General features: G+C 38.8%; 3 protein-coding genes across 5 annotated transcripts; 2 read left to right on the forward strand and 1 right to left on the reverse strand.

The window, feature by feature from the left end:
* The first annotated feature begins 1,625 nt into the window (after positions 1-1,625).
* Positions 1,626-2,052, forward strand: LOC310633307 (small ribosomal subunit protein eS26-like). Its single transcript, XM_083351006.1, has one exon. It carries the CDS (start codon positions 1,653-1,655, stop codon positions 1,998-2,000), a length of 348 nt encoding a protein of 115 aa, XP_083207132.1. The 5' UTR covers positions 1,626-1,652; the 3' UTR covers positions 2,001-2,052.
* A 27,028-nt stretch (positions 2,053-29,080) lies between these two features.
* CHD1 (chromodomain helicase DNA binding protein 1) lies at positions 29,081-105,717 on the forward strand. 3 transcript variants are annotated; one of them, XM_083354537.1, is made up of 36 exons: positions 29,081-29,235; positions 40,028-40,229; positions 45,675-45,779; positions 46,203-46,270; positions 47,552-47,701; positions 50,603-50,874; positions 53,092-53,317; positions 59,372-59,472; positions 61,120-61,298; positions 64,210-64,337; positions 66,096-66,312; positions 69,788-69,877; positions 70,450-70,640; positions 71,420-71,608; positions 71,728-71,890; positions 73,862-74,014; positions 74,139-74,210; positions 76,231-76,380; positions 77,785-77,933; positions 79,672-79,768; positions 79,856-79,951; positions 81,155-81,331; positions 81,461-81,624; positions 82,138-82,179; positions 92,643-92,773; positions 94,793-94,931; positions 95,347-95,497; positions 96,328-96,450; positions 96,748-96,882; positions 98,162-98,416; positions 98,893-99,033; positions 100,845-101,023; positions 101,388-101,484; positions 101,795-101,849; positions 102,203-102,413; positions 104,742-105,717. In XM_083354537.1, exons 1-36 carry the CDS (start codon positions 29,183-29,185, stop codon positions 105,085-105,087), a joined length of 5,397 nt encoding a protein of 1,798 aa, XP_083210663.1. In that variant the 5' UTR covers positions 29,081-29,182; the 3' UTR covers positions 105,088-105,717. The 3 variants fall into 3 exon arrangements, with proteins under 3 accessions (XP_083210663.1, XP_083210662.1, XP_083210664.1); XM_083354536.1 differs by having other exon boundaries at positions 29,086-29,235; positions 101,792-101,849; XM_083354538.1 differs by lacking the exon at positions 47,552-47,701 and having other exon boundaries at positions 29,091-29,235; positions 101,792-101,849.
* A 9,662-nt stretch (positions 105,718-115,379) lies between these two features.
* RGMB (repulsive guidance molecule BMP co-receptor b) lies at positions 115,380-137,794 on the reverse strand. The gene is made up of 3 exons (XM_083352576.1): positions 137,291-137,794; positions 128,695-129,203; positions 115,380-118,712 (listed from the first exon to the last, which is right to left on the reverse strand). The coding sequence occupies exons 1-3, from the start codon at positions 137,439-137,441 to the stop codon at positions 118,062-118,064; spliced, it is 1,311 nt and encodes a 436-aa protein (XP_083208702.1). The 5' UTR covers positions 137,442-137,794; the 3' UTR covers positions 115,380-118,061.
* Positions 137,795-144,179: the final 6,385 nt, after the last annotated feature.

The following is a 144,179-nucleotide window of genomic DNA, read 5'->3' on the forward strand; positions in this document are numbered from 1 at the left end:
AATTTAAAGCACAAATCAATGTGCTTAGCAACAGCCTTCATTCTATGTATATCCCTGCTTATTAGAGCTTTCACCGCCCCGCCCCCCCAAGCAGCATTATTACAAAGTCAGCTTATTGCTCCCAACAATCTGAGTCCTCATTTTACCTACCTCGGAAGGATGGAAGACTGACTCAACCTTGAGCCTGGTGAGATGAGAACCTGCACTAATTGCAGGCAGCTGGTGTTACTTAAGGCTCTGCGCAGGGAAAGCTTTAGAGTGAATTAGGAAAAGTGAAAAAGTGAATTAGGAAAATAGGAAACGGTTGCTGGAATTGGGTATGTGTAGTTTAACGAAGAGAAGGGTGAGGGGTGACATGATAGCAGTGATCCAATATCTCAGGGGCTGCCACAAAGAAGAGGGAGCCAAGCTATTCTCCAAAGCAGGACAAGAAGCAATGGATGGAAACTAGTCAAGGAGAGAAGCAACCTAGAACTAAGGAGAAACTTCCTGACAGTTAGAACAATTAACCAGTGGAACAACCTGCCTCCAGAAGTGGTGAATGCTCCAACACTGGAGGTTTTTAAGAAGAGACTGGACAGCCATTTGTCTGAAATGATATAGGGTTTCCTGCCTTAGCAGGGAGTTGGACTAGATGACCTCCAAGGTCCCCTCCACCTACTACTACTACTACTACTACTACTACTACTACTTATTATTATTATTATTATTATTATTATTATTATTATTATTATTATTATTATTATTATGTTTAATCCACTTGCACTGTTTTATGTTTACATGTTTGATGACAAGCAGCCTTGTGTTTATAAGTGACAGTTTTCCTACTAAGTACCTGCATGTCATAAGCATTTGAATTAAAATTACCATATTAAAATCAAATCTGATGTTTTTTAATTTTTATTTGGTGTGCGTTGGAAGAGGGGTAGTCTTATACGGCGAGTATAGCCCAAACCCTATAATTTAACAGGAAATATAGGGGGTCGTCTTATACGCCCAGTCGTCTTATACGCCAGAAAATACGGTAAAAGTGAAATCCTGACAAGCTCTTAGAACACATTTATTCCTAATAATCTTCTTATAAAAAATTATTTTGCTTCAGGAAGTAAAATACCAAATGGCAGCTTGCTCTGAAAACAATTATAACTGAAGGACCTTCAGTAAGTAAAATCCACTTCATGCTCTAACAAGACTGAGATGGTCTGTCCTCAATCACAGAGAAAAATGTTTTTCATGCTCCATTAGAAGAGCAAAAAGTACTCACCACAGAATTAATGAGGCAAAGGTACTCTAAACTAAGGACTAAAGATTAATTATGTGTGCAGCTATAGATGATAAACAGTGGAATAGACCAGTCAATTTCATTTCAAAAGCAAGCAGAGATAGGTTTATCAGGCAATTCAAAAAAATCTTAGTCGATAAATTGACTGACAATGAATAATAATTCATTGAATAATTCCAAATCTTCAGAATTGAGCATAATAATGCAACTTATTTTGAATAAAAAGGGAAACTTTAATAGTAGGCATCCTTATTACAAAATTTATTATTGAGAGCTTCTTCAGTAGATAATTAGAATTTTGGATGCATCTCTTCTTATGTGGCAATATTTATTTTATTTATTTCTGCTCTTTCGCCTCCTCACCGTCAAAATGACAAGGAAGAGAAGAAACAATGGCCGCGCCAAGAAGGGCCGAGGACATGTCCAGCCTATACGCTGTACCAACTGTGTCCGTTGTGTCCCCAAGGATAAAGCTATTAAGAAGTTTGTCATCCGAAATATTGTAGAAGCAGCTGCAGTCCGAGATATCTCTGAAGCGAGTGTCTTTGATTCCTATGTTCTACCCAAACTCTATGTGAAACTTCACTATTGTGTTAGCTGTGCTATCCACAGCAAGGTGGTGAGGAACCGATCCCGTGAGGCCCGGAAGGACCGCACTCCTCCTCCCCGGTTCAGGCCAGCAGGTGCTGCACCGAGACCACCCCCTAAGCCAATGTAAGGAGATGTTTTAAAAGATTTCAATGCCAAATATTGAGTCAATAAATACATTTATTTGTATCCTACGTTTATTATTTTTACAAATAATTCAAGGCAGTGAAATGTCCAACATACCTTCTCCTATTTTCTCCACAATAACAATCCTGTGAGATGGATTGGGCTGAGAGTGAGTGACTGGCCTAAGGTGACTCGGTTGGCTTTCATGGCTAAGGTGGGACTTGAACTCAAGATCTCCTGCTTTCTAACCTGGTGCTTTAATCACTAGACCAACGGGTTCCTGTATAAATATGGAAGGAGAGTTACATGTTGTGTGGAAGCAGAAATTTAAGGGTCTGCAAAGTAAGAGAATATACCTTTACAAGAGAATCCAAGACTACTGAAAATTCAGCAGGGACTATTGATACAACCTCACTAAAACCTGTGCTTTAGCATGGAACTTCACAGTGCTTTGAAATCATATGATCTAAGATGAAATCTTAATCTAAAAATAGATTAATATAAAAATAGATTAAGATTGAGGCTTACGTTTTAGTAAACACACAGCATAGATCTTGCAATTAAGAGAAATACAGGTGGCACAAGGCAATCAAAAAAGACATGAAGGGAGTTTAAAATCCCTTCAGTTGGAAAATGTTCAGTACCCAAATAAACATTTGCAGCCTTAATTACTGTCACTTATTCATTTACCTTATATAGTACATGTATAATTAGTGTTTAACAGCTTTTCATATAAAGAAATCACAGCACGCAGAAAGGGTGAGATACAAGAGAAAAAAGGCATTTCTTTGCCCAAACACCCACCTGGCTTACGATTTAATTGTTTGATGACTGGTAGTGACAGTAGGGCTTCCGTAGATTCACAAGTTCAGGATGGTAAGCCATCCCAGCTATTTTCTAATCACAAGTAAGGAACTGATTTGCTTTAGTCAATAGCAGAAATACACAGAGAGGGAAGATGCTAGGGAAGGGTGTCCTGGTGATGGAAAAACTCAGTAGTTGTTTTGTCTACATCTGTGGTATGGGCTCCATTTTAGACATGGAGAGAGTTTCCTCCTTTAAATTTCTGGGAGTCTACCTCTGTGAAGATCTGACCTGGAAAGTTAACACAACCCAGGTGGCTAGAAAGGCCCAACAGAGGCTTCACTTTCTCAGGGTCTTGCGGAAGAACAGGGTAGAACAACGGCTAATGACCCTCTTTTACCAGTCTTCTATAGAGAGAGTCCTGTCATATGGTATTGTGGTTTGGTATGCTGGTCTGACAGCCGCGGACAGGAAAGTATTACAGAGGGTAGTGAGCACAGCACAAGACATTATGGGCTGTTCCCTGACACCACTGGATGACATTGCCAGGACTCGTTGCCTTGGAAGAGTGAGGAAGATTCTCAGGGATGACTCACACCCTGGATGGTATCTCTTTACACTCCTACCATCGGGTAGGAGATATAGGAGTATAGCCAGCCATACCAACAGGCTGAAAAATAGTTTTTATCCGTGGGCTGTTAGGCTTTTAAATGGGACATAATCTCTGTGAACTTATGCAGAATTGACTTGGGAGGCCGGTGTGTGGTGTAGTTGGTTCACATGGTGTGGTAGGATGGAGGGTTTGTTGTCATTGTGTGTTGGGGGGAGACAGCACGGGGGGAGGCTCAGCTAATCTCAATGTACACATGTTGTACTTTGACAATAAAGGTTTATTATTATATTATTATCATACATCATAAACTAACACTTTGGGGTTTTTTATATTTGGTAGACATTGATCTTTTAGGTGCTGTATACAGCTATGAAAAGAAATCAGTAACCATTTAGATAAATCTGGTACAGGTAGTCCTCGACTTGCAATGACTCGTTTAGGGACTTGTTTGAACTTATAGTGGCACTGGAAAAGGTGGCTTATTGCTGTTTCTAACACTTACAACCGTTGCAGCACCCCATGGTCACGTGATCAAAATTCAGATGCTTGGCAACTGGCATGTGTTTACGACAGTTGCAATGTCCCAGGATTATGTGATCATCTTTCGTGGCCTTCTGACAAGCAAAGTCAATGGGGAAGCCAGATTCACTTAGCAAGCATGTTGCTACTACCAACTGCAGGGATTCACAACTATGGCAAGAAAGGTCGTAAAATGGGGCAAGGTTCACTTAATAACTTTCAGAATCGTAACTGATACTAGATAGAGACAGAAAGAAGGAAATGCTGCTAAATTACAGTTCCCAGCATATCTCACCATGGGTTGGCCTCACAGAGATTGCTGAGAGCTACAGTTTGGCAACATCTGGAAAGCTACAGATTTTACACCCCTGTTAGAGAGAAGGGTCATAAATATGAGCATCCACAAGACAATTTGGGCCAAATTACAGTAAAGTATAATCAACCAAATGCTACAACTCTCATGCTTATGTCAAACATTCTGACAAAATTACATCATTGTATGCATGTCGTCATGCTTGTATCATCCTGGTTTGCTGCAGGTGCCACTAGTTATAAATAATTAATATAAAATGTATCTGATATCACTGTACAATGCTGTGCTTCCAAACCTTTGGGTTAACTGCTGCTTCTTTAATCCTATTTTTCTTCAAGAAAATGAACATCCTTCAATATTTGAATATTTCTGCAACTACAGTATTTCATTCCCCTAATTTTAGTCATAAAGGTAAAAAGGTAAAGGTTCCCCCGCACACGAGTGCTAGTCATTTCCGACTCTAGGGGCCGGTGCTCATCTCCGTTTCAAAGCCGAAGAGCCAGCGCTTGTCCAAGGACATCTCCGTGGTCATGTGGCCGGCATGACTAGATGCCAAAGGCGCATGGAACGCTGTTACCTTCCCACCGTAGTGGTCCCTATTTTTCTACTTGCATTTTTACGTGCTTTCGAACTGCTAGGTTGGCAGAAGCTGAGACGAGTAACAGGCGCTCACTATGTTACGCGGCACTCGGGATTCGACCCGCCAAACTGCCGACCTTCTGATCAACAAGCTCAGCGTCCTAACCCACTGAGCCACCGCGTCCCTGCCAAATTTTAGTCATATATACCATCAAACCTTGCCCTTAAAAATAGTTATAGTTGCTCAACAAATGGACATTGTGTTAATACACAACTGGAATATACTGACAGCTTCCCCGATCCACAGAGATATATTCTAGGTCACTGCTTTGAACTTTATTCTATATATCTGTATCACCAAGCTCATTCAGTGGATCAAACACTGATAAGCCCTAGAAATGCAGCATGAGAGAGAGACTGTAGGAAGCAGAAGTACTGAAATCTTTGTTGCCATGACAACAAACTCCTAATTCCATTTCCAAAGGGAAACCATTTCCTAGATGGAAAAACAAAACAAAACAAAATAAAATCCCTGCATTTCTAAGCAAAAATGCACGCATTTTGGGGAATCCGTGGACCTCAAGAAAGAACTACAAAAATTATTGTTTAAGATAAAATATATATTTAAAATTCTTATTATAATACCTTAAAACATGGCTGGATTAAAGCATCACTTCACGTCTGGGAGCTGCACAATTAGATATGTTGTCAATTTATAGTACTCTAGCTAAGTGTGATTGTTGTAAAATCTCAATTTAATCATGAAGACAAAATTAGAGAAATTTTCAAAAATCAGTCTTCTTTGTTTTTCTAAAGCTGTTTGCCATTTTCTCTGGGACCTTTCAATGGTTAAAGCTGTCAGAATTATAGCTAAGAATAACTGATTACGCATATGTTTTGCTTCAACAAGTAGTCCATTTGAGAAAAAAATGTAGTCCAGAAGAATTTGCAATTTTATCCCACATTGGCTGTGGGGAAACGAATGTGTCATGGCGGGGGGGGAGGGGGGAAAGGCAGGGACATCAGTTCTTGGCTATACCAAATAGCTGCTAATCATCTGCTTAAGAGTTTTTGTGTCAAAGCAATAAAAGTATGCCAGGCTATATCAGCAGTTTTATCTCTTGAAAAATGCTTGATTTAAATCTGACAGAAATTATAGATGGAAAGGGAGGAGAAGGAGTTAAGAACTGTATAAAGTTATTCTTCATTTCAATGACTCTTATGAAGACAGAAGATTTTTAAAAAGAGATATTATCAGGTCCAAATGCTATTAAAGGAGAATGTTAAATTATTCACATTTGATAAGGAGTTTAAATTGGTTAATAAGGTCCTTCATATGACTATCCTCTCCCTCTCTCTCAATCTCTCACCCCCACACCTAATATTTCAAATCAGTTCTCTTTTCAAATTCTTTTTCCTCAAACTTTGTAAAATTCCTCTATAGGAGTTCAGGACAGTAAATATAGGGTTCTATTAATATTTTACTCCGGCTTGATCTCATACACATTGTCACTTTGTACCTTGTTTTGCCTTACTCTTTTGTTCATTTGTGCCAACCAGGCTAATTCACACTATTGGCTTATGATGTCCAATAGATACCCTAGCAGATACTTTGTCAAATCCATTTATCTTTATGACACCTGAAAATAACCTCTAGAAACTGTAATTTGTAGGTACTTCGGCTAATTACAAATAATTGGCTAAAGAAACTGAATACATTACACACAAACCGGGCAAAATGTATTTTAAGGATAAAAATATTGGAAGGCAAACACGAAGATAACATGTGAAACTGAGGACATCTACTGACAGACGGAAAGAATTATTTCTTTTATAAACCAGGTGGCTGCTGAGCAAAGAAATTACAACACTATTTTTTAACATTTACTCTTTTTTCTTTCATTTTTAATTAGTAGCATTCTAGCTGTTGAACCGTCATACCCAGCAACCCAAGCTAGCAGGGTGAATATTGAGAAATGTGTTTTAGTTCTGTGAGGTTAACAGAGGTTGATTATGAATTTTCAAGTGAGAGAAAAAATAAAACATCCAGAATTGAAAAAGTTTCCCAATTGCAATTCTTGTGGGTTCTTAGGGTTGATCAGAGAAGGTAAAGCACACAAGAGCCTTCTCATGAATCAGGCCATTTTTTTTCTTTTTATTAGTGTCATATCAAGGTTGGAAAGATACAACTTACTATATGACATTGACTCTTTCAATCAAATTATTATTATTATTATTATTATTATTATTATTATTATTATTATTATTATTATTATTATTATTATTATTAATTTATATGCCGCCCTTCTCCCTAAGGACTCAGGGCAGCTAACAGCAATAAAAAATTAAAAAACATAGAATACAAAGATTAAAAAAGAATTAAACAATAGATAAAGAAATAAAAGGAAAATTTAAGCCGATAAAAACCAAATTTAAAAAACCATGATCAGTCCAGGCCCACTTGTTGGAACAACCATGTCTTCAGGTCACGGCAAAAGGACCGAAGGTCAGGGGCCGTCTGCAGCTCTGGAGGCAATTCATTTCAGAGGGTCGGCATGCCCACACAGAAGGCTCTCCCCTTGGGGGTCACCAGCCGGCACTGCCTGGCCGACGGCACCCTGAGGAGGCCAACTCTGTGGGAGCGTACCAGGCGATGGGAGGTTGACATTGGCAGCAGGTGGTCTCGCAAATACCCCGGGCCTAAGCCATGTAGGGCTTTAAAGGTAATTACCAGCACCTTGAATCACACCCGGAGGGCAACCGGAAGCCAATGCAGCTCGCGCAGGAGTGGTGTAACATGGGAGTATCAAGATACTTCCATAAGCACCCTCGCGGCCACATTTTGCACCAGCTGAAGCCTCTGGGTGCACTTCAAGGGCAGCCCCATGTAGAGAGCATTGCACTAATCCAGGCGAGAAGTGACAAGGGCATGGGTGACCGTGCATAGGGCATCTCGGTCCAAAAAGGGGCGCAACTGGCACACCAGGTGAACCTGTGCAAAGGCCCCCCCTGGTCACAGCAGTTAGATGATCCTCCAAATTAAGCCATGAATCCAGGAGGACACCCAAGTTGTGGGCCCTTTCTGAGGAGGGCAATAGCTCTCCCCATCAAAAGAGATGGAACATGATGGACAATACAAGATGCTGGTATCCACAGCCACTCGGTCTTGGAGGGGTTCAGCCTGAGCCTGTTCCTTCCCATCAAGACCTGCACCGCCTCCAGGCAGCGGGACATCATGTCAAGGGCATCACTGGGTTGGCTCGGGTGGAGATAAAAAACTGGGTATCATTGGCATATTGGTGATACCTCACCCCAAAGCCATGGATGATCTCACCCAGTGGCTTCATATAGATGTTAAAAAGGAGGGGGAGAGAACCGACCCCTGGGGTACCCCACAAGAAAGAGGCCTCAGGGTAGATCTCTGCCCCCCTGCCACTACGAACTGTGTACGGCCCAAGAGGTAGGAGGAGACCCACCATAGAACAGTGCCTCCCACTCCCAACCCCTCGAGCCGTCGCAACAGGATACCATGGTCGATGGTATCAAAAGCCGCTGAGAGGTCAGGTAGGACCAGAACAGAGGAGCAACCCCTGTCCCGGGCCTGCCAGAGATCATCTACCAGTGCGACCAATGCCGTTTCCGTGCTGTAACCGGGTCTGAAACCGGACTGGTACGGGTCCAGATAGTCTGCTTCATCCAGGAATTGCAGAAGCTGATGCACTACAACACTCTCAACAACCTTCGCTACAAAGCGAAGGTTGGAGACAGGATGATAGTTATTCAAGGAGGCCGGGTCCAGAGCAGGCTTCTTGAGAAGGTGCCTCACCACCGCCTCTTTTATGGCGGAGCAGAAGACACCCTCCATCAATGAAGTGTTGACAACTGCCTGGAGCCAGCCCCCTGTCACCTCCCCGGTGGCCGAAACCAGCCAGGAGGGACATGGGTCCAGTAAACAAGTTGTAGTGCTCAGTCTACGCATGATCCTGTCCACATCATCCAAAGACACAGGGTCAAACTCACCCCAAAAGGTATAACCAAGACCTGCCCTCTCCACTCCGCTGGATTCCACCCAGTCGGAGTCCAAACCAGTCCGGATCTGAGTGATTTTGTCCTGAAGATACTGTACAAATTCCTCAGCCCTACCCTGCAAGGGGTCATCCCTCGGTTGCTGGTTGAGCAGTGAGCGGGTCACTCTAAACAGGGCAGCTGGGCGGTTATCTGCAGACACAATGAGAGTGGAAAGGTAAGCACGCTTTGCCGCTTCCATCTCCACTAGGTAAGACTTAAGATAAGTTCTCAGCCGTGTTCAATCAGATTCGGATCTGCTGGACCTCCAACAGCTCTCTAGGCGTCTTTTCCAGCGCTTCATCTCTCGGAGTCCCTCGGTAAACCAGGGGGCCACCCGGAGTCTGCACTGGGTCAGAGGCCGCAAAGGCACAACTCGATCCAAGGCCCCAGCAGCAGCCCTATCCCAGGCTACCACTAGGGCCTTGGCAGTCGTGGGCAAGTGAAGCAGGAAATGTCCCAAGCTCCATCTGGAACCTCTCAGGGTCCATCAGCCACCTGGGGCGGAACCACCTGGTCGGTTCCGCCTCCCAGAGGTGGGGGGTGGCGTACTGAAAGTCTATCCGGAGAAGAAAATGATCGGACCATGACAGGGGTTGGATAGTTAAATCCCCCCTACCCAGGAAGACCCTCCGTACTCGGAGCTGAGTCCACCTCCAAACCCCTACTCCCCCCCCACGACCATCTAATGGTCTGGACTGCTGTCCAGGTCGAACTCCCCCAAGTTCGTTCCGGATCCCTAAAGCCTCCCCCCTCCAGGGTCCCCTTAAAATTTTATATAAAAAACTTGATAAAAATCCCCTCAGCCTCTTCTTTGAAGCATGCCATCTCTCAGGGTCCCACAACCCGTCATCAAGAAAGTTCTTATGTAGGACAGATGGGCATTCCTGCAAGAGGGGGAAATCTCGCAGCAAGTAAAGTTCCTCAAAGGTGTATGCTGGCATATAAAGGAAAGCGGTGGTATCCAACAATGAAGGGTGCCAGCAGACGAAGTCAATGGAAAATTCAGTCGACATGTGGCAGGTCCCAAAGCCACAATCGTGGTAACAGTGGAGTAGTCTACGGCGGCAACAGGAAAAGCCATAACAGGTAGTGATAACAGGTCCAAAAAAAGGAGGGTGGGCGGCCTGATGGCAATGGCGATGGACCCAAAACAGCAAGACTCAAAGACAGCCATAAGGGCAGCTGCAACCTCCGCAGCAGCAGGGAAAGCAGCAACAACAGCAGATCCCACAGCCGCAGCCACAGCATCAGCAGGACCAGATCCACTGCACTCACGCAGCCGAACTCGCTGAGTGGCAGAGGGGGAGGGGGAAAACAACATTGAAGCTCCCTTCTCCCTGCCACAACCCTGGTCTCGATAAAACAAACAGGCATGAGCAGAGCCCAGAAATTCCAACAAAGATCACTTGTCACAGCTCCGCTCGGCTTGGATGAGCAGGGAAACAGTCGAGTCGGACCCGCCCAGCCTCCAAAGGTCCTCTCACCAGTGAGTTAGAAAGTCGGCTTCTCCAGCTTCTCCACCCCCGTCCTCAGCCATTCCAAGAAGTATCCCGACAGGGGAGGGAGCTAACGCTCCACCAGCAGTTCCACCGACCAAATGGGGGCCAAAACGATGACAAAAAGCCCCATGGCACCCAGCAGAGCCGAAAAAACCACTCGACACTAAAAGCTCAGGAGCCAGCGAGGAACCATCTGGGACATGTGCAGAAGTGCCATTATGCAATTGGCATTACCACAAACAGAGTTTCTGTTCGTTGTTCCCTTTCTGGCATCTCCTTTCAGAAGCAATGGGATGTAATGAATTACTTTAGTAAATAGACCTAACTATTTTGAGATTAACTATCTTCCTGCTTGTAGTAGTATTGTTTCTACTAATGATATTTGCCTATTTTAAGGTGAAGCCAAGCATGCAGCTTTATTAAATTCCTGGAAGAATTACGGTAATAAAATATTTCACTTAAATCTTTGCTGGCAATCATTTGTACCTAGTGCTATCTTAAATGTCTTTCTGGTGCCTTTGAATCTTCTTCTTCCTCTAGACATCTTCACTGGGTAAACACATCGCACATTATGATCTTCACCTACTTACATAGCAGTTTCTATGCTGCTGATCTCTCTTTGGTGATCTTGAGTCACCCTGAATAAAGTATCTTTTCACTTCCCTCTCTGATTCCAACACCAAACCCACAAAGTTCCTGCCAACTTTTTAGCCCATTTCAACATTTCCCCCTCAAATGTGTGGGTGTGGAAGTGAAATCCTATCTGTTTGCGTGCCCCAGCTCATTTTCTATCCTCATGCTATCAAGTTACCAGAGATTATCACCAGAAGTATAGTTTGTATGTCTGAAACATTATGTGACAAGGTTGCAGAAGTTTGCCTTTTCCATTCTGTCCTGGCAATTTCTATGTGGGGATTCTGAGTCAGTCTGAAAGCAACTCTTGATCTCTACAATTTTAGTAGTGTAGGAGAACTGAAATAAAGTTTTTCCAGCTTAATTGTGAAATTGAAATTTCTATCAAGCTAAAAAAAAATTCTTTTGCTTTCCTTCTGTTTCACATTGTAGGAGACTGTTGCTTCATACCTCTTTCCATTTCCTAAATTTAATCTGTAAAGAAAAACAAAGTGGGCAATTGCTGCTCCCCTTAAATAGTAGGGTTCAAATTGAGAAGAATTTTATCAGAGGGGTCCTTGGTGCTCCCTGAGCTTAGCTGTTTTCTTGCAAACATTTCATTATCCAATTAGATAACATCATCAGCTTCTAGAAATTAGCTGGGTAATGAAATGTCTGGAAGCAAACAACCAAACTCAGAAAGCACCAGGGTTTCCACAGTTCAACCCTGAGCTACATTTATTCTCTTTGATTAGAGTTCAATCAGTTTCTCCCCTTTTTTTAAGGACATGCCCATTTGCAAATCACTATGATATTTAGACTTTTCTTTTATTTCTTTTTTCCTTCTTGCCTCTTTGAATTGAATAGGGATAAAGGGATTCTTGTTATTGTAGGCTTTATAACCATAAAATATGAGAAAGTGATTTCCATTCATTATATTCAACATTTCAGTTAGTAGATATGAAAACAATCACAGATGTCTGTTTCTGAGGGTCTGGAGAAGGAAAGCAGAAGCAGTATGTTTTTACTTTATTCCCAACACTACAAACAGCCAGAGTAGGGCATATGTGTGCCCAATTTGGTCCAATGGATAGTATGGATTAGGGATACCCATCTCCTCCCTGATTATTTGCTTCCAGAGTTACCGTATCCTGGAGAATTGAAGTATCTGTTCCAAGGTGGCTGTGAAGTAGCAGGAAGGTATAAGCATAAAATGTTTATTTCATCATAATAAAACATTTTCACACAGAGGTTTTCTTTTATCTATCCATCAACATCTCTTGCTCACAATATTCTTCTTACTGGTATTTTCTCTTCCAGTATTTTCTCTTTCTTTCAATCACTTTTGAGAAAGAGTCGAGCTGGGTAAGACTTCATTTGAAAAAGAGCAGCACTATTTGCCTCATTGAGGCACTTATAGCATAGCCCTAATCTGAACCAAGTTTGGGCTAAGTGAAATCATGAAATCATGTGCCTCATGCTTATTTCAGTCCATTAAGTTTCTTGGACATGCAGGTCAACTGGTAGCACAGCTCTGCTTAACCAACAGGTTAAGGCTAAATTAGGTTAGGCTAAAACAGGTTAGGCTAAATCTAAACAAAATTTTACTGCATTAGGGTATTTATATCTAATATGCTTTGGAAACTGCTCATAAGTCACTTTTTTCGGTGCCTTTGTAACTTTAACATTGTTAAATGAATGGTTGTAATTAAGTCAAGGACTACTGTTGCCCAAGGTCAGCCAACTGGCTTTGTATCTAAGGCAGGACTGGAACTCACAGTTTCCTGGCTTCTAACCTAAGTCTTAACCACTACTGTAATAAAAAGTGCAATAATCTATTGGAAAAACATTATTAATATAGCAAACAATTGGTGACAATTCAACTTTTATAGGTTTTTTACAGGACAAACAGCATCAACGATGGCTGTGCAGTTAGAAGACCAGATTAGGAACATATCAAACTATGTGGTTGCTAACCATTGACAACTTGATGGCACATAATCAGTCAATCACTGACTCTGAATGGTGGTTTCAAGAAACTGATGGGGCCTTGTATAAATAAAATATTATTGTATGTTTGGACTAAGATATTTGTTTGTTTAAGGAAAGCTATTCAATACAGACAGACAGATATTTAAGTAAAAAGTCCAAAGGGTTTCTTTAAAATGTGACATCTTTAAAACATGTTGGTACATTCCTAGAAGCCTGGCATTCTGACAAATTGGCCATCAACAGACACATAGACATAAACAACATTTATATACCATTCAAAAGAGTCAATCAACAAGTCAAAAGGGGAACAAAAAGACCAGAACACCTTTTCACCAGCAATCAACACTCAGATGAGCAGAGATTAACACCAAGATTAATGTTGGACCAACAATCAAGAAGCAAACAATACCCCACTCAAGGAACTGCCAAACAAGCTAACAGTAAATAACAGCCCAACCCAACAATCAACAAGACCTCCAACACTATCAAGGCAAGCTACTAGAATATAAAATGAGAGCAAACACCACTCCCTACTAGCACTGATGGTGTTACCTAGTTTGTGTAATGAAACATCTGAAAGAAAACAGAGAGGACCAAAGACCTCTCATGTTATAGCACAGTGATGGCGAACCTTTTAGAGACTGAGTGCCCAAACTGCAACCCAAAACCCACTTATGTATCATCAGGTGCCGGGTGAATGTGGCCCATTGGGTGGGTATGGCCCATGGGGTGGGTGTGGCCAATTGGGTAGGCATGGCCCATTGGGTGGGCGTGGCTGTGGTGGTCACGGCACACCAGGTGGGTGTGGCTGGGGTGGGCATGGCCACCTCGATGTTGCTCATGGGGAGGGACACCTGGGGGGCCAGGCAGGGTTGGGGGAGATCCAGGGGGTCTCTGGTGGATGGGACAGTGGGCAGGAGGCTCATTCTGTGGGGTGAGGTGAGGTAAGGCAGGGGGCAGGGCAGGGTGCCATTGCCGCAAGGCAAGGTGAAGCAGGGGCCAGGGTGGCTGCTGCCTGACACCATCAGCCCCACACACAGCGAGTCCATGGGGGCCAACTAGGTCCATCAGCAGCCACAGCCTGCCAGCCCCTTGGTTTCAGCATGATGTGGCTCTTTTCTGTCTCGTGCATTACACCCAATGCAGCTACCATGAGGCTGCAGAAAAAGCTGGGTGGAGGTAAGGAACCGGAATACCAGTTTCTTACCACCACCCGGCTTGTTCCATGGCAGAAGGTGGCAAACGGCGCAATGTGGCTAGGAGGCTATGGATAGCTGGGCTGGGCTGGGGCCAGGTGTGCTACAGCCTCCCCGCTTGCCCGTCCACCAGCCAGGGCTGCCTTTACTCACACGTAAGCATGGTAGATGAATGGCCAGCATTCCTTCTGGGCGGCTTCCCACTGATGGCTAAGTGGGGCTTGCTGAGGATCGAGCTGCATTTACTGCCACCGCTACTGCCCTTGGAGCCGGCGATCAACAGGACCCCATTGCAGGAGGACTCGGGGATGCCGGGGTCCAGCCCCATGAAGCCCACCTTTTTCTCACTTGAGCTGCCTGGATATATGCCCCAGTTGTGTGACTTCTGCACCATCTTGCAGCTGCGGCGGTGGTGCAGAGGCTAATCGCAGGCTCAGAGCGAGCCCAAGCAGGACAGACGCACAGGACAGAGGCACTGCCCATGGCCAGAATATGGCAGCAGCAGAGCCAGGCAGTACTGTGCTGGTGGCGGCGGCTGGGTCGCTTTGGCCAAAGCAGCAGCGGTGCTGGCAGCAGCACAGATGAGGTAAAGACCGGCCCACTCAATCTGTACACCCTTTTTTAAAAAACAATTGTCCCATGAACATGCAGTGAAGGCAGAGAAATGAACAGAGAAACGGAATGCAGCTGAAAGGCAGGTTAGTAAAACAAAAAAAACGCTTGGGAGGTGGGGGCGGCAACCTTATCCTGTGCGAGTATTGATGCAGGTTGCTCATGAAGGCCTAGGACTAGGGTGACAGCGCACATGCCCACAGAGAGGGTTCTGCGTGCCACCTGTGGCATGCGTGCCATAGGTTCGCCACCATGGTTATAGCATGTTTAAATCAGCAATAAAGAAACTTGAACTTTTGTTTTTGGATTAAACTTTCTTACCTGCTTTCCTCAGAAACTATACATACAATAAAAGGTCTAATTCATTCAGATACCTTACTTCCCCAATTCTCCAAGCTACATTAATGGGAAGGGACAACTTGAGATGAACAGGCTCCAGCTCTTTCTACCTAAAATTTTTGCAACCAGTAGCAATTGATCAATGGAATAAGTGTGTTATAATAAAAGTGTGATTTAGTAAAACCAATGCAAAGGACTTTGTATGCAACAAATCAATTTTCTGTCTGATTAACATAATTTGCATACAGATTTTACTAGATAAATAGACATCATTTGTGTCAATATGTGAGAGGTGATGGCATTCTTTTATATTTTACAGACTTTGTGATTAATGGATCCCGTCCCATCATTAAAATGAAATGTCACCTTATTTTCTGCTTTGGCTTGGCCCTAATTTGTATTTGGAATGTAGTTGCTAGCAGGTGCATATTCACACATACATCTATGGGCAACGGGAAGCTACAGGATTGGTTTCATCTTAGGTTGGTATTGCACAAGGTTTTTCTTTATTTTGTTTTTGTAGTGTCCTAAAAATCAGGAATATAAAATTAATGTTTGTTCCATAGTGTAGTATTATGTCTGCCCTATTCCCATTATCCATTGTTTTTTACATAAAATATTCTATGTGAATGAACTATTAAACATTTTTGCAAGCTTTGAGCAAAAGATCTAGTTGGCTTATTTTTAATAGCTTCTTTTTGTCCCAAGTTCTCATCCAACATGATTACCAGCTGCAAATTTCTTTGATGGATATATCTGTTCACTATTAACAAACCTGAAAACATATATGTCCATCCACTTGTTCTATAATTTGAATAGTTATATTTACTTTTACTTGAGTTGATAGTTCAGATAAAGTTGTACCAGTTACAATGAGGCAAGGTAGCATAACAACTTTATCTAATTCTCACATACCAATAGCTAATTGTCGTTGCCAGCCATTCAGTTGTGTCCGACCCTTGGTCATTCTATGGATCAGTATTCTCCATGCCCCTCTGTCTTGCACCACCTCCTTCAAATCCACCATGGTCATCCCAGTGTTATCCTTTATAATGTCCAGTCAACAGGTACTAGGGCAGCCCCTTCTCCTTTTTCTGTAATTTTCAATAATTTTGGAATTAATTATAAAATACAAGCAGCTTCTCATGGGAAATAGATACTTTGGTTTTTTAGAAGAGATAATATAAATAAGCAATTTTATTATTTCAAAACTGGACACTAGATGACAACATTTAATAGAGGGGACCTGAAGCATGCCTACTCTGCCACAACATACTGAGTTAGCTGCTCGTACTTTATACTTTCAAAATTATTATTATAAATTATAATATATAAATTATAAAGTCAATAATTTTGAAAGTATAAAGTACGAGCAGCTTGTCATGTGAAATAGATCGTGTTATGAAAGATCATTGTTAATGAGTGTTGAATCCATGCTGTACAGCAAGCATGTCAGACTCATGATGGCAATGGGGTGGGCATGGTTTTGCCCTGATGCATCCGGCCCGCGAGCCGGCAGTTTGACATGCCTGCTGTACAGGATCTTAATATATTGTAACTGAAGACTGAAGAAAAGGAGAATAAAATACATGAGAAAACATTTGTGCTCTTGTGCTGTCCCGTAAAGTCATCAGTCATGCTTAGTGTGCATCAGAATATTTCTTGCAAATGATAGTTTGCTAAGTACATTATATTTTTTCTACTCTGGATGTAAAAGCTATGGTCTCCCTGGCCAGCACCATACTAGTGTCCTATATGATATAAAATGGCAAATGTTGTGTTTTATTACAGCAATTGGCTGAATAAGCTTCCTGATGTTATCTGCTTATAATAGTAGCTGCTCACTCCAATCATCAGGTACTGTTAATGTGAAAAATAAGGCTTAGAAAATGCTGGGAAGAGGAAAGGCTATCAAAGATACAGTTATGTCACCAAAACCCCCACAAAGGAACATAAATCCATCAACCCTATTTGCTCATCATTTGAGCTGACCCCTAGTTTGTGGGTTTTTCCTAACATCATCCCAGAGAGAGGTGTAATGTCAGCAGAGGCACATGTAACCTCATTACTATAATATTGTTCCTGCTACAAAACTGTAGCCAGCTAATCTACATCTTATGTGCAAAATAAAATCCCACGTGCCTTAAATTACTGGAGCGAGACCATTAACCTCTCAGTTAAAAAGCACTAGTAACACACAATTATGTTGATATAGTTAAGCTTAACCTAGCAATTAAACTTTAATGGCCAAGACATAGAGAACTTCCTGGGGATTAATAGCAAATGAGTACAATTCACCTCAGGTCAGCAATTCTCTGAACAGACTAGCCTTTGAAGCAGTTGCTGCTAGGGGCCATAGTTGTTAGCCTCCCAAGAGGATGATAACTTGGCCTTTTTATCTATATTAGTGAGGAAAAGGAGAGCTGAAAAAACTAATTCTAATGGTTATATTTTAACCTATAAACACTTTATTAATATTTAGTACTGCAACCCACCGAGTGACATATGCATATTACTTCAAAGAACTAAGGGAGGCCAGAAACGATTGCCCTTGTGATCTTTGGTCAAAATTTGTCTCAGGTATGGTTCATTTGCTTTCCATTGCATGTTTTAGGCAAGGGCAAGAGTGGACAAAGAGGTCACAGAAGGGATCAGGATGAAATTATTTTAACATCAACTGCAGCTTACTGTTAAGAAATACATTCCATTATTCTCTAGATAGAATGATTACTGATAACTTCACTTATTTAAACAGGAAGCTAGTAAAAGAAGTGGGTTTGTATGACATACTTAGCTATGATTAAATTAACCATAATTTATTCAACTGTCTGGATTTGCATAATTCTAAACTAATTACCTAGGCTGGGTTCATACTCCCTACTATTATAGAATATAAATGACTGGGTAATAATTAGCATGTCCCACTCAGTTGGAGAAACGTTGGGTCATAGACTTAGTTGGCAGAGCAGATGGAACAGCTTCACTCCTGTTACTGTCCAAATTATAAAAGATTCTCTTTTTACTGTATTCAAGATTCACTTGGTGAAACACCCGAAGAACCATTTATTTAATTTATTAAATTTATTTGCTGCCAATCTTGTTTCGAAGCAACAGTTGTTGTGTTTACTTTCTTTTTAATTTAGAGCAGAAGGAAATATACATAAAAGTCTCTCCTTTTCTCATCACTATCACAACCGTGTAAATATGATCAAGCTAAAGGAGAGATCATAGGAGGGCTAAAGTCATCCAGTGAGGCCTAAAGTCATCCATCTGAACCATGCTCCATGATCTGAGTTTAACATCTTTATCATTATTACATCCCATTTTTTTAGCAGAATGCTTGTATCCATGGGGGGAGGGGGTTTACTGAAATGTTCTAATTTCTAAAGAGAATGCAAATATGATGCATTTAAATATGCAAATGATGATGCATTTAAAAGAGGCTTTTGAAATGAGCAGCCTAGAGATGAAAGAAACCCAGTCAAACATCTTTGCCGAATTCAATTGTAACAAGAAACTTCATGACTAATTGGACAAAAAAGCCCTGACTATAGCAACCCTCCTCCCCTGAAGTTTAAGTCTGGGAATACCACTGACAGAAACGGCCAGTGAACCATTCAACAAACTATCCCAAGTTAGTTCCTTTTTCTTTTTAAATCAGACAAGATAGCAGCTGAAGCATGAACATTTATTATTTCAATTTCAGCTCCTACTCTGTCTTTCAGCCCACAGGGTGCTCAAGGCAATTACCAGTGCAAAACAAAACATGAATAAAAATTGTAATAATAATGCAACTCGATTGCACTGTACATGAAGTTGTCTGACCTCTTCCCTGAAGAGAGAGGATGGGTTGGAGGCTACCTGCAACTCTTGAGAGAACCCTTTCTGCCTACTTGAGATAAAAAAAAGATTAATCCAAATCTTCACTAACAAAATGAAATTCAATGGTGAAAAAAGCAAGGTTCTACATTTAGGCAGGAAAAATCAAATGCACAGGTATAGTATAGGTGTTACCTTGCTCAATAGTAGTAACTGTGAGAGGGATCTCGGAGTCCTAGTAGACAATCACTTAAATATGAGCCAGCAGTGTGCTGCAGCTGCCAAAAAAGCCAACACAGTGCTAGGCTGCATTAACAGAGGGATAGAATCAAGATCAAGTGAAGTAATAATACCACTTTACAATGCTTTGGTAAGGCCACACGTGGAATACTGCATCCAGTTTTGGTCACCATTATGTAAAAAAGATGTTGAGACTCTAGAAAGAGTACAGAGAAGAGCAACAAAGATGATTAGGGGGCTGGAGGCCAAAACATATAGGGAACGGTTGCTGGAATTGGGTATGTGTAGTTTAACGAAGAGAAGAGTGAGGGGTGACATGATAGCAGTGTTCCAATATCTCAGGGGCTACCAAAAAGAAGAGGGAGTCAAGCTATTCTCCAAAGCACCTGAAAGCAGGACAAGAAGCAACAGATGGAAACTAGTCAAGGAGAGAAGCAACCTAGAACTAAGGAGAAACTTCCTAACAGTTAGAACAATTAACCAGTGGAACAACCTGCCTCCAGAGGTGGTGAATGCTCCAACACTGGAGGTTTTTAAGAAGAGACTGGACAGTCATTTGCCTGAAATGGTATAAGGTTTCCTGCCTGAGCAGGGGGTTGGACTAGATGAGGGAATGCCTAGTGAGAGAGCAATTGATTATATTGTGATAGATAGCAGGCAGGCGGAATAAGCAAAGGTTACATTTAAGGGAGAAAGTGAAAGCCATAAAGTCCCATGCCTGTTCCCTCTCCCCCTCGGGAATGGCAGAATCCAGAGGAAGATGAGATTTGGGTTTAGCTCAGAGGAGATAGTTAGAAATGAAATATAAATGGATTCTGACAGCCACTCATCTCATATTTATAATTCTGGGAAACTTACAAATACTTGTTAAATAGTTTTCTATCGTCCATTTCTATTTGCCATCAAAATGAGAGGGAGGGAGGCTTTAACAAAAAAGTTTCCACTTCTATTGTACTATTTTAGGACATATCACCTTCTCCTTAACCACAGCTCAATCATGCTACAATACACATTTCCCTTGTTTTGCTTTGATTTTGCTTTGATATTGTTTCCAGATAAACGTAATTGGTAGAAATAGGGAGTATTGTTCCCTTTATTCCAATCCAATCCAATGGGAGCTTCCTGGTGTATAAAAATTGTTCCGTTTCACATCTTGAAGGTAACATTTATCTAGTGATAATCTTCATCCTTGCCTCTCCCAGTCTTTGCTTTCCCCCGTTAGCATTTGATTTTCTTCCTTTCATGCTATCATCTCATCTTATCCCACTCTATTTTTGTCAGTAGCTTCTCTCTAGCCTTTCATCAAGTTGGAGGAAAGCAGAGGCCCACTTCACTATTATTTTGGTAAGCAGAGGGGATATGTCTCACATTATCTGCCAGTCTCCCTATATGTATCATTATCACTTCACTTCCTCCCCTTGAAATACAGTAGCTTCTTGTCCAACAGCTATTCTATTTAGTTTGTCCCAAACTAGAAGATCTGATTGGTTACACGATCACAAGTTTTTTTTCTTCCTCTGTTTTGGCCCTGCCTTTGTGCCTTCCTATTTTTATCTTTATTGCAGTTTAACTTGGAAGCTGCCTAGTTGGCATTTAGGAGGAGGAGCAGACAAAGCAGACTAGAGCATTCAGAGTCCTGAGGCACAGGAAATGGTGGTAGTCTTCCGCACTGGGTGATGTTGTATTGTACTAAAGGAAGAGAGAGCAACAAAGGTGGAACAGGCATAGATTTTATACCTACAATAAAAGCTTGGCCGTGATTGGAATGGATAAATACTGCAGAATGAGATAGGGATTGGCAGTGTGGACAAATTTTACATGCTGGCATGGCAAGAATGGATTGCACTTTATAGACTTGACTGTATTTTAACTCGGTAATGTAAAAAGACTTACTTAAACATCCTAGTGAGAGCACATTACTGGAGAGCTTTTGACACAATCCTGATCCTAATAACAAATCTCTAACTACTATTTGCAAATAGATATTTAAATAAATACTTATTGGCACAATAATTTTTGTTGATGCCAAAGCAGAATAGTGAAGTGAACTTTCCTAGTTGAAATGGGTAGGGGTGAGGAAGCTGCTGCTGCAGAAAAAAAATTCAGTGACCATTTTGTCATTAAATAATTTCTCACTATATTTCTTTAAAGTGTCTCAGTCCTCAGATTTAATTGGTTCTTTTTTTTAATCAAACATAATGTTTGCTTGATTCCAATAAATACATGTATACCAAGTAAAATGGAGCTAATTGATCCAGGGCAAAGAATATGGGTTTATATAATGAGCTAAACTAAAATACAGTTTGCTTGTTTATGGCTGAGCAGATTGTGTGAATCCAACCTCTGCTGTTTGTAAGCCAATTCTTATAGCTTTGCATATGATATAAAGCCAACCTATCTTGGTTTATTCAAGAATTGGTGATTAAATAAATCATGGTGTGCCATGGTGCTGGAATGAAGGCACAGCATTAGGGAATTTTGTATAAATCCTAATAGAAAATGTTTAGAATTTAAATGCAGCTTTCTGGTTTCTTAGAGCTATGTAATACTGATGAAAATAAAAATAAGAGTCATCTTTACATTAAAATTAAATTGTATTTCATTTCTCATTTATAATTATATATAGTTAAATATATAACTAACATATCAGAAAACTTTCAATGCTGGGTTTTCTCACACATGAAATATGAGAAAAAAATTATGGCATTTCTCCATTAGAGGGAGCCAGAATCTTTTACTCAAAATTATAAAGCAACATTCATCAACTTAATAAAATTAAATGAAAAGCAAAATTAATAAAATTAAACCTTAATAATATGATTTATGATCTTGCAATTAACCAGAGGAGTGTAACATATATATACACATATACACATACACACACACACACACACACACACACACACACACATATATATATATATATATATATATATATATATATATATATATATACACACACATATATATATATATACACACATATATATATATACACACATATATATATATACACACACACATACACACAGATACACACACACACAATGTAATCTCATATCCTGCTACCCAAATTATTTAGGTTCTTATATGTCACAACTAAAAACAAACCTCATTTAATAGCAGTAAATGAAGTTGCATCAACAAAGGTGTAACACATGCACAGCTAAGTGTCCTGCTTAGCACTTGGATCCTCACACTCTGTACTAGCTGTAGTTTCCAGACCAAGCTCAAACTACCTAAAGTGCATAACTAAATCTAAGTTGACCAGTATATGCACAAGTGTACCTGGGCTATCCCTGCCTAGGAAAGGATATAATTGGGATATCAACAGAAGTATATATAAAGAATGGTTGATGGAATTGAGTATGTCTAGTTTCATAAAAAGAAGGACCAGGAGTGACAAGATAGCAGTGTTCCAATATCTAAGGGGTTGCCATAAAGAACAAGGGGTCAACCTATTCTCCAAAGCATCTGAAGGCTGGACAAGAAACAATGGATGGAAACTAATCAAGGAGAAAATCAGCCTAGAACTAAGGAGAAATTTCTGACAGCTAGAACAATTAATCAGTGGAACAGTTGCCCCCAGAAGTTGTGAATGCTCCAATACTGGAAGTTTTTAAGAAGAGATTGGATAATTATTGTCTGAAATGGTATAGGGTTTCCTGCCTGAGCAGGGGGTTGGTCTAGAAGACATCCAAGGTTCCTTCCAACTTGTTATTTTGTTATTCTGTAAGTTGGCAATAAACACTGCTACATGTAGAGGGTCAATTTGCTGACAATGACTTTAGGACTATCCTAAATTACATACAGTTCTGAGGGGATGCAAATTTATTCAGGACAGATTGGATTCAAGGTTTCTTCTAGATGGCAAACCACTGTTTCCATTAAGACCAGTGACAATGGAAATTATTCTGCAATGGAAATTATATCAAAAATTTGTTGTGATCCATGAAGTTTCACTTAGTTATCATTTTGCTTAGTGACAAAATTGCCAGTCCCAATTGTAGTCACTGTGAGGACTACTTATAAGTCTTTTCCTATTGTAAACCACTCTGCTGGAGTGTTACTTGAGGGGACAATTAAGTAAACCTTGGTGGGGGGGTGTCTTTGGTGGTATCTGAGCTTGATGGTTCCGGGGTTGGTAAAATGACTACTCAGATTGTTGGGGGCAATATGCTGACTCTGTAAACTGCTTAGAGAAGGCTATAAAGCACTGTGAAGTGGTATATAAGTCTAAGTGCTATTGCTATTTACCTATTTCATTAACTAGGTAACATATCAGTTCTATAAGGTGTGGTTTGCTCTCTATTACAGTATTGGTGGGAATATTCTTGGTGGTTTCTTGATTAGACTGTTATTTACTGAGTTGGTTGTTCCTTGATTGGAGTACTGTTTACTGCTTGGTGTTAATCTCTGCTTATCTGGATGTTGATTGATAGCCAGGAGGGGTTGCCTCTCTCTGCTTTTTGATTGTGTCTTTTGAATGATATGTAGATGTTTTCTCTCTATGAACCCATTGATGCCTGATTTGTCTGACAACCATGATTCTACCACAGGAATTCTCTAGCATGTTTGGACTTAGCTTGATCTAGGATGCACAGTCTCCCAGATGAAATAAAGTAAATAAAGTAAGCCTTTTTTGCATGCAGCTCTTTAGAAAACCAGGGGATAGCCAGTCTCACAGAAGGTACTCAGGAGCAATTGCTTCAGTATTCCATTCTGTTTTTGTGTCCCATATGGCAAGAAGGCCTTAACAAGATTCCTTCTGAGTATTCAAGACTCCATCACGTTCCATAGGTGTCTAGGGATGGATCATCTTAGTGATTCTCATAGGGGATGGTATGATGCTATAAAACTAAAATTCATGAACTTCTGACCATTACAGAGGGAAATGTACCCCCTTCCCCAAGCTATCTTGCATTGAAATTGTGGCATTTTATTATAATGCATAGGTTTGGGGCACTGGCAGCTCATTTCATCAGTTGTATCAACCAAAGTGAGCTACATCTCACGAAAGCTTATGCCTTATGATAAAATCTGTTTGTCATGCAAAGTATCACTAGACGTTTTAATTATTTGACCATTATAGATTAACATGGTTCTCCTACAATGCCAATTATGGAAGCCATGGAATTCTGAGCTGGTCCTGCTAATGCAGTCTCAGGACGAGAAAGTAGTTAGGCACATAAAGAAGTATTATTGCTTTGAGAGATTTATGTTACTAATCTTAATGTTACCTGATGTTAGTCTACTGAAGCTACCCGTTATTACAACTACTATTCCTTTGGCTGCTGCTTCATTTTCATCATGCCATCATGAGTTGTCTGAGACGGTATAGGTTCTCCTGCTTGCGTGGGAGGGGAGAGGGGCTGGACTAGAAAACCTCCAACATCCCTTCCTATCCTATCCTATCCTATCCTATCCTATCCTAATTCTATATTAAATTATTCACAAATTTGTTCACAAACACTCTTCTAAGTAAAATCAAACAATTAAGGTAATAAACTAGCTCAGCATACTGTATAAATACTAGCAACAAATAATCTTTTAGACTTACCTCCACTTCTGCTGACTCTTTCATAGCTGCTTTAATTCAGAGCCTTTAAAGAATCAGTTCTTGAAGGGAACATTATAATACACATCATTTTGGCTACAAAAGTGTTTTTATGCAACCTTTTGACACACAGTACATATTTTTCATTCAGCAATAAATGGAGACTTATTTTCTACGTAGTCTTTTATCAAGCAAAGTTGTCACCTTTGCTTCTTTACTTTTTAATTAAACAAAATATAAAATTTGCATCAGGGACAATATAATTATATCCCTAAAAAATTTAACTCCTTTTGGGTCTTAGCAAACCTATTCTAATTTACAATAGTGATAAACTCCTTAAGGCTTAACAATAAAAGCAGAATATGCAGGTTTCTTTTTAAGTGTTCTTTGAAATCTAAATCCTTCTGAGTAGCTGAGGAAGAAATATAGGAAAGTTGAGCATTGTTTCATTTTCATTTTTAATGCGTGCCAGTGTGCCACAGGGGGAAAAAGACAATAAACTTTATCTTATCTATTTATGGTAGAATTCTTATAGGGTTCAGAACTCTTGAGAAATTGCGTTGCTCCAATACAATTGGAAATAGGTGAAACTGTACTGTAAGCTATTAATAATTGTATGCTTTCTTGAGATTGGATGTGGTGAATGTAGAATTACTGTATAGTCAAAAATGGTAGGAAGAAATAGAAGATATTGGGATAGACATGAGACTATTTCATTTTTTTCTTTTTTTCTATTTCGATTAAACAGAAGAATCTATTAACTTACTTCAGTGATCTTATCTTTTTTTAGAAGATTAAGTACATTAAAGGACTAAATAAGGAAATCAGGAAATTGCTTCAAATTTAATTTGTGAATCATAAATTCCTGCTAGGTATATTTACCGAGGGTGTGATTTTTTCCCCCTAATCCTGGAATTAGAATGTACATTCTCAACCAAGAGCAACCTTTCCCAATATTTCCCAAGTATAAAGCAGTTTCCATGAAATATCCACCACTCTGTAATTTTACCTATTACCTAATATAACCTATTACTCAGCTTCTTGACAACCCAGTTTTTGAATGGATGAATTCTTAAGGGAGAATTACTATATATAGATTTCCAGCTACAAGAGTGAAAACAGGAGTTTTTATTCATTGGTCAGGATAAGACAAGTTACAAATTATGTCAACGTGTCACTCAAACATCGACGTATAAAGAAATTATTTGATCTTTGCTCCCACTTTCTTTACAACAACCCCCCCCCCCCCCATCCAATATGCACACACTCACACCGGGGAAAAAAAGTACTTTAATTAATCTTAATTGTATCGGAAGGCAAAGTAGTCTGTTGCCCTCACGGACGTGGCTCGCATGTCTCCTTTTGCCAAATATTCAATGCATCAGCAAAATCCCATCAGATTCAATGGAATGCTTCGACTAAAGCAGCGTTTCCCAACCTTAGGAACTTGAAGATGCGTGGACTTCAACTCCCAGAATTCCCCAGCCAGCATAGCTGGCTGGGGAATTCTGGGAGTTGAAGTCCACGCATCTTCAAGTTCCTAAGGTTGGAAAACGCTGGACTAAAGATCTGCGAACCCGGAAAGAGAGAGAGAATTTTTTTTTTTACCAACACGGGATTCAGAGACCTGACCGAAACTTGAACCCAGTTATGAGCGGAGCCGAGCTGGGGAAGTAACCATCAGATCCGCAATCCCTCTGACGTGAGATCTGACCCCTTTGTGGAGACCGAAAAGGCAAAGAGCTCTGCAAGCGCGCGCTCACTCCGCCCCCGTCTGCTCTCCCCCCGCCCGCCCGCCTCTTCCCGCGCCCTCAGCTTCCAAGCCCGTCACGCGCGAGCCGCTCCGCCAGCTTCCTTTCCGCGTTGACTCCTCCTCCCTCCCCTTCCCGCTCTGTCCCACGGCTGACATCACGCCCGGGGTTTCCATCGGATGAGGGAGGGGGAGGAGGCTGCGCTGAACTGCTACGACGGCGGCAGCGTGATGGCGGCGGCGGCGGCGGCCGGGAGGACTTAAAGCAACGGCGACGCACGCCTGCTTACCTCAGGCTTTTTTTTTTTTTAACCCATTCCTTCCTCTCCTCTTCCGCCTCACTTTCTGAAGGAGTCGCGCTTCCTCCTCCCCCCCCCAGCCTCTTTGGGGGGGCAAACCAAGCGAGTGGGCCAGGAAGAGGCAAGGCGAGGGTGAGGAAATCCAGGCCGGCCCGGGAGCGCCTCTTTCTCCGCCGCCTCAGCTCCTTTTTTTTTTTGTTTTTTGGGCCCTACTGCAGCGCTCTCCGCCGCTTCTTCGCCACGCTGTTCTTCCAGAGAGGCCCAGGCAGGCCTGGCGACGCTCAGGTAAGAGCGGCCCGCTGAAGGAAGTAGGAGACCGGGCAGCGCTGGACTGACCGGTAGGCAGGGAAGATCGCAGGCCGATTTGCAGCTCGCCTGGGGACCTCGAGCTAGCCCGAGGTTGGGAAAGGGAAAGGGTGGGGAAGAGAGGCAAAAAAGTAGGGTGGGCGGCAGTAAGGCTCCGGCCTGAGCGAGCCGAGAGCTGATTTGCGGCCTTCGGCCTGGAATGGCCGAGAGAGAAGAGGGACGGGGCCCAGTCGGGCTTTCGGGAGAAGACCGGCCCTCAGGTGAGCATTCGGGGAGGCGCCTGCAGGGGGCCAGCGCTGGGCAGAAATTTGTCACTTTTATTAGCCCCCCCCCGGCCAGATGCGGCACCGCTGGGCTGCCCGCCTGTCCCGCGGTCCTCGCTTTGTCCCTCCTTCCCTCCCACAGCAGCTCGGACGAAGCGACCACGCTGCTGCCCTGGCCTCGGGTCCTGCTTTTTTTCAGGTCCCCCCGCCATCTCCCTTTGTTTACCAGGCTGCGGCTGCGGAGAGAGAGGCGGTTGTGAGAGAGTCAGAGAAGCTTTCGCAAGCCGGGGAGGGAACGGCAGGCGGGCGCGGGCCGCGCGCAGCCTTGAAAGGGGCAAAAAAAAAAAAACAACTCCCGTTGACGGTTAATAGTAATAGAAAGGCGCCGTGTGCGGAGTCGTGAGAGGCACCCATGACGCTACGGGGGAACCGGAGGGAGGGGAGAAAGCCCATTTGTTTTGGCACCCACTAAATCCACGAGGCCCGCTCCTCATTGGCTGACAGGCTGGCGGTGAGGGTGTCTAAGCGCTGCCTTCCTACTGCTCTAAACAGTGGCCCCGCCTTTGCCTGGCTTTCCTAAAAAGAGAAGAGCGCGGGAGGGAACCCCCGCACGAAACTCAGCCGACTGGTGCCTGCGAATAATGGCCTTTGGCCTGAAGTTTGCATCGGTTCCAACCGTGTGCCCACTCTCGCCTTGTAGTTGGGCATGAGCTTAGAACTTTTAATTGAAATAGACCTTAACTGTAGCATTAAAAGCAGGCTAGTACTTTACTATATAAATTATAATAATATATATGCACGCTTTTTGTTATCCCAAAACTGACTAGATTTTTTTTCCCCTCTTATGTATGAGCGGGTTATAAAGATGTGGGTTTCTTCCCCCCCCCCTTATTCACAATTTTAAGTGAATCACTGCCGTTGCTTAGTTGGTAACACAATTGTTAAGTGAATCTGAATTCCCCATTGACTTTGCTTGTCAGAAGGTTGTGAAAGGTGATCACATAACCCCGGGATACTGCAACTGTCACAAATATGAACCATTTGTCAAGTGCCTGAATTTTAATCACATGACCGTGGGTGTGCTGCAATCCTCGTGTGTGTGAAAAATGGCCATAAGTCAACTTTGAATGGTCACTAAATGAATTGTTGTAAGTCAAAGTCTGCCTGTATAGTATGTTATCTTTTGTAGAAACTGATATAGGGGGGGGGGAAGAATACATTGTTCTTTTTCCTATGTCATAGTTATTTAAATCTAATTTTCCGGTACTGTAGAAATACGATAGAATTAGATTTTCAAAACAAGAAGCTAACCTATCTCTGAACAGTATTGATAGTACCTTTGTGAATTTTATAGAAATTATTGAGATAATGATTTTTATATATACAGCTTGTAATTGTAAGACACAGTGCAAGATTGATTATGTACACAACTTTATTGTCAGAGTGGGATTGGGTTATATGAATTAATTGATGGATTAAAATCCTATTGCTGAAAATTGTTGAAAACATGGATCTAATTTTATCTTTTACATAAGTGATATTATAGAACTGTTACAGAATAGAAAGGAGTGCATATTCAGTTTGTTAAATAAATAATGCTACTACAATATCCACAACATTGATTATGTAAACATTTCAAATAGTTGTTTAATTTTTTTAAAGGTAACTTATGCAAGAATCATGAACTGCTGAACACAGTGAAATATCTGAAGCACAAAGAAGAGAGCCTTCTAAAAAGACATTTTATATCCTAGTTACAGGCTGGGATAACTTTTATTTATATTTTTATCTTGGTGAATATTTACAATGAATGGGCACAGTGATGAAGAAAGCACAAGGAACACTAGTGGAGAATCAAGGTATGCACTGGGATTCACTTTGATATAATCTTAATATTTTGTATAACCTTTGAAAATTTACATAGTTGTTTTGGGATTTCAGACTTTATGTATAGTGTAATATTGGTAAATCTTAATTTTATCTTAATTTTTGTACTGTTTTAACTGTTTTAACCTTGCCCTGTAAACTGCCCTGAGTCCTTAGGGAATAGGGCGGTATAGAAATAATAATAATAATAATAATAATAATAATAATAATAATAATAATAATAATAATAATAATAATACTTCAGTGACTCCATCCAGCCACCTCATTCTCTGTCGTCCCTTTCTACTCTTGCCCTCAACCTTTCCCAGCATTAGGCTCTTCTCCAGTAAGTCTTTCCTTAGGTGGCCAAAGTGAGTTTCAACTTGAGGATCTGGCCTTTTAAAGAGCAGTCAGGGTTGATCTCCTCTAGGACTGACAGATTTGAATGCCTTGCAGTCCAAGGAACTCGCAAGAGTCTTCTCCAGAACCATAGTTCAAAGGCCTTAATTCTTTGGCGATCAGCCTTTCTTATAGTCCAACTTTCACTGCCATACATTGCAACTGGGAAGACCATAGGCTTCACTATATGCCCTTTTGTTGGCAGGTGATGTCTCTACTTTTTAGTGTGCTGTCTAGATTTGCCATGGCTTTCCTCCCCAGGAGCAAGTGTCTTTTAATTTCTTGGCTGCAGTCCCCATCTGCGGTGATCTTGGAGCCCAGGAAAATAAAATCTGTCACTACCTGCATTTCTTCCCCATCTATTTGCCAGGAATTGAGAGGGCCGGATGCCATGATCTTGATTTTATTAATGTTTAGTTTCAACCCAACTTTTGCACTCTCCTTCTTCACTTGCAACAAGAGGCTCTTTAGTTCCTCTTCACTTTCTGCCATTAGTGTGGTATCTTCTGCATATCTTAGGTTGTTGATATTTCTCCCAGCAATCTTAATTCCAACTTTTGATTCATCTAGCCCTGCCTTTCTCATGATGTGCTCTGCATATAAGTTAAATAGGCAGGGCGACAGTATACAGCCTTGCCAGACTCCTTTCCCAATTTTGAACCAATCAGTGGTTCCGTGTCCAGTTCTCACTGTTGCTTCTTGGCCCACAAATAGGTTTCTCAAGAGACAAATAAGATGGTCTGGTACTCTCATCTCTTTAAGAATTTGCCACAGTTTGTTGTGATCCACACAAATGCTTTAGCATAGTCAATGAAGCAGAAGTAGATGTTTTTCTGGAACTCCATAGCTTTTTCCATGATCCAGCGTATATTGGCAATTTGATCTCTAGTTCCTCATAAAATGGGGCAAAGTTCACCTAACAACTGTCTTGCTTAGCAACAGAAATTTGGGGTTCAATTGTGGTCGTAGGTCGAGGGCTATCAGTACTCTAAATAGGAAACCAAACTAAAGTTGAGAATGATGTAAGAGTCTTAGGGAAGATGCTTTAGAGCAAAGTTGGAACAAGAACTGAAAGGAAGAAGGAGCAGGCGTAAAGGCAAAGCTACCTGTTGCAAAATAATTGTGAAGAACAATGTAAAATTAAGCTTGTCTGTTGCTCATCTACATTTTTATGCATGTTTTTCAGAAATATGTCACTTTATCTCAGTACCCATTTATGAAATAAAAACAGTAAATGATTTGGTAAATCTTATCAAACAAAGTGAGGGTGGGGCTCAGTTACATAGATTTCAGCATTGGCCATACTGACTAGGAGATTTTAAGAGATGATATTGAGCAGCATTTCTCAGCCTTGATAACTTTAGGATTACTATTCTGGCTGGGGAATTCTGGGAGCTTGAATCCACACATCTCAAAGTTGCTAACGTTGAAAAATACTGTCTTAGAGGATATCCAGTTTGAGGAACATTAATCTAGGGTTGTTCTGAAGTAATAACCTGTATGTAATAATCTCTCAGCACTGGTATTTGATACAGATCTGTACAATAATGCTAGTTGTCATGTTAGTGTTAATTCTGGCATACTAATTTATAGATTTGTTAAAATCTTTTATAATTTCATACAAAAATTGCCATTGATTTGTGCATTTAATCAATTTTCAGCAGAATTTTATGTAAAGAAATGCAGCCTTTAATTGATTTATCAATAAGATCAGTTACTGATTGTTTTAATAATTATTTAGTAAATGTTAAAAAAGATATACTTTCTTTAAAAGTGAGTTTAATACTGTACATTTATTCTGGAATTAAGTAACTAATTAAGATCCAGTTTGATGTAGTGGTTAAATTGCTGGCCTAGAAACCAGGAGACTACAAGTTCTATGCCTTCCTTAGGCATAAAAGCAGGGGGGGGGGGTAAGAGAGAGAGAAAGTAAGAAATTTAAAACTAAGTTCAGTAATTAATCTTAATGGATTAACATAGTCCCTTGAAACTAATATATTGTCTCTGATGAGCTTATTTAATATCCATTTGATTGAGCGGGTGTGCTTTTCTGTTCTAGAAATTTCATCTTGTTGGTATTCTTAATTTTGTAGATCTTATTAAGTCCAGACCACTTTAGTTTAGATCAGTTACATATTTTCCCATACACAACGTCTCTTTTATTCATTCACTTTATTCATTAATTCATGCTTTTTATCAGATATTTCTTATATTAAAAGTAGATCCTTGAGTATGGAACTCCACTCGTGGCTTTGGTCAGTTAAGATTTTAAGTGTTTGGGGGAAGATAAAAGTAGAGACTGTTAGAAATCTTTCTTGTATCCATGCCAGATGGTGTTTCTGCTAAGGGCAATATTGGTCCAGTTTTAGTATTTTGATCAGTATGCCACAAATGTAACCTAAGGAATGAATTTAAAACCATGATTAATCTGACTGCTTAAGGGTGAAAAAAAATAAATTAGTGAAGAATAGAAAGATATTGAGAGATTCTGAATGCAAACAGACTATTTAGCATTTTGTAGATTAGGAAAAGGACATAGAAGGAAAAGCAGTGATAGAATATAATCTGAGTATGAAATCGCTGCAAGAATATGCATTTTAGTACCGCATGAAAAAGTATTAGAAAATTAATCTCCCAACATAATGTGAAATCGACAATGAGGAGGAGGAAAATGTTTGGAACACAGTGAAATAATTATACTATAAAGGGACATACAAGCGGGTGGTGTTATGTTCAATAAAAATATGAAAAGGATACTTGAGGAACGATGGAGTGAAATAAGTTGTGGATGAAGAAAAAAAGATTGATGGAAAAGCAACAAAAGAAAAATTTTGTATGGGTCCTCAGCTTAAGCAATAGTTCAGAATTACAACCTATCTGGAAAAAGGGAGAATTATGATTCAGGTTTGATAGTTGTCCCCTAGTCAGGTGACTGCAGGTCAGGTGTTCATGTGACTGTTCATGGTACTGCTGAAAGGTGGATGTTACTTCCAGTTTTTGATAAAAACATGCCATGCCAAACAATAGATTTGCTTAACTACTGCTGCAAAAGTCATAAAATGGGTCAATCATGTGACCAACCTGATTTATGCCTATAATAGGCAGCTTCATTATGGTCGCTTATCAAGGACTACTTTGTACTCAAAGAGGGAATGATTAAATGAAAAGATATAGAGAAAATGGGAGTGATCTTGATGGAAATAATTTTGGGGGGGAAATTGGAGGAGAGGGCTAGAGAAGTTTGCAGTTGTGTGAATGGAATGAAATGATTGGAATTAAATTTCAGTGATGGAATGCTGGAAGGAATATTTGAAAGATTTGCATAGGAATGATAGTGATATACTGTACTCAACAGTGGAATTGATACAAATGTAATAATTGATAATGTCTATGGTTGAAAATAAAGTTATAAAATCAGTGAGAATATTGAAAGAAGGTAAACCAGGTTGACGTAGTGTAACTGAAGAAATATTAAAACATGATAAATTCTGACTATGCCTCTTAATGGGAACAATTCCATTATTGTTCATTTTGTACAAAGAAAAAAATAAAGGTAACTGCACAATATAGCTCAAGAGTGTTAAGGAAGAATTTAGCAAAATTGTGATCAAAAGAACATCAGTTTGTGCTCAGAACTCGGTTTCTGTCATTCAGATGTCTAGAGAAGCTGCTAATATTTACATCTGTGAAATCATCCTTTCAGAACCTTCTGTAGGGAGAAACAATAGGAAAGGATTTTTCTTAATTTAGGCATCTGTTTTGACTTTCCTGTATTTCTTGTTTGAATGCAAGCTTAAAATCTAATATGCTACAAAGAAATACTCGTTCATCTATTCTAAAATATGAACTGGGCCATTGAGTTCTCGTCCATTCATGTTTCTCAGAAATAGGAGTATTCTTTTTGTAAAAAGAAAAACCCACTAGTTTTCTATATGGGACCCTTAGATTAATTTGAAAGCTATGTTATATGCTCCATTTCAATCTTTGCAAATTCTTAAACATTTTTATGACAGGTAATATTTGTAATAAACATTGCATATAGTCATGCAAATATAATAATAATAATAAAAATAATAATAATAATAATAGTAGTAGTAGTAGTAATTATAGAGTTGGAAGGGACCTTGGAGGTCTTCTAGTCCAACCTCCTGCTCAAGCAGGAAACCCTATACTATTTCAAACATGGTTGTCCATTCTCTTTTTTAAAACTTCCAGTGTTGGAGCATTCACAACTTCTGGAGGCAGGTTGTTCCACTGATCAGTTGTTCTAACTGTCAGGAAATTTCTCTTCAGTTCTAGGTTGCTTCTCTCTTTGACTAGTTTCCATCCATTGCTTTTTGTGCTGCCTTCAGGTGCTTTGGAGAAAAGCTTGATTCCCTCTTCTTTTTGGCAACCCCTGACATATTGGAACACTGCTATCATGTCATCCTAGTCCTTCTCTTCATTAAACTTTGTTGTTGTTAGCTGCGAAGTTGTGTCGGACCCATCGCGACCCTATGGACAACGTTCCTCCAGGCCTTCCTGTCCTCTACCATCTTCTGGAGTCCATTTAAGCTCACGCCTACTGCTTCAGTGACTCCATCCAGCCACCTCATTCTCTGTTGTCCCCTTCTTCTATTGCCCTCAATCTTTCCCAGCATTAGGCTCTTCTCCAGTGAGTCCTTCCTTCTCATTAGGTGGCCAAAGTATTTGAGTTTTAGCTTCAGGATCTGGCCTTCTAAAGAGCAGTCAGGGTTGATCTCCTCTAGGACTGACCGGTTTGATCACCTTGCAGTCCAAGGGACTCGCAGGAGTCTTCTCCAGCACCATAGTTCAAAGGCCTCAATTCTTTGGCGCTAAGCCTTTTTTATAGTCCAACTTTCACAGCCATACATTGCAACTGGGAAGACCATAGCCTTGACTATACAAACTTTTGTTGACAGGGTGATGTCCCTGCTTTTTAGTGTGCTGTCTAGATTTGCTATGGCTTTCCTCCCCAGGAGCAAGCGTCTTTTAATTTCTTGGCTGCAGTCCCCATCTGCAGGGATCTTGGAGCCCAGGAAAATAAAATCTGTCACTACCTCCATTTCTTCCCCATCTATTTGCCAGGAATTGAGAGGGCCGGATGCCATGATCTTGGTTTTCTTAATGTTTAGTTTCAACCCAGGTTTTGCACTCTCCTTCTTCACCCGCAACACGAGGCTCTTTAGTTCTTCTTCACTTCCTGCCATTAGAGTGGTATCATCTGCATATCTTAGGTTGTTGATATTTCTCCTGTCAATCTTAATTCCAACTTGTGATTCATCTAGCCCTGCCTTTCTCATGATGTGCTCTGCATATAAGTTAAATAGGCAGGGCGACAGTATACAGCCTTACCTGACTCCTTTCCCAATTTTGAACCAATCAGTGGTTCCGTGTCCAGTTCTCACTGTTGCTTCTTGGCCCACATATAGTTTTCTCAAGAGACAAATAAGATGGTCTGGTACGCCCATCTCTTTAAGAACTTGCCACAGTATGATCCACACAATGAAAGGCTTTAGCATAGTCAATGAAGCAGAAGTAGATGTTTTTCTGGAACTCTCTAGCTGTCTCCATGATCCAGCGTACGTTGGCAATTTGATCTCTAGTTCCTCTGCCTCTTTGAAATCCTGGCTGTACTTCTGGTAGTTCTTAATCCACATACTGCAGGAGTCTAACTTGTAGGATTTTAAGCATACCTTTACTAGCATGAGAAATGAGTGCAATGGTGTGATAGTTTGAACATTCTTTGGCACTGCCTTTCTTTGGAATTGGAATGTAAACTGATCTTTTCCAATCCTGTGGCCACTGTTGAGTTTTCCAAATTTGCTGGCAAATTGAGTGTAGCACTTTTACTGCATCGTCTTTTAAGATTTTGAATAGCTCAGCTGGAATACTGTCAGCTCCACTAGCTTTGTTGTTGCTCAGCTTTTCTAAGGCCCACTTCACTTCACGTTCTAGGATGTCTGGCTCGAGGTCAGTGACCACCTCATTGTGATTATCAGGGACGTTAAGCTCATTCCTCTATAGTTCTTCTGTGTAATTTTGCCATCTCTTCTTAATCTCTTCTGCCTCTGTTAGGTCCCTGCCATTTTGGTCCTTTATCATGCCCATTTTTGTATGAAACGTTCCCTTCATCTCTCCAATTTTCTTGAAGAGATCTCTGATCCTCCCTACTCTATTGTTTTCTTCTATTTCTTTGAACTGTTCATTTAAGAAGAAATTCTTCTAGCTATTCTCTGGAATTCTGCATTCAATTGGGCGTATCTTTCTTTTTCTCCCTTGCCTTTCACTTCCCTTCTTTCCTCAGCTATTTGCAAAGCTTCCTCAGACAGTCATTTTGCTTTCTTGCATTTCTTTTTCTTTGGGATGGTTTTAGTTGCTACTTCTTGTACAATGTTGCGAACCTCTGTCCATAGTTCTTCAGGCACTCGGTCTATCAGATCTAATTCCTTAAATCTATTTGTCACCTCTACTGTATATTCATCAGGGATATGATTTAGTTCATACCTGAGTGGCCTAGTCCCTACTTTCCCTACTTTCTTCACTTTAAGACTAAACTTTGCAACTAGAAGCTCATGGTCTGAGCCACAGTCAGCTCCTGGTCTTGTTTTTACTGACTGTATAGAGCTTCTCCATCTTTGGCTGCAGAGCATATAGTCAGTCTGATTTCTGTGTTGACCGTCTGGTGATGTCCATGTGTAGAGCCATCTCTTGGGTTGTTGGAAAAGAGTGTTTGCTATGACCATCATATTCTCTTGACAAAATTCTATCAGCTTGTGCCCTGCTTCATTTTGTACTCCCAAGGCCAAACTTGCCTGTTATTCTGGTTATCTTTTGGCTTCCTACTTTAGCATTCCAGTGCCCCATGATGATAAGGACATCATTTTTGGGTGTTAATTCTATAAGGTGCTGTAGGGCTTCATAGAACTGGTCAATTTCATCCTCTTCAGCACTGGTGGTTGGGGCATAGACTTGGATTACTGTGATATTGAATGGTTTGCCTTCGATTCGAACTGAGATCATTCTGTCATTTTGAGGATTGTATCCCAGTATTGCTTTTCCTACTCTTTTATTGACTATGAAGGCTACTCCATTTCTTCTGAGGGATTCTTGCCCACAGTAGTATACCTGATGGTCATCAGAATTAAATTCACCCATTCCTGTCCATTTTAGTTCGCTGATACCTAAGATGTCGATGTTCAGTCTTGTCATCTCTTGTTTGACCATGTCCAGCTTTCCTTGATTCATGGATTTTACATTCCAGGTTCCTATGGAGAAAAAATCTTTACAGCATCGGACTTTCCTTTCACCACCACACACATCCACAGCTGAGCGTCCTTTCAGCTTTGGCCCATTCACTTCATTCTTTCTGGCACTACTAGTACTAGCCCTCTGCTCTTCCCCAGTAGCATATTGGACACCTTCCGACCTGAGGGGCTCATCTTCCAGCATCATATTGTTTTGCCTTTTGGTACTGTCCATAGGTTTTTCATGGCAAAGATACTAGAGTGGGTTGCCATTTCCTTCTCCAGTGGATCACGTTTTGTCAGAACTCTCTGCTATGACCTTTCTGTCTTGGGTGGCCCTGCACAGCATAGCTCATAGCTTCATTGAATTACACAAGCCCCTTCGCCACGACAAGGCATGAAGGGGTTCATTAAACTAGTCATACCCAATTCCAGCAACCATTCTTTATATGTTTTAGCCTTCAGTCTCCTAATCATCTTTGTTGCTCTTTTCTGTACTCTTTCTAGAGTCTCAACATCTTTTTTACATCATAGTGACCAAAACTGGATGCAGTATTCCTAGTGTGGCCTTACCAAGGCATTGTAAAGTGGTATTAACACTTCATGTGATCTTGATTCTATCCCTCTGTTAGCACTGCGTTGGCTTTTTTGGCAGCTGCAACACACTGCTTGCTCATATTTAAATGATTGCCCACTAGGACTCTGAGATCCCTCTCACAGTTACTACTATTGAGCAAGGTACCACCTATACCTGTACATTTAGTTTTTGTTGCCTAAATGTAGAACCTTACTTTTTTCACCTTTGGATTTCATTTTGTTAGTGCCCAATGTTCAAGTCTGTCAAGATCCTTCTGTATCTTAAGCCTATCATTAGGAATGTTGGCTATTCCTGCCAGCTTGGTGTCACCTGCAAATTTGATGAGTTCCCCATCTATCCTCTCATCCAAATCTTTGACGAAGATGTTGAAGAGCACTGGGCCCATTTAGGTTTTCTACATGGATTCAAGTGTGCATAATTCTTGTTTTTTCCTGAAAGAATCAAGGTATATTGGCCAGGAGCATATAACAGATGCCCGTAGAAGGGCTGTCTGGTTCTGTTTCGTCATTTATCATGTAAGCTTAACATCTTCTAGAGATCCTTTTAAAGACGTATTATTGATATCATATTCTCACTAGATTTCTTGTTTTCATAGAATTTTGGATGCTATCCTCCACCAATAGGAAAAGATATATATCTTTAAGATATATTTTTTGTGATGGAAAGAGGGCATCCTCTCATTTGGGCAGTTTTAGGAGTGAAGGGACTGAAAGGAGCTAAAGTTCTCTCACCTGTATCTTATTTTCTGGCTATCATTGTCATTGTATACTTTGGAGTTACATGTTCCAATAAGTCCAATAATATTTTGCTATCACAGCTTGCCATTGTAGAAATGCATGAAGAAGTGAAGATTGGTATCCACCTATCCTGTTTTCTCTTTGCGAAACCTAACTTGTGAAACAATATTCAAATAATTCACCAAAATGAAAGATATTTTAGATTAAACTTTTCTCATTTTTCTAGAAATAACCTGAAGACAACTGCATCTTGTTAATAATGTTATTTAGAAATAAATGTACTATAATTTGCAATTATATATAATTAAATGTGCCCACTGTGATTATTTTTTGGTTGTGTATTTAATTCTTCTTTCAGTCACTTTAAGCATTGTAATAATGTTTGAGATGGAGCTGGATTTTAGGCTTTTGGAGACTACAAGTTTCCATAAGCCTCACATTGTATACTTCTACTCTAGATAGTTTAAATATGGTTTTCAAATCACTGTATTTGCCATGGCAACTGGCCTCCTAAAAAGAGAATTCTAAAAAAGTTCAAAATTGTTGATATTTTGGAGATCCTTGAAGATATATCTCTCTACCCAGGCCTTCACAAAGTCCTGGCATAGGCAAATGCTGTTTGATGGTGTTGTGGAGCTCCAGTTTTTTTTTTTTTTTTGGGGGGGGGGGGTTGGAATTGCACCCAAGGCAGCTATTACTATTAGTACTATCTTTGCTTTCTTTGCCACAATAGTTCTATTTCTATTTGCAATTCTTTTGTATTTTGCGATTTTCTTCAGTTCTTTCTCTTCTATTCTGACTCTTTGGGTTCTTTTATTATACAGCATGAGGGTGTGGGAGCCAAACACATTTCTACAAATGAATATTGAAATTAGATGCTAATACCTTATTTTATAGCATTCTAACATCTTTAATGTTCGAAAATAATCATTTTTTATAAATTCAGTAAGACAAGGAGCGTGATTAGTATCAAGAGAAGTGCTTAGGGACATATTGGGCTGCTCTTGAACATCATGTTGCTTATTTCTGCTTTATTATTTTTTCATGGATGGGACAGATGGATAGACAAATTTCCCTTTTATATAAGCATACATTCTGTTGAACATTATGAATATGTCTGTGCTTTATATTAGAAACATGATAGGGAGTGCCTATTTGGAAAAGAATGTTTTAGTTGCTGTATTGTGGAAATTTCTTGGGACAGATTTTATCAAATGTGGAACAAATCAGTGCAGCTAGTCAATTGCTTTTATTTATGTTTGTGTTAACAAAGCTGCATATAAGAAACTGAAATATAAAGCAGCGTATAAATAAGGTTCCCCAAATTACTGGCTTGCAAAAATATTTTAACTTCCCAATGATTACCATAAAAACAAGCTTCAAAGGAAGGCTGACAGAGGATCACTGTGCTTCCATGTTAATTGTGGAGGAAGAGAATTCTTTCATGACTAGCATGGTAACCAGATTACAGGAGGAAAAATTAAGCCAGTGTTCTCTTTGCTGCTGTTAATATTACTAAGTTCAGAATGAAGTGCTCAGTTGCTTAGCAACATGATGCCTGAAATCATTCAGTGCTGTGTCTTCTCTATTTTTTAAGAACAACTATCCAAGCACCTAATTTACTATTTGAATTGAGTGAAATGTTTTAATAGATTGATATAGATTTCATGGAAGCCCCAGTCTAAGATGTAATTCACTGAAGATCTATGAATACTATTTTAACTCTATTAGAGGAGCTTTAAAATTAAAAATAAATATTTGTTTATTGCCTTTTCCTAGCTTTCTTAATTATTTATAATTGCAGCCAATCAGATGATGATTCTGGGTCAGCATCTGGATCTGGATCTGGTTCAAGTTCTGGAAGCAGCAGCAATGGAAGTAGCAGCCGATCAGGAAGCAGTGATTCAGATTCTGGTTCAGAGTCTGGCAGTCAATCAGAATCGGAGTCTGACACATCCAAGGAAAAGAAAGTCCAAGCTAAACATCCAAAGGTTGATGGAGCTGAGGTAAAATGAATGAATTATTTATAATTGACACTATTTTAAATTAATACTGTATTAACAGCATATGAAACACAATTGGAAATGTAATAGTTATTTTGTTTTAAAATACACTGCAATGCTAGAAAAAGTAATTGATAGAAGCATTGCACAACATGCATTTATTTATAGCTGCTCATTTTAAGTACATAATTCTAAGGGTGAACAATATATATAAAAACAATATAACAACCCAGAATCAATTAAAATAATACAGCATGAGAGGACAAAAACCTGGTGTGTCCTGACCCTGTAGCATCTAGTGAAATGGGCATAAACTCCCACAAATAACTTGGGTATGCCAAATAGGCCTTTAAAGATAATAACCAGCAAATTGAATTGTACCCAAAAGTATACTGGAAGCTAATATAGATTACCCCTTGGTGCTTTTGCCGGCAAACTGCAGCTTCCAAGTATGCATGTGTTACTGCATTGTGTACTAGTTGAAGCTTCTGAAACTTCTTCAAGAAAAAAGCTTATGGTAAAATACATTTCAGTAATGCATTTTAAGGCCATTAAGATGTGATTGACAGTAAGAGCAAAGGGTGCAATAGATGTACAAAACAAGTCTATACAGAATCTCTCCAGGAAGAGCTGGGTGTCCAGAAGGACCCCCAGGTTGCACTTCCTCCACTTCTGGAGGAATGTATCTATTTAGTATTAAAGATGAAGAATCACCAGACCCAAGGAGCCCCAAGGTCTTATTTTAACTAGGGTTGAACTTGAATGAACTAGGGTTAACATGTTCCCTTCCATTTAGTCTCAATACCCAGGAGGAGGGCCTTCTCTGTGGGTGCGCCGGCCCTTTGGAACCAGCTGCCTGTAGAGCTTAGGACTGCCCCTGACCTTCGCTCATTCCGCTGGGACCTGAAGACCTGGCTCTTTGAGCTTTCTGGCCTGGACTGAGAGTATTAACTGGGGTTTCAATTGTATTTTAATTGGGGTTTTTATTTCAAGGTTAATGTAATCATTTTAATTGTTTTTAAATTTTGTAATTTGCTGTATTGTTTTTTAAAAAACCTTGTGAACTGCCTTGAGTCCTACGGGAGAAGATCATATACGAACCGTGACCAGGGGAGCTTTTGCCCAGGTTCGCCTGGTCCGCCAGTTGCGACCCTACCTGGACCGAGATGCCCTACGCACAGTCATTCATGCGGTCGTGACCTTCCGTTTAGACCAGGGGTGTCAAACTCAATTTCATTGAGGGCCGCATCAGCATTGCGGTTGCCCTCAGGGGGCCGGGTGGGTATGGCTAGAGTGAGTGTGGCCTACTGGGTGGGCGTGGCTAGAGTGTGTATGGCCTACTGGGTGGGCGTGGCCAGCTCTACATCGTTGGCATCAAGGGTGCCTATGGGGGCCTGGGCAGGAGTGGGACAGATCTGAGGGTCTCTGGCAGAAGGAGGGTCTCTGGGCCAGGGCCAAGGCAGCGGGGGCCATTCCCTCACTGTTTCCAGGATGGCTTCGCGGGCCACATGAAACCACTTCGCGGGCCGGATCTGGCCCCCGGGCCTTGTGTTTGACATGTCTGGTTTAGACTATTGCAATGCTCTCTACATGGGGCTGCCCTTGAGAACCATTCGGAGACTACAACTGGTGCAGAATGCGGCCGCGCGAGTTGTGATGGGGGTTTCCCGATACTCCCATGTAACACCTCTACTCCGTGAGCTGCATTGGCTTCCGGTTGCCCTCCGGGTGAGATTCAAAGTGCTGGTGATGACCTATAAAGCCCTAAATGGCTTGGGTCCGGGATATTTGAGGGAACACCTGCTGCCAGCATCAAGTACCCTTCGTCCAGTGCGCTCGCAGAGGGAGGGTCTTCTCAGGGTGCCACCGGTAAAAGATTGCCGGCGTATAACACCCAGGGAGAGGGCCTTTTCTGTGGGTGCGCCTACCATCTGGAACCAGCTGCCCGTGGAGCTCAGGACTGCCCCTGACCTACGCTCATTCCGCCGGGACCTGAAGACTTGGCTCTGAGCTCTCTGACCCAGGCTGAGAATTTCAACTGGGGTTTTATTTTCAGGGATAATTTAATCTTTTAATTCTCTTTTAACTTTGTATTTTATATTGATATGATTTTAAAATGCCCTGTAAACCGCCCTGAGTCCTTCGGGAAAGGGCGGTTTATAAATCTAATAAAATCTTTAAAAAAATCTAAGTCTAATAAAATAAAATAAATAAATAAAATAAAATAAAATAAAACCTCAAACCACTAAGTAAAAAAACTTGACAATGTCAGATGCACAAAACAAATCCATACAAAATCTCTCCAGGAAGAGCTGGGTGTCCAGAAGGACCCTCAAGTTGCACACCAATTCTGGGGGAATGTTCCCTACCTAGTATTAAAGATGAAGAATCACCAGACCCAGGGAGCCCCAAGGTTTTATTTTAACTAGGGTTGAACTTGAATGAACTAGGGTTAACTTGTTCCCTTCCGTGCAGTCTCAAACCACTAAGTGAAAAACTTGCCAATGTCACTTGTGACAAAGATGAATATAAAGCTGAGGATTGTTAGCATATTGATTGTTTTTCATCTGAGGGATAACTTCATCCAGGGGTTTTGTGTAGATTTTAAATAAGAGCAGCGGGGACCTTAAAGCAACCCACAAAATAATCCAGTACAGCCAAGTGCTTTCTTGGTTCTGCTATAAAACCTAATCTAATGCCAAATGGAGAAGGATCTGAGCAACTTTTGACAAAGCAACTATGCTTAGAATAGTTCTGAAAGTTACCTTGAAAGACTTCCTCCAATCCCTCTTTCCCAAGGAGAGATTTGACCACTTAAAATACTGCTATGGCATAATAAATGCATTGAATGAGCCCTCTTTAATATTCTTTGTGTCTATACAAGTAAGAGAAAAAAAGTTGATCTAGAATTATCTAATTTATTTACTTGTATTTACCAAACCCATGATTAAATGTTTCAGTTGGAAATAACTTTTGAAATTTTGTTTAAAAGATAAATTTACTAAGTGTGGCACAAGAAAGGTAGCCTACTGGAAATATTTTTAACAGTAATTTGAATTTGTTTCAGTGCTTAGTAGCTGTTGAAGTAAACAAACACAGCATCATTTTTAGCCCTCATTAGGAGCTTCAAAAACCTTATATAGATTTTTTGTATATAGATTACTGACAAAAGTAATAAAAATTAAGCTTTGGGAATTATTTTGCAATATACACTTTAGTTGAGCAATTGTTTACTGTAATGCAATAAGATTTCTGTTTGCTTTCATTCAGAAACTGTCTTACTGAATTTATTCTTATATTCCTTTTTTCCCAAATGAATTCATACAAAAAGAAAGTTCAGATGTTGTTTGTTTATATATAATCAAACACTGAGAGTGTAAGAATATAAAAGCAGTCTGGTTCTAGAGCAACTTTACTCACTAAATGTCCAGTTAAATGATCATGTCTTGAAATAGCTTTTATAACAAGATAATGTAAAGATCACTGGAGTGATTCTTAGGAGACCATTTTCATAAAGGAATTCATTTGCTAAAAAGATCCTACTCCATGAGTAGGATATTTCCATATAAATTTAGCATGCAAGTTTGTGGAGGATAGGTGGTTGGATATTGATAATTATAGTTCATATGTAATAATTTATATGTAGCACTTTCTAGTGCAAAATTATTAATTATGGCAGCCACAGATGTTTCATTGCTGTATGTAGGCTGCAGCCAGATTGACATTGATCGTAGATAATCATATTTTTATAAACATTCTTGTAGTTGCTGGCTACAAACCTTTTGTCTAAAAAAGGGTAGTAATTTGAAAAAGGCATCTTTCAAAGAAGTAGAAATATTTTTAATAAAATATAAGGTGCTAACCACTCACTTGAACCATTTGTTTAAACATATTTAGGTTTATTTATTATAATAGGTTACCTACTGGTTCTTAACATCCATAAATATTTTTCTCAGTTCTGCAGATATGCAGTAACTGAAATAGATCCCATAAACTCTGATTAGATAATGCCCCTCTAATTGTGGTGCACAATTTGGAGTGGATGCAGGTAGTGTTTTACAATAACAACTAATTTGTGTGTCAGGCTAAATCTTTTTAGGATTTAGAATAGATATGAATAAGAATGGAAGGGAAGGGAAAGGAAAAGAAAAGAAAAAAGAATAGGAGCTGGAAGGGACCTTGGAGGTCTTCTAGTCCAGCCCCCTGCTCAAGCAGGAGAACCTATACCATCTCAGACAAGTGACTGTCTAGCCTCTTTTTTTAAAAAATCCAGTGATGGAGTGTACACAATTTCTGGGGACAAGCTATTCCACTGGTTAATTGTCCTCACTGTCAGGAAATTTCTCCTTAATTCCAAGTTGCTTCTCTCTTTGCTCAGTTTCCAACCATTGTTACTTGTCGTGTACTCTGGTGCTTTGGTTAATAATGTGACCCCTCTTCTTTGTGGCAGCCCCTCAAATACAGAAATAATGCTGTCATGTCTCCCCTTTTCTTTAGACTAGCCAAACCCAAGTCCTGCAGCCATTCTTTCTATGTTTTAGTCTCCAGGCCTTTGATCATCTTAGTTGCTCTTCTCTGAATTTTTCCCCAAACTCTCAATATCTTTTTTGTGATATGGTGACCAAAATTGGCTGAAGTATTCCAGGTGTGGTCTTACTAGGGTTTTATAAAGAGGTACTAGTCCTTCGTGTGATCTTGATTCTATGCCTCTGTTTATACAACCCAGGATTGTATTAACTTTTTTGGTGCTGCTGCACTCTGCTGGCTCATAGTCAAGTGATTGTCCACTAGGACTCCAAGGTCCTTCCAACAGTTTTTTTTATTACATTTATATCCCGCCCTTCTCCGAAGACTCAGGGCGGCTTACAAGCTTAGCAGTTACTGTTTTTAAGCCAGGTCTCACCCAATCTGTACTTGTACCGTTAATTTTTCCTGCCTAAATGTAAAACTTAGCTTTTCTCCACATTGAAACTCATTTTGTTGGATAGGGCCCATTATTCAAGTTTGTAGAGATCTTCTTGGATCCCGAGTTTGTCTTCTGGGGTGTTGGCTACTCCTGCCAGTTTGATGTCATCTGCAAATTTGATGAGTTCCCCTTCAATTCCCTCATCTAAGTCATTGATGAAGATATTGAAGAGTACCCAAAGCCCCAAAGCAGCCCACTTGCTAGTCAGAAAGCACTGTTTATTAAAGATGGGGGAGAAATGGGCCTTCCACATGGTAGACATGTTTTTCCTTTATTATTTCTGTTAGGTTACTTTCACTGTAGGAATGATACTGCTACCTACATTCTAGCTATTTGCTGATTTACTTCATTGCCTAATGCTCTTCAGTAAAGTAAGAAATAAATAGCTTCTATCTAACCAGAGAATTCATTAAGAAATAATATTAGCAACTACTGCCATTATCTTACCATTCTGTAATGTTTTTACATGTATCCTACTTCAGTTTTGGAAATCAAATCCAAGCATTCTTGCTGTACAGAGGTCTGCAATGCTCAGGAAACAGCAACAGCAGTCAAAAGCAGCATCCATAAATAGTGGGTCAGAAGAGGTAAATAATCATAATTGAATTTCATTTTTTTAAATAATTCAATAATTAAAGAAAAAATGGAATGTTTCTCATTAAAGAAAAGTTACATTTGAGATTTATGACTAGAAGCTCTTTAGATAATAATTGTTTCCTTAACTTAGAATGGCATTGCATCTTTACAATTGCTTAGCAAATCTATTTCTTCACGATTCTAATGAATATGCTTTAATCACTGTATAAAAGTCATTGACAGCACAATTTTTGATACAGTTGCCTTTTAATGGATCTTTATAGTTGGTTTTCTTTATTTCTGTTTGCAGCCTACAGTTCCTTGGATATTTGGAATAACTATATATGAATTTGTCAGGCAGAATATTCATTTAATGAATTGTTATTATTAAATTAATAAGGTGATAAAGTTGATACATATTTTTTACTGTTTAGGAATCATCAAGTAGTGAGGATTCTGAAGATGACTCATCCAATGAAATCAAGAGGAAGAAACATAAAGAGTAGGAAATAAAAATTTTGCTTCATAAAACTTTATTTCATTTACTCCATGCCTACTAATGCAAGTTTATTTTCAGAGATATTTTCTTTATTATCCAAGGAATAATATTCTTATACTTCTTCATTGGTATATTTTCTATAATCACATCAGGATTTGTATGGAAACATTCTAATGAGAGAAGTTCAGGCAACTACAGCAGAACAAAAGTGTGACTGACTAGTTTATGATCCTTTTCAGCAAGTTAAAGAGCAGTACAGTCCCTCCCACCTCTTGATTTTAAATCTAGGAAGTGTAAATTTTTCTTACCGCCATATTTAAGAGATGTTGAGAAGTATTTGATGCTTAATGCAATATGGGGGGAGCTCCATCTCTTTCAGGTTGCGAACATAATAGGAGATTGTTGTAAGGGGCTTTAGTTTGCAGGTCCTTTAGTATAAGAAATACATTTTAAATTATATCAAAACTGCTTTATTTCAAAGTAATAGTAGAAAACATTATAAATGCAGGACTGAATCCACTCTCAGATTCAAATTCAGGACAAATGCTGTTAATAGTGATGCTTGCTGGAGATAGAAAAATATTTATTGTAGCTAATGTCTTGTATAAGCTTGTCTCTTTAAAAAAATCATTACTATAAATAACAGTTACAGAAGAATGCAGCTACTTTGTTAAGCAACCTGCCTTTTTTTGTTTTATTTTTTAAAAATCATCTGTATTTATTATTTAAAGTAGATCAAAGAAACTCTTTTTTCTTTTTTTGGGGGGGGGTTCTTTTCCCACATCGACACACCACAATCTCAGAAATGTAAATTAGCAATCCCTCTGTGGTATTATTATGTAAATGCCACTTTTCCGTATACTTAACATTGTTAATGTAGCAGTTATCATTGTAAGGAATTAGTTAATTCTTTATGTTAATGATTTAAATTATTCATGATTAAGTATTGTCATGTGAAAAATTGAAAAGTTATATGAAGCTGAACTACCCACAAAAACTTTAATTGTTCATTTCAGTTTACTTAATTCGGGAGAAGGGCGGTATAAAAATTTAAATAAATAATAATAATAATAATAATAATATTTTATATTTAAAACATTTTGCATACTTTTCCTGTAAACCTTTTATAATAACTTTTCTGCTAGTTCAATATTGCTCCAAAATATGGTGGATAGTAATGTCCTTTTTGTGAAACTCAGTACTGAAATGCTTTGGTTTTTATTTTTAGAACAGATTGAGAATTTATAGTTAAATATTTTTTTTCTGTAATTTTAACCTGAATAGTGAAGATTGGCAAATGTCTGGATCAGGATCTGTTTCGGGAACGGCTTCAGATTCTGATATGGAAGAAAGCAGAGATAAAAGTAGTTGTGAAGAGAGTGAATCTGATTATGAACCAAAAAATAAAGTCAAAAGCAGGAAGCCTCCAAGTAGGTAGGTAATACCACTTTAGAAAGTAAAAGTTAATATTGAAGAATCCTTTAGGGTAAATGTTCACTCAGTAAATTATCTCTCTATATGATAGGAAGCTGGATTTTAAAAAGGAACATTTAATTGATAGCCTAGATGAGCAAAGCTCTAATATCAAATGAAAATCTCAGTTTTCAGAACAACCAAAGTACAATCTTGGATTGATACATCTTGAGCAGAACATGTGCTCCAATAGAAATGAGTGCATGTTGCCACAAGTCTCCACATCAACTGCATTAGTCAAATTGCCAATGGTTGCCTCAAATGGATATCTTAGAGATTTTATGGATAGTTTAATCTGTGTTAGAGGGAATTACTTTTTGTGCTCATTGCTAAATTATAAGACAATGAGCTGTTACTTCATCCTCATTCTTCTGTCATAAAAGGAGGAACAAATCTATTTCTTACCAAACTGTTCCCTTAATTTTCACAATCTACCGTGTTTCCCTGAAAATAAGACTGGGTCTCTTTTTTTTCCTCCAAAAGAGGCACCAAGTCTTATTTCCAGGGGATGTCTTACTCTCCTCCGGCACTGACAGTCCGGCCCAGCCAGTCCACTTTTTCTGGGGCTGAATGAGCAGCTGCATTCTGGCCTGTATTTTGCAGTCAGGCCTATCCGGAAAGCCTATGCAGCCAAAGTACCGAGTTTTGGATTCAATGCATAGCTCGGTCCTCGACTGCAGAGGTCTTGCAGAACCAAGTGATGGACTGAAACCATAGCTCGGTTCTTGGCTGCACAGGCCTTCCAGAAAGGCCTGTGACTGAGAAATGCAGGCCTGGCTACAGAAGACGCCACAGAAGAAGTGGGCTGGCGAGGAGAGGCCTGACTGCAAGGTAAGTAGGTGCATAGCGCGTGAGGCAGATCCACAATCCTACCCCCACCTTGGTTGATTTTTAAGTGTGCCTCGCACCAAAACTATATTAGGCCCACCCCGAAAAATCAAGCTAGGGCTTTTTTTGGGGGTAGGCCTTACTTTTGGAGAAACACGATAGTAGCGCTACGAATCTAGGCTTTTGCTTATTGAACTTTGGGGCATGCAATTCTGATAATTTTCTAGATGCTACTGCTGAGTAGCCAGCCAAATCTGACATTTTCCTAATTTAATTTGCTTTTATACATTACAGTGTATTTGTAAGTCAGGATAACATGTTTGGTTCCAAATGATAGTTGATATATTAATCTAACATTCCAGGGAGCACATGGAACATCATAGTTGAGTTTCCAGCTGCTTTTTTTCATTATAAATGCTATAGAGAAATCCACTGGATTTTGATAAACATCAATTTGCCTATAGGGGGAATAGGTCGACAGACGATGTCATAGCTACTGCTTTACACTCTGTAGCAAGTCATCTTGAGAAACCTGGAAGTTATGTCAAGATGCTTTTTGTTGATTATAGCTCGGCTTTCAACACCATTTTGCCGAGCATTCTCATCGAGAAGCTGACTGACTTGAAATTCTCCCCCTCCATCTGCGATTGGATTCAAGACTTTCTTAGGGACCTGTTACAAACAGTGAGGGTCGGGTCTGCTTTGTCCACCTCCCTGAAGCTTTGCACCAGCACGCCACACGGCTGCGTGCTTAGCCACTACCTGTACTCTTTGTACACATATGACTGTGTATCATGTGACCCATCTACTGCAATAATTAAGTTCGCAGATGATACGACCGTGGTGGGTCTTATTACAGGTGGGGATGAGACAGCATACAGGGTGGAGGTACAAAAACTATCCATATGGTGTTGTAACAACAACTTGCACCTGAACATCGGCAAGACGAAAGAGATGGTGCTAGACATCCAGAGGAAAAAGGAGGAACCTGCCCCACTTTACATCAGGGAGGATTGTGTGGAGAGAGTTTCCTCCTTTAAATTTCTGGGAGTCTACTTCTGCGAAGATCTGACCTGGAAAGTTAATACAACCCAGGTGGCCAGAAAGGCCCAACAGAGGCTTCACTTTCTCAGGGTCTTGCGGAAGAACAGGGTAGAACAACGGCTTATGACCCTCTTTTGCCAGTCTACTGTAGAGAGCGTCCTCTCGTATGGTATTGTGGTTTGGTATGCTGGTCTGACAGCCGCGGATAGGAAGGCATTACAGAGGGTGGTGAGCACAGCACAAGACATTGTGGGCTGTCCCCTGACACCACTGGATGACATCGCCAGGGCTCGCTGCCTTGGAAGAGAGGAAAATTCTCAGGGATGACTCACACCCTGGAAGGTATCTCTTTACTCTCCTACCATCGAGTAGGAGATACAGGAGTATAGCCAGCCGCACCAACAGGCTGAAAAATAGCTTTTATCCATGGGCTGTTAGGCTTTTGAACGGGAAATAATTTTTATAAACTTTATGCATAATTGACTTGCGAGGCCGGTGTGTTGTGCAATTAGTTCACATGGTGTAATAAGATGGAGGGTTTGTGTCACTGTAAGCTGTGGGGTGGGGGCACGAAGGGAGGCTCAGCCAATCTCAATGTATACATGGTTGTACTTTGACAATAAAGGTTCATTCATTCATTCATTCATTCATTCAGTGTTTGGATCACTTTGATAGGTAGGTTATCCATTATTCAGCATTCAAACTACATTCCTCATTTATTTCAATACAGTACTATGTCCTGTTCCATGTGAAAATGAATGGGCTGAAATTATTGTACAGGAAGAAAAAAAATTGTGAGCGGATAGAGCAGTGAAGTTGCTTGGTTTTAATACTTTACAGTTTTCAAGTTTTTATTCAAGAAATTTATAAAAGAAATCTCAATATTTGTACAGCTCACAGTTTTCTAAGAATACTCATCAGTCATTTTTTCCAGGCATTGACTAGAGAATATTTTGAAAAATTATTTTTCTATTATTTTTATTATTTAAGAATAAAACAGAAAAGTGGAAAGAAAACTGCAGTGCAGAAAAAAAGACAACTTGACTCATCATCATCATCATCAGATGATGATGATGATGATTATGATAAAAGAGGTTCTCGCCGCCAGGCAACAGTAAATGTTAGTTATAAAGAAGCTGAAGAAGCAAAGACGGATTCAGATGATCTCCTAGAAGTCTGTGGAGAAGATGTCCCACAACCTGAAGAAGATGAATTTGAAACAATTGAAAAATTTATGGATAGTCGTGTTGGACGAAAAGGAGGTAATCTTTAATTTACACTAATAAAATGTATTCATAATTTATTTATTTATTTATCTTATTTTAATGCCATTTATATCCCGCCCTTCTCCGAAGACTCAGGGTGGCTTACAAGCTTAGCAGTAGCCTTCATTCTATGTATATGCCTGCTTATTAGGGCTTTCACACACACACACCCAAGCGGCATTATTACAAAGTCAGCTTATTGCCCCCAACAATCTGGGTCCTTTGTTATAGTTTTGTTTTGATTTTATTGCAGTGTACATTGAATGGCTATAGACTATCTCGAGGCTATATGGCTTGAGGTATCCTAAAATAACATTAAATACATATTTTTCTATGTAAAATAACTGAAAAAAACAAGATATAAAGGGTTTCGTGGTTTACTAATTTTATTGATAAAAAGGACTTATTTTCTTTAGGACACTTAGACATTATTTGTATACTATGTGGTATAGAGGTAGTCATCAACTTTCAACTGTTCATTTAGTGACCTTCAAAGTTACAATGACACTGAAAAAAGAGACTTATTGTTTTTTACACTTAAGATCATTGCAGCATCCCCGTGGTTATATGATTGGATGCTTGGCAACTGGCATGTATTTATAACAGTTACTGTGTCCTAGGGTTACGTGATCACCTTTTGTAACTTTCTGACAAGCAAAGTCAATGGGGAAGCTAGATTCACTTAACAGTTGGGTTGCTAACTTAGCATCTGCAGTGACTCACATAACAACTGTGGCAAGAAAGGGCATAAAATCAGGCAAAACTCAACTGTCTTGCTTAGCAATGAAAATTTTGGGTTCAATTGTAAGTCAAGGACTATCTGTACTCTTCTGTTGAGGAACTGTACCATTGAATACGTGGATTGAATAATCAGTTACTAGTGATTAGGATAACATTAAACAACTAAGCATTTGTAAGTATGGGTGTGTGTGTCAGTCTATCTATCTTTCCAAGGAGAACATGGTTAAAGTAAGCAGTCTTGGGGTGGGGCATCTAAAACACAACTAAGCTGCTCCCTGTTAAATGCCAGGCATGAGAAGGTGAAAATCTCCATTGAGAACTTCTGAGAGATAACAGAGATACAGCAGATAGCACTTAACCATTTGGCACACAATGTATCTCTAATTGCAGATAGTCCTTATTTAACTACCACCATTGAAAGCAGCAGCTCTGTTGTTAAGTGAAGCAGTTGCTAAGTGGGGAATCTCATGATGGTAACTTCTTTCCTTTCCACTCTCCCACCCTTTGGAATGGTCAGCAAGAAGGGATTTTTTTTCCTTTTACATTTATTGGAGAGAAAAGGATTATCAGAGAGTAAGAAGGCACACAAACAGCCATGCATACAGACTGGTGTATTCCTCATTGTGTCTACTTACTCATTTGTTATCTCTTCCTCTCTACTCTTTCCACTTGTATGAGGGGGAGGAAGAAAAAAAAACAAGTAAGGTACAGAGGAGATATTATTACTTGTCTCCTCCCAACTTGTTTAAGCATTTTCTCCTCTCTGCAAGGAAGGGGAAAAGGGGGGGAATCAAATGATTTATCTCTCCTGTGTGGCTGACCTGCTTTTTTCTTCCCTCTCCCCCTCCATTCGGAGTGGAGAGATTTGAGAAGGGATCACAAGCAAGCAAGCAAGCAAGCAATGGGGAATACAATGGGCAGTTTGAGTAGAGTGCTTGCAGCTCTCAGCCCGGAGCCTACTCATGGCTGCTACCTTTCAGTGTGTATTTTTTGTTGTGTGCCTGATTACTTTCTTGATAACCCTTTACTCTGCAATTTCTCAATTCTGCAAGGGGCAGGCACAGATGTTGTGTATTAACTGTAAATGGTAATCATGTGACTGACATTGCAAAGGGTGTAAACCTGAGCATTGGTCATAAAATTATTTTTTCATCAGTATTATAACTTTGAACAGTTGCTGAACAAGACAATCAGTAAGCAAGATCTACCTGTATGCTAATGATTGCCCATCATGAAGAGGAAACTTCAGCTAATCAGCATCTCTAGTCCAAGGTCCTGACTTGGTATCTTACAGTAATCACGATAGTTTGTTTTAGATTGATTGAAATTACATTAGTCAATTCTTTGGTAGAATAATATTATTTTTGTGAAACTTTTAATTTGACACTGCATCATATGATTACATTAAATTCATCTGATATTTTTCTACCTAATAATAGTACAGTTTTTTAAAACTATGGCTATTTTTCTCAGCAACTGGTGCTACAACCACTATCTATGCAGTTGAAGCTGATGGAGATCCAAATGCAGGACATGATAAATCAAAAGAACCTGGTGATATGCAGTATTTGATTAAATGGAAAGGTTGGTCCCATATTCATAATACCTGGGAAACTGAAGAAACTCTAAAGCAGCAGAATGTTAGAGGAATGAAGAAACTGGACAACTATAAGAAAAAGGATCAGGAAACTAAGCGTTGGTGAGTGCTTGCAAATTATCATAACATATTTTTAACATAATACTTGCATGTTATATAAGGCAAATGTAATTAAATAATTTACATTTTCAAATTCAAGGTTTGTCAGTAGTCTTGATCGCCAAATTCAGGATATCTTCATTGGTTTAGCACAGATAGGCAATCTTGGCTCTTTTATGACTCAGGAATTCTGGGAGTTGGTCCATGAGTCATAAAAGAGCCGAGGTTGCCTACCCCTGGTTTAGCAGAAGAATGAATAGATTTTATTTGAATGTAAAAAAAAATAATAATACAAGTAGTCCTTGACTTACAATCCCAGTTGAAACCAGATTTTTGTTGCTAAGCAAGGCAGTTGTTAAATGAGTTGCACCTGAATTTATGACTTTTTTGCCAATGTTGTCAAGTGAATTACACAATCATTAACTGAATCAATGGTTTCCTCACTGATTTTGTGTTTTGGTAGCCGACTAGGACAGTATAAACTGATTATATGGCCATGGATGCTGCAACTGTCATAAATGCATGCTGATTGCCAATTTTTTATCATGTCACTATAAGGATGCTGTGACAAATCATAAGCATTAGGACCAGTCATAAGACATTTTGTCAGTGCCACTGTAACTTCGAACAGTTGCTAAATAAATGGTTGTAAGTCAAGGAATCCCTGTAAATCCATGTAAAATTAAACTTTAGAGCAGGGTTTTTTAACCTTTTCACAGATTGTACCACTTTTCGGACATGACAATATTTGAGTACCACCAGTGCTTAGCAAGGTAGCAAAAACTTGATGACTAAAAAAAGAGGGGCCAGGGATTTGGGGTTTTACTGATTAGATTCATTTGTTATTATAAAAATGGCTATTTTATAATATTATTGAAAAGTCAAAAGTTCATGTTCAATGTTAATGCTTTCTTCTACTGCAACAGAGGAAGTCTGTTTTTCCCTTCTCCCCCCTTTTTCTTCCCCACTGTCCTACTATTTGCTTTTGTATTTTATTCTATAATCTAATAAAATATTACAAACTGTACAAAAAAGGAAAAAAGTACCAGTTTTAATTTCTTGGGTGGCTGTTCCTTTGCTGAATCACTTTCCCTTTGCACTGACAAATGTATGATGAATTTATCCATGTTTATTAATATGCACCACTACCAGCCTAGCTCAGGGCTTCAAACTTGGCACTTTTAAGACTTGTGGACTTCAACTCCCAGAATTCCTCAGCCATCATAACTGGTTGGGGAATTCTGGGTATTGAAGTCCACAGGTCTTAAAGTTGCTAAGTTTGTAGACCCCTGAGCTAGCTGGTCGGAGCTTCTTAGCTCTGCTTCCACAGTGTAGTAAGAATGCACCCTCCCCCCCCCCAATCCCTTCCCTGTACCCTTAAAGACACAGGAATCAAGTGCAAAGCAAGAAAGGCTCACAAAATAAACACATAAACTCTGCTTTTTTTTCCTTTAAGCTGCCTCAGGCATGTTACTTGTCACAATGTTGCAATCTGGGACTAAAAGGCTCCTGCAGTTAAAATTAAGCCTGTTTACCTTGTCAAAGGAAACTTTCTAAAAGCCATAGACAGACAAGAAAACTAATTACATTTGTTTAAAGGGATTAAACACTTTGGACTCATTGCTAAAATACAGACTAAAATATTCCAATAATCAAAGCACATAAAGGAGCCTCTGAATTACAAAACTCTGTAAAAAAATCCTGATGGTAACCCAATCAAGCTGCTAGCTGATCCAGAACTAAATAAATCCACCTCCTTTCTGACATGCCAGCTTTTCATTTCATCAGCACTGATTGCATTCTCCTGGCTGGAGAAAACAGGGGACCCTTTCTTCCAGCAACAGCTGCTGCTTCTTCTCTGGCCCTGTTTCCTCCTTGCCTGCTAACCTCTCCTTCTCTTTCCCTGTTGTCTTTTTTTTCCCCTTTCCCCGCCCAATCCACTTCCTTTTATAGCCTCTCTTCTCCTCCCCCCCTTTTTTCTTCAGTTTACCTCCAGCTCCATGCTGCTTTGGGAAGCACCAATCAGCTGGAGCCAATTAGCTGGAGCTCTATCGGCTCCTGGACTTCTGGCTAGCCCAGACAGTCCTGCAGCTGGTTCTCCCTCAGGCTTGGGTCGCTTTGGCTCATTCCCCTCCCTTGCTACACTTGGCTAGCAGTCACATACCACCTGCCACATGGCAAAGTAACAGAGGCAGTATGTGTACCACCGGTTGAAAAGCCCTGTTTTAGAGGGATACAGCTTTACCATATTTTTAAACATATTAGATGAAAATAAATATCCATCATCTTTACTGAACACTTAGGGATATGTTATTATTCTAAAAAGCTATTTAATAAAGTGGAATCTGTTAAGACAATTCTGCTGAAGTTATGAACATATAGGGTTGCACAGTATATCTCCTGCCATAGTCTGCATTAGGAAATAATAAGAGAATAATTCTTTACATTGATTCATGTTGCACAAAATGTGTAAAAATTAATATTGAAAATTTTATAGTCAGAAATGTACAGCTGAAATATTAGCTGTGCAATATTATTGGAAAATGCATTGTTGATTTTTTTAACAATAGTAAACATTACTATTTTAGTACTATTTACTAAACTTGGTTGGCTAAGTTATAATATGTTGGTGAAAAGATTCATTTTATAAAAATGAGATGACTTCAGTCTACAGCAAGATGGTGGCTTGTTTTTAACTGTATGAAAAAAAGATATTTAATATAACTTAGTTCTGGCTCAGTTATGCATAGTCATTAAAATGTGACTAAGATTCCAATTATGGGTGTACATGAAATAGAAAATCTTTAAAAAAAACAAAAAAGAAAGTCCAGTTGCCTCTTGAAAAAGCACCTTTAGGACAACTGTGACCTGGATGACTGAGAATCTCCATAGACTTTTTAAAAACACTGAAAGCAAATCATGGATTCCAGAAATTCTGCTTGAAGCATTGTTGGGTCAGCCTGAATTCAGCAGAAACAAAACCCCAGACATTTTAGTTGTTTCAGGAGTTTTTAGAGTTTTTAAAAATCCCACCTTTATTAGTTTTATAAATAACTCAGGTTGGTGAATACTCTTCCTTCTCCTATTTACTCTAGAACAGTGATGGCGAACCTTTTAGAGGCCAAGTGCCCAAACTACAACCCAAAACCCACTTATTTATCACTGGGTGCCAGGTGGGCGTGGCTGTGGTGGGTGAGGTCACCTCAATATCGCTCGTGGGGAGGGACACCTGTGGGGGGCAGCTGGTTGAAGAGGGACAGTTGCCACCTCTGAGGCATGGTGCGGGTGCCCACCGGGAGGGCTCTGAGTGCCGCCTCTGGCACCCGTGCCATGGGTTCACCACCACTGCTCTAGAACAACAACTCTGTGAGAGGAGTTGGGCTGAGAGAGTGACTGATCCAAAGTCATCCAGCCAGCTTTCATTCCTAAGATTGAACTAGAACTCACAGGTTCCTGGTTTATAGCCTGTTGCCATAACCACTCAACTAAACTGGTGTAAATCAAAAAGTTTTAACTGAAACAAAATCCAGAGGGATTCTGGAATTATTTTATAGGGCGAGTAAGTCAAGATTTGTGCATGTCGCCCCATCTTCTTCCAAGTGGCCTTTGTGCCAACCCAACTATCTTCCCAGCACTCTCCCCTTTCAGCCACTATCAATCCATATCTGACAAGTCTGACCACCCGTTTTCCCAGAACTTTGCCTCTTTCTTTTCCCCTGCCCCAATTTAACCATCAGTGCCAATGTATTAGCCTGTGTGCACATTTTTAATTATGAAACTGACTACTGTAGCAGTAACAGGTTCTCAGCATGCCTATTCAATCGGCTTGTCTGTTATATAATCTTCACAGCCTGTCCTTTCCCTTAGCCATGACTGTTAACCTCCATACCTGCTATTTTCAAAGAAATTCCTTAGCTGTGATGTTCACACACTCTTACCCACACATTCTACTTTATATACAGTATTGTGGTGTTTTGGTCCATATCTAGAGTCATACAATCCTGTTTCATTCTCATTACAAATTTGGTGGGAGGGATTTTGTCCCACTCCTTTTTGCAGATCCTCTCCAAGTCATTAAGGTTTCGAGGCTGACATTTGGCAGCTCAAAACTTCAGCTCCCTCCACAGATTTTCTATGGGATTAAGGTCTGGAGACTGGCTAGGCCACTCCAGGACCTTAATGTGCTTCTACTTGAGCTACTCCTTTGTTGCCTTGGCCGTGAGTTTTGGGTCATTGCCATGCTGGAATACCCATCCACGACCCATTTTCAATGCCCTGGCTGAGGGAAGGAGGTTCTCACCCAAAATTGATGGTACATGGCCCTGTCCATCGTCCCTTTGATGCGGTGAAGTTGTCCTGTCCCCCTAGCAGAAAAACACCCCCAGACCATAATGTTTCCACCTCCATGTTTGACCGTGGGGATGGTGTTCTTGGGGTCACAGGCAGCAGTCCTCCTCCTAACACGCCGAGTTGAGTTGATGCCAAAGAGCTCGATTTTGGTCTCATCTGACCACAGCACTTTTACCCAGTTCTCCTCTGAATCATTCAGATGTTCATTGTCAAACTTCAGTTGGGCCTGTACATGTTTTTTCTTGAGTAGGGGAACCTTGCAGGCATTGCAGGATTTCAGTCCTTCATGGCGTAGTGTGTTACCAATTGTTTTCTTGGTGACTATGGTCCCAGCTGCCTTGAGATCATTGACAAGATCCTCCCATGTAGTTTTGGGCTGATTCCTCATTGAAACTCCATGAGGTGAGGTCTTGCATGGAGCCCCAGACCGAGGGAGATTGACAGTTATTTAGTGTTTCTTCCATTTGCAAATAATCACGCCAACTGTTGTCACCTTCTCACCAAGCTGCCTGGCGATAATCTTGTAGCCCATTCCAGCCTTGTGTAGGTCTACAATCTTGTCCTTGACATCCTTAGACAGCTCTTTGGTCTTGGCCATGGTGGCGAGTTTGGAATCTGATTGATTGATTGCTTCTGTGGACAGGTGTCTTTTATACAAGTAAGAAGCTGAGATTAGAAGCATTCCTTTTAAGAGAATGCTCCTAATCTCAGCTCATTTACCTGTATTACAGATACCTGGGAGCCAGAAATCTTGCTGATTGATAGGGGATCAAATACTTATTTCACTCATTAAAGTGCAAGTCAATTTATAACTTTTTTGAAATGCACTTTTCTGGATTTTTTTGTTGTTATTCTCTCTCTCACTATTAAAATAAACCTACCATTAAAATTATAGCCTGATCATTTCTTTGTCAGTCAGCAAACGTACAAAATCAGCAGGGGATCAAATACTTTTTTCCCCTCACTGTAGGATCTAAATACCTTGATATCAACTGAAAGTTCTTCCTATGTCCTCACTTTCCTGATACTAAGGTTTACGTGGTATAATAAAAAGATTAGATCTTAGGCCGTGAAGTACATGTCAACAGGTCCTGAAGTAACTGTTAGCTAGCCTTCTCTTTTTCTTGTTATTCTTTTTTATAAATTTGTTTATTTTATTATTTATATCTAATAATATAATTGATAAAAATCAATATCCTCATTTATATTACAGTTTTCACAGCTAATCCAAAGCAAATGAGGGTTACATTTTTTTAAAAAATAGTAGAGATCAACTAGTAAAAAAAAATGAAACAACCTTCCCTGAAAATGGATGCTGGGAGGTGAAACTAGGTTTGAGGGTTTGTTAAATCAAACTGTCTTTCAAGATCTTCTTAAAATCAGGCAGGAGAGTTTTACAGATCTCCTGTATAATTATAAACCATTTTTAGTATCTTGTCAGAAAGATAATACATAAAGGCATTATATTATAATCTTTCATATTATCCCAAATCTTTGTCTAAATATTTAAGGAAGAGATTTGTGTAGGATAGCAGTCAAGAAGCCACATTATTTATATTACCCTTTGGGACCCAACCACTGGAAGTTACAATTCTGTAAAAGCCATATATGGGGTGGTTGTCATCTCATTAGAGTATTTTCATACCTTGAAATCAGTAACAATGTTTTTTTTTAACAATGTTAACATTGTACATATTTTGTTTCCAGGCTGAAAAATGCTTCTCCAGAAGATGTAGAATACTACAACTGTCAGCAAGAGCTTACAGATGATTTGCATAAGCAGTATCAAATTGTAGAGAGAATTATTGGTAGGTGATATAACTTAAAACTTGAAATATACACGATTCAACTATATTTAAATTCATAATATTTATCTAAATTTCTTTTAAATGCATTTTGTTTATTTGCTTAGGCTTAAAAGCCATTGTTATTACAGTGATTCTGTTAAAAATTGCTTACAGCCTGGGTTTTGCTGAAAACAATGCTGTCGAATTTGTAAATGAAGTAATAGTAGAGAAATATAATTACTTCACCACTTTCTCTCACAGCATAAGCTTAAACATTTCTTACCCATTTTGATAACCCATATTTGGTTGCACTCATCTTTAGCCTTTCCCAAATCAAAAATTTACTGGATTGGTGACTAGGAGGAGGCCATTCAGGAGCAATTGTGTCAATTGCCAGATATAAATGGGCAGACCAAGTATCCTACAGAATGCACATCAGAGGATTCGGGAAAATCTTCAAGAAGTGCCCTATGAAATTAGTTGTTTGGGATAGTGGTTGAATAGTTCCATCCTCACATTACATATCTGATCATATGTAGCTTTCTAGACAATAACTACTCATCCTCTTCCTCCCCTACTGTGGATTATGTCTAATGCATTATTTTTACCCAGATGGGCATATCTCCAAGAGGAACTCACTCCCTTTCTCTTCCTTATGTATCTCAGTAATACATGCCAAATCTATCTGCTGATCCAAGATCAGAATTTGAAAGAGAAAGGGTATATTATGGAGAAACCTGGCATTCAGTAACAATAGTGAGCCCATAGTATAGCAGTGTCCCACTACTTGGTAACCAAGATGAAGTGGAGAAAAAAGGCATTGAAATAGGGCAGCTCATCCCCTATCTCCTCTCATATCACTACTTTGATACTATCCTTTCCTCACTCCCTTCCATTCTCCATTCTGATAACTCATGGAGTCGACCAATTTACTTACTTCCTTATATTCTTCCGGCCTCAGTCAACCCTTTCTCCCTGTGCTTTTCCATCTCCTCTGCCCCCCTTTGTGGAGACCATTCATCATTCTTGTTACCCTCCACCTCTTGGGGAGTATTTTGCATTGTATGCCCTCTATAAGTGACATAATTGTCATCCACCCAATTCTTCCTACTTCTGAATTCATTCAAGCTATCCTGTTCTTTAGCTTTTCCTACATGCACTTCACCTTTGGTCCTGATTTGGGGGAGAAAAGGACCCCTTTTTTGTGAGCTACTGTAGGGTTCAACTCTCACCCCACCTATTTAGCATCCTCATGAAACCATTGGGTGAGATCATCCAACAATCTCCTTTCCCATGTACTTTCTGCTGAAGTTGTCTCTGCCTTTCCCAGGCTTATCCTCTGGTTGTCCCTTCGGCTTGCATTCTTGTTTTTTTCATTCAGTCGAATTCCTACTCTGATGCTGTTTGAACTTTAACTCCCATTCACAGATCTCCAACCAATTAACCATTCTCACAAAACATTTTTGGTCACGATTTCCATTTTCTTTTTTTTCCTTTTGCAAATCTTTCCATGTTAAACAATTACATCCACTCAAATCTAGCACCATTTCAGGACAGAATGAGCGTATATTGTATTTGAATCAGGTTTTGTGTACAACCTCTTCATGGTTCATTATTTAAGTGAACAGGGGTAATGTTGCTTTTCGTTTTTATGCTTATTTTCTATAGCCCATTCTAATCAGAAGTCAGCAGCAGGTTATCCAGATTATTATTGTAAATGGCAAGGTCTCCCTTACTCAGAGTGCAGCTGGGAAGATGGAGCTCTTATTGCAAAAAAGTTCCAGTCACGCATTGATGAGTATTTTAGTAGAAATCAGTCAAAGACTACTCCATTTAAAGATTGTAAGGTAGGTAAAATTTAAATATCTTTAAGTAAATGTATCATATTCAGTGTTTAAAATAATATTCTATATCTGGTGTTTTTATTGTGCAGATGGGAGTCCATAAATAAAGGCGGGTATAAATCAAATAGATATGAGTTGAGTGATCCTTAGTATAAACAAACATATCACATCATAAGTGGTGATTCAGACAAGGTTGCCTTTATCCGTAACAATATGCCAATACAGAAACTGCATTTTATTTCAAGTATGAAACAAAACTTTCCTCCTGAGAGTATTCCAAATTGATTGCATTCCATTGGGATAGCTATTCAATCCACAGTAAACAATGGCAACTCAGAACAAGCCCTTGGACTCTTGTTTTCGATCATGGATCATAAGATTGGCATTCCACGATGACTGTTCCTGGTTAACCAACTTATGCAAAAACTAGCAACAGGGAGGCTGTTTAAAATACTTTTGAAAACAAAAATGTAATCATAGGTAACAATGGAATCATTTAAATTCTGTGAAAAAAACTTGAAAAGGGACGTGTTTCACCAACATTATCTTTGTCTCTTTCAGACCTAGGTCTAAAAATAGGTAGGCTAATTTATTTATTTAACCAAGCAATCAGATAATAGGAAAATAAATAGGGGAAAAAGCAGGAATATTAAATACTAGTATTAAATTGCTTTGGCTACTGAGTCTCCATTCTTAGAGGGTCTGAAGATATAATCACATGGCATATTGTGTCATATGCAGTCAGCTCTTATTTTTGCAGCCATATGAAGAGCAAGTACTGTAAATGGCATTCATTTAAATCAGGGGTGTCAAACTGCCAGCCAGATGAATCATAGCGAAACCGCACCCACCCTGTTGCCAGTAATGGCAAAAAAAAAAGTCGCAATATGTCGTGACACATCACATGACGTTACAAGTTTAACACCCCTGAATTAGATGGATTATTTCTGAAGTGTAAGATGTAGTAATAGGGACAGGTTGATTTAAAATTGATTTACGGCATCTGTAAGATGTTGGTGGCAATCTCAGTGCCTTGTGAAAAGATCTTGGTTCTTTTCAGAGGTAAGACCTTCCTGCACAATCAGGTGCAATTTGTGGACAATGACAAAATATCTTAATAGCAGGGGTGTCAAACTCGCCACATCACGTGACATGTTGCGACGCATCGCGACTATTTTTCCTTGGTTGGAGCTGGCGTGGGCGCCGCTTCCGCATGATGCATCTGGGCCGCGGGCTGGCAGTTTGACACCTCTGGCTTATAGCCTGCCTGTGATATTCCCAAATGATAAACCAGCTGATAAATCCTAGCTGTGGCCTAGCATTCAGGAACAAGAAACTGCTCCTCCTGGTGATCTTTAGCTTCAGCCAATGGACTTCTGACAGAGGGAAAGGGACTTTATTCTGACAGGCAGAAGAATCTTGGGCTAGGGCCAGGAGTTCCCAACACTATCATGTGTTTGCAGCATTGCTGCCGTAAGATAGTGCCATATTTTTAAAAGTTTTGTTTTTACATTAGTCATTCTTCATCTCCTGTAACCAGTAGAACTTGATTTAATTCATTGTCTCATTATTTTTCATCCTCTTAACTGCTTGATTATTTCTGCCACTCATAGCTGTTTTCAAATTGGAATTTGTATTGGGGGAAATAAGAGTAGATTGACTGTATTAGACCTAAATTAATGTGGACGAGTGGAGTTACCCTGCATTTAAAAGCAAAAGCTGAATTATGTATGAGGTATGCAGCAATAAACACAGCAGCCCTATCACCTATCATATGTGCATTCTTCTAATTCCCCCAAGCCAAGAAGTAGGTCTTCCTGGGGAAGGAGCTTGGGGGAGTGTGTCCTAAAGAGGTTAAACTGAAAAGCAAAATAATAGGAGAATGAGATTTGTCCATCTTTTAACAGGTGCCCATTACATTGGCTTGAAAAGTAAAAAAGAAAACTGAAGAGCTACATGCTTGAATTAAATTGGGTCTGTTGCTTGCCTTAGGACCAGATAATTTTAAATGATTAGCAGCTGTGAATCATAATCTAGTTTCAAGTGCTTTGTAGCAGTCCTGGTCCTAATTTCTCAGCAAAGTGTAATCAGACCTAAGATGGTTTTTCATTGTGCCATCTGTTTAAATACCTGTCTGTTATTTTTCTCCAATACTCTGGTCCCCAGATTACATTACATTGCCTCCCCCCACACACACGCACATACAATACACATACCAAAGGCAATACAGATGAGTAGAAGCACTTGTTCCGTCCTGTCCCTGGGCAGGAAAGAGGGAGAAATTAAAGCAGAAACTGCCAACCCCATACCAAAGTACTGGTACAAGACAAATTTGTTATCAATTGCCCAAAATAGCTGAACATTTGAAACAATAGTGTTCAAAACAGGAATGTGATGTTTTGAGTTTGGAATACTGAGAATAGGTGTTGCAAGCTCAAAATGATTTATAGTTGGGTGTTTTTCTAAACTAATTATGCTTTTTTTGAATATGATTTAATAAGAATTCAGAAATTTTTATATTATTTCTGTAGTTTTTTTTTTAATTCCATTTATATCCCGCCCTTCTCTGAAGACTCAGGGCGGCTTACAAGCTTAGCAGTAGCCTTCATTCTATGTATATGCCTGCTTATTAGGGCTTTCACACACAGCCCAAGTGGCATTATTACAAAGTCAGCTTAATTGCCCCCAACAATCTGGGTCCTCATTTTACCTACCTTGGAAGGATGGAAGGCTGAGTCAACCTTGAGCCTGGTGGGATGCGAACCTGCACTAATTGCAGGCAGCTGGTGTTACTTAAGGAGGCATTAGCCCACTGCTCCACCAAGGCTCTTGAATGTCAGATAGTATAAAATTAAGGTTTTTAGTTGGAAGTGAAATGAGGAATAAAAATAATATTTCTTTTTTACTTTGGTAGGTTTTGAAGCAAAGACCAAGATTTGTGGCTTTAAAGAAACAACCTAATTACATTGGAGGTCATGAAAACCTAGAGTTAAGAGATTATCAATTAAATGGACTAAATTGGTTAGCCCATTCATGGTGCAAGTAAGTACATATTTAAAATCTTTCAACACTATATTAAAATGTATATATATATGCTCTGTTCAGTTTTACTAACAGAGAAAATAAGAGTCATAGACATTATCATTTACCTAATTATTTATTTATTTACTTTGGTCTTTAACTGGCTGGACTTCTTGCTGCAGAGTTTTGGAACTCTTTTGTCATTGCCTTCTTCCTATGAATGAGAGAATGATTTGCCCAGTCACCCAGCTGGTTTTGTGCTTAAGGCAGGACTAGAATTAATAGTCTTATGGTTTCTAGCCCGGTGCCATAACCACTATACTAAACTGGTTTTCTTATCTGCATAAATGTGTTCCATCCATACTTGAAGGTGCAAAAATAACTATTATATTGTAAAGATATTTCAGGATTAATATTGGCACTTTGCAAAATTGAAGCATATTGGGGCATTACTACATTTAGAAATAAGAATCTTGCATTCTGTACATGTTTAACCCAAAGTACAGTTTTAGGATCAGATAAAATATATTCTTTCCCTGCTCCTTAGGATTTTAAAATGTATTTAATAATCTAATTTAGCAAAGGGGGAGAAAAGTACTGTTGTCTTATTAAACCATGAAGATCAAAATCTTGCCAGCCAGTTATATAGCAATAAACTACACCAAAAGAGAAAATATATCACGTGGTGGTTAACTAAATTCGTGTGTGTGTGTGTGTGTGTGAATGAATGACACAGTATCTTACACATTATATAGCAAAGGCAAATTCAGATGTTTTGAATAATAGCTTTTAGGAAAAGAGTTAAATGATTACCGTAATCAAAAATAACAACATACTAGCACTAACCTCCAATGATTAAAATTCAAAGTATGCTATAAATATATAGTATATTCCAGTATATACTATAAATATATAGTATATACACTCCAGGTAGGTTGCAGTTCTAGAATATGACAGCACTGGAGTATAATGGATTCCTGGGAGCTTCACATTTGATTCTTCTCAAATCTTTGGCACTTAATTTGCCTCTTTTTTTCTCAACACGTTTCTTGCGACCCTGTTGACTATTTGCAACAAAACATTTGATGCTTGTATGAGCACACCCCAATATCTTAGCAATTTCCATAGTGATTCATCCCTCTGAAAGACTTTTTACAATTTTTGACTTTTTAGAATCAGTTAATTTTTTTTTTTTGGCTCATTTTTCCTGAGGAAAAGTAGCTGCCTAAATAATTATGCACACCTTGATATAGGGTGTTGATTTCCTTAGGCCACACCCTCCCTCATTACACATATAGACATCACCTGATATGCTTATCTCCAGTAAGTATTCAAGTTTATGCAGCTTGGAAGTGGAAAATGTGCATGAAAATGATGATATGGTCAAAGTACTCATTTGCCCAACAATTGTGCACACAACGTAAATGGAAGGGAAGAGGAGAAGGTGGCTACCAAAAAGGGGTTATTTATTTATTTTTTTGCAGAGAAGGTAAATTGGTAGTTTTGTAACTTGATTCTTGTATCATTTTTTAATAATCTGTCAAAGCTTATGCAATTAAAAATGTAAAACAAAAATCTTTTCAGAGTTTTAGTCTGTCCTTGATTCCATGTGGATTAAAATATGGATAAATATTATAAAAATAAGTAAATGTGAAAATTTAAATGACTATATTAGTCAAATTTAGAAGGTAATGCTATCATAATAATTTAATTTAATTTCTAATACATTGGAAATAATGTATGTGATGTTTAACTTATTTTGTTTGTGCCTCTTTACAGGGGAAATAGCTGTATTCTTGCTGATGAAATGGGTTTGGGCAAAACGATACAAACCATCTCCTTTTTGAATTACTTATTTCATGAGCATCAGTTGTATGGACCTTTCTTGCTGGTAGTACCTCTTTCCACCCTGACATCTTGGCAAAGAGAAATCGAGATATGGGCTCCCCAGATGAATGCTGTAGTTTATTTGGGAGATATTACCAGTAGAAATGTGGTAAGTGGAATTGTATGTTAATGGGAAATACACATCTGGAAGTATTATTACTATTATTACTATGCTATCTATACTGAAGAGTTTTTATGTTAATTTTTATTATTTGTAATTCATTTTTAGATAGGCATTAATTAAAATGTGACATTATTTAATAGTTTGATATTTGAGCAAGAGAAAATAGACTGTAAAATAGGAAATAAATCTCATGTGAAATTTGTATTTATCACATCTGTTTACTCAGCTACAGATAGAATTCAAAACTGATACCATGGTTGGATAGCCTGGTTTTTGTTTTTTCATTTGATACTTAATGAAATGTTTTATCACAAACAATACATTGACAGAATTGATTAGCCACTTCACCCATTATTATTTTTCAGCTAACATCCTTTAAAAGTGAACATGAACATAGTATTTAATGTTTTGCTGATAAAATGTAAATATTTCTTTAATATAATGTAAGGAGCTAGTTTTTCTAGGTGTAATATTTTTTCAGCTTTTTTCTTTTCCCCAAGGTAATTACCTTGATCCACAGCTTTTTTAGCAAGCAAGAACATTTGGAAATTTGAAAACAAATTACAAAATCTGGGGCTTTCAAAAGAGGCATGGGGTGACTATTAACAAAATAATTGCTATGTGTATGGCATAGTCAGACCAAAACAGGAAAGAAAATATAAAAGATGTCAATAGATCATGTCTCTGGGCACATTGTCTCTTGCTACAGATATTGTGTTGGAAACCTCCTTACAACCATTGTAATAATTATTTGATGAAGTCATTATACAGTTTTGCATTCTAAAAGAGTCAACATTGGGTCATTAAATGCTAGAAAAAAAGTCTACGAAAAAGTGTGATAGAGTTCTACAGTAGAAAGTTAGTCCCTATCCCAGGGGCAGGCAACTATGGCTCTTTTATGACTCATGGACATCAACTCCCAGAATTCCTGAGCCAGTCATAAAAGAGCCAAGTTTGCCTACCCTTGCCCTATCCAAACATTGTTCTTACTTACACCAGATAATTTAGATCTGAGTTTTAAGAAAGAATTCTAGAATTCTTTCTCTGTACTGAATTCTACATATGAATTCTCATGCCAAAAGGCAAGGCAGGAATCAAACTATTTCAGATTAATTAATACTGTATCTACTTTAAGATGGAAAATATGAAGTACAGGAAGCAGAATTTAAAACTTTACTGTCATTAAATATCTACTCCATTAAGTGTGTATACCTTCTTTTTCAAAATGAAGAGTTATCAATACATGGTGCTTTTTAAAAAAATGTGATTACATAGTTTTTCATGTAATTAGCAGTGAACTTTTATGTGAACAAAGAAAAGGGCAGAAATTCATCTGTTTTCTTTGTTGAGATATCAAATAAATTTCCAAACTAAAAATATTCAGAGGACAAGCTACTTACTTAAAATGATAAACAAAAGTTTGTAAAAACAAAAAAAGTATCTGCTCACAAAGAAGAGCTCTTAATTTCAAAATATTTAATGTTCAGGTGATAAGATGAGACATTCCATGGAAATAATCCAGAAATAGCTCTGTAATTGGGAGATTAGATTCTTAAAGAATCAGTTCATCTTGTTTCTCAGTGTAAATATGGAACTACTTTCATAATTCCTAATAATTTAGGTTGTCATCCTTTTTTTCATTAATATATGTTTTCTTGGGAAGTAGGGTGATATTGTGTTTTATGCCTTGGTGGAGCAGTGGGCTAATGCCTCCTTAAGTAACACCAGCTGCCTGCAATTAGTGCAGGTTCGCATCCCACCAGGCTCAAGGTTGACTCAGCCTTCCATCCTTCCGAGGTAGGTAAAATGAGGACCCAGATTGTTGGGGGCAATTAAGCTGACTTTGTAATAATGCCGCTTGGTGTGTGTGTGAAAGCCCTAATAAGCAGGCATATACATAGAATGAAGGCTACTGCTAAGCTTTTAAGCCGCCCTGAGTCTTCGGAGAAGGGCGGGATATAAATGGAATTAAAATAAAAATAAAATAAATAAATGCAGTGGTGGGATTCAAATATGTGAACAACTGGTTCTCTGTGTGGATGCCACTTCTGGAAGTCCATTCTGGGCCTGGGCAACAAAAAATTAGCTACCAGTTCTGCCAAAGTGGTGTGAACCGGCTGAATCCCACCACTGGTTTTATGCTATATTAAAGTCCAGAGAGCCTTATTCCTACTATTTCAAAAGTAGTTCTACCTTAAACAAAACATTATTTAAAAATAATTGTTGCCTTGTTAAACTATTAGCAGATGCTTTAACAGAGAATCTTATGAGATCATCTAGCCAATTTTTTTCCTAAAATAATATTGATCTTTACCTGATTCACCTTCTTACTCTAACTTCTAACAGACCAAAATTACAAGAATTAGATTTTAAAAAGTCTAGCTTTCTCCAATGAGATTTATAAGAATTAACGAGCCCCTTTCAGGAATGAAAGAGGCTTCAATTTGTTCATTAGTAAGTTTTGATCCTAATGTAAGGAATTCCCAAAAGAAAAGTAAATTTATTACAATACTAAATAATCTTTGCACAAAACCAAAAATATGGCAGAAAGTTTGGGAAATTGATGGCAACTGGTTTGTAGTATAATAATATCATCCTTGATGACAATATTTTGGCAGAATCCCGGATTTGATACTTTTCAGTAATCTGTGATGATTTCCAGGGTAATTTAGGCAAGTATTATTCCCTTCCTAAATGACATCACCTAAAGTTGGCTTATAATTTCAAAATCATAATTTAAACAGTTACATTGTGAGAACACCCCTCATGAAAAAGCCTCTAAGGAAGACAAACTGCCTTCAAAATGTTCCAGCTCAACACCTATTAATAATTAATAGTCTTTTCTCTGAAATCAACTACTCCAATTGGAAGTATGTTGCAAAAGGAGGCAAGAATCCTCAAATTATCACCTGGTCATCCTTTTGCATATTATTTTCAAATATTATGTATGCCAACTCTTGAAGAAAACTGGTGAATAGAGAATACCGAATCATTAACTCAAAGCTGGCAGGTTTTCAAAAACAATCACAACATATTTTATGATTTTTTATTCTGGTGTTGGTAGAGAAATACAGTTTTGGTTTATTTTCATTGGCATTTATTAATTTCAGAGCAACCTGATCATTTGTTTAGGATAATGAGAAAAGCTTTAGAAAACTGAAATTGCTGTTTTTAAAGTCTTTTGATTGAATTGCACTCTAATCTCTTCACTAGATGGATAATGGGTTATCAAGGATCTTTCCTAGTCTTCTTTCTCATAAGAAGTTAAACAGAGCTGTTTATTAATCATATTTCTTTGTTGTGTTCCTTTCCTGTTCCTCCATATATTATCATGTGTTTATATATGCAATTTGTGTTTGGATTGGTGGGTTTAAAATTAATCAAATTGTTTATATTAGCTGTTTCATAGATTTTTTTTTAAAAGAACTCTGGTCTTGTATCTCACTGAATTTGTTTATAGATAAGAACACATGAATGGATGCATCCACAGACCAAACGATTAAAATTTAATATCTTATTGACAACTTATGAAATTCTATTGAAAGATAAGGTTAGTAGATACATTGATAAATTTAATAGTTAATTTCTAAAAATTAAAACAATATTAAAAACATGTTACTTTTTTCAGTTAAAAATAAGAAACTAGATTGATTGTTATGATAAACACCAATAACTACCAAGTATGGCTTGGATATTTTGGACATTCCTCTTCAAAGATGAAGAAAGAGGTCATCATCAAAAGGAAGACTAGATGTTTCAGGATGCCTTTTATAACTACCTCCTCCTCCAGCAGACTGAAAGGGGACATTCTTAACAAGATTGAAAGAAAATGTGCACCTATGGGATCCATAATGTTCCTTTCCATCAGAATTTATGGGAAAATGTATGACTTTTCCAAGGCTGGTAGAAATAATTTCCATCCTGTTGAAAGGAAAACAGAAAAAAAGAAAACTAATCACCACCATCCTTCTGGGGCTTTGGATAAAACAGTTTCTCTGCCTTCTTATTATTTATTTACCTGTGTAATTTTTACTGCCCCTAATTTACTTTAAATTGCTATGTTAAATATATATATATTTCTTTTAAAAGAAAGCATACTTGTTTTTTTTTCCTTCTGAAAAGTCATTCCTTGGAGGCTTAAATTGGGCCTTTATAGGAGTAGATGAAGCCCATCGATTAAAAAATGATGACTCCCTCTTATATAAGACATTAATAGACTTCAAATCTAATCATCGCCTTCTTATCACTGGAACACCTCTACAAAACTCCCTGAAAGAGCTGTGGTCCCTGCTTCATTTCATCATGCCAGAAAAGTAGGTAATCATACTGACAAACATATAGTAAGGTTGCAATTTGGTTAATATTTATCTTGTTTTGGTGGGTAAAAACTTACCTTTCTGAACCACCTTATTTCAGTTCTGTTGTATTTGGGGTGCTATTTCCAGTCGGATAAAACTTGATAACTTTGCTACTTTATTATATTTAGACTTTAACTTTTTAAGAAAATCAGTTATTATTACATTGAGAAATTTAAACTGGCTTGTCTGGAGGTCATTTACAAATTCTCAGGAAGGCCACCTATTACATACATGGCTATATGGAATAATTTTTTCTTCAGAATTAATTTTCACTGGCTTTAAAGGAAAAAATATATATCAGAAATGTTGTAGACTAAAACCCAGTATCAGTGAACTGATTTAGGGTTTCTTCTTAACATAAATAGAAGGAATCTCAGTGCTCATTTTCTTGCTTACTATAAGGTAAGAATATATGAATGGTGCTACTGGGTGAGTCCAAATACCTACTTATGTCTTTGATGATCAACTAGATGCTTATAGAAACCCCACTAACAAGATGTCAGTATCGATATGTTCCCCTCCTTACCTCATAATTATTTAAAGATGTACTGTTAGTAATACTGGAGGTAACCATAACCACAGTTGAGTGATCATTACACAAGGACCATCAGTAATTCTTATGTATTTATTTTTGCATCCTGAACATGTAATGCTAAAGTGAAACTAATATTTGAATTAATTTAATCTCTTTGAATGTATTGCAAAGTAACAATGTGGGGAATTTTTTATTGAAGATTCTCTTCTTGGGAAGATTTTGAAGAAGAACATGGGAAAGGAAGGGAATTTGGTTACGCAAGTCTTCACAAAGAACTTGAACCATTTCTGTTGAGGAGAGTTAAAAAAGATGTAGAAAAATCTCTGCCTGCCAAGGTTGAACAAATTTTAAGAATGGAAATGAGTGCATTGCAAAAGCAGTATTATAAGTAAGTCATTTATTATGTTTATTAGAATGATGCAAAAATATGTGCAAATTGTCATGTATCTCTTGTTTTATGTTTTGTTTTCTACAGTATTGTTATCGACACTATTTTTATTGTCATAGGTGGATTTTAACAAGGAATTACAAAGCCCTAAGTAAGGGATCAAAAGGCAGCACCTCAGGCTTTCTGAATGTCATGATGGAGCTTAAAAAGTGTTGTAATCATTGCTACCTCATTAAGCCGCCAGATGATAATGAATTCTATAATAAACAGGAGGCCTTACAGGTAAATATCCATTAATTTTTTTATATGTACTCCAAGATTCACACATTATTTTGAGTCAGATTTAGTGGTTTGTCACTCAAGATTTATTTATTTATTTAAATTTATATGCCGCCCTTCTCCCTGAGATGCTGTTTTCTTGTACTTTTACAGTTATATTACATATATCTTTTTTCATTTATATAGTTTGCAAAACAGAAAAATAAATGCAAGAATCAAGCCTTGTTGCATTCTTTGACAAAGTGACTAAATTAGTGGATCAGGGAAATACTGTGGATATAGTTTACTTAGAATTCAGTAGGGAAGGGTCCCTTCCAATTCTGTTATTATATGTTCTAAGACTCTAAGCAAAGGAAAATAAGTGGATTGGTGATATCCATTTCACTTAAGCAGAACTCTGGCAAGAATGAATGGCTCTGGGATTTGGGTACTGACAATTTCAGGTCTTTGGTGTGGAGGGAGTTTTATGAGCTCATATGCTGTGCAATGGGGGGGGGTATTTTGTCACTCAAAAAGCAGGGGACAGTTGTGGCTAAAAGGGTCTTTCACAGCTTTGTATCTTGCACCAAGTATGCGTATTCCTGGATTGGGTAAGTGCTCTGCTCACAGTCACTCATCTGGCCATCTCCCAATTGGATTACTATAATGCATTCTCTGTAGGGTTGCCTTTAAGAATATTTGCCTGCAAACAACTGTAGCCTTACATGTTGATCACAGAAATTTATCTCAACATATTTTTGTGAAAGTGAAAAATGCCTATTAATTACTTATAATTATATTAAGCAACTGAAATTTTAAATTTGTTTTATGGTAACTGTTAGAAATCAAGCAAATAAGCAATAGGTCTGAAAAAGAGAGGCCCAGGAATCTCAGGCCTACCTTTTATAACAACTTTCTCATGATAACTATAGGTAAGGTTGAATTAGGAACAGGATACTAGTAGTCCTTGACTTACAACCATTCATTTAATGATAGTTCAAAGTTATGAAGGCCTTAGGAAAAGTATTTAAAGACTTGTACTCACATTTATAACTGTCATACCACCCCCATAGTCATGCGATCTAATTCAGCACTTGGCAACTGGCTCACATTCATGATTGGTTGCTCATCATAATTTGCAACCTTTTATATCAGTTTCCAACAAAAAAACACCTATTGGAAAAGCTGGATTCATTTAATGAATATGTTATTTGCTTAATGAGTGCAGCAGTTCACTTAATGACCACTGTAAAATTTGCCATAAAATCAGATCTGATTTGATTTATGACCACAATGACTTACAATAGAAATTCCAGCCACAATTGGAGTCATAAGTAGAGGGCTATCTGTAAATTCTCTCCACAAGGATAAATGTTTCAATGACATTGATGCACTGCCCTCAAAAATGGATGAGTGACTTAATTTGCAAGACTGATAATAAGGATAGATAAATACCAGAATCCGGTATGCTAGTGTATCTTTTCTATTTCAGCCTATGTCTTTATAGACTTTGAGATATTTAGAGATGGTCCTCCTTACACTGAAGGACTAAGATGCAAACTGGAAAATTCCACATGAGAATTCTATTTTATTAGGGGTTCTTAGGCAATTCTCTGCTTGGCTATCTTGTATGCAGCAGAAAAATATGAGTGAGTTGTCTCATAAGGTTGTGAAAAAACCATTGCTAGGTAGTACCAATACTAGTCCAAAGTGGACGCTATGTAGTATAATGAGTGGCTTTTAAAGAGAATGTTAATAATTGTCTTACCTTTATGCAATTTTAGTTTATGGTACATTTATATGGATTAATAAAGACAAGATTAATTTTCTGATTATGCTTTTTTATTTTTTTAGACATTGGGCTTCTAGTAGTTCTCATAGAAATGCATTAATATTGTCTTGTAAATGTAATCTTCCTGTCAAACTTTTTAAAAAAAAACAAACAAGAACAAAAACAGAAAACTGAAAGAGTAATACTTTATTTTTCATTTAAAGAACTTAATCCGGAGTAGTGGGAAGCTAATTCTTTTAGACAAGCTGCTGATTCGCTTACGAGAGCGTGGAAGTAGAGTACTTATATTCTCTCAGATGGTGCGGATGCTGGACATCTTAGCTGAATATTTGAAATATCGTCAGTTTCCCTTTCAAGTAAGAATGTTATTCTTTAGCTACATGACTTGTGACTGCATTTATTTCCATTACTGAATTATTCATTATTCATGCCTGTTTACATACTTACACAATTGTTTTCTTTCCCCACCTTCTCCCATAGAGACTAGATGGGTCAATAAAAGGAGAACTGAGGAAACAAGCACTGGATCATTTTAATGCAGAAGGCTCTGAGGTAGGCAGTTGTCTTTTTCGTTTTTTAAGATAATTGTTCTGTCCCAGGCTAAACATGCACAGACATGAGCAAGAAGAAAGTTCCAAAAATCAAGCAAGTCATGCTTTAATAGAGTTCAAAAATTTCCAAGTGTAAAGCAGCAGACAAAAAAAATAGAGTAGTATCCAAGAGTCAGAGTATAATAGAAGGTTTGTCAGCCAATTGAGGGTCTAAAATCAAAGTCATGGGATTCAAAAGTCAAGTTTCAAAGTAAATGGAGTCTGGGTTAGTGAATGGTTATGTCCAACAGAGAGGCTTGGCTTTGCTGCTTTACCTAAGTAGAGTCTGTGTTGATACCGTTCATTATGGGAGGGCACATGTCAGCCTTATGAAGCAGATCTGACAGTAAACATGACCAGAAGAATTAATTCTATTTATTGTAATGTTACATTAACATAATTTTGCAGGTCTGAAAATACTTCCCCTCCATCCCCTTTACAGCCCCAAAACTAGGGAGAGACTTTTCTAAGCCTCTTTTCCCATCCACATTCCTATTGTGGGCTAAACTGTCTTTTATCTGATTGTTCCCCTGTTGCATCTCACTGTCCTGTCTCCCAAGACCATTTTCACATAACATTACAGTGCTGATTCTTTCTTATGAAGAGCCTTGTAGAGCCCTTTTGCTCTATTTTCTTTGTGGCATACCCTTGCACTAGGGCAGGGGTGTCAAACTCAATTTCATTGAGGGCCGCATCAGCACTGCGCTTGCCCTCAGGGGGCCGGGTGGGTATGGCCAGGGTGGGCATGGCCTACTGGGTGGGCGTGGCTAGAGTGCGTATGGCCTATTGGGTGGGCGTGGCCAGCTCTACATCGTTCGCATCAAGGGTGCCTATGGGGGCCTGGGCAGGAGTGGGACAGATCTGAGGGTCTCTGGCAGAAGGAGGGTCTCTGGGCCAGGGCCAAGGCAGTGGGGGCCATTCCCTCACTGTTTCCAGGATGGCTTCGCGGGCCACATGAAACCACTTTGCGGGCCGGATCCGTCCCCCAGGCCTTGTGTTTGACATGTCTGCACTAGGGGCAGGGGTGTCAAACTGCCGGCCCGCGGGCCGGACACATCATCAGGAAACCGCGCCCACCCCATTGCCGGCAATGGAGAAAAAGCTCCGATCTGTTGTGCGATGTCACGTGACGTCACGAGTTTGGCATGTCTGCGTGACTAGGGAAGAGGCAACTCAAAAGTCCTCATCCCTGGAGGCCAGTGGTAATGCTCCTATTGATTACCAGAAATCCCATCATAACTTCCTGCAGGTCCTTAGAAGGTGTTATCTGTAATCTGTCATCTGTTAACTCTAAAACAGGTTGCTAACTATTGATCTCCTTGTTCAAGTCTTAGCTCGCCATAACAAGTATGAGACTAACAAAAAATAATAATCTTAATATGCTGTCTTTTTTTCCCCTTGTACACATGAAGAAACAAATGTTGGTGTGTTTAGAGATTCACCAAACACAACAGGTTTAAAATTTGTCATTATGGTAAACCCCTGATTTAACAGGCTAGTTTGGAAAGGAGTACCTGTTAAAGATAAATATCTGTCAAATTAGGAGTTTCTTGTAATCGTAAAAACAATGAATAGGCAGAGCAGGTAATAGAGCAAAGCTTTCATTCATCATCCTGTCTCTCCTCTTTTCTCTTTAGCAGCTGTCAGTGTTGCAGATCTCATCTGCGTCAATCTTCCTAGCACCTTTCTTCAGCTGCCACTAATCCAGTGCACATACATTTATTCAGTGCATTTTGCCCATTAAATTCAAAGTCCACTAAGATTAATAAGTTAACTTAGAAGTTTACTGTACTAAATTATGGCATTGATGTAAGTGATAGGGCTATCATATAGAGCTGCAAAAATCTAGAAACCTCTGAGGTTGTAGCAAAAAGATGCAGTCGACTCTTAAAATTTTCTTTCCATCTAACTTAAACAACTTAGCTCACACATATCTACTGTATCATATGCATTTTTTCACTATTTAATTCTCTTAATTTCAGGATTTTTGCTTTTTACTGTCTACAAGAGCTGGAGGTCTAGGTATAAACTTAGCATCTGCTGATACTGTTGTTATATTTGATTCTGACTGGAACCCTCAAAATGATCTGCAAGCTCAGGCTAGAGCACACAGAATTGGACAAAAAAAACAGGTTTGAAATTTAAATTCTAATTTAATTGTGGGGTATATCAGAGCACCACGAGCCATTTTTCAACCATTTTTACAGTGGCCATTAAGTAAAGCATGTGGTTGTAAGTCCAAACCATGTGATTATTAAATGAATCCATTGTCCTGAGTGGACATTTTTTTGCCAGAAACCAGTTTGCAAATTGTGGTCACCAATTGCCAAATGCCTAAAACAGGAGGAGGAGGGGGACTTGACATTTTATAAGACCCAGAAGTGTTTTATGGGCCATAAAGTACTCTTTCCAAGCATAGTAACTTTCTGAATGGTCATTAAACAACTGGTTGTAAGTTAAGAACCACATATATGATTCAAATGTAATTTGTGTAAATGTGAAGTGTGTAAAAGGGAAGTGTGTAGTGGGGTGCCCCAGGGCTCTGTTCTGGGCCCAGTGCTCTTCAACATCTTCAATGATTTGGATGAGGGGATAGATGGGGAACTCATCTAATTTGCAGATGACACTAAGCTGGCAGGATTAACCAACACTCCAGAAGACAGGCTTAAGGTACAGAAGGATCTTGACAGACTTGAACATTGGGGGCTATATAACAATGAAATTCAATGGTGAAAAATGTAAAGTTCTACATTTAGGCAAGAAAAACCAAATCTACAGATATAGTATAGGACAGGTAGTACCTTGCTCAATAGTAGTAACTGTGAGAGGGATCTCAGAGTCCTAGTTGACAATCACTTAAATATGAGCAAGCAACACAGTGCTAGGCTGCATTAACAGAGGGATAGAATCAAGATCTTGTGAGTGTTAATACCACTTTATAATGCCTTGGTAAGGCTACACTTGGAATACTGCACCCAGTTTTGGTCACCACGATGTAAAAAAGATGTTGAGATTCTATAGGGTACAAAGAAGAGCAACAAAGATGGTCGGGACTGGAGACTAAAACATATGAGGAACAGTTGCTGGAATTGGTTATGTCCAGTCTAATGAAGAGAAGGATGAGGGGTGACGTGACAGAGGTGTTCCAATATCTCAGGGGTTGCCACAAAGAAGAGGGAGTCAAGCTATTCTCCAAAGCACCTGAAGGCAGGACAAGAAGCAACAGATGGAAACTAACCAAAGAGAGAAGCAACCTAGAACTAAGGAGAAATTTCCTGACAGTTAGAACAATTAATTAGTGGAACAACCTGCTTCCAGAAGCTGTGAATGTCTGAAATGGTATAGGGTTTCCTGCTTGAGCAGGAAGTTGGACTAGATGACTTCCAAGGTCTCTTTCAACATTGTTGTTGTTGTTGTTATTGGCATTATATAATAAAATGCGTATTTTTTTTCCATCTCAGAATGCATATTGCTCCAAATAGTAACTTCTGTTTTGCTATGCCACTTTTAAACCTTCCTTTCTTTTTTACACATAGGTTAACATTTATCGTTTAGTGACCAAAGGATCAGTGGAGGAAGACATTTTGGAGAGAGCCAAGAAGAAAATGGTTTTAGATCATCTAGTTATTCAGAGAATGGACACTACAGGAAAAACTGTATTACATACAGGCTCTGCACCCTCTAGGTGGGTGTGTTATAGATCCTCCCTACAGTACAAAATATTTTATTAGTGAGGTGTAGTTCTTTTGACAACTTGATGATATTCTCTACAGATAGTTGCTTTTCACAGTTTATCAGAAAAGTAGTGAGGGTTACAGTCAAATCACCAAATCACCAATCAGCTATTTACCTCAGATTGAACTAAACTTCTTGGTTTCCCAGCTAGAATATGCAAGCTGGATAAATTATTTACTTCAGTTTTTCTGCCCATTTACAGATATATTACTGAGAACTCCCATTTCTCTTCATTCCTGAATTTTTGGGATATGGTAGAAGATACCTTCCTGTTCATTCTTCTACAGCAACTATTCTGTAGAGACCAAATTGAAGTTGCTAAAAAAGAGAAAAATGATGAGGGAAGGATGAGATAGGTATTGAAGAAGAAAAGGATGTGAGCAAAATCAGAATTTCTTTTTTTATATATACATTATCAGAGACAAGAATTCAGAGCAGAGGTCTCCAGCCTTTCCAGCTTGGTGGTCTGGTGAGGGGAGAAAGAGGATGGTTCCATGTGAGCAGCAGGTGCATGCATGAGTATGTGCACAAGTGGAGCTGCAAATACGTGCAGTTCACTCACATAAGTGGAGATGTACACGCCACTTGCCTGGCCCAGTACCAAATGGCCCACGACCCAGTAATGGGTTGTGGCCTGGGGGTTGGTGACCTCCTGATCCAGAGGATCAAAAACCCAATTATATCTTAATGTATGATTATTTAAATACTGCCCAACTCCACACAACTCTGGGCAGCTTACACATTAAAGCCTGGAAATGACAGAACATAAATATGCATGCAGAAGAAAAAAATACATAAAAACTCTATATGGGCTCAACAACTGCTCTGTCCCAAGGTCTAGGAGTAGCCAGATTTTTAGTGACTTTTTGAATGTGGGGAGAAAAGCGACATGGATCTCTAAGCTTGTAAGCCGCCTTGAGTCTTCGGAGAAGGGCGGGATATAAATGTAATAAAAATAAAAATAAAATAAAATTTCAGAATTTAGGTGCTATGACTGAAAAAGCAGGCTTCCTAGGTCCCAATAGGTGACATTGTTTATTTGAGAAGTCCTGGATCTCACCTAATTTTCCTGAACTTAACTGAGCAGACAGAAATATTGGAGATAGACAGTTCTTGCAATAAACCAATGCTTGACCTATGAAGGGTTGTATGAGTGGATGGTAGTCAGCATTTGGAATTACACTGAAACCAAATGATAACTAGTTCAGCTTTCAGAGCAGTGATGTTACTGTTGTCATAGTATGCATACTTATTAATGCCTGGGTTGCCATGCCTGTGCTATCAGTACTTTGGAGTGGCTTCAGGAACAGCTCCATGTAGACCTATCTAGTAGGCCGTTTGTGAAGTGACTATGGTGTAAATTACCATTCCTGACCCAGAATGGGCATAATTGCTGCACTGGTTATATGTGAAGTTTGTCTGGGTCACAACTACCCCCTGGTTTTGGGGGAGAATCTATGAGTCCAAGATGACCCCCAAATTGCTGTTCTGTGCAAAACTAAGGATGTAATATCCACAGGATTGTAAGAACCATTTGGTTTTGTCAGAATTGAGCTTGAATCTGTTCCTCATCTACACTTGCATACCCTCCAGATACTAAGAAGCAGAATCAACAACATGGCCTAGGTTGAAATATACAGGTTGAGGTATCCTCAGCATTCCTTAAAACTACTATTCTTCATTTTCAGCTCTACTCCTTTTAATAAAGAGGAACTGTCAGCTATTCTAAAGTTTGGTGCTGAGGAACTTTTCAAAGAACCAGAAGGGGAAGAACAGGAACCACAGGTACAGACAAATTAAACTTCCTTGCATTTTATTTAGCTGTAATTCAAAGCCAAAATCCAATTGTATAATTTTATTTCATATTCTTAGGAAATGGACATAGATGAAATATTGAAGAGAGCTGAAACACGGGAAAATGAAACTGGACCATTAACTGTGGGAGATGAATTGCTTTCTCAGTTTAAGGTATTAACATGTATGTTTACTTGAAAATGAGCATTTCTAAATTTGATGGTATTCATTTCCACATAAGCATATATAAAGCTCTAATTTAAATTAGTTTAGCCTCTATTTCCATTACATCAGAGCTTTTAATGCAGAGAAACAGAAATAATTGAAGCACATTTGGTTGAATGTGCAAGTATCACAATTAAATGAATTGGTTTCTTTTCAGTATTTTATTGGCTTGGGCTTTGTACAACACAGATAATCCTCACTGACTGACTGCTTGTTCAGTAACTTCAGTTACAGTAGCACTGAAAAAAGATTCATGACCTCTCCTTGAAGTTAGGATCATGTGATTGTGAATCTGGTGTGCATATACAATGATCATGTGATCACTATTTACAGCCTTCACATCTCACTTCCAGCAAGCAAAGTCAGTGGGGAAGCTGCAGGAAGTCACAAGCTGAAGTCATGTGATGCTATGCTTAACAACCAAGGGTATTCATTTAATGACTGCACAGAACTGATATCATAAGTTCTTGGTTTAATTTATTTTAATTTTTGTATATTATGTGCTGTACATAGTGTTTTAATTGCCCTGTACACCGCCCTGAGTCCTTCGGGAGAGGAGCAGTATATAAATAATAAATAATAATAATAATAATAATAAAATGGGTGTGGTCACATATTTCACTTTATTACTTTGTTACCTAGTGACTAAGTTGATGATCCCAGTTGTAGTTGGTAAGTGAGGAGTCATATAAAAATTCTCATTCTTTAAAGTTGTCAATCCAAATTGCTGACATGAAAAATCCAGATTTTTCCTCTGCTCCATAGCTATCCAAATATCCATATAATCTATTTTATAGAGTTCCTACAACTTTATAGATCTTAAAGTTATATGGAACCTGCAGCAAAATAAATAATAATAATGTTTCCCTTTTCCGTTCTGTCAGAAGCTGTTGACTAGATTTCACTTCTTTCTTAACTTATAAATCAAGATATTGGCCATGGGGGGTGGGACTAAGAGAGAATTAGATTAACTTTGGTTATGAACATTTGTTCTTGCTAATTCTGGTTTTGAGGATTTGGAACAAACGCATTAATTTGTCGACTATATTCTTTAAGCAGGGTTTATTTGGTAATTTATATATTTTTATCATAGTATGTTCAGTGTATAGTGTGTGCATTTGTATTGTATCTGATAAAACAGTATTTTTACAGGTGGCCAATTTTTCCAATATGGATGAAGATGACATTGAATTGGAGCCTGAACAAAATTCAAGAAACTGGGAAGAAATAATTCCAGAGGTCCATAGACGAAGATTAGAAGAAGAAGAAAGACAAAAGGAATTGGAAGAAATTTATATGCTTCCAAGAATGAGAAACTGTGCAAAACAAGTAAGCTTGACTTTTGAAAAGGGTTCACTTTTTAATTATCTTTTGTTTTAGAACAATCATTTATTTGAAATGCTAACTGTTAAGATTGAATTTGAGCACCTCTGCACTTTTTTTTTTTTGAAAAAATAGATACTAAGTTTTAATGGAAATGAAGGAAGACGTTGTAGGAATAGAAGGTATTCTGGATCAGATAGTGACTCTGTCTCAGAAAGAAAACGACCAAAAAAACGTGGAAGACCACGGACCATTCCCCGGGAAAACATTAAAGGATTTAGTGATGCAGAGATTCGGAGGTAAGGAACACATCATAATGCATATCCTAATCTATTTCAATTTATAAAGTAAAAACACTCCTATAGCATATGTGTTTTATATACTGTATGTGTGAAAACTATATTTTTTTCATTTGGGAAGGTGAAAAATTCTATTAAAATTCATAGGTTTTGATTAAGTTGGAAGTTAAAAGGTATGGTTGAATGCTTCTGTAAATTCAAATAGCAGTAGAAGTTAGATTTGGGGTATAGTGTAAATAAATATCCAACATTCTTCAAATTGATAAATATAAATCAATAAATGATCACACGTTCTGTGTTAATTTGTACTTTTATTCTATGCAGATAGTATAAAGTATCTGATATTTTTATATATGCACATCAGTTTTTTGAATGGTCTTCATATGAACTCTGAGATATTCATTTTTAATTTGTCATTATTCACTAAGATTGATAAATATGTTTCTTTGATGTTTGCTTATATTGGTTTATTTTAAAAGAAGATTAATTTCTCAATTTATCAAACTTTCTTAGGTTTATCAAAAGTTACAAGAAATTTGGGGGGCCTCTTGAAAGGTAAATATAACAAATGTGGAATTCTTTTTTTGTCATTTTATTGAATTTTTAAAAATCATAAATCACTTAATAATTGGTGAACAGTGTGTTGTCTGGGTTACAATTGTAAAACAATCATTAACTATTGATTTCTATAATCCATATCCCAAATAATAGTTTTAGTTGATTTCCTCTTTTCCCAAAAAACAAAGCTGTGAGTTAAGGAGAAATGGGTGGAGGACCACAGTAGCTAAGTCCTTGCTGATTGGACCCTCTTTGCAATTACCTGGCTGGCGGTGTCCGTGGCAGGAGGAGAAGGACACAGCTGCTCAGTGGAATGCAATAGGAGAACCTGGAATGCGGAGAATACTGCATTCTAACTGCTGAGCGGAAGAAGAGTTTACCAACCAGAGAAGTGATAGGTAATAATTGAGCACTGTATTCGGAATAGAAAACGGAGGACACCAATGGCCTCTCCCAAGGGGAAGAAAAGAAAGACGGCACAGTGTTCACCAAACAGTAAGGAAGATAGAACCAATACACAAAAACAACAGAAAATTGACGGTTTCTGTCAGCCTATACCATATGCAGTGGGTCGTGCATCCTCCCCCTTTCTCCTGCCGGATAGCTGCGAGGCTTTGGCAGTGGGATCTGCGGGCGCAGGCCAAGGAGAGCCAGTTGAGAAGCCAGTTGAGAGGCTCGCTAATCCCTCCGCGAAATTGGATGACAAATGACTCAGCAGTTTTAAGTGAGTCAGCTCCAAGCCGGGATAAGGGACTAGAGTTGGAGTTTGACAATCATAGTGGATCAGCTTTAGGGCTTGAAAACCAGCTAAGTGATAGCATAAAGGATTTCATCAGCTGGCACAGCATGCTCACTTCTCAGACAGTCTGGGCCATTTTTGACCAGTTTGCAGAGGTGCGTTTAAAGTTGAACTCTGTGATCAATCTTGTTGCTGCGGTACAGACGGAAAAGCCGCAGGTAATTTCGACTGGTTGCCAGACAGAACGACCTGGTCAGATATCATCAATGGTGCGAACGAGGGAAGGAGTAAGTAGACAGCATATTGGCGGAAAAAAAGTTGGTGACCTGGATGGGCCTGAAATCCCACGGCACAGGTGTGTGAGGAGAAGCAGGCAATTGTTGAAGGAGCAGATTGTATTGAACATACATAATTCTGAGACAAATGCGGGTAGATGGACTTCAAAAAGACGGATAGTGACCTCTTTGTCGCAGCTTACTCGGAGTGACAAGGGTGCAATAGATCTGGTAGCATATGAATATCTTCCACAATGTGATAATTATTCCAGAATTCTTAAGTTCAAACAACAGCTCTTTCCAAGTCTGTTCACGCGAATGAGAGGATTCTTGGCTTTTTACCAAATTTTACCAACCCGAGTTTTTTCTAGTAGCAAAGTCAGCCCGTTGATCCAGAGAGCCCCTAGGGAGAGTGGTGCAGCGCATGGGACAGCTGACTTGAAAAGTAAACGAAATAGGGAAAGTAAGTTAACTGAAACAGGGAGGAGATCTAGCATTACAAAGGAAATGTTGGCTGAGGTTTTGGTTCCAGCTACTGTGAAAGTTCCTTCAATTGGTGTAATGCAAGATGAGATAGGTATTTGACTATGCCTGCTTAGAAACTTTTTCTTTACTTTCATTAACGGAGCAGCAAGAAGTACTTAAAAAACATAAAGAGACGAGGAAGCTGCTGAAGCAGACCATTTCCTCTGCCACCCCTTTGGTGCCGATAGTTCTGTCCCCATTAAGTCATGACGCAGTTCCAGAGAGTCAGCAGCTTATAAGTTCGGGAAGCCAGATATCTGCGTCTATACAGCATAAAGTGCCAGAGACAGCTGACCTGACAGTGCAAAGTGCTGTGGGACGAACACCTGAGATGGAAGGTACCCATGAAGGAATCTCCCAGTCCTCAGTGGCAAAAATGATACCAAGAAATGACGTAAGCGTGGAGCCTCAAGTAAAATCATTTATTGTGGAGGCAGAGATTAATAGATCTTATGGATCTGCAAGCCTAAAAGCAACAGGCAGAGAAATGATGCCTAAACAGTCTTCTATGGAGCTCAGGCAATTAAATGGGTGTGTAAGCATAAACAGGGGAGGACGGGTAGAAGAGATTATTCAAGAAGCCTGACTAGGAAATAGCGAGCAATCACTTTCTTTAAGAGTCCACTTCCTCTCATGGAATGTGGCAGGATGGAGAGGGAGTTGGTGCACAGATGATTGTATTAAATTTTTAAACAGGTATCATGTAATTGCCTTGCAGGAAACCAGGGTTAGTGGTGATGAGGCCCCAATTGAGCTCCCTGGGTTTAATATTTGGCAGCTGCCAGCAAAGACGGTAGCTATAAAGGGAAGAGCTTCAAGAGGGTTGTGCATTTTGGTAAAAGCCGAATTAGGTTGGAAGGGAAACGAGATATGCTCGTGTGCCGGCCCTTTATTTTTTCAAGCAATCCATTTGGCATATAGAGGGAAGTCAATGGTATTTATAAATGTGTATGTCAATCCAGCAATGGGCAATCTGTGCGAGGCACTAGAAGTAAAGATATTAGATAAAAAATTTATAAAAACACCTTTAATTTTGGCAGGAGACTTTAATGACCGTGTGGGTCCTTCGTTGGAGCCTTTTGTTGAAAATGGTACAATTCCAGATGGTTATTTACATAACCAACAATTATGGGACTCTCAAGATAGGCAAAAGAATAAAGATGGGGGGAAATTTCTAACAATGGTTTACAACTGTAACCTTCAAATAGTAGGCCAGTACACAGAGGTTAGAAGGTACCCCATAACCTTTTTGGTCCCAAGGCATGTAGCTCTATTGATTACTTCTGTGTTTCTCACAGTTTAGTGGCAGGGGCTACTTCGGTCTTGACGTCACCAAGGCCGGAAAGTGATGATCTTCCGATTGAGATGTCCCTGGCACTCCCCTCTCATTTAAGGAAAAGGAACCAAATAATTCAACAAATAGGCTTCAACTTGGATATAGCCCAGGAGAGAAGGCTAACATGGAAGAGGGTTGATGGGAAAGCAGTGACAGAATTTATGAATTCATCACGTATGGAAGCCCTAGCGCATATATGTTCAAATAGTATGGGTGAACAAGAGCTTATAGTATATTTTGTGGAAATATGTCAGAAATTGAAGCATTTTTTCATGACTACTAAGTCAGTAGGCCAGTTTGATTCTAGTTACTCAACATGGTTTGATAATGACTGCAAGGAAGGGAAAAAACAGCTTAGGAAATCACTTAGGAGATACTTAATGAGCCCGAATATGGAATTACAGAAGAAGTATATTACCATGAGGCAGAAATATAAGCAGCTACTGAAGAGGAAAAAGGCTTCTTATATTGACGACTTATGGGCTGGCTTAGAACAGGCAGCAAAGCTAGCCTCACCCACACACTTTTGGTTGGGGGTCTCAAAAATTATTAAAGATAGAAAACCAATAAGTGACCCAAATATTACTGCAGAAAGTTGGGAGAGGCATTTGGCCACTCCAGCAGTTGTGGAAAGCTCTGATGAAGTGATATCCTCTCTGAGCTTGATATGAAGGGATATGAAGCCTTACCCCAGTGGGCAGAAGTGTCAATCACAGAGGTGAGGCATTTAATTTCTTCCCTGAAGACAAAGCTCCAGGACAGGATGCGCTCCCGGCATCGCTGTTTAAAGAAAACATAGCCTGGTGGGCGCCTGTCCTGGTGGGTCTCTTTACTTTTATTAATAGAACAGGGCAAATTCCAGTTGGCGTACATCAATAATTGTTCCATTACATAAAAAAAGCTCTAGAGACAATCCAGATAATTTCCGGTTAATTAGTCTAATTGATATTTCAGCAAAAAATTATGCTAAGTATTTGCTTCATAAATTAGAAGACTGGATAAAGAGAAACAACATTCTAGCTGAAGAACAGTCTGGCTTCAGGAGCGGAAGATCTACAATGGACAACTGTTTTGTGTTGGACCATCTAATAACAAAGTTTAAGTTTTGGAAAAAACCTTTGTACATGGCATTTATAGACCTGAAGGCAGCCTTTGATACAATTGATAGATCAATTCTATGGTATAAATTAGAGGCCATGGGAATAGAAAAGAAACTGCTATATTTAATTAGATTGTTATATATGGAAACCCAGGTAATTTAATTTAATTTAATTTAATTTAATTTATTAATATTTCTATACCGCCCTTCTCCCGAAGGACTCAGGGCGGTGTACAGGGCAAGAATAAAACACAGAGATTTACAAAAAATAAAAGATAATTAAATACATGCCCGATTAAAAATACAATTAATACATGGTAAAAAACCCCAATAAAAATAGTAAAAAGACCCCACTAATCCCCCCTCAGGCCAGGCCGGCTTGCTCGAACAAGTATGTTTTCAAGTCGCGGCGAAAGGAGCGAAGATCGGGCGCCGTCCGGAGCTCAACCGGTAACTGGTTCCATAGCTCCGGGGCGCCCACAGAGAAGGATCTCCCCCTGGGGGCCACCAGTCGACATTCTCTGACCGGTGGCACCCTGAGGAGACCCTCTCTGTGGGAACGCACAGGGCGGAGGGAAGTAGACGCCGGCAGCAGGTGTTCCCTAAGGTACTCCGGACCCCTGCCATGTAGGGCTTTAAACACCATTACTAGCACCTTGAATCTCACCCGGAAGACAACTGGCAACCAATGCAGCTCACGGAGCAGAGGTGTGACATGGGAGTATCGGGAGACTCCCAACACAACTCTCACGGCTGCATTCTGTACCAGTTGGAGCCTCCGGGTGGTCCTCAAGGGAAGCCCCATGTAGAGAGCGTTACAGTAGTCTAGACGAGAGGTCACGAGCGCGTGAGTGACTGTGCATAAATCATCCCGGCTAAGATAGGGCCGCAACTGGCGCACCAGGCGAACCTGGGCGAAAGCCCCCCTAGTCACAGCCACCATGTGGTCTTCCAAGGTGAGCCGTGAATCTAGGAGGACTCCCAAGTTGCGAGCCCTATCTACGGGGGGTAATAATTCACCCCCCATAGAAAGAGATGGAATATCCGAATTCGAGTGAACAAAACAGGATCGGTAACAAATGCAATTCCAATTAAGAAGGGCTTAAGACAAGGTTGCATTTTAGCCCCAACACTTCAATTTATATTTAAACGATTTTCCAAAATGTCTGGAAGACTTACCACTTCATGGGCCTAGTATAGGAACAAGACAGGTAAATTGCTTGTTATATGCCGATGATATAATTTTGCTGTCGGCCTCACAGTTGGGGCTACGAAGGTCACTAGGAAGGTTGGCAGCATATTGTATAAAAAATCGTTTGACAATTAATGTAGAGAAATCAAAGGTAATGATATTTAGCAGGCAACAAAAGATGAGGAGATGGGTTTTAAATAGAAGAATAGAACAAGTTCAGTCATTTACCTATTTAGGGCTAGTATTCCAGACAAATGGTAAATGGAATAAGCATGTAAAAGCCAGAGCTCAGAAGGCCGTGGCTCGGATGGCCCAATTAAACAAACTTATTTTAGAGAAAACTCCATCTTCATTAACCCCAGTGCTAAAGGTCTTTCAAGCAAAAAGAGGCTGCTGGGGAAAGCTACAAAACTGTGAGTTAAGCAGAAGTGGGTGGAGGACCACAGTAGCTAAGTCATATAACTCTACTGAGCCTCCACGCTATCAGCCCCCTCTACCGCAAAGATCCTGCAGAAGAAGGGCAGTGTGGACAACCGTGGGATCAGGCAGGGTGAGAGCTGTGAACCATAAACCCAAAGCTTTAGCTGTATCCCTGCATAACAGATACAGTGCCCTTGCTGACCTTCACAGGGACATCAAGGAAACAGGTCAAGGTAATTGTGATGATAACTCAAATAAGCAGGGGACCATGGTCCGAAATGAACTTGTTTTTGACAGGGAGAAGTGTGAATCAAGTATAACACATCAGTCATGCAAGAATAGAAAGGTACGCTAGAAGAGAACCCACCTTCTGGTTGGTGATTCAATTATAAGGGATGTAAATTTAAGAAAGGATGCAGAGGTTTCAAAAGAGGTCAGGTGTCTTCCAGGTGCTACTGCCAGTAGGGACAAGAAGCGTATTTTCAAAATAGTCAACAATGCCAGCAAAGACTGTGATGTGGATGCCATTGTACATCTTGGCACTAACAATCTGTCCCAAAACGATGTACTCTGTGCAGAATGATTTCCAGAGCTTGGGGCAGGAACTCAGCAGAATAGGCTGTAGGGTCACTTTTTCAGAGGTCTTCCCAGTGTATAAGGAGCAAAATGGAAAAGGCCAGCGTATAGCAGAATTTAATATGTGGCTAAAGGAGTGGTGTAAAGGAGAAGGCTTTGGTTATATTAGTCACGATGTCTGTAGCTGGTCCAATGAAAAAATGTACAAAAGACATGGTCTGCATCCATCCCAAGAAAGGGACTGAGTTACTTGGCAATAAATTCACAGCTTTCCTGGAGGAATATTTAAACTAAACAACGGGGACAGTGAGTTAATTGATACAGAACATCACTGTCCCCGGCAATCTAAGAAAATAGGGGAACTCAGGCACCACACAAGTTATGTAGCAAGTAAACACAGGGTCAGTTGTAAAGGACTCAAATGTCTATACACTAATGCGCAGAGTATGAACAGTAAGGGTGAACTAGAAATTCAGGTAAATGAGGGCGGGTATGATATTGTTGCCATTACGGAAACATGGTGAGATGAAACCCACAAATGGAACACACAGCTAGAGGGATTTAAACTATTTAAAAGAAACAGACTAAAAAAAAGAGGAGGTGGAGTTGCTCTATTTTATTTATTTTATTTTAATTCCATTTATATCTGCCCTTCTCCGAAGACTCAGGGCGGCTTACAAGCTTAGCAGTAGCCTTCATTCTATGTATATGCCTGCTTATTAGGGCTTTCACACACACACCCAAGCAGCATTATTACAAAGTCAGCTTAATTGCCCCCAACAATCTGGGTCCTCATTTTACCTACCTCGGAAGGATGGAAGGCTGAGTCAACCTTGAGCCTGGTGGGATGCGAACCTGCACTAATTGCAGGCAGCTGGTGTTACTTAAGGAGGCATTAGCCCACTGCTCCACCAAGGCTCTATATATAAGAAATAACTTTATCTCTACAGAAATAGAGCACAACAATGATGAAAACTGTAAACGAATGTATTTGGGTCAATATAAAAGGGGAAAAAATGACATTGCCATAGGTGTATACTATAGGCCACTGAACCAAGCAGAGGAAATAGATGAACTTTTTGCTAGTCAGTTAACTAAGGTATGTAGGAAGCGCATCACAATAGTAATGGGGGACTTTAATTACCCTGATATCAACTGGGAGACAAATTCTGCACCAAGTGGAAGATCTAACAGATTCCTGACAAACCTAGCAGACAACGTTCTCTCCCAAAAAGTAGAGAAGGGAACTAGGGGATTAGCCATATTGGATTTAATTCTCACTAACAGAGATGAAATGATAGAAAGTGTCGAAGCCACAGGAACCTTGGGGGGAAGTGATCATGCAATATTGGAATTCAACATTCTGGAGGCACAAGCAATAGAATACAGCCAAACTAGAGTCTTGGACTTTAAAAGAGCTAATTTCAATAAACCTAGAGAGACCATGGGAAGAATTCCATGGATGAGAATCCTAAAAGGGAAAACAACTCAAGAAGCTTGGGAAAATTTGAAAAGTGAGATAATAAAGGCCCAGTCTAGCACAATACCAACAAAGAAGAAAAATAACAGCTTTCAAAAGAAACCAGCATGGCTGCATAAAGAACTCTCTGATAAACTGAAAGATAAAAAAAGGACAAATATAAGAAGTGGAAAGAGGGGCACGTAACTAAGGCAGAATATCAGCAAACAGCCCGTGCCTGCAAAGATGAAGTGAGGGAAGCTAAGGCTCAAAATGAACTAAGGCTTGCGACCAAAGTCAAAAATAACAAAAAAAAAAGCTTCTTTCAACATATAAGAAACGAGAAAAAAGTTAAGGAAAAGATTGGTCTATTAGTGGGGGAAAGTGGCAAGAAGGTGACAAGCAACAGGGAGAAAGCAAAACTATTTAACTCATTTTTTGCATCTGTCTTTACACAAAGGGAAAAAACAGTCCAACCTACCAAAACCAGTGCCATAAAAAAGAGAATAGAAACGCAAGTTAAGATAGGCAAGAAAATGGTAAGTGAGCACCTGTCCAGCCTAGACGAGTTCAAATCACCAGGACCAGATGGATTACACGCCAAAGTTCTCAAGGAACTGGCAGACATGATCTCAGAACCACTGAACTATATTTTTCAAAGATCCTGGAGCACTGGGGAACTACCAGAGGACTGGAAGAGAGCTGATGTAGTTCCCATCTTCAAAAAATGAGGGGAAAAAATAGATCCAGGAAACTACAGACCTATCAGCCTGACCTCAATACCTGGGAAGATTCTGGAAAAGATAATCAAATAACAAATCAGCGAACACCTTGATGCAAACAAAGTCATCACTAAAAGTCAACATGGGTTTGTCAAAAACAGATCATTCCAGACAAATCTTACTGCATTCTTCGACCAAGTGACAAAACTAGTGGACCAGAGGAATGCTGTAGATATAATTTACTTGGACTTCAGTAAGGCATTTGATAAAGTAGATCACAACCTACTACTTGATAAGATAGAAAAATGTGGGTTAGATAGCATCACCACCAGATAGATTCGTAGCTGGCTGACAGGCCGTACTCAGCATGTGGTCCTCAATGGAACTGCATCTACACGGAAGGAAGTGTGTAGTGGGGTGCCCCAGGGCTCTGTTCTGGGCCCAGTGCTCTTCAACATCTTCATCAACGATTTGGATGAGGGGATAGATGGGGAACTCATCAAATTTGCAGACGACACCAAGCTGGCAGGAATAGCCAATACTCCAGAAGATAGGCTTAAGATACAGGAGGATCTGGACAGACTCGAACACTGGGCAGTATCTAACAAAATGAAATTCAATTGTGAAAAAAGTAAGGTTCTACATTTAGGCAGGAAAAATCAAATGCAGAGGTATAGTATAGGTGGTACCTTGCTCAATAGTAGTAACTGTGAGAGAGATTTTGGAGTCCTAGTGGACAATCACTTAAATATGAGCCAGCAGTGTGCTGTAGCTGCCAAAAAAGCCAACACAGTGCTAGGCTGCATTAACAGAGGGATAGAATCAAGATCATGTGAAGTACTAATACCACTTTACAATGCCTTGGTAAGGCCACACCTGGAATACTGTATCCAGTTTTGGTCACCACAATGTAAAAAAGATGTTGAGACTCTAGAAAGAGTACAGAGAAGAGCAACAAAGATGATTGGGGGACTGGAGGCTAAAACATATAGGGAACGGTTGCTGGAATTGGGTATGTGTAGTTTAATGAAGAGAAGGGTGAGGGGTGACATGATAGCAGTGTTCCAATATCTCTGGGGTTGCCACAAAGAAGAGGGAGTCAAGCTATTCTCCAAAGCACCTGAAGGCAGGACAAGAAGCAATGGATGGAAACTAGTCAAGGAGAGAAGCAACCTAGAACTAAGAAATTTCCTGACAGTTCGAACAACTAACCAGTGGAACAACCTGCCTCTAGAAGTGGTGAATGGTCCAACACTGGAAGTTTTTAAGAAGAGAACGGCCTGCCATTTGTCTGAAATGGTATAGGGTTTCCTGCCTGAGCAGGGGGTTGGACTAGATGACCAACAAGGTCCCTTCCAACTACTACTACTACTACTACTACTACTACTACTACTACTACTACTACTTTTTCTTTTATTATTATTATTATTATTATTATTATTATTATTATTATTATTATTATATTAAAATATCCTCTTGCAAACCTTAAGTTAATACAATTCTTATTGTTTTGATAAATCACAATTAAATATATATATTTTTTTCCAATATTCCTAAAATAATAATTATATCAGTATAATATTTCTTTTCTATTTAATCGTTCTGGTTCTCTTATCATAGATCCTGTTACAGTTCTTATTTTAGTTTATTTGTAATTTTGGGACTTGCTCATACGCACTAGAGGATGCCTATCGCATAAGGGAATGTTCGCAAGTTGAGAATTACCTCTATACAGTAACAATTTAGAACAAAACCTGCAGATTTTAGCTTATTCTGTATAAACTTGGTATAAATTTGTAAAAAGCTAAACAATACAAACTGAAATAAAACAATACTAAAAATCAGGAAAAAAGAAAAACTAATACAGTGTAATTAAAATGTTAATGCTTCATTACTTTGCTATTAAATCAAATAAAGTTACATTTGTATAAATTGTTATGGTTTCGTTTTCAAATAAGAATTTTAAAGATCTATTACAAGGAGATGGATTGATTGACTTTCCTTCCTTATTAATAACTTTATTGAAATGTCTAGCATTAATGGTTTTCCAGGTTTGTTTAATGAAGTAAAAATGTTTGATACATTGAAACTGTAATTGTAATGTTAACCTGTTGCAGATTAGATGCCATAGCTAGAGATGCTGAATTAGTGGATAAATCTGAGATAGATCTCCGGCGGCTTGGAGAGCTTGTACATAATGGATGCTTCAAAGCTTTGAAAGACAACTCATCTGGACAAGAAAGGGCAGGTACAGAGTGCTTAACAACAGCTATGTGGTATGAACCCAAGCAAAGAGTTCAGATTACACTTTTTGCTCCATTAAAAAATCATAACATCCTTTGATCGTGCCCTTGAGTTTATGAACAGGTTATTACTGAAATGGCTGACAGCAGTTTCCCATTTGTTGTAGTGTTTTGTTCTCGTCCTGTTTCCAGATATATCCAGTATAATATGTTTGTTACCTTAAAACATTACTGGCAACAGTCATAAAAATTAAAAACTGAAAAATAGTTCTAAAGTAAATGGGAGACACAATCAATTATTTTCAATAATTTCCATTCTTTTGTCCCTTTTGGCTAATTCTAAATATGCACATTAATGTATTTCTCAAATGCTATATTAACTACTCTGGCGTCTAGTCATGCCGGTCACATGACCACGGAGACGTCCTCGGACAAGCGCTGGCTCTTCGGCTTTGAAACGGAGATGAGCACCAGCCCCTAGAGTCAGAAACGACTAGCATGCATGTGCAGGGGAACCTTTACCTTTACCTTTACTATCTATTGGGCTAATTTTTCGTTGTGTAAAACCTTACTGTTTTAAGAACCTAAGAATGGATCTGCCTCTTAAACTTGAAGAACAGTAAAAATAGTGCCATACAAGAAGTTAACAAGTTACATTAGCAATTGGATCCAGAATTTCTGTCACTAAGTGATGTGGTCATAAAGTGTGACACCACACAAATCCATCACTTAGTGATAGCAATCCCAAATTCTCGTTTGTTGTCATTAACTAAGTCCCACCTATCCAGACTATTCCCAGCTTGGCTACTTCCAGCCCTGAGCCTCAGTTCTTCTAAAATAAGTGGCTGTCTCCCCCTCAGCTTCACCCAACTGCCTATTCTTCATCATCTCTGCCATTTGGCTTTCTTGCTCCAGCCTTGCATGGCTGAAGGCTTCCCCAGAACTGTGCAGTCCAGTGGCTGTTTGCCATTTTGCAGCTTGGGATTTTTGGTGCAGTGCTTCTGGGCCTGGAAGAAGCCCCTGAGCTGCAAGATGCAGCCACCCCAGCCCAGCGAAGCCACAGTCACCCCAGGAAGCCCCAGCTACTCCAGAGAGGCCCAGCCATCTTCACCGACCTGCACTCCAAGGCACCTGCCACCCAGTGCTCCACTGCTCCAGTTGACTTTGCCATTTTCTTGCTTCTGTTGCTGATGAGGTGTGGCCCTTTGCAAGACAGCTGCTGGCTGCATGAGAGCTTCTTCCCCAGGTCTTCTGAGGAAACTCTCAGGTGCTACCTCAAAAAGGCGGCCATTTGCAGTCAGCTGCTACCTTTTGAAGGACCAATATGGGCACACTTGGTCAGCATCAGGAGCAAGAAGACAGCAAAGATCAGCTGGGTGTGGAGTGCAGAAGGACAGAGATAGTAGAGGCATGTGACCGGGGTGGGGGGAGTTGAAGCACACCTGTACTCATAAGTCCGAGTGGGCTGCCAGGTACCCAAATTTTGATCATGTGCCTGCCAGGTCAGTGCAGTGACTGTAACTTTAGGATCTGGATATAAGTACTGTTTGTTTTGCACGGCTGTAACTTTGAACAGTCACTGAACAAATACTCATAACTCGAGGACTACCTATACACATAATGTTACCAATATTAGGTAGTACTCTGGTAAGCCAGATTCACTTAACAACCACATAATTCACTTAAGAAGTGATTTGTTTAACAACTGTGGCAAAAAAGATAATAAAATGTGGCAAAACTTACTTAGCAAACTGCCTTGCTTAGCAGTAAAAAATTTGGGCTCAACTGTGGTCATAAGTCAAGTACTATTTTTATTCATAATTACTGTCAGTTTTACTTGATATTTTTAAAAGTCAACATTCCTAGTCACTTTGTATCTTATGCATTATTTGTTTTTGAGACATAATTTTGTCTAATTGGTTGTACCTCCTTTGGGTGGTTTTGTATTGAACTGTAGGGCATTTTGGTTTTTTCATGTTTTGGAGAAAGTCTAATACTGTTCTTTGTTGCATTCTAAATTTAAGGAGGTAGACTTGGAAAAGTTAAAGGCCCAACATTCCGAATATCAGGGGTACAAGTAAATGCAAAATTGGTCATCTCACATGAAGAAGAGCTGGCACCATTACATAAATCCATTCCTTCAGATCCAGAGGAAAGGAAGAGGTTTGTATGTCCGTACTTGTTTCCTTAAGCAGAAACTCTGACATTCTTAATCCCTCTGACAAGTGACTTCATTCGCACTAAGGAGTTGCTATTTTATTGTGGCTGAATTCTGAATTAGCTCCTCAGCTTGCTAATCCTATTGCCAATTTGGTGACACTGTTAAAGTGACTGTGGTGTAATGATCAGTGTATATCACTCCACCCAAATAACCTCATGTTAAACATTTTAATGATCCCAAAATGACCACAGATCATTCATCATTTATCTGTTTTCACAGAACTGTTAAGATACAGTGGAGAAACAAGTTTACATTGGAAATAAATATGTAGTTAAACACGTGTTCTTTCTGGGTTTTTTTATTGCTTGCGTTCTATTCTTAGACATTACTTCTGAAGTATACTCACTTTTTATTTAGATACACCATTCCTTGTCACACTAAGGCTGCTCATTTTGATATGGATTGGGGTAGGGAGGATGATTCCAACCTTCTAATAGGCATTTATGAGTATGGATATGGTAGCTGGGAAATGATAAAAATGGACCCGGATCTCAACTTGACACACAAGGTAACCCCTTTTTCTATTCATTGAACATAATGCTGCTTGAAAGATCAAAGCTGTTTCTTAGTTCACAATGACTTATTTGGAACTGTGTTGTGAGAGATTAGTTGGTGCCAAATTATGTTAGTTGAATTATTTTGGATTTTATATTTTTACTATTTCTATGATGTCCACAGAAAAATCAGGAAAATATTCTTATATGGATTTCCCTTATCTTTTTACTGCATTTTAAACAGTAAAGTATTTCAAAGCCATCAAAATGTAAATATTCTGTCCTCAACAATGCCATCTATTCGATTCAGTATGTGTCCATAAGAGAAAAAAGTGCCACAAATTGAATGTACATTTTGCCGTATAGTAACAGGGTAATATTACAAGAGTGAATAGGAACTTATATGTAATTCCTTATTATTCCATTTCATCTGTATATGTAAGTTTTCTTTCTTCATCATGCTGGAGTGTTTGCTTATTTATTGTTAATTTTATTCCATATTTATTACTTTATAATTCAAAGTGATGAACATACATAATGTTCCTTCCTCCTCCTACTTTCCCCAGAACAAAAACTGCCTCTCAGTGTTTTTATGTATTGCACTATACAGATATATATAAGGATGGTAGGAAGTTAAATAGATCAAAACATTCTACTTTAATATGAACATTTACTGGTTAGGAGCATATATTATATTGTGAGCCTCCCAAACCCAGTTTGGAATGGGCAGGATCAGATTTGAATCAAATAAATATAACGTATTTTCAATTTTAGCTTTTCTGTCCCTATCCATTTTATTGCTACTGATATATTCTGAAGAAAACATTTTAAATTGTACTTTCAGATTCTGCCAGATGATCCAGATAAGAAACCCCAAGCCAAGCAGTTGCAGACCCGTGCAGACTACCTCATAAAATTATTGAATAAGGATATTGCAAGAAAAGAAGCACAAAGACTTTCTGGAATAGTAAGTAACATTTGTTGCAGCAAGAAGCAGTACGCTGAACATACATCTTATATATATGTAATATATTTGTTTACATTGTTTACATTTTAAAATTAACTATATTTGTCCACATACAGATAGGTTAAATCAGGATTCTCCCTGAACAAATTGTTCATGCTTCTTTATTAATTAGTTCTGGGTATGATTCTTGTTATTTCTAAAATTTAAAACACAACTGATTGATTTTTAAAAACAATAAGACACTAAAAATAAGCCTTACTATCTTTCTGATACTCAGAATACTTTTCTGATATTTAGGGAGGTTCAAAGAGAAGAAAGATAAGAATGAAAAAAAGCAAGATCATAAAAGCAATGAAAATGAAAGAGGAGTTAAAGAGTGACACCTCACCACCACCTTCAGATAAGTCTGATGAAGAGGAAGAAGATAGCAAGGTGAATATATTGGAAATGTTATCTGCTAAATTTATTTAACTTTTTTATTACCAGTCTGCACATTGGGAAAAACGGTATAAAACTGGTATCAAAATCACAGGTTCAGAATCTAAATGAAATTTCTAAGGTGATTCCTGGTGTATTTGTGTTTTAGATCTCATAATAAACTAGCTCTCTAAGGCAACAGCTTGAGGAATGTAAGATTTTTTCTTAAACCTGTTTTATTATATTGTACAATAAATGTCTCTTAGTAAAAGTCATTGCTAAGTGGCAGTGGAACATTGCATATATTTATGATATTTAATTCCTGTGTTTTTGAAAATACTTCTGAACCTCAAAATCATTTGAAATATAGATTTTAAGAAGATATTTTCTTTATTCAAAAAAGAGCAAAGTTTTTAAGTGTCTTTTTACCTCAAAAATGTAACATTATTTAAAGTTTCCTGAGCTAAGAATCAAAAATTGCAGTCTACCTAATCCCCAGTTTCCTGCTTGTTTTCATTCCTTTTTTTTAGCAAATTGCAAAATAAGATTACGTTTATTTGTTTCTTAAAATCTTAAAAAATATGGCAGGGATTTTGACCCAAGTAGGGCCTCTTAACATGGTCAAGAATATAACATTCTACTAAAATTATTAAAACATTAAAAGAGCAGACTAAGAAAAAATGCAGTTAGGATGATAAATAGTAAAAAAAGAATGGAAGAAAAAACTTAACCACAGTATTAAAATAAAAAGTAGAATGAAATATTAGACATTCAGATTCTACCAGATGTTTTTATTTGTTTTATGATTATTTTTAGGTTACGCTTAGGATTTTTCCAGTGATTGCTAAGCTGAAGAAAAAATAAGTAGTGATTAAACAAATGTTTAAAATTGTAAAATCAACTGTTGCTTGAAAAGATTTTTGTTTTAATGAAATACATTAATGGAAATAATACAAAAAATGGGGAAATGGTAGATACTTTAAGCATTGTTTCCTTCATCATTGATTATAAATAGAATCAATTTGAAAATTAGATTTATATAGCAAAGAATGTCCAGGCATTTTAACACCCCAAACAATCTACCTGTATTTCACAGAGTAATGAGATATAAAAAAACTTCTTGCAGCCAATAATTGATAAGTGGAATAAAATAGAAGAATGTGTCAGAACAAATAACAAAATTACTAAATAATACCATTGTTTCCTATTGTTTTTGATGCATATCACTTGTGCATTTATATGTCAACAAAATGTTTAGATTTTTCATTTCAGCAGATATGTTTATATGTTATAGGATGAAATGGTTTCATTGAAAAATCCAAGTAAGATAAAAATGGAAAAAGAAAATGAAGAAAATCTTGATGCAGATATTGCTTTGAAAAAGCAGGCTGATGAAAAAAGAGAAACTAAGGAAAATAAAAAGGAACTAAAAAGGGAGAAAAAAGAAAAGGAGGACAAGAAGGAGATGAAAGAAAAAGATATAAAAGAAAAGAGGGAAAGCAAAGGAAAAGAATATACCCACAAAGAAAAAGAAGTTAAAGAAGAAAAGGTAATTAAGCCCTATTAGATTGCCTGATCTCTTTTATAGACAGGGCTGTATTCTAGTATTCAGGATTGGCCATTCTTTTCCAAGGCGTTCACATGTTACATCAGGAGCTTCACTCCAAATGCACATGGGGCAGGAAAAACAGCAAAATGTAATTAAAATTAAATAATGATAGTTATTTTTCCTTTTTTGCATAAAATATTATAGTTTGGTTACAGCTTTTTAAACTTATTGACAAACCTATCCCATGTTAAGAAGTGAGTGGAATACTCAAACCTGCAACAGAGGTTCTGCACCCCAATTCAATAATATGCTTCATTTGTAAGCTGTGGGTTCCCCCCCCCCTTCAATTCACTCTTTGAATGAAATCTTGGCAAGTGGGTGCTATACAATAACAAAGCATATGTAAAATGTTGAGTATCCGTTGAGTTGAGTGTTCATTGTTGGCAGCACTTTAGACTCTTTTTTTTAATTTCTAGACAAATGATTATAAATCTGACAGCAAAGACAAAATAAAGAAAACGCCTTCAGCAGACACACCTGTTCATATAACAGCAAGCGGTGAACCAGTTCCTATATCAGAAGATTCAGAAGAATTGGATCAGAAAACCTTCAGTATAGTAAGATTATCTTCAGCATTAGCAATGAAATAACGTATTGTCATTTGATCATATCACTTTGCTTGCCTTATTGTGAATTGCATATGCACAACCTGTTGTCAGGAAAAATCTAGAGTTAAATAACTAATGGATTCAGGACTCTGGCTGATTTCTAGACAAGTAATGTTTTATCATTGGCAACATCAGCTAATATGGAAGCAAAGACATGTTGAGGGGTAGAATTTTCTCAGCAGGCAAAATTATGCTGAGTTTCATTGGGCTCTGACACACCATTGCCATCTCCTCAAAGTCTCCTTCTGCAAAATGGCATTGCTGGCTAAGGTGTTGAGTGATTATGGCAGAATATCTATTGTTATTTGATAAATGTATATCCTGATTTTCAGATTAGAGTTAGCGCTTCTATTTTTCTGTACAATTGAGTTGGATTAAGCTGAGATATAGAGTCGATCTTAAGTCACCCTGTGAGCTTCCATGACTGAAGTTGGACTACAAACCTGGATCTTCCTAGTCTTGGCCTAATATCTTAACCTATTAGATCTTCTTTTAGGAGGATAGCTATGACAGCATTTAATGTTAGATTATTCTACTACACTTTAACTAGCTGCTTGAGAGACTTTATATATTTGCCGGGATTTGGCCCCATGTGAATTATATGCTGTGTGAATTGCATACAATTGATTTTTAACTAAAATTCCAAAAATATAATGTAATGCACTGAACATACATGACTCCATATTTCTTTAGATCTACGGAACAATTATATTATTAAAATATCCTTTGCCATCTACTGGTATTACACATGTTGAACATTCTTGAATTTTTGTTTTGGTCTTCATAAATTCTAAATAATCACAAAGTGGGCTTTATAGATGGATTGAGATCCTTTTTGTTTTGTTCCGGGGGGGGGGGGGAATCATTTGATTTCTGATTTGTGCTGCTGGAAAGAGCAAGATTAGATGAGGAAAAGAAATCACACAGGTCAACTTGTGGTAGAAAAGCAGCATAATTTTATTGAGTTCCTTCTTATCACATGCCCTATTTATGGCAATCTATACCATGTCAAATATACATGGCCTAGCCCTTGTGTTGGATAAATAATGAAAAATAGGAAATAAGAGCATATGGCTAAAAAATTATTTTCAGTCTGTCAAAAGAGAGCCGTTTTGGTGTAATTATAGTCAACTATAGTGACTTGTTTTTAAAACATGACTGTGGAGTATCTTGACTAGGCAACAGAAGCACAGAAAGTATGGATCAGAGTTCCAGTCACAATAGACCATCCCACTTACTAAAGATTATTAAAAGGGCGTTTCTGACGATTAACTATACCTGTACAAACTGTCAGCATGGGATCCTAGTTCAAATTTCAAAACCATAGGAAAGCTATAACTACTTATCCATTGCTATTTCAAAAGAATAGAAAGGGAGTTGCACTTAAGAACATCTTCTAATTAATGATCCTATGATACTTTCCCAGTTCAAAATGTGCCCAGGAGCCTGAAATAATTGGGAAAATTTGATACGAGGTTGTAATAGGTAGCTTAGAGATACCTCTGGAATTATGTTTGCTTTTTCCATTTCAGTAATGCTGATCTACTTGTTCATAAAGTTAAAGAGTTTTCAATATTGATTATTTTAATCTAATGTTTAATATAAAATTGAAAGATAAATTAATTTGTAATAGAAAGCTTTCAGTATAAGAGAATGGTAAGCGGAATCATTCTGTATATTTTAGTGTGGATGTAAGTATCAACTTGTTTAACAGAACCGTGAATATTGTTCGTGAATATACGAATGTCATTTTTTTACAGTGCAAAGAAAGAATGAGGCCTGTCAAAGCAGCATTGAAACAGCTGGATAGGCCAGAGAAAGGTCTTTCAGAAAGGGAACAACTAGAACATACTAGACAGTGTCTCATAAAAATTGGAGACCATATAACTGAATGTCTAAAAGAATACACAAATCCTGAACAAATTAAACAGTGGAGAAAGTAAGTAAACACACAGATCTATCAAGCTTTTAGTTGTTTTATCATTAAACAGTTTATAGGATTACCACTAGGTGGAAGCTGATCTCTGTTACAGCTGTTACTGTGTTAAAGTAATATGTTGGAACCAAGTATTCTCTGCCCAGTTTAAGATGTCTTTTCCTCTATTTTTGTGCATATTATTCCATAATTAGCTACCCAATTCATTTTTTATCTGGAACATGGTCTAATTTGCCTTTGAATAAGAGCATCCAATAAATAAGGCAGTGTTAAACCCTAGCAGTAATTTACTGGTAGTTGAGAAATGTAACCTGTTAAAGGGGTTTCATAAAATTAAGACTGAATCTTTTTTTTTCTTTAATTTTAGGAATTTGTGGATTTTTGTTTCCAAATTTACTGAATTTGATGCCAGAAAACTACACAAATTGTATAAACATGCAATTAAAAAGCGCCAGGAAACACAGGTAATGGGGAAGCGGGTTATTAAATACTTGCAGACAATGCTGCATGCTGTTTTGTTATGAAATAGGGTCCAGTTCAGTGGCCTCCAACCTTTTGGGCACCAGGGGAGAGAGACTTTCCCGCAGATTGGAGGGGGTAGGGTTTCGCATGCTGCCTGTATCCTGTGGCTGGGGCTTTGCTTATTTGCACGGCCCATGTTGTGGCATGCCGTGGCCCGGTGCCGGTCGAGGGACTGGGGGTTGGGGACCCCTGATCTAGTTGAAAGTTATCAAATGAAACCTAGATAATGTTTTATTTAATTTTTTTCAGCAGTATAATGAACAGAATATCAGTAGTGGTGTGAACACAAATTCAATTAGAAATCCAGGTAGGATATTAACTATTATGCTGTTATGCAATATTGTAGTATAAGGACATACTGTCCATACTGTTTGGTATTCCAATTTTAAATATCTCTGTGAAATGGGAAAATATTTCCATTCCCAGTTGAGTATAAACCTATTTAATGTATATTTTCCACAAACCAAATGGCATATCCATAAGTATTTATGCTGCCCTGAATTTCACAGGTCTCCAATTTTTTAAAAATTTTTTTTTTTGCATAGAGATGTGTGTATATTGATAGAAATAATGTAAAATACCTTATATTAAAGATAATTGTTTGCAAGCATTTACAAATATATAAATTGCTGATGCACCTCTTTATTTCCATTTAAGCAGATGTGGAACGGTTAAAAGAGAACACAAATCATGATGACAGTAGTAGGGACAGTTATTCCTCTGATAGATACTTATCACAGTATCATGATCATCACAAAGACAGACTTCATGGAGATTCTTACAAAAAAAGTGATTCAAGAAAAAGGCCTTATTCCACTTTCAGCAATGGAAAAGATCATAGAGATTGGGATCACTATAAACAGGATAATAGGTAAGTCCTGTGACGTTTCTCGAGTCTGGTGCTCCTAAATATTTCTTAATTCATATTTATCATTAATGAGATAAGTATGTACTGTTCGCAAAATAGCTAACATTTATTTATATAATTTTAAATTCAGTATTATATTTAACACACCTTGAACGGTAATCATAATATAGTAGGGAAATGAATCTACATGAGGAGAAGTTGATTCTCCTCTCACAAACACACCCCGTGAGAGGAAAGCAGATAAGATGCCAGTTGAAGACACTATGTGGCAACTATTAGTTTCTGTTCTTATACTTGGCGCGTATTCCTCACTTAACAACTACTTATTCAGCAATCATTCAAAGTTAAAATTTCTGCTGAATGAATGCTGGTTATAACTGGTATTTGAAGTTCCAACCATCCCAGCACCTAGATCTAGACACTGGGCAGCCAGTTTGCAGTGTCCTGTGTTTATGTGATTGCATTTATAACCTTCTCTACCAGATTCCCACAAGCAAAATCAATGGGGAAGCCAATAAAGAGGGTCACAAGTTGCTCTGATAAGCCTCTCCCATCCATGCACCCTCCATCAGCCCGTGTGCACCTTGCCAGCCAGCCACACCCTACATAACCACTCCCCCACCCAGAAGCAGTCACACCAAGCCCTTCCATTTGCGCACCTTCTCCCATCCATCAGCAATCAACCTAAGCCACACTGAACTTGTACCTTGCCTCCACAGCCATCTTCACATCCTCACTCCCTCTCCCATTCTCTCCCACCCAGCAGTGTCCATTTACCTGCCTCCTTACCTGCTTGCAAACCACCTGGGATTTGCAACTTCCTGCTGGCTTCCTCATTGACTTTGCTTGTTGTTAGGAGTGAGGCAGGTATTGCCATTGCTAAGCAATGCAGTCATATGGTGTCCCACTTTATTATTATTGCATCACTTAACAATGGAAATTCTGGACCCAATTGCTGTGGAAACCCGAGGGCTACCTGTATAACAATAGACTTTCAGTGTTTATTTTATTTATGTATTTATTACATTTGTATGTTACCCAATTTCCAATGTTCCTAGCCCATGAGTGTAACAAAATAAAAAATAAAAAACAGCAAAAATAATAAAAGCCAGGTAGGAGTGAAAAAAAGGGGGAAAATCCACACAAAGCAAGGGGACTTCACTCATCAAAGTTCTATAAGAAAACCCAGGTCATCAAGTCCCTACAAACTTCCACAAGTGGAGGCCAGCCGTATCTAGGGGGAACCTCATTCCAGACAGCAGGTGCTGCCACAGAGAAGGCACACTTCTGGACTCCTGATAGAGAACATTGTTCAGCTGAAGGAACTCAAATTGCTTCATCCCTAGCATTGAACAGGGTTCAGAGTCCAGAGTCTGCAGCTGATACATGTTGTCTCACAATCTCAGAAATAAAACTACTGGGAAGGAGCAGTTGGTGGAAATGAATAGAGGAAAGTGGTCAAGTCAAGGTACAGGCCACGCTGCTTTTTAACAAGTAAAAATTGGTTGTGATGTCTGTTATCAGTGCAGAAGCATTGGGATGACTCCATATGGACTGCTTCAAATATATCAGTTATAAGCCAGCAATATTGCCACCTTCCTGTTCAAAAAACCCCGAAATAATTCCACAGTTTAGGAGGAAAAGAATAGAGGCTTATGAGTACTTCTATAAAGAGGTTTTGAACTGGTGCCTGAAAGAAATCTATGTTACACAGTTCCTCTGTTCCTGTAGAATCTGCCTTTTTATCCAAATTTATCTCTATATATTCTGAGTAATTGACCCAGCATATACTTCTTAGTTTCCTTATTTTCTTCTTGTGATTTTTTTTCCAGCTCAGGTGGCTGATTAGGTGTAATATTAAATATATGCATATGATAATATTAAAGGCATCTGTTTTGAAAAGCTAATTGTTAAAGGAATCAGCATTTAAAGAGAAAATTATACTCTTTTCTACTGCAGTCACAAAACAGGTTTCCCCCTTGTGAAAATAGTATTTGCATTGGAAATACTCTGTTTTAGAAATCCTGAGTTCCATAATCACTGGAGGATAGGAAAAAATAACCCTGTACCATTATAGCAGATACCTTGAATTAAGGTTGCTTTTCAGCTTTTATGTTCCAAGACTCTCCACATCAAAAAAATCATCTTTTCTGTGAGAAGATGGGTGGTTTCTAAATTTGACAAATGTATAAATAACTTCCACATTTCCACAAACGCAGCTTTACTTTTATAAAGTTGTAAAACCTGTATAAAGAAATTTGAGGTGCACATTCTAAACTATATTGTTTTAAGTTAGCTTCCACTGTAATAATTATTTTTCTTAATTTTCAGATACTACAGTGATAGTAAACATAGAAAGTTAGATGATCACAGAAATAGAGATCACAGATTGAATATGGAAGGAAGTTTTAAAGACAGTCGATCACATTTAGATCACCGGATACACTTAGATCATCGATCCAGTTCAGACTACAGTCATCATAAATCTTCAAGAGATTATAGGTATCACTCAGACTGGCAAATGGACCACAGAGCTTCCAGTAGTGGACCCAGGTCACCATTAGATCAACGGTCACCTTATGACTCTCGATCTCCTTTAGGACATAGATCTCCTTTTGACCATTCAACAGATCATAAAAGTACACCGGAACATATGTGGAGTAATCGGAAAACATAGCAAAGACTTAACATTTCATGGACTTTTTTTTAGCCATACACAATAAACTAACACAGTAATTGCCTTACATGACTTGAAAGATGTGGACCGGATGTGCTCTGAGTAGCAGTATTGTTACTACTTTCCAGTATGCTAGTTATATTATCCCCACAGAAGAAGAAATATTTTTGTATTTAAAGTTTTAATGCTGCACTGTGCTGCAAATGTTGTGGCACTTTTTTTTAAAGAAATAGGAAATGTTTACTTTTTACAGGGACCTCAACACTGCCCAACTTAGACTGGATCTTAATCTGAATTTCTTGTCAATAGTTTTATCCTGAATACAGTTTAAATTATGGTTTTAGATGAGTATTCACATGATAATCTGTGATAGTATTTCAGGAAAGAGGATTTTTTTCAAAGGATTTAATGACCTAGTTCACTTTCCAAAGCTACTTGTTTACGTTATACGCTGCGACCACCTTGCCGCTTTTTCATCACAAGCTTGAATATTTAAATTCTGTACCTATAATTGTAAAATAGTCAGGCATTTTCCAATTTGATCAGTTGTAATGCCTTTTTACAAAATGACTGTAAATTATTGTAAATTAATTAAACGAGCTTCCCCTCCCCTGACTTTTTCTTTCTAAATTGGTTTGGCTGATCATTTCCTTTTAAAAAAAATTAAAATAAAGTTCAGATGAAATAATTAGTCAGAATCTAAAAAGGAAAATAAAAAACCTGTCTGCCTTTACAGGAAGAAAATTCAATTCTGCAGATTGGATTACATGAATATGAATTTTATCTCCTGACATTTGACTCAGGTTGGACAATTATGTCTATCATCTCATTTATGTTTATATGCCCCCAAGATGGATTGTTTTAAAAAGATATTCAAAGTTATTTTGGAGCTAAAACATGCATGTTTATCAGAACAAATTTATTGATTCAACCATATTTATCTTATGTAATTTTGCATTTCAGCAAATAAAAGCTGCACTCTAAAAGTGTAAAGTCCCTGTTACAGATTTGCTTGGGTAATTATTTAAAAAACTAGGCATTTAGGTTCTAACATTGTCTCTCAGAGGCTTATATTCATATCCTCAATTATTAGCTTGGCAAAAGAATGGATTTGGCTGCTTCAATTCTCAGTTTATTTGTAAGGAAAATGTGGATTAAAAATACATATAAAAGCCATTACCAAGATTCTTTTGGGAATTTATAATCTTTATTTCAGTTTAAGAAAGTTATTGTTTAAGCCAGGGGTCCCCAATCCTTGGTCCATAGACCGGTACCGGGCCACAGCATTTTTTTATTTTTAATTCCATTTATATCCCGCCCTTCTCCGAAGACTCAGGGCGGCTTACAAGCTTAGCAGTAGCCTTCATTCTATGTATATGCCTGCTTATTAGGGCTTTCACACACCCACCCAAGCGGCATTATTACAAAGTCAGCTTAATTGCCCCCAACAATCTGGGTCCTCATTTTACCTACCTCGGAAGGATGGAAGGCTGAGTCAACCTTGAGCCTGGTGGGATGCGAACCTGCACTAATTGCAGGCAGCTGGTGTTACTTAAGGAGGCATTAGCCCACTGCTCCACCAAGGCATGCCAGCAACCAGGCTGCACAAACAAGCAAACCCCATCCAGGGATGCAGGCAGCACACAAAACCATGCACCCTCTGGTACATGGAAAAAACTCTCCATGTAACTGGTCCCTGGTGCCCAAAAGGTTGGGGACCTCTTGGTTTAAGCTATATAGAACTGTTTCCATGGTATAGCAAAGTGATGACAGATTTTTATTATTATTATTATTATTAGTCCCAGTGCAACAAACAGCAACTGATGACTTTTTTTAGGTAAAGGTAAAGGTTCCCCCGCACATGCGTGCTAGTCGTTTCCAACTCTAGGGGCCGGTGCTCATCTCCGTTTCAAAGCCGAAGAGCCAGCGTTTGTCCGAGGACGTCTCTGTGGTCATGTGGCCGGCATGACTAGATGCCAAAGGCGCACGGAAAGCTGTTACCTTCCCACCGTAGTGGTCCCTATTTTTCTACTTGCATTTTTACGTGCTTTCGAACTGCTAGGTTGGTAGAAGCTGGGACGAGTAACAGGTGCTCACTCTGTTACGCGGCACTCGGGATTTGATCCGCCAAACTGCTGACCTGATCGACAACCTCAGCGTCCTAACCCACTGAGCCACCACGTCCCTTTTTTTAACTGAATGTCTAACACACCTACGTGGCTTCTACTCTTTTTTGCCCCTTCTAGCAGATGCCTAGGTAAATAGGAAACTTTGCTTAAAATCAATGCCAGCTCAAATTCATACCCTCCTTCATTTAATTGTGCAAATATAGCTAAGAGCAAAATTGTCCTTGCTAAAATCTTGATTTTTCATTGTGAAATTGTGTTTCTGCTTACACACTGCTATGTATAAAGCTGTAAAGTATTGGTTGTTACATATTTTTAAGAGGCAGCTTTACTTGTTTGTTGCAGGAAAAGCAAGTATTAGTTTATACACTTACCAAAATTATTTATTGTGACATGAACTTTGCCACATTATAGCTCATTTCATTAAGATGTTTGGAGATTTCTGTATACCTATGGGGAGATTGTGGTGGATGAGGAATGTTTTTAGAGTGCAGTGTTAATATCTGCAAGTGTTTACACCAGGGACAAAGGGCATAAATTCTCATGTTCTATGAATTTGTGACACTAAAGAAACAAGTTTCTTTCACTCATCAAAAAGTTGTAAAAATGTATTGAGAGATAACAGTCCATTTTCCCTTGATATAATATACACTAGTTGGAGGTGATACATTGTCCATTTCATTCTGTGGAAGGCCAGTTTACAGGATTAGGACATGTGGGTGGAACTTCTGATTACTCTTGTAAAATCTGCCTGCAATAAAACCAGGCGTACTGTATGTTGCATAATGGTAACACTTGTGCTGGAGTATCATCAAGCAGGGCAAAACTGTTCTCGCCAGTTTCTGCTTTTTTTCAGCTGGTTTGTATGTTCATAAAGGAAGTCCTCAAAGTAACTGGAATTCAAAAAATGCTGTTTTCCTCTTTTCTTCACAAAGAAGTATTTCTGAACAATACTTCTCAATACAATAGCCTTCCACAAAAGATACAATAAGAGTAATTTAAACATATTTTTATAGATATAATAATTATAGAGACAAGGTCAAGCAGCAGATTTAAGGAAACTGAATAAATTAATTTGCATAAGGCAATGCATTCTCAGTTATTCCAAAATGCAATACATATTAATGTTTGGTACAAAAATGTAAATTATAAACAGGTTAATATGTCATTTGTATTTTTGGTTTTGTGGTAATCTATATTAACAATTGGTTACTTACAGAGCTTTTGATAAAATACAGGGCTCTAGGTATTAAATTTCAATATATGTGGAGCAAAAAGCCGAAGTGAAAACAAGAGATACTAATGAGTAAAATTTAAATAATGTTGAAACCAGGGAAGGATACTGTGGGTGGAATCACAGTCTTTATATGCATAAATATCTTAACATTTTTCAGGGTGTACTACTTGGTTCTGCAATTTATGAAGCATCCAAGGTGATGACCAACAGAATTAAGTTGTATCTTGATAAATCTTGGTACTGTGATTTGGAGGTGGCACTTGCTTTGCTCTAGCTGTACTGCTATGCTTGAGGTTCCCAATTTATTAACATTGTTAATAAATACCAATTTATTCGCATTGTTAATAAACCAGCCTTGCCATGAGAAACCCAGCAGTTTCTGTGATGCATCAGTAAGATGAATTCTGCAACTTCAATCCATCCTATTTAGAATTTGCTTATCCATCCTCTGGTAATGCCATTTTTTATGTTTGCAATGTTTGTGGAACAATGTTGAAAACAACTGATGAACTTCAAATGAAAATGAGTATTGAGTTTACTGATTGATGAATATCTATATACTATTAACATTTGTCATGTCCTTTACCTGGGCAAAATGGTGCATCATAAGAGCAAAAAATTTTGAGCCAAGGTACCTAAAATGGGCTAATTTACAGAATACATCAAAGTCCAGGGTCCATGACTTCCAATAGATTGAAATTTTTGAAAGTTGTGGTTGCTTCAGTGCTACTGGCTATTGCTGGGCTGCTGCTGCGATCATGTGATCTTCATGTTCAACATTTCGTGACATTTTCTCAGACATTCTCAAATCCCTCACTCCATCCAGCAGCAATGCAACTCATCATGTGACTCTTCAAGAAGCAACAACTTTAAGGTGCCTAAAGAAAAATCTGGGTACTTTTATTGCTTTATGCGCCCCTCCTCTGGCACAGGAAAATGCACATGTATCTATATCCCATCTTTGTTCAGGAACTCAAGGCACAAACAAAACAATATCCTATTTATTTTTTCACAACAATCCTGTTGTTAAAAGAGGAAATGATGTAGAGAATTCATGCATCCCCCAAAAAATGGAGCTTTGTCAAGTGTCAGTTGAAGAGAAGCATGCAACTGAGTGGTGGTGAAGGAAGATATTCTTAATGTTGGAGAAAACAAAAGAAAAATCAAATTTATGAAATAGGATTGCCTTAAGATTATGGTTCTGTTTGTAAGAATTATGAAAGAGTGCATAGATTTCATTTATCCAACATTTGAAAATCTTGCAAAACTGTTCTCAAACTTTGTTCCCCCCCCCACTCCCCATGAAACAATGAGAAATGAGTTCTTCATGCATTAGACTCTTCTCTGGAATGCTAAAAGAATATTGTTCCTTCAGTGTTGTTAGCGAAGGAGCTGACAGTACTGATTTTCCAACAGGATTCCTTGATTCAGTTGAACTCTCTGGATTGCCAGTACATAAACTGGAATTAACGATAGGATCTCCCATCATTTTAATGAGGAACTTAGAACATAGATAGTAGATCAAAGGCTTTGCAATGGAACAAAAATGAATCTGATCAACTCTCCAAGAATCTCACCATAGCAAAGATAACCATTGGTGCGTTCAAAAATGACATTGCCATGATTCCAAGGATTCAGTTCAATTTATCAAGAGGAAGATGGCCTTCTTTAGCAGACACAATTTCAATATAGTCACGCTTTGCTCTCACTATACATAAAACACAAGGAGAAAATGGAGAATGTGCTATTTATCTGGAGAAACAAAAGTCATCTCATGGCTTAGAGCCGTGGTGGCGAACCTATGGCACAGGTGCCACGCAGAGCCCTCTCTGTGGGCACACACGCCGTCGGCCCAGTCCTAGGCCTTCAGCTGGGATTTATAAAACCTTTTCGCTTTAGGCCTCCACAGCTGTGTGGGTGAAAAAAGGTTCAATCAATCAATTTCAAGTTGTCACGGGGGAAAAAAAAGATCTAGCAAAGTTGGAATTGATTGATTGAACTTTTTAGTCCCACCCAGTCTGCCGTTACCACTGCAGCCACGCCCACCCAATGGGCCACGCCCACCTAGCCCCTGACGATACATAAGTGGGTCTGAGGTTGCAGTTTAGGCACTCGGTCTCTAAAAGGTTTGCCATCACTGGCTTAGTGATGCTTGAATCCAGCTCTTGTGATTTATTCAATGGGGTATGATGAACTAAATATAGTATTATGAATGAGTATATTGTTTTACCAATTCTGTTTTAATCATTTTTATGTAATAATTGACTGTAATTTTGGATAATATTGTCAGATGTAGGCATTGAAGATACTCTCTTTTTGGAAAAGATGTAATGTATGAATCTTTTTATGCATCCTACCAGTCATAAGAGACCAGGGCAGCTTGCACAAAAAATCCACAAGAGATGGCAAACCTACGTAGATTTTCTTAAAAATAGCTTGCATAATACTGCAATATTTTTATGAACTAAACCAGAGGACACTTAGAAATATATGGCATTTTTAATGTGCACAGACTCTTCTAACCACAATAATGTCCTTATAATAGATATATTAAAGCAGACGTGCAACATAGAGGGTAAAGAACATTGAATTGTATGTACATGCTTTAGTCAAAGATGATGAAATAATTTCTAATATTAATACTTTGATCCCATGATTTATAAATATTTATCTATAAACAATAGATAAACATTAGAAGTAACTCATGCTAGATCATAACAACTGTTTCATATGAGGCAACTGTTGATCTTGGATGCAACAGAGTGTTTTGATTCAGAAGATGGTCATCAATCCCAGCTTTGGTGTTGACAATATAGTGAAGGGGAAAAAAATATTGATCCCCTGCTGATTTTGTACATTTGCCCTCTGACAAAGAAATGATCAGGCTATAATTTTAATGGTAGGTTTATTTTAACAGTGAGAGACAGAATAACAACAACAACAAATCCAGAAAAACGCATTTCAAAAGTTATAAATTGATTTTCATTTTAATGAGTGAAATAAGTATTTGACCCCTTTGCAAAACATCACTTGCTACTTGGTGGCAAACCCTTGTTGGCAATCACAGAGGTCAGACGTTTCCTTTAGCTGACCACCAGATTTGCTCACATCTAGGAGGGAATTTTGTCCCACTCCTCTTTGCAGATCCTCTTCGAGTCATTAAGGTTTCGAGACTGATGTTTGGCAGTTTCAACCTTCAGCTCCCTCCACAGATTTTCTATGGGATTAAGGTCTGGAGATTGGCTAGGCCACTCCAGGACCCTAATGTGCTTCTTCTTGAGCCATTCCTTTGTTGCCTTAGCCGTGTGTTTTGAATAGAATTGAATAGAGCTGGAAGGGACATTGGAGGTCTTCTAGTCCAGCACTCTGCTCAAGCAGGAGAATCTATACCATCTCAGATAGGTGATTGTCCAGTCTCTTCTTGAAAATTTCCAGTGACGGAGCACCACGATTTCTGGAGGTAAGGTGTTCCACTGGTTGATTGTTCTCACTGTCAGGAACTTTCTCCTTAATTCCAGGTTGCTTCTCTCTTTGATCAATTTCCAACCATTATTTCTCTTCCTTCCCTCTGGTGCTCTGGTGAACAACCTGACCCCCTCTTCTTTGTGGCAGCCCCTCAAACACAGGAATACTGCTATCATGTCTCCCCTATTTCTTTTCTTTCGACTAGCCAAACACAAGTCCCGCAGCTGTTCTTTGTATGTTTTGGTCTCCAGGCCTTGGAGCATCTTAGTTGCTCTTCTCTGAATTTTTTCCAAACTCTCAACATCTTTTTTGTGATTGTGGTGACCAAAATTGTGTAGTTCTGGGCTGATTCCTCATTGAAACTCCATGAGGTGAAATCTTGCATGGAGCCCAAGACCAAGGGAGATCGAGTTATTTTGTGTTTCTTCCATTTGCGAATAATTGCACCAATTGTTTTCACCCTCTCACCAAGCTGTTTGGCGATAGTCTTGTAGCCCATTCCAGCCTTGTGTAGATCTACAATCTTGTCCCTGACATCCTTGGACAGTTCTTTGGTCTTGGCCATGGTGATGAGTTTGGAATCTGATTGATTGCTTCTGTGGACAGGTGTCTTTTATACAGGTAACAAGCTGAGATTAAGAGCACTCCCTTTAAAAGAGTGTTCCTAATCTCAGCTTGTTATCTGTATAAGACACATGGAGGTCAGAAATCTTGATTGATCAGGGATCAAAGCCAAAGTCCCTCAAGGAATTTATGACCATCTGCAAATTTTCCTAAGCTGAGGAAAGGGCCTTCATAAAGCAACTTTTAATTGCTGCATTATAGCCCGGGCATGGACCCACACATCTCTGTAGAATTTTCTCCCACTACTTGGGGCATTTTTGAGTTTAATGCAGGCTTTTAAATTATGACATCTGATGATCCTATAAATGAGTCAAATAATAGACATCATTCTGGTAGATTGATTTTCCTGAAAGGAGCTACAACCACAGAATTACATACCTTACTTCTTGTGCTTTTAGAGCAATTAGCATTTAAAGGGTTAAAAGCTGTCTCCTTAAGGGGTGGCTTTCTGGGAAATGTAGTTTTTAGTTGTTTGGCCAGATCTGTATTCTAACTGATCACTAGGAGGCACTTCAATGTTTATTACAGGATTTCCTGGCTACATGCCAAGGCTGTAAAAAGTCTTTGCGTAATCCAGCCCAAGCATGCTCCGCTGATATGGGGAAATTATTCTCTTTTTACCTGCATGAATGGGCAGAATATGAAACATGTGACAGATGTATCTACAATAACCGCGAGTTACTGCTTAGAATTTCTGATCGATAAATATTTTGTTTAAAACCATTCCGTGGAGTTAAATCTATCTGGACAATGGCTAACGCAACCGCCTACATTCCAGAATACTTCTGGTTTTGATCTTTCCAAATCACACTTGATTTTAGTCTTGAGTAAGGAATGCTACTAGAAGAGTGCAGTGCCTTTCATTTTCTTTTGAGCAGTGCTTGCTCTACGCAGAGCTAGAAAAAAAATGTCAGGCAGAATTCTAGCTTCGGAATTCCTTCAAGAGATTTTTTTTTAAATTGATACACGATAGTATTTCTGATATGCAGAAAGCAACTCATGGCTCCAAAGGGCATAGATTCAGTCATGTGCCCTTCAAAGCTGATGCTTGTGAGCAGAGCCACAAGTTGCTTTCTACATATCAGAAATACTGATATATTGATTCAGTCAACTTGTAACTGTTTTGGTGAGAAAAGCTTGTTGGCTGCAAAATTCCATGGGCTAATGAATTAGGCTTTGGGTAAGAGCTTTATTTGGGCTTGGAACAATTCAAAAGTGGCTTGCCCAATCCAAAGCAAGAAGTCTAGCTCTCATTAAGTACCTTGCAAAACTCCAAAACTGTCAATCTTGGGGGATACTCATTTGAATGAAAACATGAAGCACCTGTGAAAGGATGAAAATTACCTAATTGAAAAGAAAGCGACAAGTTTTGGAACCTTCTTTAAAAAGAAAGAAAAGAAAGTTAAAAAGAAAACCACAATCAGACAGTTCTGTTAAATTACATACAAGTTCAGGCATTTTTGTGTAAAGGAAATTCTTTTGCTAAGGTTTTGTTTTGTTAAAGAAAGATTATCATACCGATAGACAATAAACTATTGACTCGTTACTGCTTATTGGCTTAAAAAAAAGACAATTTTCAGCAAGTGTTAGGACAAAAGCAACAGTAGAATATTTCAACATGCTACAGAAATCCTTTATCACTTGCTTCAAGAGGACAATTTAAGCAAATATTTTCAGCAGTTTCTATAAGCATCATTCAGCTAAAGTTTATCATAGGTTAAAGCTCATCTTAGAGACACAGTGATCCTCTAAATCCCCTTGGAAAGAACTACCGTGTTTTCCCGAAAATAAGACCCTGTCTTTTTTTTGCCTCCAAGAGAGATACCAGGTCTTTTTTTCAGTGTGTTTTTTCCAGTCTCACCTCATGGAGGCGACACCAACAACCCCAGCCAGCCAGCCCACTTCTGCGCTGAAGGAAATGCCTCTGCAGCTGAGAATGGAGCTTCGGCCTGCATTTCACCATCAGAGGACTTCCGGAAAGACCTCTGCAGCCAAGAAGTGAGCTACGGATTGAAATGCAGGCCAGGGGAAAACCGAAGCTCCATTCTCAGCTGTAGAGGCATTTCTTGAAGGCGTCTTGACAGCAAAATGCAGCCCAGGGGGGCGTTGCATAAGTGGGCCAGCGAGGTAGGTGTCAATTCATGGGAGGTCTGGCTGCAACAGTAAATGGGTGCAGGGTACATGGGGCAGCTCCACCCCCCCACCCCTGCCCTAGCTTGATTTTTAGGCATGCACCTGGCTCCAAAACTCAGGCTTCTTTTGGGAGTAGGGCTTATATTAGGCCCACCCGCAAAGCTAGGGCTTATTTTCGGGGTAGGTCTTACTTTTGGGAAAACACAGTAGCTCATCACAATGGGCATTCCTCACCTCCTTTGCCTAAAACCCGGGGCAATTTATTTCTCCAAAGGAATCAGTGCGATTGATAACTTTCCACCCTCCATCCCCCACAAAACACCTTCTACAGAGCTCTTCCAACATTGGCATTAATCCTGCAATTAGTAAATGGACTTGCCAATCACAGTTGAATCCATGCCTCTTCCACTCCCTATCCTGATTTTTATGGAAGAACGTAGCTAGTATTCGCAGACACAGTGTCTGGCTGTCTGCAGTACCCCAAACCATTACATTATTCATGAAGCTCCACTGTTCACTTAATTGCTCTGTGGGGCTTTAGTCTCATCTCAATGAGCTGTTGCTTTGGTTTCAGGCACTGCACTTTCTTCTCAAAATTTAGAGATTGGCTGGATTTGATTGGAACACACCTTTAGTTACATTACTAGTCGTCAACTATTATATACTGGCAACCAGCAGGGGTCAGTAATGGCACAAACATTCCACAGCATGATATGTAACTTTATTGTTCTATCATAATTTAAAGTATACACTGCACGGTCACTTTTCTTTTTCACACAAACATATACTTAATAGTATAGCCATGAAGCACATCTAAAATGGTCTGCAAAATATTGGTCATACTGTGTGTTTTGTTTTGTATTCTTTTTCTCAAGCATACGTCTGAAGCCTTCTAAAAGAGACAGTCGATTGGAGTTATCTATGAAAACCAGTGTTCCCTCTAAGTATATGTTTTCTCCAGAGACCACTCACTAGCTTCAAGCTATCTATATGTTTGGCATTGACTAAAGTTCTCTTGGCTATGGTGGACTTTTAAGAACCAACATGTGTGAATAACATTTTCTTAAAAAAAAACCCAGTTAGGACAAGAAGGGAAAAGCATTTCCAATGCCACCTTTTCCAAAATATGACTTATCTCTGGATTCCTTAGTTTTTAGTTATTTGTTGTGTATGTCTGCAAACACACGCATGTGTGCATACTTCATGGGGGTTTGGGAATGCAGAAAATTAGCATACACCTGTTACTTACAATGGGCTCACATTGTAGCTACAACTCTAGACTTGTCTAACCAGACTTCTTCCACAAATACCTTTTCACTTGGCACATAAAAATATGAAAAAATTCAACTATTCTAAGACCATCATGTTTTTCTCCATACAAGACCGGAAAGGGGACAGGGGGAGGAGAAATACAGTAAGGTTGGCTTCATATTCTGTATTGCCTTAACAACTGACCAAAGGCAGAATTTTAAACATTTCGTAGCTGCAAAAATTAAGTCATATACTTGGGCCACAAACCTGAACCTCAAGTTGATCCTGACACTCTGAGATCAGGCACATTTTGAATATACAAACTAGCAAGCAATTTTGCTTGTATTCGGTGATTTTAAGTAAAAGCTTAAACTACTATGGGACTGTCACTTTAAAACAGGAAAGATTTACTCAAGATCAACAAGAATTTGCATGACATGAATCCAAGTCAAGCAAGTAAAAATATCTATGCTTAACTAGGAGAGAGTTCCAATCAGTATTACAAACTAATGCTTTCCCACTTCAATGAAAGTTACTAAACACATATGCAACTAATCCAGGCACAGGAGGATGGTGGCAGGTTCAATCTTTGACACTTCCAGTCTCAAATGCTGGGTAAAAGCCCTGCTTGAGACATAACAGTCCATTCCCAGATCAATCACCAAAGTCCAAAGGAGCATTACAGTGCAAGGAACACCATGCCTTCCTAGCACAATGCTTTGTTTTGCTAATTGCTCATTAAGTATAGCTAAAGCTGAAATGATCTGAAGCAGGCTTGTTGTCAGCCTAGTTGCCAGCATGGGAAATGATATTCTGCTAATAAGAGAGTAAGAAATACTTGTTCAGCTGGCAGTGAATTTTTATACAGATTTCTCTGTATCTAGAATATACTTTAAGGACCATAGTGCAACAATTCTAGCAAGTGTTAAGTTCTTATTGGCTGCAGCCTGTATCACAGATGTGTCATATAATAGATTGTAATCCATCAAAACTGATGTCACAATAAATCTGCCAATCTTTTTACACATCCAAAATAATGTTTATGTATATGTCTGTACTTAGCAGACCAATGCCGAAGATCTTGCAGTTGAGCAACTTGCTAAAATTGACAAAGGAATGATAATTAGGTAATCCTAACCTCCTGAGCAATATCCATTTTCTTAATTTTCTACCTTTCTTTTCAGACAATTCAAAAATTATGCTTATTACCAATTTTTATGATTAGTTGTTGCAAAAACGTTTAGGAGTAAAATGAAGCACTTAAGGCCTACCACTATCTTAGGATACAACATTTAATACAAACCACTTGAAGAGATCCATATAATTATGAAAGAGATTTGGGGCTTAGCCTCCCAAAAAAAGTTCTGGAAAGTCTTTAGGCCTCCTTCGTATACATCTGGAAAGAAAAGAGACGCAGTTTTCTATGCATGTCCTTTGCGAAATTCATAGAAAACTTACATTTTGTACTTGCATATTAAAACTCAAGTACAATTTTTAATGCTAAAAGCAATTCTTGGATGGAAGTAGAGATTTGCTGCATCAGTAAACAATAAGATGCAGTCGTGAATGCACTAATTCTGATGATTGATGGCCAATAAATGCTGCATTCCTATGAAATGGAGGCTACTGGCCTAGGGTCCAATGGAAGTCCTAGGCTTGTTCTAGACCTAGGTCTACATTATCTACCTAGCTAGATTCTTGTGTTGTCTTAAACTGGCCAAAAGAATGTAAGAAAAGGAATCAAATAAAACTTGTAAATGTACGAATTAAGCTAGGCAATACTTAGAGGGCATACTGGGTATGATATATGTACAGATGGATATATGCTTTACATATTACCTAGGTACACATAAATAGTTAATATATAAAAAATAAAGTGCTTTCTATTAGGTCCTGATGAGAGGACATTATAAAATGTTTCACCAACTGCAAAGCAAAAAATATTACAATCAAAAGAATATTACATCCAACATACATAGGAAAAAGGATAACACAATTATATACAATCCTCTGGATGTCCCAGGACAAAAAAGCATCCCTTCATATACACGGTATATACATATATGTTCTTAATATATTATGACAATATATATTTTAAAACTTTGTTCTCTACAACAACCATCAAAGAGGGGAGAATCCTACAAAAACACAAGAAGCAGAAAGCCTACAAGTCCAAATTTTGCCCTCTGAGCACTGCCCTCATTGTTGGGGAAGATGTGCCATCTCTCCTTCCTCGGATGCAGCGCCTCAACATCCTGCAAGGCACTGTGTGCAGCAGCTGTGAAATTGGCGTCACCAGTGGTGAGTAAATCAAATACGCAAGAATGAAAATAGATGTCCTTCAGCAGCATCTTCTCATGGCACTTGGTGGTTGCAGTCTCCAGTGTATATACAGAACGGGTGTGACTTGAAACCCCAGAAGGAAGAAGCTGCCCCGTCACTGGTAAAGGAAGATGCCCGCTGTCATCAATGCGTTCACTCAAGGGACAGCCATTCACACAGAGCTGCAGGTCCTGGCTCTCCTCATAAGCCAGGGCTAGCTCTTCTGGCATGCGAATGGATAGTGTTAAGTAACGGCCAAGCTGGCGCACAAACACGGTAGTTCCAATGTACCTAGCATGCATTTCTACGTATTTGCCACTCACTCTTTCCACAATACGCAAGCTTTTGGGGTCTCCATCTCCACCACTAGTAGTGCCATCTACAAAAGCTGCTGGCAAATCATCACTAACTGCCTGATACACCTTCTGATCTGTACAGTCTTGGTAGGATTTAAAGATAATGGTAATCTGCAGGGAAAACAAGAAAAACAAGAGAGTTAGAACAGGACATTTCACATGACAGCTCATCGGTATGTGTCATGGAATATATGAATTCCAGCAGACTACTTAAGAAGCCTTAAAGAGGAGCATCTATTGTTAAAAACAGAGCAATATAATTATACAAATTTCAGGAACAAGCTTATCAATACATATGGAGTGCAACATTTTCAAATTATTATTGTATAACCACCTTATCCTGGCAGTTACAAGAAGACCAAGATGCCACTATTTAAAATAGATAAACCTCAGGGAGAACCTTCCTACTTAAAAAATAGGGCTCCTTAAAGAGTAAAAGTAAGGGGGCAAGGTGGATAATTCTGTGCTGGTGTTTCAAGTCAAATGCCAAATAAGGAGGGTATTCAATGTACAGAATGACAAAAGAAGTGTATTCGGTGTACAGAATGATAAATGTAGCATTTCAGAATATATGACATTCATAAGAACTAGTAGACACAAGCACTACTATCTTAGTGGAGTGCAAGCATCTCTCCAAAATTATCCCAAGGTTGATGTGATAGAAAAATATGGCTCAATGACTACCCATAGTATAAACCATAAATGTAACAGTACAAATGACCTGAACAGTGGCTTAAGTAATTATATTTACTGGGTAGCTGTTTTCATAATACAGACATTTTCTTGACAAATAAACAGACTATGCAAGGCTTTAATAAGTTTTCATAGCTCCCTCATTTGCCATCAAACTTTAGCAACAAATCTCTTCAATAATTTAAAAGAACGATAAGGTAGAATGAAAAAATAACCGGAATTGTACGCATTTGTATGCAATTCATCCAAGAAATTTCAAAAATATTTAGAATGGATCAAAATGGATTTTATTTTATTTCCAAAAGCCTCACTAGATGAGATCATGGCTATTTATGGATATATACTTCAGAAAAGTTGAACAGTTCATCCATGGGCAATGGTGAAGATAATGGCAAAGAAATAAGTGTGCTCATTTGCTAATAATTTCACATTTTTCAAAGGTTTGGGTCAATGTAAGAGGAAGAATAATTATTCTTTTATTGAATTTATTACTCACCAATTATTACTTTAGCCCAGACACTTTCCCCTAGCGCAGGGGTCTGCATTCTTGACAACTTTTAAGACTTGTGGACTTCAGCTTCCAGAATTCCTCAGCCAGCATAGCTGGCTGATAGCACAAGGCAGAATATGTGGAGCTAAAATAAGGATGAAGTAGGAGGAGGAGAATAACCAAGATAGGACAGAGAGAATCAAGTTGTCAAGCTTGCAGACCCCTGCCCTAGTGGCTCATTTTTGTATGGCCTTAACATATCGTATAAAAATTATTGTAGTCTAAAAATCCTTATCCTAAAACAGGCAACGGTATGCTTTCCAAATGTTTTGGATTCAATTCCTTTTAACTTCAGCAAATTGGCTAACAGCAAGAATGTTGGAACCTCAGCCTAAAGCAATGAACTGTCTATTTCCACCATAGGCTCCTACACTACAGAGCTGATCTGAAATGATACAGTGAAGAAAAAGGAGGTCAAAATAGGAACCTTTTTATTCATTCATAATTTTAGCTTTTATAGCTGCCTACGTATACACAGCCAAAGCCCTAAAGAAAGAAAAGGAGAAGTTCAAGCAGACCATTTGAACATAAATGTTTCAGGAGGGGAAAACATCAAGGCAAATGTTCTCTACATATCCACCTTATGGTTTATAAAGTCATACCTGTTAAAGATTACTTTGTTCTCTCTAAGGTCTCTAGTGTGAAACTTCAGAATGCTCCCTTCAGTATTTTTCTCTCCTCCAGAGTTAAGTGTTTTGGTCTAAGGTACACGTTTATTCTACATTGCTATTTCTTCAATCAAATGCATCTAAGCTGCTTATAAGTTTACAGAACAATATAATTCTAACAAAATAACTGGTTTTCACAATCTGTCTCTAATTTCCCCTAAAGTTCCTGAGTTCATGCATCATACAGCACCTCAACTATTAAGATATTTGTATTAACATTTTTGTTAATTAATATGTCGTATTTTTATATTCTGCCTATCTTCTCAGGAACCTTGAGATGGTTCACAAAGAATTGCCCCTAAAAAAAGGGGGGGGACTGACTGCCCCAAAGTTGACCAAAGAATTCCACCTAGGTTTTAGAACCTGACCTATTCATATTTGTTCTCTCATTTTAACAGAAGCTGTCAATTAAAGAGTCAAATATTCATGATAGGAAGGGCACCACAGAATATTCTGATCAGACACTATAACCAACATTTAACCATCCCTTAACTTTTACTACATTCAGGATTCTCTCTCCTGTCTTGGCCATTCTCCTCCTCCTACATCATCCTTATTTTAGCTCCACGTCTTCCGCCTTGTGCTATCAGATTGGAATTTTCCAGCAATTTCTTCAGTCTAAATCACTTAGACTTTTAGCTGTTTTAGCCCAGCTGGACTTCAGTCTCTCAAATGCACAGCCACAGGGATTACCAGGACCATGCAACTTTGAAAGGAAGCATATGTTTACACTGTCTGTTTCTGAGCAAGAATTGAGTACTTTCTATTCTACCAGAGAAAACCACAATTTCTTTTTGAATAATCGTGTTATCGAGTCAACTCACAATGTCTCGGGACCATACTTTGGAGAAGATTTCACTAGTTATTGGTTGCATAAGCCATTCTTCTTTTGCTTTCTTTCGGGAACAGAAGGGGAGAATTGGGTAATACAATAAAACTGAGAATGAGAATAAAAGTAGCTACTTTTTAGTGGATGAAAAACTCCAGTCTCCAGCTGCGTAGACTTGGGATCCACTTTGTAATTAAACTAATGCTTCTTAGCAGAAAAAGCTATCAGCCCAAGGAAAATAAAGAGTCCTGAGCAAGTTCATTCATACCTAAAGTGAGAGATCAGTTATACAAATTGTGATTAATTAGAGCTCTCCCTTCCCTCTGCTGATCCCTTCAGCCTCACCCATCTTGCCACAAGACTAATTGCCATAATTCTCCCCATTAACGCCACTCTGAGCTATGTTCTCTTTCATTCCATAAAATGATCGTAGTTTTGTTGATTCCCATATTTTAACATACTGCATTTAGAGGTCTGAGATGGAAAATTTAAAGCAAAGCCCTGAAGAGTAAGCATACCTGCTTCCGATGATGATTTAACATTGGAGGAGCAGCCCTGTAATACTGGGCCAAATTTTATGTCTTCCACATACTACACCAATTCTTGTCACATCAAATAATAAGAACCCTAGCCCTGGCATCCAGCAGACAACTTAGTAATGTTGTTCCCAAATTCCACTTGCTAGGACAAGCTTTGGAATTTGGTCCATGTTTTGACCAAGCCATGCATAAAACTCACTTCCCTTACTATGTGTACGTCTGAGTTTCTGAGAGAACATATGATCCCATACATTCAGCTCAGGATTGTTCTGGCTCTCCCTCATTTTGTTCTCTGTAGCTCATGGGCCCTTCAGAGGACAATAATTCCCTATATCTGATCTAAAGAAAAAACAAAGGGCTACCATGTGGAGAAACCATCTGATCCTTTTGAATTGTTCTTATTACCATATAGCAAAGATATGAATGTCCAAAATAAGGCCTATGTAAGACATCCAACTACCTTGGTGCTATAGCATTCTAGGACCCACGTCAAGTAGACTTGCCTTTTGCTTGCTGAAAATGCAGCTGTTCCTTTCAATGTATCTCTAAAGGCCACATGATGCCCATTGCAATTCAATAAACTTTCCCAAGATTTTATAATAAGGGATTGCTAAATAAAGGGCTGTGATATTAGAAAGAGATGGCAATATATTGCAGTGCAGTGGTTTCAACTGAACACTCTTTCCATGACCTCATTTTTCCATTGTCTCCAGTATTGGCAAAAGAACCATGAGGAAGCAGATTACAAAATTTATCTTTTCCAAACATTTTATCTGGCTTTCTAAACAAACAGAAGCTGTCGATTTTTATTTATGTTCCGTTGGAGCCTGCTTCAGCAAAGAACTCAATTTCCCATGTTAAAAAACCTAATATTAGTACATTCACTTTTACTTTTTTCACATAAATAATATTTGTAATATCAACTGCTACATTTCATAGTATAAACTAATGTTCAATCATTTGTGTCCAAATGGGTCACAATTTTACTACATAATCAGAACTGCAAGAAAATTTGTTTCCATGTCAGTGAGAATTCCTATACTTCAAGAATTTCAGGCATATTAAAACTTCTTAATGGGTAACGCTAAAGCCAGGAGGTGGGGCGGAGGATGGGAAGAATTCAAATCAAATTTCAGAGAGGCAGACTGAGAACCTCTGCCAAAGAAATAATATATGCCAAATTGTATCCATTTACAAAGTACAACTACAACTTCACACGTGTGTGTAAGGTAATATGACCACCTTTCTTTCAAGAAGCACATTCTTCTACCTGCAACAGATCAGTTCCAAAATTGAATGATTAACACGTAAGTATTGTTGATGTCAAAGATAATGTTCTGGCAAGTACTCATTATTATACTAACTATTCCAAAGTAAACTATCCATCACATTTAAAGCTATCTGCCTTTAGTGTCTGGAATTATGAAAATTGATACCAAGATATCTGGAAAGTCTTAGATGTCATAAAAAGGAAAATAGCATTCTCTTATTCTTCTCAACTAACCTTTGCCTCTTTTCTCTCTGGATTTACTCCATGATCATGTTAGGGAAAACATAAGAAACTAAGCTTAAAACTATCTAATTATTACCCATGTGTAAAATAAAATATAAAAAAACATTCTCTCCCAAAGAGTTACAAAATTAACATGAGCTCATCTCTCCCAGAAATCCTCTGGGTTTTCTCACCTTAGTCCTGCCTTGGACAACTTAGTAGTTTCCACTAGCACCATCTTTCTTTCAGGGAGTGTCTCACATGGTATCCACCATAATCCCATTATGTAAACAATATAAACCATGGGACCCGTTACATGTTATACTGTCATGATACTGTATTTCTTCAGTATAACAGTATACTGAAGAAATAAAAATGCAAAAACTGAGGTAATTTAAATAGTGCCATCTAAATTATCCCAGAAAATGGGAGCACATTCCAGGAAACACTAATAAAAAGTCAGCAATTATTCTTGGATATATGTATTTATCAATTTGTACAGAAAGGAGATTTTTCTGGAGCAAATGACCCTCTGTTTTGATTCCCTGGACTTCCCCAACGTTTTGGAGATCTTCAACATAAGGCTACTGATCACAGTCGCTTTCCAAAGAGTTCTACTCTGCTCTGGTTTTATAAATAATAATAGTAATAGTTGTTGTTGTTATTGTTGTTATTATTATTATTGTTGTTGTTATTGTTATTATTATTATTTCAGAGAGAAGACAGGATAATGTCACTCTGTAAATGATAAGAAGTCATTCTTCACCTGTAGAGATTCAAAGTAGGCCAGGTTTACAAGCTTACTATTATTTGGTCTTTTACTGTGAAAAGAAATAATTTACTACTCTTGGATTGCAATTTTACACTCATTTATCTGAAAATCTAATCAATGAATTCCATGAGACTTAACAGAGTAAACACATAAAGGTTTGTAATGTTCCTTTTAAAGTGCTAACTGTCAATCAACCCAACTAGAGAGTTACATATATTGCACATTACTGCAAAAGTGTTACACAAGAATAGCAAATGCATTTCTTCATGGACATCAATATTATCAGAACTCAGGTGATTTTCCCCCAGAGAATGATCCCATCCTGCTTGCATATTGGGTTGCTCTGTCAATTATTCCTCCTTTAAAGGTTTCTTCAAATGAAACCTTTCAGTACCTACCCCCTCATCCTCTAAGCATGATCATGAAAATGCTTTTTGAAAGTCTCTGAACCTCCAAACACCATCTGTATTGCTTACTTGTTTCTCTGACCTAATCCATAAACTGCAATAACTTACTCCGGCACATTTGCTCTATACCACACCATTTATTATTAATAGATGATATTGCTGTGCATTTAAAACATCAATGCTTTTGTTAAACATTTCACCTCCCCTCCTGCCAACTCTCTTCCTAAACTACTTTGCTTCTATTCATTCATTTTTAATACATCTCTTCCAATTGATTCTGCAGCTCACCAGTAAGGTATACCTGGCTAAATTCTATGCCTCCAGGGATAATCCACAATACAAATGTTTGCATTCTACATTTAACGCTTACGGCTGAAGTCCAAACTCGCTAGGTGGCATTAAGGAATGTAGCTGAATCTTACTCCCCTACTAATAAATGGAGACTATAATTCTTCACCGATCTTCTGAAAATGTGTCAAAGGATTTCACCTATAGGTAAAATAGATATTACCACAGCAGTCATAAAAATGTCCTTTTGATGTATATTCTTTCAGGGCAACATGTGATGGGTTCCTTACCATGCAAGTGTCCTAATTTTATGTAATGCCCATAATACATTCATATGAGAACACTTCCTATAGATACTGAACTAAAAGACTAAGTATTGTGTGAGCAGCAAGACAAGGCATATAGCACAACTTCCCTTTCTCTAAATGTTTAATCTATGCCTGAAAATGGGTAGGATGTTGTTTGCAAGTATTCAGCAACTTAAGCAGTTAACTTTAACAAAACGGGACACAATACCAACATAACAGTTCCCTCTGCTTTTCAGATGCTCAATTCTTGACTATCTGTGGTAACCAGTGTTTTAACACCTTTATCTGCACAGGTCAATCTGATGTCACTGCAGACTAGACAGTTGCAAACATTAAGAGTCAGATATCATTATATCAACAATTATGAACATGTGATACAGTCTAGCGATTAGGGGAAGGAAAGACATGCTGAACGTGCAAACTTACCCAGTCTAGGGCTAGCCTAATCAAATATCTTAAACTTTCCAGAAAAGCATCAATATTTTATTTGTAAAGGGTATTGTGACCTGCTTCCAACTTCAAAAAGGGTGGGTTTCTATTAAAGACTTTCTGTGCTGAGATTATGCACCCATCAGTATCAGTCCTGTAATATGTAGAGCTACAAGATATAATCTTGAAATGATCAACATCCAATTTGCACAAGTTGTCCTCTTGACAAGATTCTCAACTCAGCAAGTAAATGACCACCTGCAAACCTTCGCTGATCATCTTTATTCCTTTATTAAATTCAACCATGGTAGTTCAGAATTAAAAAAAAGCATAACTTTCAGCATATTGTCATTGTATGCTTATTAATGACAGTTCTAATTCCTGAGAGCAATTGAAAATTGATGTGTGGGTATCTGGAAAAAATGTGGATACAAATAATACGGTGACTGCAGAATCCTGGGAGTTGAAGTCCATGCATTTTAAAACTGCCAAGGATGAGAATTACTGGACTAAACACAGTTAAAATTGCTGCTTCTTCCAAGTTTCCCAAGTAAAAAAAAGCCTTATTTATTTAAGGTGCACTCAGAGGAGGGTGATTGCAAAGCAGAACTCCATTTGCTTCCATGGCCTCACTGTAATGCACAACTAGAACAGGGGTCCTCAACCCTGGCAACTTTAACACTTGTGGGAGTTGAAGTCCACAAGTCTTAAAGTTCCCATGGGCGCGTACCCCTGAACTAGAGGCTGGGGCATTCTAGAAGCTTCTTGAGTTCCAAATGGTGTTTCATTTTATGCTTAGGCTTGAATGTCCTTAAACCACTGATTCACAATGTGTGCTCAGCATTAAATATGGAAATGGACTGATTTCATTTTAGATCTACAAAGGTATAGTTGCAAACTGGATTAGGCCATTCCTAAAGAATAAAATGACAAAAGAAAGAACAGGTGCACCAATTATGCAATCCATTTTAATGCATAAAATTTTTACCTGTTGTGTTCAGTCACACTGTGTGTTATGCAACTATTCCAAGTTTTTCCCGTAATTGACCTGACATGCCAATAGATGGTACTTCAGGAACAGGTCTGTCTAGCCGGCATATCTGCCTATGTTCTCAACACACAGCAAGGCAGACTGCTGAACGGGCAGTTTCAGATCATGAAAGCATGCCTCTCATTATTTTCACTTCCTGCATTTTCTGCCACAGGAGGTTTGTAAAAGATACTGGCTTTCTAAGTATTTTTTAAAGGGCAAACACCACTAAAGAAAATGACTACTTTATTCAATTATACCTGAGATGAAAGATTCAGTCCATGAGAAAGTGGGAAAATATGAAGAGAAACAGGTTTCTACCCATAGCAGCTGCTAAGAAAGCAATTCAAAAGACACACTTTGCAATATTCTTATTGGTTGCAGTTTCAAGAAAGTAAAGCCAACAATAAATAAAGACAATTTATTTCATGAAATGCTGGTTTCATCCATTAAGAAATACTAACACCTTTTATTGTTGGCTCCATATTCTGAGGGATCCAATAGATCCTACTAACCATGAGCAAGTCAGTCCTTTCAGAGTCAGTGATAATAAACGCCAAGTTGTCTATCTGATACACTGAGTGTCCTAAAGTCCATCTGCAGTGACCATCACAACAGTATCAATTTTGGGGAGATGGGAAACAATGCTCAGAAAGCCTTAAACTTAGTTCAACAGCATCTTTTTTCAATCTGGCATTGTTTCAGATAGATTGGATAGAAAACAATTCCCATTATTCACAATCTTCCCTGAGTTGCAAACCCAGATTTGCACATTTGTAATGTTTCAGTTGGAGTTACTCTTTTAAAAATAAAATTATTTTTGTCTGTCTAGCCCAGGGGGTAGGCAACCTTGGCTCTTTTATAACTTGTGGACTTCAACTCCCAGAATTCTTGAGCCAGCCATGCTGGCTCAGGAATTCTGGGAGTTGAAGTCCACGAGTCATAAAAGAGTCAAGGTTGCCTACCCCTGGTCTAGCCTTTTGTTGTGCTCCTGCCCCTTTTGGAGGGGGTAAACCTATTGAACACAGTTCTAAAATATTTTGAGTGTTAAGTCTACACATAAAACGTGGCATTTGAGTATCTCTTTTACAGACTTGTTTAGGCATGTCAGTTGAATACACACACTGGATTGAACCATTCAGAATCAGGTCATGCATAACATATCACAGACTGCCACGAATAACATTCTCGCAGATAAATAACTAAAGGAACAAGCAATCTATGATGTCCTTTTATTATTTATTTTTTCAATACATGTTAAAAAATCCTTCTGACTTATCATGTATGAAAGTAGCACATTACCAGTCTTCAATCAATACCTTATTTCCAGTGTCTCACATTCTTCCTCCCAGGCAAGTTTTCTTCAACAAAGCATTATGCAGTTCTAGAGCAAATGTACATTTCTTCATTTATTAAAGAAAAAAGCATAAGTGTTTTGGCAATGCATGATCACAGCCAGGCTGACTATGAAACTCTGGGACTTGCAATCTGAATATTTGCCAAGAACATCACAAATGCATGTCCAAAATACCACACTGAGAAACTACTACTTGCACTAAGCCAGCTTAGTGAACCAAGCCAGTAGTTTTATGTCCAATTTTACAAAATAGCCATTGACTTAGAACCACAATTGAGCTTGGAATTATTTTGAAGGCCGTCCCTCTCACCTCTCCATGTCCTACCCACATGCACAACCTGGGCCACTCTGTAACCTTTTTCCTCCCGTTACACCCTTTTCCAAAATGTGAACAAATTTTGACCGCCAAAATCCTGTCCACGAAAATTCTGAAAGCAAACACAAAACATCAAGTACACAAATCTGAGCACTCTTATTTTCTTTCCAAAACTGTACACACCACAGTACCACAAGAACAAGTTTGTTCAGATCAGTTGCAAATTGCAGTTGAAGGCTGGCCAACACTGCCTTCTTTAGTTGCCAAAAATCAAGCTCATTTTCTCGTTGACAATGGAGTGTACACCACAGCAGTTACTACTTTCAGCTATTCTGGAAAAAAAATGTACACTTTCACAATACTCCTGACTTTCTGAAGCTAGCTGATAAAACATGACATCTGACACCAAGCATACCTTATTTGTTGCAGTAGCACTGGATCCTGGGACCACAGGAACATTTGTCACCTGCACTGATAAATAGTTGTTGTCTATGAGCGGCCAAGCCCCTTCCACTTTGCATGTCTGAAAATGATCCTTAAAGGTCCGTAGATGGGGATCTCCAAACAAGCCACAGAAAAAGTAAGTAGGGGGAATCTGCTCTCCTCCGCGATAATCTCTGGTTCCCTGACGGCCGCTGTAATTGCAAGGATCATGAGTAACTTCAGGGTTAGTAGAGGATGTTGGACCATCTTTAGAACAGTTTCTCTGGCTCATGAGATCACCAATCCCCAGCACAGCAGAATGATAGACCAGGTTGCCGCGGCAGACTTTGGAATTGCGATAAGTACAAGCAGAATAGGCCCGGAGGGCTTTGCAAAACTCCACATCAAAGCCATCGATGGCTGAGTTCAGGTGAGACGTTAGTGATACAAAGTCTGTAGTGCACTTCTGGATTCGACATGGTGTCTGCAGCTGACAATCACCTGAGTAAGAAGATTGAACAGAGAAATGTTAGCATTTAATATAGTTAACTTTTGTAGGAAAAGACCCCAAACCCCTTTAACACAATAAAGAATCAATGGGAGTCAAATGACATACAAATTTAATAAACCACCATCATCTATCCAGGACCCTAAGTGCATGTAGCTATATTGTAGCAACAGCCATTTGTTTTCACAATAGCACATTAAAAAAAGGCAGCCTTACCCTACTTATGGTTATTCAAGAATAAATCCTACCAATTACTGAAGAAATTATTCCTAATAAAGGACAAGTAGGACTACAGCCTTAATCTATGTTCAATATCTGTTCTAACATGGATAATCAGAAAATCTAGAGTGATTTTTTGACTGATCTTGAATATATCTGATTGGAACCAGTTTCCCACCACATATGTTTCTTAGTTTAACAGTATATTCAAAAGTATTGTTTCTTAAAAAGCCTTTAATACAGCATCTGTCCCCAAACATTTGAGTGGGGGAGGACATGATGATAAATCTAGAAGAGGTATAAAGAGCTTTACAGTATTTTATCAGCCCACAATCTTTATCTGTAATTCCTTTAGCAGCTACACCAACTTTATTCTTTGAAACATTGGGAATTTTTAGGATTCAGTGCTGCTTCACTACGTTTTTACAATTCAATTCAATTTTAAAAATTAATTAAAAATACTAGCTTCTACTTGCCTGGCTTATAGAAATATTCATACAGTGACAGTAAAATACTCTTCCTTATTTTTTTTTAAAAAATCACTCCAATCTCTTTGTACATAATTCACTAAAACACACATTTTTAGCCAAAGCCTTCTATTTGCAAAATGCCCTAGAACAGACAACTGAAAGACGTATCTTCAGTTTCCCCAATTCCAGAAACATTTTATTATAATTAAAATAATTTCCAATCAGCACGTGTTTATCAATATCAAATCCAATCAAGATTGTTTTGTTTAAAAAAATATTTTAAAGCAACTCTAAGAACAGTGAGGATACAGTTTGACCCCAAATTAAAGCACATTCTACAAATGTCAGGAGAGATTTACGTTGAAAAATCAGTGGAAGAGAATTCAGAACATTGTCCCAGAAAAAAAGGGACTAAAAGCTTGCTCAAATATGGCTGGCTGGTGTTCTTGTCCTAAGAATACTTCAGTGCCAATTTTAAACCAAGAGGGTTCAGGGAACTTAAAACTTTTCTATCACCCCTTCATATTTCAGTGAGAGTCAATAATTCCTTACCTTGGTAACATTTACACTGCAATATTTAAATTGAAAAGATGCACTTTGACGTACATTTTCTTTGTCTAAATACCTGCCTTGTCCAATTACACTGTAAATTACTCTCCATATTATTTGCATTATCCACATTTGGTGCCCACTATATAGACAGCATGGGGGTGCAATGGCTCAGCGATTAAAGATGCTGAGCCTGTCACCTGAAAGGCTGACAGCCTGGGTTTCAGATCTGAGTGCTGCAGGACAGGGTGAGCTCCTGCCCATCTAGTAGTTCGAAAACATGCAAATGCAAATAAATAGGTAACACTTCTATGGAAAGCTAACAGTGTTCCGTATGCCTCAGCATCTGGCCACATGGCCACAGAAATGTCCTCAAGACATTGCTGGTTCCCTTGGCTAAGAAACGGAGATGATCACCACCCTCTAGAGTTGGAAATGACTGGAAAAGGGAAATCTTTATCTTTATATAGACAGTTAAGCCTAATCATTTCTAATAGGCTTATGATGGAGAACCAAGCACATGGGTGACAAAAGACAGTTTGTTGAGCTTATTGTCTCATATTTTTACAGTAAATTGCTCTAATAATAATCACTATGTATCGAAGATACTATTCATTCTCCCCTCTTCAGTCGTGTCCAATTCTTGGTGACTTTATAGGCAAGTGCTCTCCATGCTACCTTGTCAAGCACAGCTTCTTTTAGTTGTTCATCTTTGTATCAGCTTTGATGGTTTCAAGCCAGCGAGTTCCTTGCTTGCCCCTTCTTCTTGATCCATAACCATTCCTAGCATCATTCCACTTTTCCAATGAATTTGCATGACATGGCCAAAATAAAGCACATGGAATGTTGTGATTTTGGCTTCTAATGATTTTTCTGGTTTTATACAATTAAGGACTTCTATGTTGGTTGTTCTGGCTTTCCATGGTATACACAATAATTTACACCAGCACCACACTTCAAAGTTCAATTCCTCTTCAATCAGCCATTCTTAGTTCCAACTCTCTCACACACACATCATTATAGGAAAGACTATTGGCTATTCCTGCCAATTTGGTGCTGTCTGCAAATTTAATGGGGAACTCATCAAGTTTCCAAATGACACCAAGCTGGTAGGAATAGCCAACACTCCAGAAGACAAGCTTAAGATACAGGAGGATCTGGACAGACGAACATTGGGCACTATCTAACAAAATGAAATTTAATGGTGAAAAAAGTAAGGTTCTACATTTAGGCAAGAAAAACCAAATGCACAGTTATAATATACCTCAGCGGTGGTGAACCTATGGCACATGTGCCAGAGGCGGCACTCAGAGGCACCTCCCTGCCCCCCCCTTCCTGAAGGCACCATAATGCTGATGTGCCCCTGGCACTTTGCCATACAAAATGGGTTTTGGGTTGTGGTTTGGGCACTCGGTCTCTAAAAGGTTCACCATCACTGGTATAGCTTTTTTTTTTTTACATATTTCAAACTACCGGTAATCAAAAAAGCAGTTTCAAATATCCAGAACAGATCATCTCTTTATATAATATAGTATTCTCTTCATGATAAACTTCTGAAGGATCTAAAAAAGCATTTCACACCTGTAAAACCATCCCATTTTCAGAGAAAAAGCTAACTATATTTAGCTTGTGCATTGTTATGCTGGTCTGTGACTATGATAAAAATTAGACTGGTATGCCTATTTACTAAGAAGTATTCAGCAATGAAGCAACAAAAGCTGTTTTGGAGTTTTTAGTCATGTAGACTAAATAATGGGCAAAGGAATACTGATAATATATAATTATATTAGTTGAATTGAATTGAACTGATGTATTCATTTAACAGGCCTTCTGATTATATTCCCTTGTGATCCATACAACAGCTTTCAAAGAGTACTGCACCAATTTCAGATTGGGTAGCTTTAAGTTTATTTAGTAATTGAAAAATTCATTAATTTACACTAGGTTTATTTCCAAACTATAATCAAAGTATCAAAGACCAGCTATACTCATGAAAGTTTTGAACAAAAATGATGACAAAGTCAAAGATGGCACATTATTTTTTATTCAGTTAGTTCACATGGTGTAATAAGATGGAGGTTTGTTGTCACTGTGAATTGTGGGGTGGGAGAACAAAGGGAGGCTCAGCTAATCTCAATGTATACATGGTTGTACTTTTGACAATAAAGGTTCATTATTCAACTTTGTCCTCTAAATACCCTAATCCTAGATTTACCTACTTTTATTTACCCTGATTTTTAATTGTGGTTTCCCTACTCAGGTGGTTGTTTCCAAGCTCAGATTAAACTCAAAGGCACATAGGAATGGAATTCTTAATAAAATTATTTTTTAACTTTGGTGGGAATTGTTACTTGGGTTTAAGTAAAATTGAGTCCTCCATTAACAACTGAAATTGGGCCAGACAACTCTGCTAAACATGGTCATTAAATAAACATGTGACCACACATGACCTATGTCAATTCCACTGCAGCAGTTAAATAAATCACTCCTGACTGTGTTGTCACATGACTGCAACTTGGGACTTACTACTGTCTTCCTCATTGACTCGGCTTGTTGCAAGCTGGCTGCAAAGCTCACAAGTGGTGATCATTTTGCCACAGGATGCTTGAACCATTGTAAATGCACATCAACTGCCAACCAGCTGAATTGCAATCACATAACTAAGGGGATGCTATGACCATTGTAAACCTACTTTTCCAGTTATCCAGGACTACCTGTAATTACAAGTGAAATCATCAATACTATCAATTTCATGCTAGCTGAGGAATTCTGGGAGTTGAAGTTAAAGTTGTTAAGGTTGATGTGTATTCTGTTTGTTCATATAGGGATTTAAGTTCTAGTGAGTATATCCTTAATTTAAAGTTAAATTGTGAATAATATGAAAAGATCAATTGCACTTGAAGTGTCAAATGCATATACCAATCATAGATCATCCATAGCCAATTCCTACCAAACTAATTTCTGCTCTTTCAAAAGTCATACAAACTAGAGAGCACTGCCTACTGTAAGTTTAAAACTGGACGGAAACTTAGCACTTCCTCTCTCCAAAGTAGAAAAACAAGTCACTGTTGATTTTCAAACAAGAATCATCATAACAAAAAGCTATGTTCAAATAATTGCAGAAATATGACTATGAAAATGGAATGAATGGATACTTTGGTTAAAATGTGAGAGAGTTGTAGGCTGTGGTGCAATACTTTAATCAGACTTTCTACAATCCTATAATTGAACCACCATGCAACTGTAGATAAATTGTGTTTGGATACAGAAAAGCATTTGATTGCTTTTCTGTATCCAAACTATACAACAGATTATATCAAGAAATTAATTTTAAAAAAGTTCTATAAGAACAAATTTAACTATGGTCATCAGATCATATTCTTCACCTTCGTTTTATAATAATATAAGAAGGATGCTTCTTTTCCCCTATCACTCGAAATCACAGACCAAAAAATCCAATTTCATATCCAACCTTTCACAAAAGCAATGCTCATGAATGGTATCATGAACGGTAATACTACAACCTACAACCGTTGCCTCAAATGCTTTCCTGTATGTTGGATTAATTTATATTCCCAATCCTGCTCATGAACATGATTTAAGTTCCCAGTTCACAAAGAGAGTCATGGAAAAGGGTATTTATGAAGTTAGACTCAAATTCACTTGTTGGGGCCTTTATAACATTTTTAGAAGCAAAGACACACTGACAGAATGTCTGACATTAAAAAGAAATATGCATGCAATGTAGTAATGTAACATGACTTCAGATTTTTTAGTTCATTAAGTAAATTTTAAAATTCTCCTTCACAAACAATCCAGATGCACAGTATGTTGAACAGTGTTTCCTTACTCTGTCAAGATCTCCAAACCACTATTGCAGCTTTTAGAAACACCTACATAGCTAATATTTATCTGCCCAGTTTGTTATAACATGAGTGGCTAAATGCTTTAAATATATAGACACCTAAACACCAGGATTCCTGTTGGCCACAAATACTGAGAAAGGGGGGGAAGGGGGGCAGTTGTCTGATTGACTGTATTCCTACATTAAAATATAAGCCACGAGTTGCAAATTTCAAATGTCAGAAGAGCACCATTTCAGATTAATACATTTTCATTAAGCTTATTTAAATAAAATGTGTTAATCTGAAGAAATGCTACCAAACTCTTCCCGACTTTTGGCTATCATAGACTAACACTGCTCTTCTGGGGGGGGGATCATAAAAAATACAAAGGCTAAGCTATAACTAATCAATCCAAACCATGTGTTAGTATTTTCAAAATATTAAACACTTAATCTATGGCCTGAATGGGTAAACACAGTCATAGATTTTGAAACGACTTTTTACCGCATGGTTCTTTTTCATCTTGCTGAAGTACAACTGCCACACCAGATCAATAGTACTCTCTTTTGCACCGTACATACGTACATTTTTTCCCCATTTTGTTCTGAAAAGCTATCAATTATTTAAAAGCCGAAACCGGTCAATCTTTACTTGCAGAGAATAAGAGACGACTCTTAGAACCGTTATCTGTACTAACTTCAGTTGAGGTTCCCCCTCGTAAGCCTTCTTTAACTTAGCACCCTGCCAAGTTGTTTTGTAACCGTTAACTTTTCGAGTTATCGCTGGGAAAAGCTTGGTTTGTATGCTCTCACACCAAGCTACCTCGCAGAAAATAGACGAACAAGCTTCGTTCAAAATATGCCAGAGCCCAGGATACGTTAGGAAATATACAGGGTTCCAGCCGCGAGGAGGAGCCGGTGTTAAAAGCTCCCGTAGAGCAGGGGGTCTTCAAACTTGGCCCTTTTATGACTTGTGGACTTCAACTCCCAGAATTCCTCAGCCAGCTTTGTAGAGCAGGGGGTCTTCAAACTTGGCCCTTTTATGACTTGTGGACTTCAACTCCCAGAATTCCTCAGCCAGCTTTGTAGAGCAGGGGGTCTTCAAACTTGGCCCTTTTATGACTTGTGGACTTCAAATCCCAGAATTCCTCAGCCAGCTTTGTAGAGCAGGGGTCTTCAAACTTGGCCCTTTTATGACTTGTGGACTTCAACTCCCAGAATTCCTCAGCCAGCTTTGTAGAGCAGGGGGTCTTCAAACTTGGCCCTTTTATGACTTGTGGACTTCAACTCCCAGAATTCCTCAGCCAGCATTGTAGAGCAGGGGTCTTCAAACTTGGCCCTTTTATGACTTGTGGACTTTAACTCCCAGAATTCCTCAGCCAGCTTTGTAGAGCAGGGGGTCTTCAAACTTGGCCCTTTTATGACTTGTGGACTTCGACTCCCAGAATTCCTCAGCCAGCTTTGTAGAGCAGGGGTCTTCAAACTTGGCCCTTTTATGACTTGTGGACTTCAACTCCCAGAATTCCTCAGCCAGCTTTGTAGAGCAGGGGTCTTCAAACTTGGCCCTTTTATGACTTGTGGACTTCAACTCCCAGAATTCCTCAGCCAGCATTGTAGAGCAGGGGTCTTCAAACTTGGCCCTTTTATGACTTGTGGACTTCGACTCCCAGAATTCCTCAGCCAGCAAAGCTGGCTGAGGAATTCTGGGAGTCGAAGTCCACAAGTCATAAAAGGGCCAAGTTTGAAGACCCCTGCCGTAGAAGGACGCCTTTCCACCGCGATCGTTTTCTTCGCTTTCCCCTCCCGATATCCTCCCCTGGCAGCGGCAGCAGCAGATCACGGGAGCCGAGGCTCCTCTCTTCCTGCCCGCGGAGGGAGCGGCAGCCAGAAGAGAAACCTGATCCTCGCTCCGACTCAAGTAAACACCCGGGCAGGGAGGGCCCGACGCCAATCAAACCCCGACGCCGCCGACGCCCCCTCCCCAGAACGCAGCCAACTCCGCGCCGGAGGGCTCCGTCGAGCGGAGGCCGAGACACTTTTTGAAACCCGGGCGAGGGACGTTTTTTTTTTTACACAGCCGGGAGGGAGGCCCTCGAGCGCGTCCAGAGATTCCCCGGATTCGTCAGATCAAAACAAAGGCGCTTTCTAGCTAGCGGGCGCAACGAGCCTGCCAACGATCCAAACTCTTCTTTCCGTCCCCCCCTCTTTTCTTCCAAGTGGATCGTTCCAAACTGCAGCGAGGCAAGAGTCCGCCTCCCTCCCAAGCCGGAGACTTTCTTCCAAGTTTACTTTGAAATATTCGCCGATAAAATCACGGTTTTTTTTCTCCCAGAAGAATCCAAAAAAGTCTCACGAGACTCCATTTCTCTCTCCCCCCCCCCGCCTTAAAATAAAATTAAAAAGTCGAAATGCTTGAGACGACTCTGTTGGGGCATCCCCTTCCCCCCACCACCCCCGCCCATCTATTAATTAAAAATCAATTAATTTAAAAGAGCCTTGGTGGAGCAGTGGGCTAATGCCTCCTTAAGTAACACCAGCTGCCTGCAATTAGTGCAGGTTCGCATCCCACCAGGCTCAAGGTTGACTCAGCCTTCCATCCTTCCGAGGTAGGTAAAATGAGGACCCAGATTGTTGGGGGCAATTAAGCTGACTTTGTAATAATGCCGCTTGGTGTGTGTGTGAAAGCCCTAATAAACAGGCATATACATAGAATGAAGGCTACTGCTAATTAAATTTGAGGGGATGGGAGATGCAAAAAAAAAACATAGCTTTAAAATGCCACTTGGGGTGTGTGTGAAAGCCCTAACAAGCAGGCATATACATAGAATGAAGGCTACTGCTAAGTTTGTAAAGCCGCCCTGAGTCTTCGGAGAAGGGCGGGATATAAATGGAATTTTTAAAAAAAATCCCCATTAAGCCCACCTCGAATCTTTTCCCTCCCCCCTCCCCCCCCCCGGGAAAAGGCTCCCGGCTGAGAAAGGGCGGCGGCGCTTAATACCTGCGTGTAGGAGCAGCCCGAGGCTGAGCAGCAGAACGAGGGCAGCCAAAGGCGGGGCGCGCGGTCGACGACCGGGGCGGCGTTGCTGCTCCTCAACCTTGGCGGCGGCGGAGGCGGCGGCGATGGCGCAGAAAGGGGCCGCTGTCCCCATGCCCGTCCATGCAGCTCTCCGGGATTCCAGCGGCGGGTCGGCGGGGCTGAGGCATGAGCGGGCCGACGGGCCTCCGCGCTTCCTCTTTTTCCTCCTTTCCGATTAACCCCAGGGGGGAAAGAGGCCGCCGGGCCACACAAGGGAAGGAGGGCCGAGGCGGGGCGGCATCGCGGAGAGGCAACGAGGAAGGAAGCAGAGAGAGAGAGAGAGAGAGAGACACCGAAGTGGGTGAGCGGGAATTCCAGAAAAAACGAGGCGAAAGCGCAGATCGGTCGGGTCGAGCCCTCCTCGCTACCCCGTTACTGGGGCGGCGGAAGACTTCTAGCGAATCAGGAACCCCCCCCCCAAAAAAAAAACAACCACCCGCCTCCTGCCCGATGGGAACAATCTCGGCTCCGCACACGCTCCCGCTCGCCCGCCCGCCCCCCCCCCCGCAGGCGCGAGGCTCCGCCCGGCACGCTCTCATTGGCTCAGAGGGGCCGTCCAATAAAACCGAGGCCGCCCTCGGGAGGAGGCCGGAACTTAACAAGCCACCTAAAACTGGCTGCTGGAGATGATCCGTTGTTGTGCTCTGGCCTCTTTAGACGTCGTTTGGAAGATCGGAACGAGAGAAAGGAGCACACTAGACAGCCTCTTTTTTTAAAAAGAGAGATGCCGTTGAAAAGCTGTTTCTTGAAAGACTCTGTGTAGCCCAGGGGTAGGCAACCTTGGCTCTTTTATGACTCGTGGACTTCAACTCCCAGAATTCCTGAGCCAGCGCAGCTGGCTCAGGAATTCTGGGAGTTGAAGTCCACGAGTCATAAAAGAGCCAAGGTTGCCTACTGTAGTGTATGCCTCCCAGCATACACAAAGGGACAGCACAGCAGGAGGCTGATGGTGCAGATCAGCAGAGGGGTTGGACAGCTCCGGGCGATAACTGCTCACTCAGGATAAGCCTAATGAGTTAAGCTGTTGACAGCCCCAGGCACGGTCAGCCTGGTGGGAAGCCAGGATCTACACCCATTGTCACCTGCGCTGGCAGGAAGCCCAGGTTTGAACTGATTGGATGCCATCCACCTGGGCAGGTATAAATAGACGCCAGGCTTCCCTGTTTCCCCAGTTCGTTCTGTTCAGAATAAACTCATCTTTACCCCAGCTCTGTGTCCGTCTCTATGTGAAGCACACGACTTTACACCTACCCCTGGTGTAGCCGATAGTGCTGAAAAGACCCTGAAAATAGTTACTGGCGGTGTGCCTAAATACTAAAGAAATTCGTCCAATAAGTGCTCGCTTCAGGCAAACTGAGGAACAGGGGGGGGGAGAGAGAGAGAGGAGGAACGATGTGATTCCACTCTTTTCTCCCTTTTTTTTTCGCGCGACACCCAAATTGCAGTTCAGGCAAGAACTCTTAAATGGAAGGCTGGTCAAGCTCTCATTCCAACTCGGAATGCTCAAGCGAGTCCGCAGGCGGTGTGGTCGTGGGGGGGAGGGCAATGGATGCCTTTCAAATACACAAGCAATAATTTCTAGTAATTTGGTGCCCCTGATTTATGAGCAATAGATTTGTTTTTCTTTTTAATACAGTGAATACTTCATTAAGCATTAGTTGAAGTGCTGGCCTTTAAGAAAGCAGAGTTAGAAGTAACTCCCGTTATTCCGCATGATGCAAGATGTTTTGTTCATAATTAAAACTGCAGCATTCCGATTGTTCAAGAACTCACTGCTTGTACAATGAGGCTGATCTCTTTTTCTGCGGATCTAATTGAGCCGTTAGAAGAATCCCATTTTAATCAGTTGCAAATTATATTAGCCAAATATCTACTTCCAATATATGGTAATTCTGAGGAAATAGTAAATCTTGCAGCTCTGCAACTTTAAAGTGGCTTAAACAACTTAATGAGAACCAATCTACAGTAGTGGTTAAGGCCCCGGACTGGGTGACTGTGAGTTCTAGGCCTGCCCTAAGCATAAAGAGTCAGCTATGTGGCCTTGGGCCAGTTACTCTCAGCTCTAGGAAGGAGGCAATGGTAAATTACTTATGAAATCTTGCCAAGTTGCATTGGTTAGTCCAGGCACTGGCCTAAAGTCTGCAACCAACTCCAAGGCACCCAAAAAAGTTAATTGAAGTAACTAATCTAAATTTTAAAAGTAATTTCCTTAGGAGTGTTAGAACGGTGGCTAGTAAGAAAGCAGTTACTGAAATACGTTTTAGAGATTTGAGCAACTTTTTTTCACCACTATTTTTTTTAAATCCCATTTATATCCCGCCCTTCTCTGAAGACTCAGGGCGGCTTACAAGCTTAGCAGTAGCCTTCATTCTATGTATATGCCTGCTTATTAGGGCTTTTGGGCCCCCCCAAGCGGCATTATTACAAAGTCAGCTTATTGCCAACAATCTGGGTCCTCATTTTACCTACCTCGGAAGGATGGAAGGCTGAGTCAACCTTGAGCCTGGTGGGACACGAACCTGCACTAATTGCAGGCAGCTGGTGTTACTTAAGGAGGCATTAGCCCTCTGCTCCACCAAGGCTCCTTAAACTGATACTAGTCAGAAAAGTTTATATTTCATTGATATCAAAATTAATGTGAAAAAATATCAATTCTTAGAAAATTGCTTGTACTAGACAGTTTTTAAGCCTGAATGGGCAGTCCAGTCACATATTCGAGAGAGCCAGTTCATTGTATTTGTTGCCTGCAACTCCCATCCTTGTAAAAGGCTCCTTATCCTGTATCTTTTCTCTATGCAAGGTTACAGATAAAGCAAATCTTGCCACTGCTTATCTCCATACAAAGCTCTACTTGTTTAAAAAAATTTATGGATTGGTCCATTCAAAGTACAGAGATAAGACCAGGAAGTAATATATTTGCTCATGCAATTGTCTTTCAACACACAGAAGCCAGGGAGCAAGAGGAGATACATAATAAAACTTGTGTTGTGATTTTAGGATGCAAACCCATTCCTTTTGTTAAAAAGTTTTGGCTTTAGATAAATACATAGGGACATGAATAAAATACTATATAGTACAGCAACTCAAATATACATGCAGAAACTTTGGGGTCTTGTAGTGGAATTTACTTCTAGTGTTCAAGGTGATAATCTAAAAATACTCAATTTTAAACAGATGCTTCCCATACACACAGTTTGTTACGCTTTTTTTTAAGCAAGTATTTATTGGAGGCCTGTTGTATTTCTACTTGTACTCACTTCAGAATCCTGGGATTGGCTAGTACAGTATATATATGAAAAAAACTAATAAAATATGGGTGTGGCTAGGCTAAGATTGTCCCTAGGAAATCCCTATCACTCTGGCAGGGTGAGGTAAAGGCTGAAGCAGAACTTGATTTGCATAATCTTAGTCACTGATTTGTAAATCAATTTCTGTACACTGTACAGAATTGTAAACTTTAATTTATTATACTATGACAGCTATTCAGAGTTTATTCATATAGTTATGTCTGAATCCTGTTTATGTATCATGGTCATTCTAGTTGCAGTAAAGAACTAGTACCTCTTACTTGTGCCTTAGTTCATCTAATTCATTGGATATTTTTATCATTAGCAAGGTAATATTTTATACTTTAAAAGATTTTAGGGAAAAGTCATATCTTACAATATGTAAATAAAGTATTCCATAGATATAACATTTCAAGGATAGTGATACTCCAACCTTTGTATCTATTAATGGTTTTGGCAATTAACATTTTTGTATTAATTCTGTGAAAATCCTTACACTAACTTATAAGATGGACTTGCTTGCACAGTTAATATATTAATGTAAATGCATTACATAAATACTACTGCTGGAAGCAAATTCCACATGAAGAAACCTGTATGAGAGCTGACATTTCCTATGCTACCTTGTACTGCACAACAGTCTTCATACTGTAGAGGGCATTCTTGAGTTATTGTAAACATTGTGAAACATTACTGCTTTCGCTTAAAAAAAACTGCATGTCATCAAAAAGGCTTTACAGTATTGATCAACTATAAATATAGAAAATATTAAGCTTGATACATTGCATTTACATATTTTGCAACTACAGAATAGGACCACAATATTCTGGTAATTAATGTTAACCTTCCAATAGGACTTTTTGCCACTGAAATACTTTGATGTGTTGAACTGTTACTGTTTGATAGATGGCATTTAATTTTTGAAGTGCTAACATATTGAAAGTGATCAACATATCTCAAAGTGTATAAAAATTCAACAGAAACATTAGCTGTTAAAAAGTTACAATTGGATGCTACTCCTCTTGCCCCAATATAGTATCTTCCTTTGTTCTACTCATTAATGCATAATTGCCACAATTCATTGTAGTATCTACTGACTTATATGCCTTTAAGGGGAGAATGTGTACAAGTCAGGTCTTGAAGTAAGCTAGTACTTCTGAAGATACAGTGTTACTTCCAGATTAGGGACAGCATATCTCTAAATACAAATTGCAGAAGCAAAATAACAGGAAAGGAGAATGTATTTCCTGCTTGTGAGCATCCTAAAGTTTTTTAGATGATCACTGTGAGCAACAAAACGCTAGATTAAGATAGGTTTGCTCTGATCCAGCAGGGATATTTTTATAATGCTAACAATTTGGCACCTAATGGCCTTCCTATTGCTAAAGTAAATTATGCTCTACATAACTTAGTTGAAAGAAAATGTTGCTAGCATGTACATTCTAAGTAACAAAGGAAGTCTTAATAAAACTGGTTTAGTCTCCTATGAGCTATGACTAAAATATATGTGTTTCAGTGTTTGGGTGTGGTCAAGACTTTGAGAAAACACAATCATGTCACAAACATTTTTTTTCTGCTTACAAATATGCTTATATAAAAACACCTTATTTTGTTCAATAATGAATTTTCCATTGTCATAAATGATTAGCAACACTCAATTATTTATTTTTTATAGATTAATCCTTACCAACTTCCAGCTGCCTAGACCACAGTTATTTATTTTGAAATAAATCCTGTTTGTTTTAACAACTTTGCTTTTAAATACTATTTCAAGTTTTTGAGAAGTGGGATAAGTTTTAGTATTATTTTGAATAGATTATACTGAAATGTTAAAGGTTTCACCTATAGTTAGGTTTATATATAAGTACACTACAAAACCTAGTTTTCCCTACAACTCTGGGCCAGACACTCTCTTTGAACCCAACCTTCAAAATTAGCCAATGAACTCCCCATTCTTTAATCATCTCCCCCTCCCCAAAAAAATCCCTCAATGTTTTCTGATTTAATAGCATCACTGGAGTGATGCTGTTTTTGATTCTATGGATATTTCCTTAGGAACAAGATCTACTGAACACAGACTACTGGACTTTCCAGTAAAAATACCTAGAATTGGTTAATTTCTTCTAACAAAAGGCATCTCTAGAAATCCTACATAAGGTGAGAAAGGGAACAGAACTGAACCATCACTGCACATAGCTAGATACATATGGAATGCACATTAGGAGTTTTAAAATAATTTGTGATTTCATTTCCCATCCCCCTTCATTATCAGTTTAATAGACACACCATTTAATTCCCATGTTCTGATTTATTTATTTTTTTACCAAGACAAACATCTCTGAAAGTTGACTAAGGAGCCGGTGTTTGGGAAAGGAAGGCAACTAATAAAAATGGGGCTCCAATCTGGTTACTTCAGGGCAAATGCTAGCTGCCTTTTATAGCTCCTGCCATTGTTTTGTTCCTCCACCCCATTAAGAAAGTATCAATGTGCATGCACACACATAAAAAGTGCTGAACACATCTGCCTTGAAATACTTGTCTACTTACATCATCATCTTTAACTCTTCCTGTGCTGAGCAGATTGTGGAGCGTGTTATACTTGCATGGAAGAGGACAGGACACTTGGTAAGTCAGGACCTGATCCACAATCACAAAAGACAAACAGAAGATGAAAATTAAGATGCAGCAGCAATATGGTCCTTTTTCACAGCCAAAGGGAAAGATTAGGGAGGGGGGCTTGCAGCTGGGAACTGGAAAAATGCAGAGTAGCAGGTGCAAAAAGCATTCAGGAGCTGCTGCCCAGCAGGGGAAACAATCCACTTCCTGCCCATTTATCTCAGGAAACCAGCACCCTTGTCTTGCTGAAACAAAATTAACCTCTCACTAACCAGGCAGCATTAAGAGAGATTTGCAGGGTCCTTAATATATCTCAAGACAGCTTTCTTTCATTCTGGCTTTCCTTTTCTTTAAAACATGGGCAAGACGTGAATGCCTCTCCATGCAGAGACTGCCCAAACTGGAAGGTCAGTTCTGAAATTGCCAAGAGCACTACACACTGCTTATCTTACACACGCACAAAAAAGAAGGGTTAAGGCAACCAACTATAAAAATTTGAGAAACCAGACAGTGCTGGTTTCTTGCTCACTTGGTGCTTTTTAAATTCCAGCATAAAAAGCCAGACAAAAATAAACTAGATTACCATTGATTCCAACTCCCTGCCAAAGATCCTGCATTTTCTACTTCCAAGACCAAGTCATGTATTTATCTTTTTTACTGTACAGTGTGTATGATCGGTCTACTTTATGACCTGCTTCGGTTAGAATAGCCTACAGAATCAGCCCAGCTGACAGATCCATTCAAATCCTACATTCAAATAACCTCCAAAAAAAAAAAAGAAATAGGAATTTCCTACTTCCAAGTAAATGCAGCTTGAGATCGGGCTATTAGACTACTCTGTAGTGGTCACCCTAAAGATCTGCTACGGGAAAAGGGATTTGGAGAGAGCACCCTTGCAAAGCTCAGCT

The sequence above is a fragment of the Vipera ursinii genome, assembly GCF_947247035.1.
Source record: "Vipera ursinii genome assembly, chromosome: 2".
NCBI classification, from domain to species: Eukaryota; Metazoa; Chordata; class Lepidosauria; order Squamata; family Viperidae; genus Vipera; species Vipera ursinii.

What these genes read in the sequence shown, in the direction of transcription:
- LOC310633307 (XM_083351006.1), top strand. Translation starts at nt 1,653, where the DNA reads ATGACAAGGAAGAGAAGAAACAATGGCCGCGCCAAGAAGGGCCGAGGA.
- CHD1 (XM_083354536.1), top strand. Translation starts at nt 29,183, where the DNA reads ATGAATGGGCACAGTGATGAAGAAAGCACAAGGAACACTAGTGGAGAA. An exon ending in TTAATGCAGAAGGCTCTGAG is followed by an intron (nt 74,211 to 76,230) that starts GTAGGCAGTTGT and finishes TCTTAATTTCAG; the next exon opens with GATTTTTGCTTTTTACTGTC. An exon ending in CAAATTAAACAGTGGAGAAA is followed by an intron (nt 101,024 to 101,387) that starts GTAAGTAAACAC and finishes CTTTAATTTTAG; the next exon opens with GAATTTGTGGATTTTTGTTT.
- RGMB (XM_083352576.1), bottom strand. Translation starts at nt 137,441, where the DNA reads ATGGGGACAGCGGCCCCTTTCTGCGCCATCGCCGCCGCCTCCGCCGCC. An exon ending in CGGGCTGCTCCTACACGCAG is followed by an intron (nt 129,204 to 137,290) that starts GTATTAAGCGCC and finishes CTTCTTACTCAG; the next exon opens with GTGATTGTCAGCTGCAGACA. An exon ending in GTGCTACTGCAACAAATAAG is followed by an intron (nt 118,713 to 128,694) that starts GTATGCTTGGTG and finishes TTTTCCCTGCAG; the next exon opens with ATTACCATTATCTTTAAATC.